The 141,954-nt window shown below is 46.2% G+C and overlaps 4 protein-coding genes, 1 long non-coding RNA gene, 1 pseudogene and 2 gene segments (V, D, J or C); 7 read left to right on the top strand and 1 right to left on the bottom strand.

Moving 5' to 3' along the window:
* Window positions 1–2,427: 2,427 nt before the first annotated feature.
* On the top strand, window positions 2,428–7,092 carry LOC103227061 (putative trypsin-6). 3 transcript variants are annotated; one of them, XM_073009425.1, is made up of 6 exons: window positions 2,535–3,247; window positions 4,270–4,465; window positions 4,819–4,860; window positions 5,515–5,768; window positions 6,167–6,303; window positions 6,607–7,092. In XM_073009425.1, exons 1-6 carry the CDS (start codon window positions 2,902–2,904, stop codon window positions 6,757–6,759), a joined length of 1,128 nt encoding a protein of 375 aa, XP_072865526.1. In that variant the 5' UTR covers window positions 2,535–2,901; the 3' UTR covers window positions 6,760–7,092. The 3 variants fall into 3 exon arrangements, with proteins under 3 accessions (XP_072865528.1, XP_072865526.1, XP_072865527.1); XM_073009427.1 differs by lacking the exons at window positions 2,535–3,247; window positions 4,819–4,860 and adding an exon at window positions 2,428–2,509; XM_073009426.1 differs by lacking the exon at window positions 4,819–4,860.
* Window positions 7,093–13,810: 6,718 nt separating this feature from the next.
* On the top strand, window positions 13,811–18,525 carry LOC140709712 (putative trypsin-6; annotated as a pseudogene).
* Window positions 18,526–24,223: 5,698 nt separating this feature from the next.
* Window positions 24,224–27,998, top strand: LOC103227060 (serine protease 2). Its single transcript, XM_073009447.1, has 5 exons — window positions 24,224–24,437; window positions 25,463–25,622; window positions 26,680–26,933; window positions 27,353–27,489; window positions 27,794–27,998. Exons 1-5 carry the CDS (start codon window positions 24,254–24,256, stop codon window positions 27,944–27,946), a joined length of 888 nt encoding a protein of 295 aa, XP_072865548.1. The 5' UTR covers window positions 24,224–24,253; the 3' UTR covers window positions 27,947–27,998.
* A 7,116-nt stretch (window positions 27,999–35,114) lies between these two features.
* On the top strand, window positions 35,115–45,497 carry LOC103227068 (T cell receptor beta constant 1-like). The segment is given in 6 exon segments: window positions 35,115–35,165; window positions 40,431–40,674; window positions 43,816–44,202; window positions 44,641–44,658; window positions 44,818–44,924; window positions 45,251–45,497. Coding segments are annotated over 6 exon segments (828 nt in total).
* A 3,396-nt stretch (window positions 45,498–48,893) lies between these two features.
* On the top strand, window positions 48,894–54,893 carry LOC103227081 (T cell receptor beta constant 2-like). The segment is given in 6 exon segments: window positions 48,894–49,032; window positions 49,189–49,302; window positions 53,213–53,599; window positions 54,107–54,124; window positions 54,266–54,372; window positions 54,664–54,893. Coding segments are annotated over 6 exon segments (786 nt in total).
* Window positions 54,894–68,248: 13,355 nt separating this feature from the next.
* LOC119621614 (uncharacterized) lies at window positions 68,249–77,952 on the top strand. Its single transcript, XR_005238165.2, has 2 exons — window positions 68,249–68,329; window positions 70,193–77,952. It is a non-coding gene; the product is annotated as an uncharacterized lncRNA (long non-coding RNA).
* A 26,541-nt stretch (window positions 77,953–104,493) lies between these two features.
* EPHB6 (EPH receptor B6) lies at window positions 104,494–121,724 on the top strand. 4 transcript variants are annotated; one of them, XM_037991186.2, is made up of 19 exons: window positions 104,494–105,648; window positions 111,287–111,429; window positions 112,998–113,079; window positions 113,361–113,562; window positions 113,866–113,930; window positions 114,201–114,972; window positions 115,700–115,855; window positions 116,188–116,544; window positions 116,709–116,833; window positions 117,134–117,296; window positions 118,150–118,264; window positions 118,539–118,591; window positions 118,783–118,902; window positions 119,033–119,280; window positions 119,514–119,687; window positions 120,351–120,500; window positions 120,738–120,931; window positions 121,051–121,206; window positions 121,318–121,724. In XM_037991186.2, exons 4-19 carry the CDS (start codon window positions 113,463–113,465, stop codon window positions 121,424–121,426), a joined length of 3,057 nt encoding a protein of 1,018 aa, XP_037847114.1. In that variant the 5' UTR covers window positions 104,494–105,648; window positions 111,287–111,429; window positions 112,998–113,079; window positions 113,361–113,462; the 3' UTR covers window positions 121,427–121,724. The 4 variants fall into 4 exon arrangements, with proteins under 4 accessions (XP_037847114.1, XP_007981402.2, XP_072865551.1 ...); XM_007983211.3 differs by lacking the exon at window positions 111,287–111,429; XM_073009448.1 differs by lacking the exons at window positions 104,494–105,648; window positions 111,287–111,429 and adding an exon at window positions 111,475–112,376.
* Window positions 121,725–122,098: 374 nt separating this feature from the next.
* On the bottom strand, window positions 122,099–136,747 carry TRPV6 (transient receptor potential cation channel subfamily V member 6). The gene is made up of 15 exons (XM_007983234.3): window positions 136,605–136,747; window positions 128,899–128,996; window positions 128,621–128,743; window positions 128,113–128,250; window positions 127,709–127,807; window positions 127,387–127,562; window positions 126,736–126,882; window positions 126,125–126,337; window positions 125,737–125,823; window positions 125,561–125,637; window positions 125,148–125,313; window positions 124,735–124,801; window positions 124,103–124,371; window positions 122,890–122,996; window positions 122,099–122,508 (listed from the first exon to the last, which is right to left on the bottom strand). The coding sequence occupies exons 1-15, from the start codon at window positions 136,730–136,732 to the stop codon at window positions 122,226–122,228; spliced, it is 2,178 nt and encodes a 725-aa protein (XP_007981425.2). The 5' UTR covers window positions 136,733–136,747; the 3' UTR covers window positions 122,099–122,225.
* Window positions 136,748–141,954: the final 5,207 nt, after the last annotated feature.

The following is a 141,954-nucleotide window of genomic DNA, read 5'->3' on the forward strand; positions in this document are numbered from 1 at the left end:
ACCAAAGGCAAAGTGGTATGATCTTCCACACCTGAACCAGTTTGCAGCCGCCAGAGCCTGCTGGGAAGGGGCCCCTCAAGCATGCATTGATCTTGTCACCTGGAATTTGAGAGATCAACAAGCCCCATAGCAACCGACCATACACCTGCCCATCAGCACCCATCCTTTCAAGGGATTAGCGCAATTCTGGCTCTGCAGACACTGGCAGCCACAGGTCACAAACCCTGGGTCTCTGTGGGCTTCCCTCATCACCCAGGGCCACAATGGGCTGCCTGTCCTAGGCAGAGACACAGCAACATTCTCTTAAACTGAAATTAAGCATAAATTCCCTTCACCAATAATCATCTGAGGGCACAGTCCCTGCCTCCTTCCTCGGAGATTTTAAAACACACATCTCTCTGACCCAACAGGTAGGTGAGATCTGACTTTAAATGGGGGGAAATAGGGATGAATTGGGGTATCAGGAATGAATCCCAAGTGTTTTTGTGTAGGAACAGGCATCCACATCCCAAACTGTACCTGGAGATGGAGAAAAATGCAGGAGAGAAGACAAAAAATGGGGGACAAAGTGATGGAAAGCTTCTCTCGTGGTTCTTTCCAGCTCTGGTTGCTTTGCCAAGGTCTTGAGTGCAGGGAGGGCCAACTCTGGCTGGGAGCTGCTGCTTTGAGAGATGGAAGTGTCACTCTACCTCCAGAAAACTCATTCGATCATCTGTAAAATGATCATTTGACCATCTGTAAAATGTAAAATCCCAAGGTGGTTGTGATGATAAAATGAAAAAAACATTCTTAACTTATATGAGTTACCTGCTGTATAGTAAGTTACGTGGTATATAGTAAGCACCCAGATATGATTCACTGTTATCATAATTGAAGGACAGTGGTTTGGTGTGCTAAGCGTTAAATACAAGACAGAAAGGTATCTTAGATAAGCAGACAAAGAAATCTATAGTTCAGAATGAACAGTACCAAGAATGGCATGTCCTCCAAATTGAGCTTGGGCAGCTGGATCTGAGCCTATCCTACACATCTAAGTCTACAGTATGAGGTAACAGTCTCCACCTACAGCTACATTCTCTGCCTGTAAGGTCATTCCTTTTTGAAGAAAGATGACCTCAGAATGTACTGTGATCATTTAGGGAAGAGCACAAAATTCTGGAGAAGGCCAGTCTTCAAGCTCTAGATACAGAAACCCTCATATTCATGGGTGTTACTTTTCAGACAGAGAGTCAGAGCCACAAGCACTGATCCAAATACTCCTTTTCCAAAAATTTTCTCCATCTTCTACCAAGGTTCACCTCCCTGTTTAGTGCACACTGGTGTCTACAGTTGCTAGAGCAAGAGTCTCTCCCTATCCTCTAAGGCAGGAGTTCTGTGACCCATGCAGGCCATGACTGCCATGTAGATGACACACCTCTCTGGTCAGGCATAACTGGCCAAGCCTGAGGTACCCAGGTTTTGGAGCATTGATAATATGGGCTTTTCCTTTGTTATCCCTAAATATATTGTTTCATTTTGTCCCCTTGTCATGGGGGGACTCAGAAATTTGGTGGTGCAATTGGACATGGCCAGGGGGCTAGAGGGAGGAATCAAATGGAAACCATTTAGAGGGGGTACAGGTGGAGAGGGCATCTCTGAGCAGTGGATCTCCTGGCTGTGGGGAATTTGGCTTGGCGGCCATGCCAGGAGCTAAACCCGAAGGTTCTCTGTGGGTCCTCTGAACTCCACGGGCCCCACTTTGGCATTTTCTCCAATTGTCTCTGGTTTCCATTTGCTTCCTCCCTCTAGCCCCCTGGCATGTCCAATTGCACCACCATATTTCTGGTGGTGCAATTTCTCATTTTGCTCACCATCTCCAGAACATAACTGTTTCCTTTACCTTTCAAAGAATTCAAACTTAAACTCTGCTCATTCCTGCCTGTCACCAACCTGAACTCAGAGTTGCTGAGAAGGGAAAGCACCCTCATAAGGAAGCTCCTCCTTTCTTTACATCATTAGACTTGAGCGCAGACAGCATCTCCATCTCCACACTGCTCTGGCCAGGTTTTGCCTCAGTCAATTACACAACTGTGTCTTAGTAGTCTTGGTAGGGTCAAAATCAGGATATTCTCTGAGAAGATTCACTTTGTACTGAGCCCAGCATAATCTCACTGCATCTAAAATAGAAAATTCTAGACCCACCCCTGCACATCTTCGTTACTGAACCCAATATGTGACCCAATTACCATGTGCTTAAATCTCTACCTACTGCTGATTCTCAGATCAGATCGTAACCCAGGTTTACCATGGTCCAAACTCTGACACCTGATCGGGGGCATGTCATTCTGGTTTAGACTGTCAGCCCTGAACAGGTGGGTCACTTTGCATCATGCTGAGTGCAGGTTGCCAGGGCCACTGTGAGGTTGCATAAAAAGAACCTATCACAGGATGCACATGAGACAGACAAATGTCTTCACATTGAAAAAGGGAAGGAGTGCACCATTGGTTTTCCATCCTCCAAATGTACTGAGTAAGCTCCTACCTACCCTGTGCCCCCTGCTTCTTTGAAACACTTCCCATCCTTAAGCCTTAGTAGGAAGGAGAACCATCTGGAAGCCCAGAATCCTATGGAATGTTGAGTCTCCCTTCTCCTTACCTCTTCGTGTTGGCATTCTCGTTCCCCAAAGTCTTGGATTTGACCTTCCCACACACTGACTGGAGAGAAGCATCTTCATATTCACAGGAATAGGCCTTAGATAAGACTTTGCTCCTCTCACTGGGGCTCCAGGACACTGAAAAGCAAGCTTGTTACCAACACTTGCTCTTCCTTAAGTACATTAAATACATCCCCAATAGTTAAAAGGATTCTTAAACAGCCAGGCCATTCTCCTTCCTTCTAACCCTCATCTCCTCGGCCTAAGAATGGCCAGCTCTGTGATCCGGGCTTTGGCTTCCCTGTCTTTCCCATTCCAGCATCCTTCCAGGAAACAGCCGGTCTCCCTCTCTGCTCTCAGAAGGCAAGTTTCCTTATCACCTGTGAATCACAAGCCCACAGAGTGGCCAAACATAGCCGAGCTAATGCAAGACCCGGGGAAGGGGAAAGCTGCAGATGTGTTTGTACCGCGAGGAAACTGTACTGTGACCCTCACCTCACAGACACCTCGTCTTCCGATCCTCGGGAGGTATAGAGATGGGCCTTGCACCACCAGTCAGGCACTCTCTACCACCATGAATCCACTCCTGATCCTTGCCTTTGTGGGAGCTACTGGTGAGTTTCATGCCCCGTCTCAGGCCCCACCCACCATCCTTCCTGGCAGACACATGCCCTGCCATTCTTGCTACCTCTCCTCTTTTGACATGCTCTGATATTCTATTTCCTCCATCTGGTTTCTCTACTTCCCATCCTCCTTGGGCTCTCTTTAAGCCTCACCTGTTTCACCTTCTCCCTGACTTCCCTCCCACCACGGTCATTCATCCATATCTGCACTGTGGTTGGTAAAACTGGGAGACCAGGTGGGGCTGGCCCATGAAATGAAGCAGCAGTCTTCAGGCTTGGCTCCGACAGCACCAGAATAGTACCACTATACCTGCTCTTAACCTCAAATGCACCTGGGGAGGTTAAAAAATTACTGATGCCAGAGACTAAATTCTAGAAGTTCTAACTTCATATTTCTGGGGGTGTAGCCTGTGTACTAAGCTTGTAAGCTTCCTAGGTGATTTTTAACATTCCAGGCATACAGCCAAGGTTAAGAATTGCTGTTCTATTGGCCAATAACAACATCTACCTATGTTCTTCCGAAGTGAACCTGGGGGCTGCCATCACCTCTGCCCTGACTACACAGATCTGAGCTGACTGGGAAGCTGCTCATGGCCAGGTCTACACAGCCAAGGGGTTTTCCTAGCTTGGGGAAAGTATCCTGACAATCCAGGGCTCAAATTGCCAGAGGAAGTGCACAGGCGATCAATAAAAGAGAGAAGCATACAGTGGGTGATCAACCACATCCCAACTCCAATCCCACTGGAAGCATTGTGAGGACATTCCTTGAGACCTCAGCCTGGTGATCCCAGGAAAGATCTGAGCCCCCACTGGGCACCTAGCTACATACTCTGCAGACACAAAGACTTGGGAGCCACATCCAGTGATGCTCACTGGGGTGGCAGTGCTCCCTGCCTCGCCTAGCCTCACTGTGCTTGTTAAGAATTTCTAATTAGCAGAAAGCAACCACAGGCTAGGAGCGCCACCCCTAATATGCCACTGAGGTGCCTTCTCCCTTCCCATCTCCACTCCAGTTGCTGCCCCCTTTGACGATGATGATAAGATCATTGGGGGCTACACCTGTGAAGAGAATTCTCTCCCTTACCAGGTGTCCCTGAATTCTGGCTCCCACTTCTGCGGTGGCTCCCACTTCTGTGGTGGCTCCCTCTTCTGCTGTGGCTCCCTCATCAGCAAACAGTGGGTGATGTCAGCAGCTCACTGCTACAAGCCGTAGGTGTGGGGACCCTGACTGCAAAGCTCCCAGCCACGCTGCCTGGGCGAGCTTGGCTTCAGCCCAGGGAAGTACTGAGATTGGGTAGGATGGAGGGGAGAGGTGGTGGAGAAGAAAGCTTGTTGGCAGCAGCTGACTGTCCAGAGCAGAAAGTGAACACAAGACAGGAACCTCTCACACCCAGGCAAATCCATGAAACAGCAAGGGTTGTGGTCATAAAAGCAGGCAGGAATGATCTTGGAGTGGACTGAGCTAGTGAGAAAAGCAGGCAAGTACTTTTGCTGGTTAGCTACACATTACAGTCACCTAAGAAAGAGTTTTTAAAAATACTGATGCCTGTGTCCTATCCCAGGGCAATTAACTCAAAATTTCCAGGAAGAGGGTGTGAATATCAGTGAGTATTTAACACTCTACATCTGGTAACTGTAGAGTGTATAGACAGAGCTGAGAACCGCTGCCTACACCAAGAACTCTCAAACATGAGTATGCCTCAGAGCCACCTGCAGGCTTGTTAAGGCACAAATCACTGGGTCCCATCCCCAACGTTCTGATCAGTAGGTGGGGGTAAGAACCAAGAATTTACATTTCTAACAAGTTCCCAGGAGATGCTAATGCTATGGATACCCTTGGATTAGATTACACGGAAGGGTGGTGCTCACCAGGACAAGACGGGAGGGAGGAACAGGCACTGTGCACAACTAGCAAAGACCTGGGGTGAAGAATGCTGGGAAAATGTCAAGTAGCTCCTTGTGCCCACAGTGCTATTGACTATAGAGATTGTGGGAAAGAGATTGGGTTGAGGAGCAGTCTCTGGTGGGATCCCTTTGACTCTTCCCCAACCAACTACCACCAACCGCTGGAGCAGAAAGGTCCTGGATCTCATACCTATACTGACCCACATCCCTCTCCTAACCATGCGATATGGCTACACACCCAACACATGCCTCCTGACCTGTCCATAAACAGGGAGCTTGAGGATGCTGGGGAAGGTGGGATGGGTGCCCCGACTGTGGGAGAAGGTCTTCCCCATGCCTGCCCTGCCCATCAGCCGCATCCAGGTGAGACTGGGAGAGCACAATATCAAAGTCCTGGAGGGGAATGAGCAGTTCATCAATGCAGCCAAGATCATCCGCCACCCCAAATACAACAATGAGACTCTGGACAATGATATCATGCTGGTCAAACTCTCCACGCCTGCCGTTATCAATGCCCGTGTGTCCACCATCTCTCTGCCCTCTGCCCTTGCAGCCGCTGGCACTGAGTGCCTCATCTCTGGTTGGGGCAACACTCTGAGCTTTGGTGGTGAGTGGGACCCTTTGTCCTTCTTCCCTCCATCCTCACAATTTGCAGAACAAAACATGCCATTTACCTTGAATCCTCTCACTTCCAGGCTTAAGACACACTTCCAGTGACCATCACACACAGGCTCTGCACTGGGCAAAAGACAGATGCAAAGTCTCAAGGACTTGGCCCCTAAAATCAAAAGACAGGACAAATGGAGAACTTGCTATAATCACGTCTTGGGAGGGGTTCAACAATGATCATGTTGGGAACTAAAAGCCAGAGCCCCTTGCCAGGACTTACGTTTTGGAGTCCTGTCCAGGGCAGTATTCCTTTTCAATGTTCCATTCTAGATTACTGTCTCCTTCTAAAGCCTGACCCACATTTCTACTTTATTGATCTCTTCCTGATCCTCACAGCTGACTATCCAGATGAGCTGCAGTGCCTGGATGCTCCTGTGCTGACCCAGGCTGAGTGTGAAGCCTCCTTCCCTGGAAAGATTACCAGCAACATGTTCTGTGTGGGCTTCCTTGAGGGAGGCAAGGATTCCTGCCAGGTGATTTGAACAGCCCTTCCCATGCTGAGGCTCCCACCAATACCCAGGCCCCACCCGGGAAAAACATTTGAACTCCCAAGGTGGGAGGCTAAGGAGCCTCCCTGCCGTGCCCCCATGGAGAAGTGAGGAAGGCTCCCTTGGGCTGCATGCTGTCTGCTTAGGAAGAACAGAGAATAGGCCACCATGAGAAGGACATGGAGTCACAGAGCTGGCTGGAAAGGGATCTTTTAATGTTCAGAGTAATTGTAACTATATTCCTCCTCCATCTCTCTTTTCATACAACTTGTCCCTTCTTCTCCCCAGCGTGATTCTGGTGGCCCTGTGGTCTGCAATGGACAGCTCCAAGGAGTTGTCTCCTGGGGCTATGGCTGCGCCCGGAAGAACAGGCCTGGAGTCTACACCAAGGTCTACAACTATGTGGACTGGGTTAGGGACACCATAGCTGCCAACAGCTAAAGCCCCCGGTCCCTCTGCAGTCTCAATACCAATAAAGTGACCCTTCTCTCATTGTCTGTGTCTGTGCCTGCTGCCTCACACTCCTTCACACTGGAAAGCATCCTCCAGTCTCAGGTCAGACAGGGCTGTCTCCCTTAAATGTAAGCAGAGCCCCCAGCTCCCAAAATGTGTTGCATGGTACACTAGATTGGCACATACAAAGAGATGGAATCCAAAAATAATAAGAAGCTTGGGTGAAAGCAGGGCACTGTTTTCTAGAGGAACGAGTGTTTCAGAAAGGTGGTCTTTAGAGGGGCATTGATTTTTATTTGGGCTACTCACAGTGGTTACAGCTACTCTGCCTTCAGAACAATCACAGTACAGAAAATGTGTCAGCATCTTCAAGGCGGCCCAAAAAATCTGACCAGCTGAATCTTATTGTTAACATACAACAATAATGACAAACGCTGTTGGTGATGACGTGCCTCTCCCAGGAAAGTGTTGGCACCAAGCCCTGTACCAAGCCTTCCCTTCTCATTCACCTGGAAAATCAGACTCAAGTAAATCTCCCTGGACCCCTAACTCTTCCCTCAATTCCCTAGTTCCATCTCTGTGAACAGGCTAGAGAGATGTCCGGCCTACCATAGTAGGAGCCAGACTGAGACTTGGGAATCAAACCCAGTTCTGCACACTTTATTTTCATCTTCTTTGCCTTTGGGGTAGGACGCCACAGTGAATTCCACAGCTAACACCAGCTCCCTACTCTGACCAGGGAAAGAAACTAGAGAGGGTCAAGATTCACCCATTTGATCAATTAACTGAGGAAGGATTCCTTTTCATAAAACTTGCTTGCCATTGAAACACTTGAAGTGAGTTATTTGGGAATCTTTTAAAAAGGTGGCTGGAAAGACATCTGAGGGCTGTGACACCATCCAGCCACTCTAGCCACATGTTGACTGGTCTGTACCCACTGGAGGCAGCAGAGGGAGGCAGGCCCCACGGCACGTGTGGCACCTGCCAAAGCCTCCTCCTGGCAATTCTGAGAGGGCCCATGTTGGGGCCATAGCTCATCCAAGCTCGTCACTGAAGATCCAAGCAAGCTTCTCTTTGAAATTCCACCTTCACCGTCTGTCCCAAGCAGTTGTGGACAACCCTGGGAGCTGGTACTAAGGGCCAGGAGGAGCCAAGGGAGACAGACAAGTACAGAACACAATTCTAGTTAGTGAACAGAGCTCAGGCTTCCGAGTGTCCAGGGAGCAGCGTGCAAATTGCAGTGATGAGTAGAGTAAAACCTCTACACGGAGCACAGCTTTCCTGGCAAACACAGGGGACTGCAGTCCACATGCTGTGGAATACACCCAAGTAAGCATCAGACACTTGTTTGGTAAACAGTAAATGTGTAAGATCAATTACCTTGAGAAGGTCATCTGTGCTCCAGATGTGTGGTTCATGTGAGAAGACGGCTACCACTCACTATCTTCAGAGTAAAACAGGGCTCAGGGCTCACACACAATGGACAGATACACACAGGTCACCCAGAAATTCACTGCATACAAACATCACTTTGTTCAACATGGATTTTGTTTTCATGGAGTCCAAAGGCAGACCCTAGTTCATCTTAAAGCCTTGGGTTTGTCTGCTTTTGGAGATATACATCCAATAGATAGATACACAGACAAGATATATACATTTTTTCCCTTTCTTACCATAATGTCAATGCCTTGCCTGAATATCATCATCACTCAAGAGTCAAGGGAGGAACCAAACACTTCATAGAAACAGGGCTGGGCAGGGAGTGTTAGTTTCCACTGTTTTCTGTCTCCATTCAGATCATTCCTATCAAAGCTCAGCTGGTTAGCTGAAGCCAAGAGACAGACATAAGGATCCCAATGGCCTTCCAGACAGCTGCTTCCACCTCCTACCTGGGCCACTTACACTCTTTACAGAGAAAAGTGAGTCACCCCAATCAGAAGGGTTGCCAGCAGAAACAGGGCATGAAATCATAGATAACCATGGGATTTCTTCAAAGTGGTCAGTGTAAAATAAACCACCACTACCACCACCAAAAACACAAAACAAGCAAAAAAATGCTTATTCAAAATCCAAGACAAAATACTGTGGGAGAGCCAGGCCATGGGGTTGCCTTTTCTCAGGCCACACAGCTTTCCCAGTCCATTTGCTCACATGGAACTGTGAGATGTGAAGGTCTCCAGAGCGTGTGCTCGGGATCGAGGCTGGTACTGTTCACCTGTGGGTCCAGAACAAGGACATAGAGGCAGAAAACTGCAACTCTGTCCACCACCACGGATTAGGCCCTCCTGCTAAGAGAGGCTCTGAAGAGCACCCACCTCAGCCTTCACACAAAACATCTCCTTCTGGCTCAACTACATCCAGGCTGGAGTGCCATGGCATGGCCTCTGCTCACTACAACCTCGGCCTCCCAAGTTCAAGAGATTCAGCCTCCCAAGTAGCTGCGATTACAGGTGTGAGCCACCATGCACAGCTAATTTTTTTTTTTTTTTTTTTTTTTGATTTTTAGTAGAGACAAGATTTCACCATGTTGGCCAGGCTGGTTTTGAACTCCTGACCTGAAGTAATCCAAAGTGCTGGGAGGACAGGCGTGAGCCACTGCTCCTGGACCAGGCTCCATTTTTAAAAAATAATTTCAACTTTCATTTTAGATTCAGGGGGTACATGTGCAGGTTTGTTACGTGGGTATACTGTGTGATGCTGAGCTTTGGGGCACAAATGATCTCATCATTCAGGCAATGAGCATAGTACCCAATAGGTAGTTTTTCACCCTTTCCACCCTCCTTGTCTCTTCCCTCTAGTAGTTGCAGTGTCTACGGTTCCCATATTTATATCCATGTGTACCCAATGCTCAGCTCCCACTTATACATGATAATGTGATATTTGATTTCTGTTCCTATGTTAATTTGCTTAGGATTATGGTCTCCAAGTCAATCCATGTTGCTGAAAAGGACATGATTTCATTCTTTTCATGGCTCATAGTATTCCATGGTGTATATGTACCACATTTCCTTTATCCAGTCTAATGTGATGGCCCCCTAGGTTCATTCCATGGCTTTGCTACTGTGAATAGTGCCGTGAAAGACGTGCAAGAGCATGTGTCTTTTTTGGCAGAACAATTATTTTCCTTTGGGTAAATGCCCAGTAAAGGAATTGCTGGGTAGAAAGGTAGTTCTGTTTTAAATTATTTCAGAAATTTTCAAACTGCTTTCTGCATTAATTCTTCCATTAACTAATTTACACTCTGCCCAACAGTGTATAAGCCTTCCCTTTCCTCTGCAGCCTCACCAGCATCTTCTGTTTTTTTGATATTTTAATAGTAGCCATTCTGCAGCCAAGCTCTTTCAAGGCGAATGTGGGGAAGAGCCACAAACATCCCTTTTCCAGAAGAGAATTCCTGCCTGCCCACTGGTAGAATTCTTGTTTTCATCTGTCTTTCATTGTTTGTTTTTCAAAGAAAAACCAAAGGTAAAGTGGTATGATCTTCCACACCTGAACCAGTTTGCAGCCACCAGAGCCTGCTGGGAAGGGGCCGGTCAAGCATGCATTGATCTTCTCACCTGGAATCTGAGAGATCAACAAGCCCCATAGCAACCGACCACACAACTGCCCATCAGCACCCATCCTTTCATGGGATTAGCTCAATTCTGCCTCTGAAGACACAGGCAGCCACAGGTGACAAACCCTGGGTCCCTGTGGGCTTCCCTTCTCACCCAGGACCACAATGGGCTGCCTGTTCTAGGCAGAGACACAGCAACACTCTCTTAAACTGAAATGAAGCATAAATCCACTTCACTAATAATCATCTGAGGACACAGTCCCTGCCTCCTTCCTCTGGGATTTTAAAACACACATCTCTCTGACCCAAACAAGTAGGTTAGATCTGACTTTAAAGGTTTGGATATCAGGATGAACTGAGGTATCAGGAGTGAATCCCAAGTGTTTTTGTGTGGGGACAGGCATCCACATCCCGAACTGTACCTGGAGATGGAGAAAATTGCAGGAGAGGAGAAGAGAAAAAAAAGGGGGACAAAATGTCTGAAAGTCATTGAAAGCTTCTCTCAAGGTTGTTTCTAGCTCTGGTTGCTTTGCCAAGGTTGTGAGTGCAGGCAAGGCTGGCTCTGGCTAGGAGCTGCTACTCTGGGAGATGCAAGAGTCACTTCACCTCCAGAAAGTTCATTTGATCATCTGTAAAATGGGGAATCCCATAGGTGGTTATGATGACAAAATGAATAAAACATTCTTAACTTATATGAGTTACATGCTGTATAGGAAGTTACATGGTATATAGTAAGCACACAGAAATGATTCACTGTTATCATAATTGAAGGACAGTGGTTTGGTGTGCTACGCGCTAAAACAAGTCAGAAAGATGTCTTGGAGAAGTAGACAAAGATATCTATAGTTCAGAATGAACACTACCAAGATTGGCATGTCCTCCAAATTGAGCTTGGGCAGCTGGATCTGAATCTATCCTACACATCTGAGTCTACAGTATGAGGTAACATTCTCCACCTATGTTCTCTGCCTGTAAGGTCATTCCTTTTTGAAGAAAGATGACCTCAGACTATAGTGTGATCATTTAATGAAGAGCACAAAATACTGGAGAAGGCTAGGCTTCAAGCTCTAGATACAGAAATCCTCATATTCTTGGGTGTTCCCTTTCAGACAGAGAGTCAGAGCCACAAGCACAGATCCAAAAATCCCCATTTCCAAAAATTTTTTCCACCTTCTACCAAGGTTCACCTCCCTGTTTAGTGCACACTGGTGTCTACAGTTGCTAGAGCAAGAGTCTCTCCTTATCCTCCAAGGCAGGAGTTCTGTGAAGACTCCATGACAAGGGGACAAAATGAAACAATATGTTTAGGGACAACACAGGAAAAACCCATATTGTCAATGCTCTGAAACCCGGCTACCTCAGGCTTATCCAGTTACTCATGAGCAGAGAAATGTGTCATCTACACGGCGGTCATGTCCTGGGTGAGTCTTGAACTGCGGCAAGGTAAGGCTCCGAGACAAGGTGCCAGAAGAAAGATGAATTGAATCATCTATTTCTGCCAGGAAGAAAAGACCAGGAAGGAATCAAATGTACCGTTTGTCCTCTGGGGACCTCTGCCTGGATCCTCAATAAATCTCCTTTTAGATGCCACCTGCAGCAATTCCCATACTTCACTACGCTCTCCATGGCTTCCGTTGGCCTCATGATCAGCTCTGTCTGTATTCTTGGGCAAGACAGAATCCTTCTGAATCTCATTGTCTTACTCTATAAATGGAAATAATTTTACTCTGCACAAATCACAATTAGCATGTTTGTGGGAAGTTAGAGTGCGAAACTCAGCATAAACGAAAAGCAATGCACCACTGTTGCTTATGTGAAAACTCTTGTAAAATAATCAGGCACCGTGCACAATCTAAGGATAGCAGTGTCAGGTATGAGCCCATCAGTGACTAGAGGGGGTACAGGGTAGAAAGGGAATCTCTGAGCAGTGGGTCTCCTGGCTGTGGGGAAGCTGACTCAGCAGCCATTCCTGGAGCTGAACCTGAAGGTACTCTCTGTGTCCTCTCAACTCCACAGACACCACTTTGGCATTTTTTCCAATTCTGTCTGGTTTCCATTTGCTTCCTCCCTCTAGCCCCCTAGACATATACAATTTCACCACCAGGTTTCTGATCTTTTCTCATTTTGTTCACCATCTCCAAAACATCCCTGATTCTTTTACCTTTCAAAAATTCAAACTTGAACTCTGCTCACTCCTGCCCATCACCAACCTGAGCTGATAGTTGCTGAGAAGGGAAAGCACCCTCATAAGGAAGCTCCTTATTTCCTTACATTATTAGACTTGAGCGGAGACAGCATCTCCATCTCCACACTGCTCTGGCCACGCTGTGCCTCAGTCAATTACACAACTGTGTCTTAGTAACCTTGGTAGGGCCCAAATCAGGATATTGTCTGGGAAGATTCACTTTGTACTGAGCCCGGCATAATCTCACTGCATCTAAGATAGAAAATTCTAGATCCACCCCTCCAAATCTCTGTCATTGAACCGAACATGTGACCCATTTAACATGTGCTAAAATCTCTACCTACTGCTGATTCTCAGATCAAAATGTAACCCAGATTTACCATGGTCCAAACTCTGATATCCGATCGGGGCCATGTCATTCTTGTTCAGGATGTCAGCCCCGAGCTGGTGGGTCACTTTGCATCACCCTGAGTGCAGGTTGCCAGGGCAACAGTGAGGATGCCTAAAAAAAATCTGTGACAGGATGCACATGAGAGAGACAAATGTCTTCACATTGAAGAAGGGGGGGAGTGTGCCATTCGATTTCCATCCTCCAGATGCACCAAGAAAGCTCCTACATAACCTGGGCCCCCTCCTTCTTTGAAACACTTCCTATCCTTAAGCCTTGGTAGGAAGGAGAGCCATCTGGGAGCCCAGAATCCTAAGGAATGCTGAGTCTCCCTTCTCCTTATGCCTTATTGTTGGAATTCTCTTTCTCCAAAATCTTGGATTTGACCTTCCCACACACTGACTAGAGAGAAGCATCTCCATATTTGCAAGCATGAGCCTGAGATAAGACTTTGCTCCTCTCATGGGGACTGCAGGACACTGAAAAGCCAAGCTTGTTACCAACGCTTGCAGTTCCTTAAGTGTGTTAAATACATCCACAATAGTTGAAAAGATCCTAAACAGCCAGGCTATTCTCCCTCCTTCTAACCCTCATCTCCTCGGCCTAAGAAAGCCCAGCTCTGTGATCCGGGACTTGGCTTCCCCTGTCTTTCCCATCCCAGCATCCTTCCAGGAAACAGCCGGTCTCCCTCTCTGCTCTCAGAAGGCAAGTTTCCTTATCATCTGTGAATCACAAACCCACAGAGTGGCCAAACATAGCTGAGCTGATGCAAGACCCTGGGAAGGGGAAAGCTGCAGGTTTGTTTGTGCTTAGAGGAGCGGTGACCCTCACCTTACAGACACCTCTTCTCCCGATCCTCAGGAGGTGTAAAGACAGGTCCTCCACCACCAGTCAGGGACACTCTACCACCATGAATCCACTCCTGATCCTTACCTGTGGGAGCTGCTGGTGAGTATCATGCCCGGCCTCAGGCCCCACCCACCCCCTTTCCTAGCAGACACATACCCTTCCATTCTTGCCGCCTCTTTAGACTATGCTCTGATATTCTATTTCCTCCATCTGGCATCTTTACTTCCCGACCTCCTTGGGCTCTCTTTAAGCCTCAATTGTTTCAACTTCTCCCTAATTTCACTCCCACCACTGTCATTCATCCATATCTGAGCTGTGGTTGGAGAAGCTGGGAAGGGAGGCCAGGTGGGGCTGGCCCATGAAATGAAGCAGCAGGCTTCAGGCTTGGCTCCAACAGCACCAGAATAGCACAACTAGAGCTGCTCTTAACCTCGAATGCACGTGGGAGGTTGAAAAATTACTCATGCCAGAGAGTCAGCTCTAGACATTTTAATTTCATTTGTCTGGGGTGAAGCTTGTGTTCTGGGCTTTTAAGTTTCCCAGGTGATTTTTAACTATTTCAGGCATACAGCCAGGGTTAAGAATTGCTGCCCTATTGGCCAATAACAACATCTACCTTTGTTCTGCCGAAGTGAGCCTGGGGGCTGCCCTCAACTCTGCCCTGACTGCACAGATCGGAGCTATGGAGAAAGCTGGTCATGGCCAGGTCTACGCAGCCAGGGGGTTTTCTTAGCTTTTCCAAAGTATCCTGGCAATGCAGGGCTCAAATAGCCAGGGGAAGTACACAGGTGCTGAACAAAAGAGAGAGGCATTCAGTGGGTAAGACAGACACATCCCAACTTCTATCCCACTGGAAGGACTGTGAGGACATTCCTTGCGACCTTACCCTGGTGACCCGAGGAGAGATCTGAGCCCCTTCATGGTACCGAGCTACGTGCCCTGGAGACTCAGAGACTTGGAAGACTCATTCAGTGCTGCTCACCAGGGGTGGCAGCGCTCCCTGCCTTGCGTAGCCTCACTGTAGTTGTTAAGGATTTTTAATTAGCAGGAAGCAACCGCAGGCTGGGAGCGCCACCCCTAACATGCTACTGACTTGCCTTCTCCCTTCCCATCTCCACTCCAGTTGCTGCCCCCATTGACGATGATGACAAGATCGTTGGGGGCTACACCTGTGAGGAGAATTCTGTCCCCTGCCAGGTGTCCCTGAATTCTGGCTACCACTTCTGCGGCGGCTCCCTCATCAGCGAACAGTGGGTGGTGTCAGCAGGTCACTGCTACAAGCCATAAGTGTGAGGCCCCTGACTGCAAAGCTCTCAGCCAGGTTGCCTGGGAGAGCTTGGCTTCAGCCCAGGAAAGTACTGAGGCTGGGTAAGATGGAGGGGAGAGGTGGTGGAGAAGAAAACTTGTTGGCAGCAGCTGACTCTCCAGAGCAGAGAGTGAACACAAGACAGGAACCTCTCACACCCAGGCAAACCCATGAAACAGCAAGGGTTGTGGTCATAAAAGCAGGCAAGGATGATCTTAGGGTGGTCAGATCTAGTGAGAAAAGCAGGCAAGTATATTTTGCTGGGTAGCCAGATATTAAAGCCACCTAAGAAAGAGTTTTTAAAAATACTGATGTCTGTGTCCTATCGCAGGGCAATTAACTCAAAATTTCCAGGAAGAGGGTGTGAATATCAGTGAGTCTTTAACACTCTACCTCTGGTAACTATAGAGTTCATAGACACAGCTGAGAACCGCTGCATACACCAAGAACTTTCAAACCTGAGTATGCACCAGAACCACCTGCAGGCTTGTTAAGGCACAAATCACTGGGTCCCATCCCCAAGGTTCTGATCAGTAGGTGGGGGTAAGGCCCAAGAATTTACATTTCTAACAAGTTCCCAGGAGATGCTAATGCTATGGCTATCCTTGGATTAGATTACACAGAAGAGTGGTGCTCACCAGGCCAAGAAGGGAAGGAGGAACAGGCACTGTGCGCAGTTAGCAAAGACCTGGGGTGAAGAATGCTGGGAAATCTTAAAGGAGCTCCTTGTGCCCACACTGCTAGTAACTGTGGAGATTGTGGGAAAGAGACTGGGAAGGCTGGTTGAGGAGCAGCCTTCGGTGGGATCCCTTTACCTCTTCCCCACCTCACTACCACCAACCTCTGAAGCAGAAAGGTCCTGGGTCTCACCCCTACACTGACCCACATCCCTCTCCTGCCCATGCAATATAGCCACACATCCCACCCCATGCCTCCAGAGCTGTCCATGAGCAGGGAGCTTAAGGACCCTGGGGAAGGTGGGATGGGTGCCCCGGCTGTGGGAGAAGATCATCACCATACCTGCCCTGCCCAACAGCCGCATCCAGGTGAGACTGGGAGAACACAACATCAAAGTCCTGCAGGGGACTGAAACAGTTCAACAATGCAGCCAAGACCATCTGCCACCCCAGATACAACTGGAAGACTCTGGACAATGACATCCTGCTGATCAAGCTCTCCAGGTCTGCCATCATCAATGCCTATGTGTCCACCATCTCTTTGCCCACTGCCCCTCCAGCTCCTGGCACTGCATGCCTCATCTCCGGCTGGGGAAACACTCTGAGCTCTGGCAGTGAGTGAGAACCTTTGTCCTTCTACTTCCCCTCCATCCTCACAATTTCCAGAATAAACTATGCCCCTTAACTTGAATCCTCTGGCCTCCAGGCTTAAGATACATTTCTAATACCCATTACCCCCAGGATCTTCACTGGGCACCAGAGAGATGCAACGTATAAAGGATGTGGCTCCTAAAATCAAAAGACAGGTCAAATGGAGAACTTGCTATGATCATGTCTTGGGTTCAACAATGATCATTCTGGGAACTAAAAGCCAGAGTCCCTTGCCAGGACTTATGTTTTGGAGTCCTCTCCAGGGGCAGTGTTCCTCTTCAATGTTCCATCCTAGATTGTCTCCTTCTCTGGCCTGACCCACATTTTGACTTTCTTTGATCTCTTCCTGATCCTCACAGACAACTACCCAGACGAGCTGCAGTGCCTGGATGCTCCTGTGCTGACCCAGGCTAAGTGTAAAGCCTGTTACTTGAGAAAGATTACGGACAACATGTTTTGCATGGGCTTCTTCAAGGGAGGCAAGGATTCTTGCCAGGGGATTTGATCACTTCCCATGCTGAGGCTCCCACTGATACCCCGGCCCCATCCGGGAAAAAGTTTTGAACTTCCAAGGTAGCAGGGCGGAGGAGGCTCCCTGCAGTGCCCCCATGGAGAAATGAGGAAGGTTCCCTTGGGCTGCATGCTATCTGCTTAGGAAGAACAGAGAATGCGCCACCCTGAGAAGGACGTGGAGTCACAGAGCTGGCGGGAGGGGGGTCTTTTAAGATTCAGAGTAAATGTAGCTATATTCCTCCTCCATCTCTCTCTTCATACAACTTGTCCCTTCTTCTCCCCAGCTTGATGATGGTGGCCCTGTGGCCTGCAACGGAGAGCTCTAAGGTGTTGTCTCCTGGGACAATGGCTGTGCCCAGAAGAACAAACCTAGAGACTACACCGATGTCTACAACTATGTGGACTGGATTAAGGACACCATAGCTGCCAACAGCTAAACTCCCTATCCCGCTGCAGTCTCTATACCAGTAAAGTGACCCTGCTCTCACTGTCTGTGTCTGTGCCTGTTCCCTCACACTCCTTCACACTGGAAAGCATCCTCCAATCTCAGATAAGACACAAATGTCCCCCTTAAAGGTAAGCAGAATCCCCAGCTCCCAAAATGTGTTCCATGGTACACTAGATTAGCACATACAAAGAGATGGAATCCAAAAAGCAGCAGCACCTTGGGAGAAAGGGGGGCAGTGTTTTCCAGAGAAAAGTGTTTCAGAACAGTGTTCTTTGAGGAGGGGGTATTGATTTTTATTTGGGTTCTCACAATGGTTGGAGCTACTCTGCCTTCAGAATAATCACAGTACAGAAAATGTGTCAGCATCTTCAAGGCAGCTCAAAAAATCTGACCAGCTGAATCTTATTGCTAACATACAACAAAGTCAAATGCTTTTGGTGATGACATGCCTCTCCCAGGAAAGTGTTGGCACCAAGCCCCGGACCAAGCCCTCCCTTCTCATTCACCTGGAAAATCAGACTCGAGTAAATCTCACTGGACCCCTAACTCTTCCCTCAATTCCCTAGTTCCATCTCTGTGAGCAGCTAGAGAGATGTCCCGCCTACCATAGCGGGAGCCAGACTGCGACTTGGGAATCAAGCCCAGCTCTGCACACTTTATTTTCGTCTTCTTTGCCTTTGGGGTAGGACTCCACAGTGAATCCCATAGCCAACACCAGCTCCCCACTACGACCAGGGAAAGAAACTGGAGAGGGTCAGGATTCACCCATTTGATTAACTGAGGAAGGATTCATTTTCATAAAGCTTGCTTGCTTTTGAGACACTTCAAATGAGTTATTTGGGACACCTTAAAAAGGTGGAAGGGAAGACATCTGAGGGCTGTGACACCATCCAGCCATTCTGACCACACATTGGCTGTTTTCCACCCACTGGACGCAGCAGAGACAGGCAGGCCCCATGGCACCTCTGGCACCTGCAAAAGCCTGGCAATTCTGAGAGGGCCTATGTTGGGTCCATAGCTCATCCAACCTTGTCACCGAAGATCCAAGGAAGCTTCCATTTGAAATTCCACTTTCACCTTCTATCCCAAGTGGTTGTGGACACCCTGGGAGCTGGTACCAAGGGCCAGGAGCAGCCAAGGGAGAAAGACAAGTTCAGAGCACATTTCCAGTTACAGGGAACACAGCACAGACCTCAAGTGTCCACGGAGCAGAGTGCAAATTGCAGTGATGAGTAGAGTAAAACCTCTATATGGAGCAAAGCATTCCTGGAAAACAGGGGACCGCAATCCACATGCTGTAGAATACACCACATGCTGTGGAATGAATCAGACACTTGTTTGGTAAACAATAAATGTGTAAGATCAAACACCTTCAGAGGGCCATCTGTGCTCTAGATGTGGTTCGTGTGAGGAGACGGCTACCACTCACTATCTTCAGAGGAAAACAGGGCTCAGGAATCACACACAATGGACAGATACACACAGGTCACCCAGAAAGTCACTGCATACAAACATCACTTTGTTCAACATAGATTTTGTTTTTATGGAGTCCAAATGCAGATCCTAGTTGACCTTACAGCCTTGGGTTTGTCTGCTTTTGGAGATATACATCCAGTAGACAGATACACAGACAAGACACATACATTTTTTCCCTTTCTTACCATAATGTCAATGCCTCGACCGAATATCATCATCACTCAAGAGTTAACGGAAGAACAAAATGCTTCACAGAAACAGGACTGGGCAGGGAGTGTTAGTTTCCACTGTTTTCTGTCTCCATTCAGATCATTCCTGTGAAAGCCCAGCTGGTTACCTGAAGCCAAGAGATAGACATAAGGATCCCAATGGCCTTCCAGACAGCTGCTTCCACCTCCTACCTGGGTCAGTTAGACTCTTCACACAGAAAAGTGAGTCACCCCACTCAGAAGGGTTGCCAGCAGAAACAGGGCATGAAAATCACAGACAACCATGGGATTTCTTCCATGTGGTCAGTGTAAAATAAACTACCACCACCATCAAAAACACAAAACAAGAAAAAAAAAAATGCTTAGTCAAACAAAAAGGCAAACTACTGTGTGAGAGCCAGGCCATGGGGTTGCCTTTTCTCAGGCCACACAGCTTTCTCAGTCCATTTGCTCACATGGAACCGTGAGATGTGAGGGTCTCCAGAGTGTGTGCTTGGGATCGAGGCTGGTACAGTTCACCTGTGGGTCCAGACCAAAGGGCAAAGGGGCAGAAAGCTGCAACTCTGTCCGCCGCCATGGATTAGGGCCTCCTTCTCACAGAGGCTCTGAAGAGCCCCCACCTCAGCCTCAAACAAAACATCTCCTTCTGGCTCAACACCAGCCAGGCTGGAGTGCCGTGGCATGGTCTCTGCTCACTACAGCCTCCTGAGCTCAAGTGATTCAGCCTCCCAAGTAGCTGGGATTACAGGCACCCACCACCATGACCAGCTAATTTTGTTTTTTTGTTTTTCTTGTTTGTTTGTTTTTGTATTTTTAGTAGAGACAGGGTTTCACCATGTTGGACAGGCTGGTTTTGAACTCCTGACCTCAAGTGATCCAAAGTGTTGGGATTGCAGGTGTGAGCCACCACTTCCTGCACAGGCCCCATTTTTAAAAAAATAATTTCAACTTTTATTTTAGATTCAGGAGCTACATGTACAGGTTTGTTACATGAATATATTGTGTGATGCTGAGGTTTGGGGCACAAATGATCTCATCACGCAGAGACCGAGCATAGCACCCAATAGGTAGTTTTTCACCCTTTCCACCCTCCCTCTCTCTTCCCTCTACCAGATGTATTGTCTACTGTTCCTGTCTTTATATCCATGTGTACCCAATTTTCAGCTCAAACTCATACATGAGAATGTGGTTTTTGGCTTTCAGTTCCTATGTTAATTTGCTTACGATTATGATCTCCAGCTCCATCCATGTTGCTTCAAAGGACAAGCTTTCATTCTTTTCGTGGCTGCATAGTATTCCATGGTATATATGTACCATATTTCTTTTATCCAGTCTACCGCTTATGGACACCTAACTTCATTCCATGGATTTGCTACTGAGAATAGTGCTGTGATGGACATGTAAGAGCATGTGTTTTTTTGGCCAAGCAATTATTTTCCTGTGGGTATATGCCCAGTCAAGGAATTGCTGGGTGGAATGTTAGTTCTGTTTTAAATTATTTCAGAAATCTCCAAACTGCTTTCTGCATTAATTTTTCCATGAACTAATTTACACTCGGCCCAACAGTGTATTAGCATTGCCTTTCCTCTGCAGTCTCACCAGCATCTTCTATTTTTTAGACATTTTAATAAAAGCCACTTGGCTGCCAGGCCCTTTCAAGGCCAATGTGGGGAAGAGCCACAAACCTCCCTTTTCCCGAAGAGAATTCTTGCCTGACCACTTGTAGAGTTCTTGAATTCATCTGTCTTTCGTTGTTTGGTTTTCAAAGAAAAACCAAAGGTAAAGTGGTATGACCTTCCACACCTGAACCAGTTTGTAGCCACCAGAGCCTGCTGGGAAGGGGCCGGTCAAGCATGCATTGATCTTCTCACCTGGAATCTGAGAGATCAACAAGCCCCATAGCAACCGACCATACAACTGCCCATCAGCACCCATCCTTTCAAGGGATGAGCGCAATTCTGGCTCTGCAGACACTGGCAGCCACTGGTCACAAACCCTGGGTCTCTGTGGACTTCCCTCCTCACCCAGGGTCACAAGGGGCTGCCTGTCCTGGGCAGAGACACAGCAGCATTTTCCTAAACTGAAATTAAGCATAAATTCCCTTCACTGATAATCATCTGAGGGCACAGTCCCTGCCTCCGTCCTTGGGGATTTTAAAACACTCATCTCTCTGACCAAACAGGTAGGTGAGATCTGACTTTAAAGAGGGGAAAATCAGGATGAATTGGGGTATCAGGAATGAATCCCAAGTGTTTTTGTGTGGGGACAGGCATCCCGACCTGTATCTGGAGATGGAGAAAAATGCAGGAAAGGAGAAGAAAAAAAATGGGGACAAAGTGGCTGAGAGTCCTTGAAAGCTTCTCTCGTGGTTCTTTCCGGCTCTGATTGCTGTGCCAAGGTCTTGGGTGCAGACAGGGCCAGCTCTGGCTGGGAGCTGCTGCTCTGGGAGATGGGAGAGTCACTTCACCTCCAGAAAGCTCATTTGATCATCTGTAAAATGATCATTTCATCATCTGTAAAATGTAAAATCCCAAGATGGTTGTGATGATAAAATGAAAAAAAATTCTTAACTTATATGAGTTACATGCTGTATAGTAAGTTACATGATATATAGTAAGCACATATAAATGATTCACTGTTACCATAATTGAAGGACAGTGGTTTGGTGTGCTAAGCACGAAACACAAGACAGAAAGATGTCTTAGAGAAGTAGACAAAAAAATCTATAGTTCAGAATGAAGAGTACGAAGAATGACATGTCCTCTAAATTGAGCTTGAGCAGCTAGATCTGAGCCTATCCTACACATCCGAGTCTACAGTATGAGGTAACAGTCTCCACGTATAGCTATGTTCTCTGCCTGTAGAGTCATTGCTTTTTGAAGAAAGATGACCTCAGACTATACTGTGATCATTTAAGGAGGAACACAAAATACTGGAGAAGGCTAGTCTTCAAGCTCTAGATACAGAAATCCTCATATTCTTGGGTGTTCCCTATCAGACAGAGAGTCAGAGCCACAAGCACTGATCCAAAAATCCCCTTTTCCAAACAAATTTTCCATCTTCTGCCAAGGTTCACCTCCCTGTTTATTGCACACTGGTGTCTACACTTCCTAGAGCAAGAGTCTCTCCTTATTCTCTAAGGGAGGAGTTCTGTGACGATCCCATGACAAGGGGAAAAAATGAAACAACATGTTTACGGACAACACAGGAAAAGCCCATATTATCAATGCTCCAAAACCTGGCTACCTCAGGCTTGGCCAGTTATGCCTGACCAGAGAGGTGTATCATCTACATGGCAGTCATGGCCTGGATGGGTCTGGAACTGTGGCAAGGTAAGGCTCTGAGACAAGCTGCCAGGAGAAAGATGAATTCAATCATCTATTTCTACCAAGAAGAAAAGCAGCAGGAAGGAATCAGACATACAGATTGTCCTCTGGGCACCTGTGCCGTGATCCTCAATAAATCTCCTTTTAGATGCCACCTGCAGCAATTCCCACATTTCACAACGCTCTCCATGACTTCCGTTGGCCTTATGGTCGGCTCTGCCAAGATCTGTATTCTTGGGCAAGACAGAATCCTTCTGAATCTTATTGTCCTCCTCTATAAATGGAAATAACTCTGCTCTGCACAAATCACAATTAGCATGTTTGTGGAAAGTTAAATGTGAAACTCAGCATAAATGAAAAGTAATGTACCACTGTTGCTTATGTGAAAACTCTTGTAAAGTAGTCAGGCACCATGCACCATCTAAGTATAGCAGTGTTAGGTATGAGCCCATCAGTGATTAGAGGGGGTACAGGGTGGAGAGGGGTTCTCTGAGCAGTGGGTCTCCTGGCTGTGGGGAAGGTGGCTCGGCGGCCATGCCAGGAGCTAAACCTGGAGGTTCTCTGTGTGTCCGCTCAACTCCACGGGCCCCATTTTGGCATTTTTTTTCCAATTCTGTCTGGTTTCCATTTGCTTCCTCCCTCTAGCCACTGGCCATGTCCAATTTCACCACCAAATTTCTGAGCTTTTCTCATTTTCTTCGCCGTTTCCAGAACATACCTTTTTCCTTTACCTTTCAAATTCAAACTTGAACTCTGCTCACTCCTGCCCATCACCAACCAGAGCTCAGAGTTACTGAGAAGGGAAAGCACCCTCATAAGGAAGCTCCTCCTTTCATCATTAGACCTGAGCGCAGACAGCATCTCCATCTCCACACTGCTCTGGCCATGTTATGCCTCAGTCAATTACACAACTGTGTCTTAGTAGCCTTGGTAGGGCCCAAATCAGGATATTCTCTGAGAAGATTCACTTTGTACTGAGTCCAGCATAATCTCACTGCATCTAAAATAGAGAATTCTAGACCCACCCCTGCACATCTTCGTTACTGAATCCAATATGTGACCCATTTACCATGTGCTTAAATCTCTACCTACTGCTGATTCTCAGATCAGAACATAACCCATATTTACCATGGTCCAAACTCTGACATCTGATCGGGGGCATGTCATTCTGGTTCAGACTGTCAGCCCTGAGAGGGTGGGTCAGTTTGCATCACCCTGAGTGCAGGTCACCAGAGCAACCGTGAGGCTGCATAAAAAGAACCTATGACAGGATGCATATGAGACAGACAAATGTCTTCACATTGAAGAAGGGGAGGAATGCGCCACTGGTTTTCCATCCTCCAGATGCACTAAGCTCCTAACTAACCTGTGCCCCCTTCTTCGTTGAAACACTTCCCATCCTTAAGCCTTGGTAGGAAGGAGAGCCATCTGGAAGCCCAGAATCCTATGGAATGCTGAGTCTCCCTTCTTCTTACCCCTTAGTGTTGGAATTCTCTTTCCCCAAAGCCTTGGATTTGACCTTCCCGCACACTGACTGGAGAGAAGCATCTTCATATTCACAGAATGAGCCTTAAATAAGACTTTTCTCCTATCATGGCAGCCCCAAGACACAGAAAAGCCAAGCTTGTTACCAACGCTTGCCTTTCCTTAAGTACATTAAATACATTCCCAATAGTTAAAAGGATTTCTAAACAGCCAGGTCATTCTCCTTCCTTCTAACCCTCATTTCCTCAGCCTAAGAAAGCCCAGCTGTGTGATCCAGGGCTTCGCTTTCCCTGTCTTCCCCATCCCAGCATTCTTCCAGGAAATAGCCGGTCTCCCTCTCTGCTCTCAGATGACAAGTTTCCTTATTACCTCTGAATCACAAACCCACAGAGTGGCCAAACATAGCCGAGCTGATGCAAGACCCTGGGAAGGGGAAAGCTGCAGGTGTGTTTGTGCTGGGAGGAGCAGTGACCCTCACCTCACAGACACTTCCTCTCCCAATCCTCGGGAGGTATAAAGACGGGTCCTCCACCACCAGTCAGGCACATTCTACCACCATGAATCCACTCCTGATCCTTACCTTTGTGGGAGTTGCTGGTGAGTTTCATGCCCTGCCTCAGACCCCAACCACCCCTTTCCTGGCAGACGCATGCCCTGCCATTCTTGCCACCTCTCCTCTTTCGACTGTGCTCTGATGTTCTATTTCCTCCATCTGGCATCTCTACTTCCCATCCTCCTTGGGCTTTTTTTAAGCTTCACCTGTTTCACCTTCTCCCTGATTTCACTCCCAGAACTGTCATTCATCCATATACGAGCTGTGGTTGGAGATGCTGGGAAAGGAGACCAGTGGGGGCTGGCCCACAAAATGAAGCAGCAGGCTTCAGGCTTGGCTCCCACAGCACCAGAATACCTCCACTGTAGCTGCTCTTAACCTCGAATGCACCTGGGGAGGTGGAAAAATACTCGTGCCAGAGACTCAACTCTAGAAATTCTCACTTCATTTGTCTGGGGTGCAGCCTGTGTTCTGGGCTTTTAAGCTTCCCAGGTGATTTTTAACATTTCTAAGCATGCAGCCAAGGTTAAGAATTGCTGTTCTTTTGGCCAATAATAACGTCTACATTTGTTCTGCCGAAGTGAGCCAGGGGCTGCCCTCAACTCTGCCCTCACTACACAGATCTGAGCTGAGGGGGAAGCTGGTCATGGCCAGGTCTACACAGCCAGGGGTTTTCCTAGCTTGGCTAAAGTATCCTGACCATCCAGGGCTTAAACGGCCAGGTAGAGTACACAGGTGGTGAATGAAAGAGGGAAGCACTCAGTGGGTGAGACAGACACATCCCAACTCCTACCCCACTGAAAGCATTGTGAGGACATTCCTTGTGACCTCAGCCTGGTGACCCAGGAGAGGTCTGAGCCCCCACCGGGTACCTAGCTATGTGCCCTGCAGACACAGAGACTTGGGAGCCACATCCAGTGATGCTCACCAGGAGTGGCAGCGCTCCCTCCCTTGCCTAGCCTCACTGTGCTTGTTAACGATTTCCAATTAGCAGAAAGCAATCGCAGGCTGGGAGCACCACCCTTAACATGCTACTGACTTGCCTTCTCCCTTCCCATCTCCACTCCAGTTGCTGCCCCCATTGACGATGATGACAAGATTGTTGGGGGCTACACCTGTGAGGAGAATTCTGTCCCCTACCAGGTGTCTCTGAATTCTGGCTACCACTTCTGTGGTGGTTCCCTCATCAGCAAACAGTGGGTGGTGTCAGCAGCTCACTGCTACAAGACGTAAGTGTGGGGTCCCTGATGGCAAAGCTCCCAGCCAGGTTGCCTGGGAGAACTTGGCTTCAGCCCACGGAAGTACTGAGGTTTGGTAAGATGGAGGGGAGAGGTGGTGGAGAAGAAAACTTGTTGGCAGCAGCTGACTCCGCAGAGCAGAGAGTGAACACAAGACAGGAACCTCTCACACCCAGGCAAATCCATGAAACAGCAAGGATTGTGGTCATAAAAGTAGGCAGGGATGATCTTGAGGTGGTTAGAGCTAGTGAGAAAAGCAGGCAAGTACCTTTTGCTGGTTAGCTATACATTAAAGCCACCTAAGAAAGAGTTTTTAAAAATACTGATGCCTGTGTCCTATCCCAGGGCAATTAACTCAAAATTTTCAGGAAGAGGGTGTGAATATCAGTGAGTATTTAACACTCTACATCTGGTAACTGTAGAGTATATAGACAGAGCTGAGAACCGCTGCCTACACCAAGAACTTTCAAACCTGAGTATGCACCAGAACCACCTGCAGGCTTGTTAAGGCACAAATCACTGGGTCCCATCCCCAAGGTTCTGATCAGTAGGTGGGGGTAAGGCCCAAGGATTTACATTTCTAACAAGTTCCCAGGAGATGCTAATGCTATGGCTACCCTTGGATTAGATTACACAGAAGGGTGGTGCTCACCAGGCCAAGAAAGAGGGAGGAACAGGCACTGTGCACAGTTAGCAAAGACCTGGGGTGAAGAATGCTGGGAAAACTACAAGGAGCTCCATGTGCCCACAGTGCTAGTGACTGTGGAGATTGTGGGAAAGAGACTGGGAAGGCTGGTTGAGGAGCAGCCTCCGGTGGGATCCCTTTGACTCTTCCCAACCCCACTACCACCAACCTCTGAAGCAGAAAGGTCCTGGGTCTCACACCTGCACTGACCCACATCCCTCTACTGCCCATGTGATATGGCCACACAGCCCACCCGATCCCTCCAGAGCTGTCATGAGCAGGGAGCTTAAGGACCCTGGGGAAGGTGGGACGGGTGCCCTGGCTGTGAGAGAAGGTCTTCACCATGCCTTCCCTGTCCATCAGCCGCATCCAGGTGAGACTGGGAGAGCACAACATAGAAGTCCTGGAGGGGACTGAGCAGTTCATCAATGCAGCCAAGATCATCCGCCACCCCAGTTACAACTCGAGGACTCTGGACAATGACATCCTGCTGATCAAGCTCTCCTCACCTGCCGTCATCAATGCCCGCGTGTCCACCATCTCTCTGCCCACCGCCCCTCCAGCTGCTGGCGCCGAGGCCCTCATCTCTGGCTGGGGCAACACTCTAAGCTCTGGCGGTGAGTGGCACCCTTTGTCCTTCTACTTCCCTTCATCCTCACAATTTCCAGAATAAACCATGCCCCTTAACTTAAAACCTCTGGCCTCCAGGCTTAAGACATATTTCTCATGTCCATTACACACAAGCTCTGGACTGGACATCAGAGAGATGCAAAGTCTCCAAAACCTAGCTTCTAAAATCAAAAGACAGGACAAATGGAGAACTTGTTATAATCACGTCTTGGGACGGGTTGAACAATGATCATTCTGGGAACTAAAAGCCAGAGTCCCCTGCCAGGACTTATGTTTTGGAGTTCTTTCCAGGAGCAGTGTTCCTCTTCAATGTTCCATCCTAGATTATTTTCTCCTTGGGTCTTGGGTCAGAAATGTAGCCTGACCCACATTTCTACTTTCTTTGATCGCCTCCTGATCCTCACAGCTGACTACCCAGATGAGTTGCAGTGCCTGGAAGCGCCTGTGCTGTCCCAGGCTGCGTGTGAAGCCTCCTACCCTGGAAGGATTACCAGCAACATGTTCTGTGTGGGCTTCCTTGAGGGAGGCAAGGATTCCTGCCAGGTGATTTGAACAGCCCTTCCCATGCTGAGGCTCCCACTGATACCCAGACCCCACCCGGGAAAAATATTTGAACTCCCAGTGTGGCGGGGCTGAGGAGGCTCCCTGCAGTGCCCCCATGGAGATGTGAGAACAGTTCCCTTAGGCGGCCTATTGTCTGCTTATGAAGAACAGAGAATGGGCCACTGTGAGAAGGACATGGAGCCACAGCGCTGGCTGGAAAGGGGTCTTTTAAGGTTCAGAGTAAATGTAGCTATTTTCTTCCTCTATCTCTCTCTTCATACAACTTCTCCCTTCTTCTCCCCAGGGTGACTCTGGTGGCCCTGTGGTCTCCAATGGACAGCTCCAAGGAATTGTCTCCTGGGGCTATGGCTGTGCCCAGAAGAACAGGCCTGGAGTCTACACCAAGGTCTACAACTATGTGGACTGGATTAAGGACACCATAGCTGCCAACAGCTAAAGCCCCCAGTCCCTCTGCAATCTCTGTACCAATAAAATGACCCTGCTCTCACTGTGTCTGTGCCTGTGCCTGCTGCCTCACACTCCTTCACACTGGAAAGCAACCTCCAATCTCAGGCCAGACAGGGCTGTCCCCCTTAAATGTAAGCAGAGCCCCCAGCTCCCAAAATGTGTTCCATGTTACACTAGATTAGCACATATAAAGAGATGGAATCCAAAAATAAGAAGAACCTTGGGAGAAAGGGGGACGCTGTTCCAGATAAAAGTGAGTTTCAGAACGGTGATCTTTGGCGGGCGGCATTGATTTTTATTTGGGTTCTCACACTGGTTGGAGCTACTCTGCCTTCAGAACAATCACAGCACAGAAAATGTGTCAGCATTTTTGAAGGAGCCCAAAAAATCTGACCAGTTGAATCTTATTGCTAACATACAACAATAATGACAAATGCCGTTGGTGATGGTGTGACTCTCCCAGGAATGTGTTGGCACCAAGCCCTCCCTTCTCATTCACCTGGAAAATCAGACTCAAGCAAGTCTCCCTGGACCCCTAACTCTTCCCTCAATTCCCTAGTTCCATCTCTGTGAACAGCTAGAGAGATGTCCCACCTACCATAGCGGGAGCCAGACTGCGACTTGGGAATCAAGCCCAGCTCTGCACGCTTTATTTTCATCTTCTTTGCCTTTGGGGTAGGACACCACAGTGAGTCCCACAGCTACCACCAGCTCCCCACTACGACCAGGGAAAGAAACTGGAGAGGGTCAGGATTCACCCATTTGGTCAATTAACTGAGGAAGGATTCATTTTCATAAAACTTGCTCGCCTTTGAGACACTTCAAGGGAGTTATTTGGGACTCCTTAAAAAAGATGTAAGGAAAGACACCTGAGGGCTGTGACACCATCCAGCCATTCTGGCCACATGTTGGCTGACTTGCACCCACTGGACACAGCAGAGGGAGGCAGGCTCTGTGGCACCTGTGGTACCGGCCAAAGCCTCCTCCTGGCAATTCTGAGAGGGCCCATGTTGGGGCTGTAGCTCATCCACTCAAGCTTGTGACTGAAGATCCAAGCAAGTTTCTCTTTGAAATTCCACCTTCACCTTCTGTCCCAAGTGGTTGTGGACACCCCTGGGAGCTGGTACCAAGGGCCAGGAGCAGCCAAGGGAGACAGACAAGTTCAGAGCACATTTCCTGTTACAGGGAACACAGCACAGGCCTCCAATGCATTTTTAGTAGAGACAGGGTTTCGCCATGTTGGCCAGGCTGGTTTTGAACTCCTGACCTCAAGTGATCCAAAGTGCTGGGATTACAGGTGTGAGCTACCGCTCCTGACCCAGGCTCCATTTTTAAAAAATAATTTCAACTTTTATTTTAGATTCAGGGGCTACATGTTCAGGTTTGTTACATGGGTATATTCTGTGATGCTGAGGTTTGGGGCACAAATGATCTCATCACTCAGGCAGTGAGCATAGTACCCCATAGGTAGTTTTTCAGCCCTTTCCACCTTCCTTCTCTCTTCCCTCGACCAGTTGTATTGTCTACTGTTCCCATCTTTATATCCATGTGCCAATGCTCAGCTCCCACTTAAACATGAGAACATGATATTTGGTTTTCCATTCCTATGTTAATTTGCTTAGGATTATGGTCTCCAGCTCCATCTATGTTGTTGCAAAGGACATGTTTTCATTCTTTTCTTGGCTGTATAATATTCCATGGTGTATATGTACCACATTTCCTTTATCCAGTCTACCTCTGATGGACACCTAGGTTCATTCCATGACTTTGCTACTGAGAATAGTGCTGTGATGGACATGTAAGAGCATGTGTCTTTTTGGCAGACCAATTATATTCCTTTGGGTAAATGCCCAGTAAAGGAATTGCTGGGTGGAATCATAGTTCTGATTTAAATGGTTTCAGGAATCTCCAAACTGCTTTCTGCATTAATTTTTCCATGAACTAATTTATACTCCGGCCAACAGTGTACAAGCGTTCCCTTTCCTCTGCAGCCTCACCAGCATCTTCTATTTTTTTGACATTTTAATAATAGCCACTCTGCAGCCAAGCTTTTGAATGCCAATGCGGGGAAAAGCCACAAACATCTCTTTTCCCAAAGAGAATTCTTGCCTGAACACTGGTAGAATTCTTGTTTTCATTTGTCTTTCATTGTTTATTTTTCAAAGAAAAACCAAAGGTAAAGTACTATGACATTCCACACCTGAACCAGTTTGTAGCCCCCAGAGCCTGCTGGGAAGGGGCCGGTAAAGCATTCATTGATCTTGTCACCTGGAATTTGAGAGATCAAGAAGCCCCATAGCAACCGACCATACAACTGCCCATCAGCACCCATCCTTGCATGAGATTAGCTCAATTCTGGCTCTGCAGACACTGGCAGCCACAGGTCACAAATCCTGGGCCTCTGTGGGCTTCCCTCATCACCCAGGGCCACAATGGGCTGCCTGCCCTAGACAGAGACACAGCAACATTCTCTTAAACTGAAATGAAGCTTAAATCCACTTCACCAATAATCCTCTGAGGGCACAGTCCCTGCCTCCTTCCTCGGGGATTTTAAAACACACATCTCTCTGACTCAACAGGTAGGTGAGTCTGACTTTAAAGCGGGGGAAATCGGGATGAAATGGGGTATCAGGAATGGATCCCAAGTGCTTTTGTGTGGGGACAGGCATCCACATCCCGAACTGTACCTGGAGATGGAGAAAAATGCAGGAGAGGAGAAGAGAAAAAAGGGGGGACAAAATGGCTAAAAGTCATTGAAAGCTTCTCTTTTGGTTCTTTCCGGCCCTGGTTGCTTTGCCAAGGTCTTGGGTGCAGACAGGGCCGTCTCTGGCTGGGAGCTGCTGCTCTAGGGGTTGGGAGAGTCCTGTTCATCCACAGTGCTCAGCAGCAGAGACTGGGGGCCGTGGCAGGTGCGGATGCCCAGACTCTCAAGCTTGTTCCTTGCAGGACTGGCAGGGGCCTTCCTCCTTATCACCAGGAGACTGCACAGGTCAACTGTCATGGACGTCCAGGGGGCCATCCAGAGCATCACTGATGAGCATGTTGAATGCTTTGGGGCCATCGTCATGTTGGCCCCAGTTGTACACATGGTATCTTCTCTTTGCTTGGGGGGAAGGGGGTAGGGAGGGGAGGGGATACTGTCATGCTCAGAGCTATAATCATTCAGCGGCTTCTCTGTATATTCTAAATCCTTGCACAGGAAGGCTCCTCAGTCCAGCTCCCCAAGGCTGGCCACAGAGACACTGGGGCTCCATTCCCAGGTCTTTGGTGGCTGCTGGGTCAGCTGGTGTCAGAGGCCCCAGGGTCAACAATGCGTGGGGGTCTCGTGCTGCTTCTGCTGGACCCAGACTAGGGGCTGCTCTGTGCCCCCTGGGAGTCCCAGGGGCACTGCCACCTTAAGGGCTACATGCAATAACCGGAAGTCACTCTATGGGGAAGAATTGGAGGTCGGGAAACCACTCCCTCATGACAAGGTAGTAAATACTTTGGCACAAAACTGAAGATAAAATGGCAGTGCTGAGTAATCCTAGGCTTCCTACAGGTGATGGGGTTGATTTCTTGTTGCCACTGCCTGACCTGAAGGCAGCGCTTGGCTCAGCAGTGGCAGCAGACGAAGCAGCAGCTCAGGAGGATGATGATGGTGGTCCACACCAGCCAGAGCCACAGCAGTGTCTTGTGTCACAGGTGTAGCTTGGATTGTTGGTACCACACAGGCTTATCCCGCAGGGGTTCACCCCTGGCTGACAGGGGCCGGGCAGCACCTGGAGGACCAGGAACACCACCCACCCCCACCACACACACACCACCCGGAGCGTCTCCTCTGCAAGCCCCTCCTGCTCCTGCTCCTCCATCAGAGCACTCCTTCTCCTTCTTCCTCTCCTCCTCTACCCTCCACAACAGTGGTCTTAAAGAGGTTTCTTGACCTTGGCACTTCTGTGGGCTCCCAATGTGCTGATGTGTGACACGCTGGCATGCTTGGCAAGACCTCACTGCCACCTTTGACTACACAGGGTCCTCTCTGTACCCAGAGCAAACATATGCAAAGAAACCCCAGCACTGACTGCCTCAGCTTCCTCGGAGGCCCCTCTCCACATGTGCTCCTGCTAACCCAGTCTGTACTCCCCACAAGCCGATGTCCTGCTTGGAGATGATCCTGCTGGCCCTGTTGCCCAACAACTGACTCGTGTGTCTGGAGGGGAGAAGATAAATCCCTGGGTCTCCATCCCTCGTGCTTTTGAGAAGTCTGCCTTTTATTCCTCCACAGAATAATACCAACTTGTTTACACTATTCCTATGTATAGACATTTTCCCATTTAGTTTTCTCTCCCCTCCAGAGTTATTAATCCAGCGGTACAGATAAGAAAACAGGTTCAAAGAGGCTTATTAGTTTACCCACGTCCCACGCCCAGCAGATGGTAGGTCTGGGGTTGACTTCTCATTTGCCTAGCTTCAAAGCCCACGCTCTCTGTGCCCCACCTCACATCCCGCTACGACTGTGGTCTGAGGCGATGACAAGTCCGTCAGCGCTGACCTCTGATGTTTCTCCAGTCCCCCATCACTATCACCCATTCCCTGCCTCCCTGCACCTCCTAAGGGGCTCCTCCCAATTGTCCCCTTCCATGCAGCAACATGACTGCTCTCAGAGAGCTCCTGGTTATGGCCTTGCTCCCTAGCCTCCCACCGTGAACAAACTAGAATCCAAGCTCCCTAGGGAAATTAGGGTTCTCCTGGCACAACCCCTGCCCCCTCTCCCAGTCTCAGGCCTCTTCACTGCTCTCCTCCCCTGTTCCCTCCCCTCCTCAGAAGCCCTGGTGGCCCATCCAATAAGCCATGTGCCTCCGGCCTCTGTCTTTGGACACTATGGCACCCTCAGACTGGAAGCCCTTCCCAACCTCCCCTTCATCCTTTTCAGAAAAGTCTTCCTGATTCTTCCTTGTCCCCACCTCCCTTGGGTCTGGCCTGCTGGCCCTCCCTCGGGTCTGAGGCAGGCGTCCTTCTCCTGTCTCTGCTTGCCTCTGTCCTAGTCCTGCTCAGGTGCTTAGGTGCTCAGGTACAATAGATGTGTCCATCCTGGCAATCGACTGTGTGCTCCTTGAGCAGGTACATCTTATCTTACATATCCCGATATCTCCAGTGATTAAGCAAAGCCTGGGATGTAATAAGCACCCAGTGAGTGGAGGAATAAACATGGAGTGGAGGGAAATGTGCTGAGAAAAGAAAGACCCTTCCAGAAGAATGGTTCTCCGAGTGTGGTCCCTAAGCCAGCAACACCAAAATCACCTGGGAATTTAGGAGAAACACAAAAGCTAGGCCTTACCCCAGACCCACCGAGTCAGATCTCCTGGGACAGGGCCCAACAAATGGCATTTTTTTTAAAATTTGAGATAGGGTCTTGCTCTTTCGCCCAGACTGAAGTGCAATGGCATGATCACTGCTCACTGCAGCCTTGACCTCCCAAACTCAAGTGATCCTCCCACCTCAGCCTTGCAAGTAGCTAGGACCACAGGCACACACCACAAACCCAGCTAATATTATTATTACTTGTAGAGATGGTGATCTCATATGTTGCTCAGGCTGGTCTCAAACTCCTAGGCTAAAGTGATCTGCCTGCTCCTCGGCCTCCTATGCTGGGATTACAGGCGTGAGCCACCACACCCAGACAGCAAACTGCATTTTAACTTATCTTCCAGGTCTTCTGATGCCTGCTGAAAACCTGAGATTGGATATGGTAAAGACATCCTGAGGCCAGTATTGAAACTGCCATTGCAAAATTGTAACTGAGACAGTGAAAGAGATCTGACCCAAACAACTCCATCTTGGTTTTCTTTTTTGTTGTTGTTGTTGGTTTTTTTTTTTTTTTTTTAGCTGGAGTCTCAACCTGTTGCCAGGCTGGAGTGCAGTGGCTTGATCTCGGCTCACTGCAACCTCTACCTCCCAGGTTCAAGTGATTCCCCTCCCTCAGCCTCCCCAGTAGCTGGAACTACAGGTGTGCACCACCAGGCCTGGCTAATTTTTTTTTATTTTAGTACAGATGGGGTTTCACCATGTTGGCCAGGCTGGTCTCAAACTCCTGACCTCATGATCCACCTTCCTCTGCCCGCCAAAGTACTGGGATTATGGCCGTGACGACCGCGCCCGGCCTCCATCTTGCTTTTAACGTCTAAGGTGTCCTTATTCCTTCCCCAGCATAGGCTGAACTAACTTTGGGAAGAACTTAGTTTCTAGTTTGAAACAAAGATGATAACAGTCCTTTCCCACAACAAACCTCCTTTTTGCCTAGAGACTAGACTGTCTTTATAGGACTAACAAATTTGCCAAAAAATTAGAAATTATGGTTTAGGAGTCATGTAGCTGGAGCCTGCAAGATTCCAAAACTCCCTAAATTGCTCCTGGGGATAACATCACTATTGTAAAACCTAAGATCAGGGCTTGAGATATTTTGCAGCCCCTGCACTCAATGGATCAGCTGGCACCACCCAGATGGATAAACTAGCTCATCTGGTCTTGTGGCCCCCACTCAGGAACTGACTCAGCACAAGAAAACAGCTGGGATTTCATCTCCAACCCAATCTATCAGCACTCCCGACTCTGCTTTCCCCTCCGCCCACCAAATTATCCTCTAAAACTTGGATCCTTGAATTCCTGGGAAGACGGCAAGATTTGATTCAAGTAATTATAAAACTCCAGTCTCCCACACAGCCTGCTCTGCATGAATTACTCTTTCTCTATGGCAATTCCCCTGTCTTGATAAATCGGCCCTGTCTACATAGTAGGCAAGGTGAACCTATTGGGCAGTTACAGTATCTCTCTGAAAACAACAGGCACTAACCTTTTTTTTTGAGACAGAGTCTGGCTCTGTCGCCAGGCTGGAGTGCGATGATGCGATCTCGGCTCACTGCAATCTCCGCCTCTCGGGTTCAAGCGTTTCTCTTGCCTCAGCCTCCCAAGTAGCTGGGATTATAGGCACGCGCCACCACGCCCCGCTAATTTTTTGTATTTTTAGTAGAGACAGGTTTTCACCATGTTAGCCAGGCTGGTCTCAAACTCCTGACCTCAGGTGATGCACCCGCCTCGGCCTCCCAAAGTGCTGGGATTACAGACGTGAGCCACCACTCCAGGCTTCAGTCACTAACATTTTTACTGATTCTTCTGTCACCATGATTAACCCCGACACTCACTATCACGTGCAATTCTCACAACCCTACGAGGTAGGTATTATTTTTCCCAGCTTACAGATAATGACACAGAGTTTAAGAGGTTTATCCACGCTACAGGGCTGCTGGGAGCCCGGCAGTCTGGCCACAGAAGGTCGGCTTCACGGAGGGGCAGGGTTTGGCGGTATCCCTTGAATTTAAGGAGTCTTGGGGGCGCAGTGCTTCTTCATCATTGGGCAACTCATTTTAGCCTCTTGGGGTTTCAGTTTCTCAACTGAGAACAAGGAATTTAGGTTGAAATGAACACGCTACAAAGCTTTCAAGAATTGCACATGTAGAATGTTCTTTGCGTGTCTCCCAGTCTCCCACCTGCCCCCGACACAGAGGTGCAGGAGTAACCCTGCTTTCTTCCGCGTCCTCGCCCCACCACGCGCTGCGCATTCTTCTCGCCCCCTCAAGTGGCGGAGCTCAGAGTGCAGTTACTTAGGTCTCAAAAATAAGGAAAGGCTGCCCCCTGCTGCCCACATGGATGAATGACCCCCAACCTGATACCTGCCTAACTGATTTTACAGGCTTTTATGGAAAAAACGCTCCATGTGCGCTTGGGCATACCGTCCAGAGAGGCAAAACTGGGACAAACGCCATCGGAATTTTAAAAAGCCATGATGCCAAGACAGAGTGGTATTATTATTTATAAGGCCAGTCCGGAGGAGGGCCCCCACTAGGTGATTAAAAGATGCTAACTTGGAGGATGAATTATTGATAAGTAAAAGAGGTGAGTAAGACAGGAAAACATGCAGAAATAGATCAAAATAAACTGTGTCTTTCAATTAGGAAAGGTACTGGGAAGAGGCTTTGACACATTCCAATGGATGAAAGCAATCAACTGGTTTTTTTTTTGTTTTTTTGTTTTTTTTTTTGACAGAGTCTCGCTGTGTCGCCCAGGTGCTGGAGTGCAGGGGTGCAGTCTCAGCTCACTGCAACCTCCGCCTCCCAGATTCAAACGATTCTCCTGCCTCAGCCTCCCAAGTAGCTGGGATTACAGGTGCGTGCCACCACGCCCAGCTAATTTTTTGTATTTTTAATAGAGACGGGGTTTCACTGTGTTAGCCAGGATTGTCTCGAACTCCCAACTTCATGATTCGCCCACCTCGGCCTCCCAAAGTGCTGAGATTACAGGTGTGAGCCACCGCGCCGGCTGCAATCAACCTTTTATGCAGGTTTTTGGTAGCATGTTGCGAGGTCCATCACTATTCATGCCCTGGATATACCATCTCCTCTTTTTCTTTCTTCCCTAAGTTCTAAGGGCCATGCCCTGGCACCAAACTTATGGCACTCCTAGACTGCCGTCTGATGTTCACCACGGCTTACCTCTGCCCTGTTCTAGTCAGGGGACAAGCTGTGGGTCCCAAGCCTGGCATTGTAACAGAAACACCCAGGGTAATTTTCTGTTTGGTTGTTTATTTAAATAAATAAATAAGTAAACTCAGTTTTGGAGATTTTTACTCAATAGGTCATGAACACTACTCAGAAATCTGCATTTTTCACAGTTGTCCAAGTATTTAAGTCCCCACTGAGCAAATTTAGGACAAGGAAACAACTTCTTACATAAATTCTACATGACTTCATACATACCTTCATACATAAATTCTACATGACTTCATACATACATTTCTTTGGCAAAAAAAAAAAAAAAAAGACTTTGTAAATTAAACAAGTAGGTTTTTAAAGTGGCATATTTTATGTAAAGCCAAATTTTCTTGTTTTTTAAAATAGTTAAGTTTGACTTTCAATAGACAATAGAGCTATATGACCCTGAAATGGAAACAACACAGTAACGTTGACGCAGGGAAATGTAACTTTTACTTCCACTTTGTTTCTGTCTACTCCATTCATTCTTTTCTTTTTTTTTTTTTTTTTTTTTTTTGATAGAGTCTCACTGTGTCACCCAGGCTGGAGTGCAGTAGTATGATCTTGGCTCACTGCAACCTCCGCCTCCTGGGTTCAAGTGATTCTCCTACCTCAGCAGCCTCTGAAGTAGCTGGGATTACTGGCACCCACCACAACACCCAGCTAATTTTCTTTTTTTTTTTTTTTTTGTACTTTCAGTTTGCCGTGTTGGTCAGGTTGGTCTCGAACTCCCGGCCTCAGGTGATCTGCCTGCTTTGGCCTTCCAAGGTGCTGGGATTATAAGGGTGAGCCACCGTGCCCGGCCTACTTCACTCATTCTTAATAGGTCATCACTCTTGTCAGTTTCTGTTGTATCTTTATAGTGTTTCTGTACACAAAATCAAGTAAATACAAAAGTATAATTCTTTTTTTCCCCCCTCTGTTAGACAAAGGTGGCATCTGGTTATGCTATTCTGCAACTTTCTCTTTTCCGGTTAATAATATATCTTGGAGAATTTTTCCATAACAATATAAAATATTGCCATTCTTTTTTAGCATTGAATATTACTCCACTGTGTGACCATATCACGGTTTATCCAGTCCCTCACTGATGGGCATATAATTCAATTTTGTCAGTCAAATTAGTGAAAAGTGTATTTTGATGAAGTTTTTTTATTTTTATTTTACATTTCTTATTGTGATTTTTTTTTTCCCCTGATAGTTATGTACTGTTTGTATTTATTTTTCTCTGAACAATTTACTCTTTGCCCATTTTTATCGGGCTGCTGGGTTATTTTCTTATTGATTTTTAGGAGCTTACCGTATGTTGAGGAGATTAGCCCTGATGGTGAGAACTGGGAATATTTTTCCCAAATTGTCATGTTATTTTGATTCTGTTTATATTTTACCATGCAAGTGTGTCATCATTATGTAGTTAAGCTTGTCTTTTTTTTTCTGGATTTTAACTCAGAGCTTCAAACCCTCCAAGTGACACACAGCCTCGGGGTGGGGCCAGCGTAGTGACGGGGGCTGTGGCTTCCCTACAGGGAGGTGCCCCAACCTGGTGGCAGCTTGAAGAGGGGTGGGTACTGGAGAAGACCAGCCCCTTAGCCAAACAGCCTTACAAAGACACCCAGCTCTGAGGACCTCAAAACATCCTGAGAACAGTGCCCGGAGGCGAGAAGGAAGCCCCCGGCCTGGTCCATACCCCGCCACCAACTTGCACAACGGGGAGTGATGTCATCCACCCTCCACTCCCCTCAAAGGAGCAGCTGCTTTGGTGGTTTCTCCCAGGCTCTGGCGGCGGACCCATGGGAGGGGCTTTTTATACAAAGCTGTAACATTGTGGGGACAGGGGGGCCACAATGATTCAACTCTATGGGAAACCTTTACAAAAACCTCTCTGGCGGTCCCAACTCCCAGAGTCCCTCTTCTTTCTTCCTGGGTCACAGGTCTTAATGCAATCTGGTTCAGAATGCCTCTGCCTCACTCCTGATCACATGTCACACCAAGACCATGGACAAGGACAGACCCAGATGAGAATTGAAGCTTCCCAAGCAGAGAGAGCTCAGACATAAGAAGAATGCCTCAGGAACCTCTCAAGTGGAGGACTCAGGGAGGGTCCTGATCCCCACAAAATTGAGACAGTCGGGTGGAAGGTTCATTGGAGGTGACCAGCTCTCCAGAGGATTTGGGAAGAAGTCAGGGCTGTCTATAGATGGAGTCATAGGTTCTGGGCCTTGCCGTCCTCTGCAGGCCACGCCCTTTCCCTTTCAATGGACCCTCAGAGAGGGAGCATGAATGGGGTGTCCTTTGAGAAAGGGACCTAGGACCCTGTGGATGGACTCTCACTCTCCATGGTCCTAAAAAGCAAAAGTCAAAGTGTTCTTCTGTGCAATACCCATACAGCACAGGAGGAGATTTCTTAGCTCACTGTCCTCCACCCTAGCCAGGACCCTCTCCCCACTCTATGCCTTGAATGTGATTTTCACCTTGACCCCTGTCACTGTGTGAACACTGAAGCTTTCTTTGGACAAGGCACCAGACTCACAGTTGTAGGTAAGACATTTTTCAGGTACTTTTGCAGATCCGTCATAGGGAAAAGTGGGTCCACTTTTCCTTTTAGAGTGGCTGTATTCTTATGTGCTAACTATGACTACACCTTCGGTTCAGGGACCAAGTTAACCGTTGTAGGTAAGGCTGGGGGTCTCTAGGAGGGGTGCGATGAGGGAGGACTCTGTCCTGGGAAATGTCAAAGAGAACGGAGATCCCAGCTCCTGGGGCCAGATTAAGGGAGACGTCATCTCATGTCCCAGGAGTGAGTTCAGAGGAGGCTCCCTGTAAGGGCAAATCCACCCAGGCTTCCCAGAGGCTCTGAGCAGAGTCAGAGCTGAGCCCAGGCTGATGGGGCAGAAAAGGGAAGGAGAGGGTGCCTCTCCTCATAGTGCCCTGAGACAGGGGAGGCCAGAGAGCCCGGTGGGTAATTAATGAGTCACAACACCTCTCCATCCATCTGCTTCACTAACAGAGGTTCTCTGTAGAATCTTCGTATGTTCTTGTGCTGGATTTTATAGGAGGCCACTCTGTGTCTCTTTTTGTCACCTGCCCGGGTCTTGAGCAAGCTCTAGAAGGGAACATAGAGTGCTGGAAGCAGAGCTGGTGTCTCTGTAAGGGAAGAGTTCCATGAACTCCCAGCCTCTGCCTGAATCCCAGCTGTGCTCAGCAGAGGCTGGGAGGTTTTGAAGCGGCCCTCGGAGGCTGTGTTCTGGAAACACCGTATATTTTGGAGAGGGAAGTCGGCTCACTGTTGTAGGTGAGTAAGTCATGACCGGACAGCTGGGAACTTGCAAAAAGGGGTTGGAATCCAGACAGAGCCTTGTCTCTAGTGCTTAGGTTAAAGTGTATTTTTATTAGGAAGACTTATGAGGGAGATGAGGAGGGGATAGCCTCCCTCTCCACTATTTTGTAGACTGCCTGTGCCACGTTATGTTCCCCTACTGAGAGATGGGTAGACTCAGCTTGGAAGGGGTCACCTTGAGCATCTCCTGTCTCCTTGAAGGGTGCCAGTCATGGCCATGACAGATAAAGGAGCCTCTGACCTTACCACCACGGTCCTGCCATTTCTCTCCCTCACACAGAAAGGAGAAGGTCACAGAAGAGGGAACTTGGGGGATCACATGGGGCCTCATGGGTCTGCTGACCACTGCGTTTCCGATTGTGCCATTGTCTACCCCTCTACCTAGCAGGGTTAAAAGTCTACTAGGGAACAGGAGAGGACCTGGCAGGTGGACTTGGGGAGGCAGGAGTGGAAGGCAGCAGGTGGCGGTTTTCCTCCCAGTCTTTAATGTTGTGCAACTAATGAAAAACTGTTTTTTGGCAGTGGAACCCAGCTCTCTGTCTTGGGTATGTAAAAGGCTTCTTTTGGGATAGTGTATCATAAGGTTGGAGTTCCAGGAGGACCCCTTGGGGAGGGCAGACACTGAGAACACAGCCAAGAAAAGCTCAGAAAATGTGGGTCAGTGGAGTGTGTGGTGGGGCCCCAGGAGTTCTGTGTGGGAGCAGCTTCTGGAAGGAAGGGCCCGCACCAGCTCCTCTGGGGTTTGCCACACTCATGATGCACTGTGTAGCAATCAGCCCCAGTATTTTGGAGATGGCACTCGACTCTCCGTCCTAGGTAAGTTGCAGAACCAGGGTGGTAGGGCCATTGACCCCTAGAGGCACAGTTCTCTGCTTCTCCTTCCAGCACTGGTGAGGAGGATTGAGTGAAATTTCTTACCCTGTGGAGCTCCACAGAGCTGTGCCTGCCTTCCCTTTTGGTGTGTCTTGGCTGACTCCTCTATTTCTCTTCTCTAAGTCTTCAGTCCATAATCTGCCTCCTCACTCCCTTCTCGGCTCATCCTCCCTCTTATGTGCATGACTCTGCCTCCTAAGCCTCTTCCTCTTGCGCCTCATGTCGCACAGTATGCTTAGACCTTTTTCCTAACAGAATCCCTTTAGTCCAGAGCCGTGAATCCAGGCAGAGAAAGGCAGCCATCCTGCTGTCAGGGAGCTAAGACTTGCCCTCTGGCTGGAGATCTCCAGGTGGGTTTTATCTAAGCCTCTGCAGCTGTGCTCCTATAATTCGCCCCTCCACTTTGGGAACGGGACCAGGCTCACTGTGACAGGTATGGGGGCTCCACTCTTGACTCGGGGGTGCCTGGGTTTGACCGCAATGATCTGTTGCTGGGAAGGGAATTGGATGTAAGAATGGAGGTCAGGGTCATCCCTTCCTACCTGGAGTGCTGTGCCCTCTCCTCCCTTCCCTGGAACTCTTCCAGCTTGTTGCTCTGCTGTGTTGGCTGCAGCTCCTCAGCTGTAGAGCTCCTTGCTTAGTCTTCAGGGCTGTGTGTTTTTTCACTCTTCTTTTCATTGTTTTCTGGGACTCTTCTCATCTCTACTTTCTTAGTGGATATATTGTTTTACTTTCCCTTTTTTAAATTGCATCTTCTCTTTTTTATCTTCCTATTCTAACTCCAGTTCTGCATTGTTGACTCCATTTGGTGACTAGCTCTGTCTTCTGTCTTAAGATTCTCCCCACTGCCAGCCTCCAGCACAGAACTCTGCTCATGCCTTCATCTTCCTCCTTCTTTCTCTACTAGTCTTAGAAGATACATCTATGTCTTCCTGAGGTAGTTTAAAGGTTCATGAGCCAGGGGGGACCAGGCTGGGGAGACGAGTGGTTTCAGGGCTGCTCTTGAAGCCTGAGGGCAGAAGTCCCTGTCACAGCACTGGGCGAGATGCAGGGAGTCTCTGAGGTGCCCTGTGCTTGGCAGATGTTTGGGAGATAGATCTAAAGAGAGTGTTACAACTGGAAACTGACATTATCTTAGCAACAGATAAGGTATAAAGAAGACAAAATGGGTAGGAGACTATTTTATTTTTTTCTGAGATGGTGTCTAGCTCTGTTGCCCAGGCTGAAGTGCAGTGGTACGACCTCGGCTCACTGCAACCTCCACCTCCTGAGTTGGAGTGATTCTTCTGCCTTGGCCTCCCAAGTAGCTGGGATTACAGGTGCCTGTCACCACGCCCAGCTACTTTTTGCATTTTTAGTAGAGATGGGGTTTCACTGTGTTAGCCAGGCTGGTGTCGAACTCCTGACCTCATTATCCGCCTGCCTTGGCCTCCCAAAGTGCTGATATTATAAACGTGAGCCACCGCACCCAGCCGAGACTTCATTTTCTTAAGCCTCAGAATTTATGCTGGAATAATAGCGTAAAGGCCCCACCAGGAAGCCCTAGTACAGCCTTCCCCATGCTGGGGAGGAAGCAGACAGGCAGTGGAGCAGGGTTGGGATGGGATGAGGTCTAGGATGGAGACACAGGCAAGGATGGAGGAATGGGATGCACAGGGTCTACCGAAGGTTAGGGGCTTGGGCAGACATTCACGTAGGTGGGGACACACACCAGGGAGTTGAGTGGAAAGTACAAATCACCAGATTCAAAGGCCTGGGTTCAGGGGGCTGTGGTGGGGGAGGTGTGCAATTTGAAAAGCAACTTAAGCTGCCTCCTTCTCTCTAAGACATAGAAACAGAAGGGACTAACTTATATGAAAATCCTTTGTAAAGGATTCCGTAAAGGATTCAACTTGTGACAATCCTTTTCATTCCTGTTGTTTATCATCACTGGGTCACAGGGTTTGCCTTTTTCCAAACCTGCATCTCAATTTTCCCATCAAAAACATTTCCCAAATTTGGATAAAGAACCCCTATCTAGACTTGCCACATTTCTGCACCAAAAGCTCACGCTCGTGGTTGGCACAGAGCCAAGCAAAGGGCACGGTAAATTGTGGTCTCTTCCACTCCTCATGTGTCTTCAGATGAGATCATTCATTCCAATGATCCCAGAAATTCTTTTTCTCCTCTGTCAAGCATGTGAAAGGGTCCAGAGCTCTGCAGTGTGAGCCTTCTACTGAAATGGCCCTTGGACTTTGTGGTTCATTCATACTCAATGGTCTAGCTTGCACTACTTTTGAAAATGCAAAGCTTAGCTGTGGATGGATTCCAATCCTGGCCAGGCAGGGTTGCTGGACACTCTGAGAGAAGAAAGGGTTAATCCCATGGCCATCAGCTTCCATGGGATTTCAGCCATCCTGGACAAGCTACCACACCCTCCTGTGCCCCAGGGGAGGAGGAAATGTGGACCATCCCGTCAGATATTGACGAGGTTTGGCTCTTTAAAGAGGGTTACATGCAAGAAAAGAAAATTTTTTAAAAAGGTGCTGGGCAGGTGGGGGAGTCCGATGTAATGGAAAAGTGTCTTTTCTAGAAAAGAAAAGCTAATTCTAATATGTATTACTATCCCATGAGACAAATAAATACATCTTGATTTTAAAAAGGAAAATTATAATTAGAAAAAATCGATTTAGTTATTGTAATTATGCCACTAATGAGAGTCTCCTACCTCAAGTTTCAGGATTACATAGCCATGCACCAAGTAAGGCTTTGAAGAATAAAGCTACACAGATAAATTATTTGGATAGATGATCAGACAAACCTCAGTAAAAACAGCCAAAACAATCAGGATATAATGTGACCATAGGAAGCTGGGGAGACAGTAGGCAATGTGCATCCATGGGCCAGCATAGAAAGAAGGGGCAAAGTGGAGAGAGAGCAACAAACCCTAGGATGGTGACCCCAGAACAATGAGGGCCTAGAATGACATAATTGTGCTTCATTATGGCCCATTCCCAGCCCTCTCTCTCCCACACACACGGAGCCCCTACCAGGACCAGATAGCTCTCAGAGCAACCCTGGTTCCAACCCCTCTTCCCTTTCCAGAGGACCTGAAAAAGGTGTTCCCACCCAAGGTCACTGTGTTTGAGCCATCAGAAGCAGAGATCTCCCACACCCAAAAGGCCACGCTGGTGTGCCTGGCCACAGGCTTCTACCCCGACCATGTGGAGCTGAGCTGGTGGGTGAACGGGAAAGAGGTGCACAGTGGGGTCAGCACGGACCCACAGCCCCTCAAGGAGCAGCCAGCCCTCAACGACTCCAGATACTGCCTGAGCAGCCGCCTGAGGGTCTCGGCCACCTTCTGGCACAACCCCCGCAACCACTTCCGCTGCCAAGTCCAGTTCTATGGGCTCTCAGAGGATGACGAGTGGACCGAGGACAGGGACAAGCCCATCACCCAAAAGATCAGCGCCGAGGCCTGGGGTAGAGCAGGTGAGTGGGGCCTGGGGAGATGCCTGGAGGAGATTAGGTGAGACCGGCTACCAGGGAAAATGGAAAGATCCAGGTAGAGGACAAGACCAGATCCAAAAAGAAAGGAACCAGCACGCACCATGAAGGAGAACTGGGCACCTGTAGTTCATTCTGCCAGATTCTCAGCCCAACAGAGCCAAGCAACTGGGTCCCCTTTCTATGTGACCTGTGTATCTCTCATCTGAGTGGTATCCCCCAGCCCCCTCAGTGCTGCCACATGCCATGGATTGCAAGGACATTGTGGCTGACATTGACACGGCAGAGGAAAGGAGGTGCTGGGCTGTCAGAGGAAGCTGGTCTGGGCCTGGGAGTCTGTGCCAACTGCAAATCTGACTTTACTTTTCATTGCCTATGAAAATGAGGTCTCTCATTTATTTTCCTCTTCCTGCTTTCTTTCAGACTGTGGCTTCACCTCGGGTAAGTAAGCCCTTCCTTTTCCTCCCCCTCTCTCATGGTTCTTGATCTAGAACCAAGGCATGAAGAACTCACAGACACCGGAGGGTGGAGGGTGGAGGGTGGGAGAGACCAGAGCTACCTGTGCACAGGTACCCACCTGTCCTTCCTCCCTGCCAACAGTGTCCTACCAGCAAGGGGTCCTGTCTGCCACCATCCTCTATGAGATCCTGCTGGGGAAGGCCACCCTGTATGCTGTGCTGGTCAGTGCCCTCGTGTTGATGGCCATGGTAAGCAGTAGGGCAGGATGGGGCTAGCAGGCTGGAGGTGACACATTGACACCAAGCAACTCAGACCCAGAAGTATAGAGTCTCTGCCAGGATTGTAGCTGGGCAGTAGGGAGGGAAGAGGTTTCATTCAGGTGCCTCAGAAGATAGCTTGCACCTCTGTAGGATCACAGTGGAAGGGTCATGCTGGGAAGAAGCTGGAGTCACCTGAAAACTCAATGGATGTTGTGATGAGCCTTACTATTTGTAAGGTCAACGGACCCTACTACTTCCTCTCAATCCTCACAACTCCTGGCTCTTAATAACCCCCAAAGCTTTCTCTTCTGCAGGTCAAGAGGAAGGATTTCTGAAGGCAGCCCTGGAAGTGGAATTAGGAGCTTCTAATCCGTCGTGATTTCAATATACATTCTTCTTTTGCCAGTGCTTCTGAAGAGCTGCTCTCACCTCTCTACATCCCAATAGATTCCCCCTATGTGCATGCACACCTGCACACTCACGGCTGAAATCTCCCTAACCCAGGGGCACCTTAGCATTCCTAAGTGACTAAGCCAATAAAAATGTTCTGATCTGGCCTGACTCTGAGTTGTGAATGTCTGGATAGTTCCTTGGCTGTCTCTGAACTCCCTGTGACTCTCCCCATTCAGTCAGGATAGAAACAAGAGGTACTCAAGTAAAATGCAGACTCTTCACATAAGAAGAGTAAGGGGCCCACCTTGAGATCAATAGCAGAGGTTAATTCAATGTGAAAGGCAGTGATGGGAGCTGAAGAGGTTACTCCTAGAACAGTCTAGGAAGACACAGACGTTGAGTATAGGAATTTTCTATATCCAACTATACTGTTCTGCCCAGAAAAGACGTGTTCAGAGGAAGAGCCAACCTATACAGGTGTGTTCACCCTCCAGCTGGCTACATCCCCATGACTAACAAAGCTGGGTTCCATATGCATCACCCACCTTCCTCACAGCTATCTTACTGAGCACTCCATTCATCCTCATTGGTTCACCAAGTTGATTTCCCAGCTCTGAAGAAGAGATGCTCTGACTTGGAAACTTATTTTCAATGGAAGATGTGTCCTCCAGTTTCACTTACCAATCTGTTTATAAATTTTTCTCTAGTTAATTAAACCAGTGTGAAAATGTCCCCTGATCATTCCCGGAAGGATAGAAAATAAAGTTATCTAAAACTGGGAATCAGCCCCTCCCTACTTTTAGAATTCCCTCAAAAGCTCTCCATTGTCTCACTGTCACCATGGCGATGGAGTCCCAAATCCTAAAGGTGGCACAGAAGACCTGATGATTATCCCCGTCTCCTTCCACACTCTCCTCACTTCTCTCATCCCTGAAGCCCCTGAGCTTCTTCTTTCAAGACACTTTGCACATGCTCTTCCTCCTGGGGTGATAAAGTACTCTTCTCCCCATGGTAACTCCTGTTTAGACTTAAAGATTTAGCTTCTATGTCTTCCCCTCCAAAAAGCTTTCTCTGGCCCTTTCTTGCCCCTTCCTTACCTCTTCTTCCCCTGAAACTGGATTAAATACACCCTTTATTTTGCTATCACAGTGCCTTGTGCATAACCTTCTTTGTGATATGTCACACTTGCTGGAAACTACCTCTTTATTTGTCTGATACCCCCAGGGACTATGAACTCTTTGTTAACAAGGATGTATTTGATGATAGTATCCCAGGGCTATAGTATAGAACCTCAGTTTAGTGTAGACACCACATAGGTATGTATGAACAAAAAAATGAATAAATGAGTGAACCCAAAATGACCCAACCCGGGAGCAATCATCACCATAAGTCTTGCCCGAAATAGCCATTACCCTTCCATTTATAGGACTACACCACACAGTCTTCCCTCTTTATTGCAACACATACATGCATTCAAAGATGCATGTATGCATGTATGCTCACATGTGTGTATATATGTTTATATTTACCCACATGTACACACATCCACTCATTAAACATATATCCCTGCGATGTGTTGTTATCAACTTCCAAGAAAATTAAGATACCCAATTACAGTCCCCAAGAAGCTTATCTGTTCACAGAGAGACTCAATCATGAACAGAAAGAGCCGAATTGCAAGTCCATGCTTTGAAAGAGCAACATGAACTGCTTACTAAAATACAGTCAGAGAACGGTCCTCAATTTCTTACTGGGATAATCAGGAAAGAGTCTGAGAAGGTGGCAATCTCTTCAAAGGAAGAATTGGTCTCAGTTGTTCATTCCAGAGAATGGCCATGCTGATCAGAGGCATGAACAAAAGCCCTAATGACATGGTTAGGTGCCTCTGGGTAGGCCCATTTAGCTGGTTGCAAGGTTCAGAAATGGGAGTAATCAAAATTAGCGCTGGAAAGGCGGGTTGGTGCATGCCACTCTGGGAATAAACTTATCTCCATGCAACCAGCATGGAGCCTGCACATGGTGGAAGTTCACTATACACTTATGGAGTAAATGAAGACTCTGGAGTTCGGACTTTGTTCAGGAAGCAACGGAATAAAAGGAAATTACAGAGGTTTCTGGATTGTTTGTCCTCCTGTCATATGGTGCCATCCACTGCTCTGCAGATTTTCCTATGAGCTGCCCTGCCACCCCTCGCTCCTCCCACCCACTTCACTATAAATGCCAGTCTGAGCAGGTGGGCACAGTGAGCCCCACCAGGGAGACCCAGTGACATAGATGGTCTGCTCAGGGTGGTGCATGTTCCAAGGAGGGGCCCCTCCACCCCCCCCCCCCAACCATTACCATCACTGCGACTTTCCCCAAGCCCTTCCCATTTTAATTTACTGCCTGTGTCTTTTCCAAGCCCCACACAATCAGACTAACCTCTGCCACCTGCGCTTCCTGCCTCTGCCCAGTGGTGGGGGGAGGGAGACTATCAGGGAGGAAACATTTTTGTATCACGGTGTAACATTGTGGGGACTGGGGGGAGCACAATGATTCAGGTAGAGGAGGTGCTTTTACAAAAAACCCTGCTGCCAAAAACATCCCCGCCCAGCCCAGGGAATGCAGCTACCAGGTGGGAAGAGGTCTCTGGGGCTGTTCCCAGCTGTTGTCTTGCAGGGTCCTCCAACCCAGCGAGCCCCTGTCCATCTTCCTGTCCACACTCAGCTTCCTAGGAATAAGAAGGCCAAGACAGCGAAGTGGGATTATCACTCAGCACTTTTAATAAAACTTGTTCTTGACAAAGTACTTGCACATGCATTATTTATTAAGACTGATGAAAACCCTGAGGGAAAGATATCGTCCCATTTTTCCGATGAGGAAACTGAGATCAGAGAGGTTACAGGTCATACAACTAGGAAGAGGCAAGGTCTAGCCTGCAACATCGACCAGCTCCAGCCGTTCCAGTACCATCAAGGCCCCTTCAGATTTCGAATCCACTGTGTTGTCCCCAAGCCAAGTGGATTCTCCTCTGCAAATTGGTGGTGACCTCATGCAAGATCCAAGTTACCGTGTCCAGCTAATTCGAGACAGGAAGAGACAGGCTCAGGAAAGAGAGGGAGGGTGTGCTCTCTACCTGTGCTAAGGGAGGTGGGGAAGGAGAAGGAATTCTGGGCAGCCCCTTCCTACTGTGCTCCTACGGTGAGCAGTTCTTTGGGCCAGGCACACGGCTCACCGTGCTAGGTAAGAAGGGGGCTCCAGGTGGGAGAGAGGGAGGGCTGCCCAGCCTGGACAACCCCAGAACCCTGTTCTTAGGGGAGTGGACACTGGGCCATCCAGGGCCCTCCTCGGGGAAAGCGGGGTTTGCGCCAGGGTCCCCAGGGCTGTGCTAACACCGCGCAGCTGTTCTTTGGAGAAGGCTCTAGGCTGACCGTGCTGGGTAAGGAGGCGGTTGGGGCTCCGGAGCGCTCCGAGAGGGCGGCATGGGCAGAGTTGAGCAGCTGCCCCACTCCGAGAGGGGCTGTGCTGAGAGGCGCTGCTGGGCGTCTGGGCCGAGGACTCCTGGTCCTGGGTGCTGGGAGGGCGATGGGGGTCTCAGCGGTGGGAAGGACCCGAGCTGAGTCTGGGACAGCAGGGCGGGCAGCACCGGTTTTTGTCCTGGGCCTCCAGGCTGTGAGCACAGATACGCAGTATTTTGGCCCAGGCACCCGGCTGACAGTGCTTGGTAAGCGGGGGCTCCCGCGGAAGCCCGGGAACCGGGGAGGGGGCGCTCCGGGAGGCCGGGGGCATAGCAGGGCCAGTTTTTGTGCTGCATCTCGGGGCTGTGAGCCAAAACACTCAGTACTTCGGCGCCGGGACCCGGCTCTCAGTGCTGGGTAAGCTGGGGCCGCCCGGGGACCTGGGGAGAGACGGCGCTCGGGTTTTTGTGTGGGGCTCGGGGGCCGTGACCAAGAGACCCAGTACTTCGGACCAGGCACGCGGCTCCTGGTGCTCGGTGAGCGCGGGCCGCAGGGGCGCGGGCGCGGGCGGCTTGGGTCCGGTTTTTGTGGGAAGTCCCCTGGCTGTGCTCTGGGGCCAACGTCCTGACTTTCGGGGCCGGCAGCCGGCTGACCGTGCTGGGTAAGTTGCCGCGGGAACACCCGGACGGCGGGGTCCGGGTAGAAGGTGGCTGCTTCGCGGCACCTGGTCCCGCCCTGTGCTAGGAGACCTGGGCTGGGTCCCCAAGGTGGGCAGGAGCTCAGGGAGCCTTAGTGGTTTGCGTGCCGGGGTGCACCTCCGTGCTCCTACGAGCAGTACTTCGGGCCCGGCACCAGGCTCACGGTCATAGGTGAGATTCGGGCATCTCCCCACCTCCCAGCCCCTCGATCCCCGGGGTCGGAGGGCAGACCGGGGCTGGAGGAGCTGGGTGTCCGGAGCGGGAGGAGCTGCGTGTCCGGGGTCAGCTCTGCAGCGTCACTCCCCGCTCCTGGGAAGACACTGGGGAAGAGGGAGGGGGTGGGGAGGTGCTCAGAGTCCGGGAAGCTGAGCAGAGGGCGAGGCCGCTTTTAATCTTTTTTCTGGGGTGTTTAGAGAGAAGGCGAACGATGGAGAAGAGAGAATTTGTTAGGATTCTGGGAGAGGCGAAACTGGAGAGGATGAAGGGAAATCCTGGTTTGGGGAATGGGTAGGAATGGGGGTAACTGCTACTGGTAGGCAAAAAGAGCTGAGAGGGCTGGGAACAGTGCGGGTGGGCAGGGGTCAGCATTACGGGCAGGCGGGTGGATGTCAGGTGGCAGAAATCCTGCAGCCGAGGGTGCAGTAGAACAGAGCAGAAAAAGCCTGCCAAACAAAAGTGGGACAGAGAGCCAAAAAGAGAGATGAACATGAGTCAGTAAAGAATGAAAGTTTACTCTTTACAAGTGTAGATCTATAATCCGACTTAAAACTCCTGTTCCTGGTTCCTATTCCTCCTAAGCCAGAGATCCCTGGGTCCAGGGTGAGGGCATAGCATTCATGCTTGCCCATGGGCTGGTCAGCAAAGAGGTGCTGACCTGAGAGTAGGGCACATAACCTCAGCCACTGGGGTATACTTACCACCCCTGCCTCCATGTAGCTCCCTCCCCTATCCTGAAATCTCCCTTTAGCAGACTAAGTATTCTAGGATAAACAGCCCAGAAGTTCAGGGAGTTCATTTGCCACAAACACATATTTAAAATGCTGACATTTTTGCCTGAGAGACAAGGAAAATTCTCTGAAAGATTTTAGGCCCTGGGAGCTGAAAAGGGACCCTAAACATTACCTGGTGACGACTGCCCTGAGGCCAGAGAAGAGAACTCACGATATTGGTATATTAACCCGCACCATTTGTAATTAGGCTGTCATTAAGCCGGGTGTAGTGGGGCTCAGCTACAGTGAAGTGTATCCAGAGGAAATGTAGGGTTCCTGCAGTCAACTGGGATGCAGAAAAGACCCAGACTTTAGAGCCAGATAAAGGCTGAGTTTGAACCTCTGGTTCTTTTGTGATGTGGTGACCTTGGGCAAATTAATGTGTGTATCTCAGTTTCCTCAACTATAAAATATAATGAACAATACCTACCACTTACTATTGCTGTGAAGAAGAAAAGAGAATCAACATGTAGAGTGCACAGATTATTGATGTAATTCAATGCTTCTTTTCCCCATCCTCCTAGGAGGTCACTGGGGAGGCAGGGGGAAGGGTCAGCCCAGTGCCAAAGGATGGGCAGGATCTGGAGTATGGAAATGGAGTCAGGCTGTGTCTGTGTTAGACGTGGGTTGGATGTGAGACAAACATCACAATTTTGCCTAAGGTGAACCCAACCCACAAGTAGAGCATAGGCCAACAGCAGCTCACTAGTACACACACTTACACCAGCAGCTCACTAGTACACACACTTACACCAGCAGCTCACTAGTGCACACACACCAGCAGCTCACTAGTACACACTTACACCAGAAGCTCATTAGTACACACACACCCTCAGCTTGCTAGTACACACACTTACACAGAAGCTCACTAGTATACACTTACACCAGAAGCTCACTAGTCCACACACTTACACCAGAAGCTCACTAGTATACACACTTACACCCACAGTGACAAGCCCCACACCACAGGGACTCACAAATGCAGGAGAGTTGCCCCTGCCCTCATGTACAGATAGTGTGTTGGTGTGCGGTGAGAGGCGGCTAGTATTCACCATGCCTATTGCATCAATAACTATTCTACAGAACAGCATGCATGGTCAAGGGACATTTTTAATTTTTACAATGGGGGCTGAGTGTTTGCTAAATGAAGAGATCAAAGGAGTGCATTCTGGAGGGCTGGTGGACTCCCAGAGCCAGGGCTTTTGAGATGAGAGTGAAAATAAGCAGGTTGAGAGCAGAAAGAAAGAAAGTGCTGCAGATAGAAGTTAGGATATCATCATTTAGCCCCAGCCCAGCTAGTAAAGACTTAGAAGCATAGTGGTAATTAGCAAGGTAGGAGTTGTGGGGAGGAAGGGAAATTGACATGATGGGAAGCAGGATCAGCTACAGAATTTGCAGGACCAGCTCAAAATGAAAATGCGGGGGCTCTTGTTAAAAAACGACTTAGGATTTCAAAATGGTGACAGCAGCACACTAAACCAAGCAGAGAGCCCTTCCAGCAGGAGGCCCTATGGGGACCCAGGAAGGAGGTCACATCCACACAAATGTGAAGAAATGTCAGAATAAATTTTCTCCATTGTCCAGGAGATTCGGAATAGGTTCTCCTAAGACTGATATTTCTTCACTTTAATAGAGTTGCTCAGAAATGAAAAATAATCAATGGGAAGAAAAAGAAAAAAAAAAAGATAAGATGAGTAGGAGGGCAGGTCCAAAAGTAGTAATTCAACCAAATGAGAAGGATCCTCAGGGATTAAAGGGGATGCATTTACATGTCATCCCTAAAAATCTACAAAGGATATGCTCAGGACAGAAACTGTATCAACACAACTAGTAGCAAGAAATTACTCTGATCATATCAGATGTTTATTTGGGGAACTTTCTTGTAGAAAAAAAATACACATAATATTTGATGCAAAGGGACACAGAAGGTTGAAGGGTCCCTAATTTTGAGATAAGGGAAGATACTATCTGTCTGAGCTGAGAAAACTCAGGAGTACCTGGAGGCAGAGGAATGGATAAGATGACTTCATGCACCACAAAAAGAAAAAAACCTCACATTCTCATGAACACACTAAAACCAAAGGCTGTCCTCATGTGAGTGCAAAAAATAGGCCATTTGTAAATCTAAAGAAAGCCCCTAGTTCCAAAATGCCTCCCTCATCCCAGATTCCCCTTCCTTCCTAGCACCTTAGATTTGATATAAATAACCTCCTTGGGAGGGGGCTTTTTGAATTCGTACATAATTTAACCTTCACACACTTTCTGCAAAGTCAGAATGGTGATTCATACTTCACAAGCAGAAAAAAGTGATAGGAATTTCTGTGTTAAAAGTCTTGTTGGTGGACAAAGGAAGTTCTAGGATTTGGATCTTGTTTTTTGGGGTTCCAATCCCTTGCTCCAGTTAAAAAACTACCACATAAAATGGTGAGAAGTAGGTAGGCAAGTTGTTATTGATGGAGAGGAAATCAAATAATGGCAATGAAGAGACATTGCCTAGAATGTTAGGCAGTGCCTAATTGGGAGATGGACAGACAATGGATAGTGCCAACCCATAGGGTGGATACAAAAGACAGGCAAGGAAGGGGTAGAACCATCAAAGAGGAATAGGCTGGTGACTCCAAAGCAAGGAGGACTTAGTAACGTAATTGTGCTTCATTATGGTCCTTTCCCAGCCCTCTCTCTCTCACATACACAGAGACCCTACCAGGACCAGATAGCTCTCAGAACAGCCCTAGCCCTATCCCCTCTTCCCTTTCCAGAGGACCTGAAAAAGGTGTTCCCACCCAAGGTTGCTGTGTTTGAGCCATCAGAAGCAGAGATCTCCCACACCCAAAAGGCCACGCTGGTGTGCCTGGCCAGAGACTTCTACCCCGACCATGTGGAGCTGAGCTGGTGGGTGAACGGGAAAGAGGTGCACAGTGGGGTCAGCACAGACCCACAGCCCCTCAAGGAGCAGCCAGCCCTCAACGACTCCAGATACTGCCTGAGCAGCCGCCTGAGGGTCTCAGCCACCTTCTGGCACAACCCCCGCAACCACTTCCGCTGCCAAGTCCAGTTCTATGGGCTCTCGGAGGATGACGAGTGGACCGAGGACAGGGACAAGCCCATCACCCAAAAGATAAGCGCCGAGGCCTGGGGTAGAGCAGGTGAGTGGGGCCTGGGGAGATGCCTGGAGGAGACTGGGTGAGGCCGGCTACCGGGGAAGATAAAAAGATCTATGTAAAGGACAAGACTAGATCCAGAAGAAAGTCAGAGTGGACCTGGTGGGACGATCAAGGAAGTGATCGTCCTTGATCCCTCTTCCTCCCCAAGAAGCATAGAGGCTGAATGGAGCACCTCAAGCTCATTCTTCCTTTAGATCCTGACACCTTAGAGTTCAGCTCTCAGATCCCCCTGAGGACAAGCCATACAGCTCAGCACCTGAGTGGTGTGTGGCCCATCCCCTTCTGGGGTCCTGGTTTCCTAAGATCATAGTGACCACGTCGCTGGCACTGGAGCAGCATGAGGGAGACAGAACCAGGGCTATCAAAGGAGGCTGACTTTGTACCATCTGATATGCATGTGCTTGTGGCCTGTGAATCTGTGATGTAAGGCTCAGTGTCCTTACAAAGCAGCATTCTCTCATCCATTTTTCTTCCCCTGTTTTCTTTCAGACTGTGGCTTCACCTCTGGTAAGTGAGTCTCTCCTTTTTCTATCTTTCACCGTCTCTGCTCTGGAACAAGGGCATGGAGAATCCACAGACATGCGGGCGTGAGGGAGGCCAGAGCTACCTGTGCACAGGTACCTACATGCTCTCTGTTCTTGTCAACAGAGTCTTACCAGCAAGGGGTCCTGTCTGCCACCATCCTCTATGAGATCTTGCTAGGGAAGGCCACCTTGTATGCCGTGCTGGTCAGTGCCCTCATGCTGATGGCCATGGTAAGGAAGAGGGTGGGATCGGGCAGATGATGGGGGCAGGGGATGGAACATCACACATGGGCATAAAGGAATCTCAGAGCCACGGCACAGCCTAATATATCCTATCATCTCAATGAAACCATAATGAAGCCAGACTGGGGAGAAAATGCAGGGAATATCACAGAATGCATCATTGGAGGATGGAGACAGCCAGTGAGCCCTACTCAAATCAGGCCTCAGAGCCCACCTCCCCTGCCCTATTCCTGCTGCGCCATAGCCCCTGAGACCCTGAAAATGTCTTCTCTTTCGCAGGTCAAGAGAAAGGGTTCCTGAGGCTAGCTCCAAAACCATCCCGGGTCATTCTTCATCCTCACCCAGGATTCTCCTGTACCTGCTCCCAATCTGTGTTCCTAAAAGTGATTCTCTCTCTGCTTCTCACCTCCTTATGTGAATACTTCCCTCTTTTTGCTATTTCCCTGAAGATTGAGCTCCCGACCCCCAAGTTTGAAAAAGACTAAACCAATAAAAAATGGTTGTGCTGAGCCTGGTCGCATTTCAGGAGTGTCTGTGGAGCTCTGCTCATCACTGACTTATCTTCTAATTTAGGGAAAGCAGCATCCGCTTGGGCATCCGAAGTGACTAGCCCTCTCTCCACCCTATGCTGCTTCCTCCCGTTCATCCTGATGGAAGTCCTCAAACACCATTTCCAAACCCAGGCATTCTGGGTCCCCACTGGAGGGTTAGTCTGAAGGGCAATGGCTGGGCTCTGGAAAACCAACAAGATGAGGACAGAGAGAAAGGCACACAGTAAACCACAACCCCTTACCCAGTGTAGGACAGAGGATTGGGGCAGGCCTATGGGTTACAATATCTAGTCATTTCCTAATTCCAGATTAAAGTGTCACATGTTACACCTTTAGTTTTATTCGTGTATAGTCTTAACACCTCCAGCTTATCTTGTTTCAGGATTTGGGCTTAAAATTGAGTGCTACTCTGCATGTCTAGGTTGAAATACTAGAGAAGGCAGAGTTGAGACAACTGATATGTAAAGCCTGGGGATGAGTGATTTCCCAGGAGCAAGACACACCAAGTCAGGAGCAATGGGACATAGGGCCCAGTGGGGGCTGAAGGGCTATGTTCAGAGTAGCCCTTCCAATGGGCTTCTGCATTTGATGGATGGAAACTCAATCACTCCAAACACAAGGTGTTAACTGCTCCTACTTGGGCAAAGATAGTTATCCTGACAAGGTAAATTCTGCATACAGGCTGAATGCATTGTGGTAAAACACTACATGAATGGGATTAAAGAAAAGGAGGCCTGTAACAGTGAGAAGGGCTGAGAGAGGCCATATCAAAATTAGTTGAGGCAGACTGTCAGGGAAGAGAAGCGAAGTCTGAAAGCAGAGAAAGGGTGGGAAAGAGGAGGGAGCCCTTTGTTGAGAGCCTGCTTGCTTCAGGCATTGGGCTGGACACTGCTACCTGTGCTGTCTGCATCTGTACCATGATCCCAGGAGTAGGTATTACTTTCCCTACGTTATAGATGTGGAAACTGAAGATTACAGATCAAATCACTTATGAGTGGTGAAACCATGGCATATTCTGTTTTGAAGATGGCAATTCCAGAAACTTTTCCCAAGTAGTGGCCAGCTTGATGGGATTGCTCCTGGTGTCTGGGTGATCCTAGAGCAGCTTCTCCGAAACTCCGGGCGGGGCCCACGGTAACACACTGAAGACACCTTAATGCTTTGGTGTCTTTGCTTCCCCAGGCTGTCATAACAAAGTACCACTGGTGGCTTTAAAACAATAAAAACTTATTCTCTCACAGTTCTGGAAGCCAAAGATACAACATCAAGATTTAGGCAGGTCAGCCTCTATGAAAGTTCTGGGGGAGAATCCTTTCTTGCTTCTTCCCACTTCTGATGGCTTCTGACACTCCTTGGCTTGTGCTAGCATCGCAGCAATCTCTGCCTCTGTATTCACATGGCATTTTTCCCTGCGTCTCTGCATTTAAGGTCCCCTCTCCTTTCTCTTTTCAAGGCAAGGTCATTGGATTTAGGACCCATCCTAAATCCAGAACAATTTTATTGAGAAATCTTAACCAATTACACCTGCTAAGTCCCTATTTCCAAATAAGGTCACATTCTGAGTTTCTGAGTGGGCACGAATTCTGGGGGAACACTCTTCATCCCACTACACTGGGGATCTTGGAACTGGAGAAGAGGGTTCTCTGGTGGCAGCTTGCAAAGACCAGGAAAGGATGTGCCCACGGCAGGGATGGGGCCCAGGAAACTCATCACATGCCAGTCATTTCCATCAGTTGTAACTGTCTCTAGATTGCTCAAACTGCAGTATGGTATTTTGTTGGCTATTGTTGTTACATATGTGTTGGTTTGTTTTTATATTGGCTAAAAAAAAAGCCTAAAACAAAGGGGACAGGTTTTAGGCCCTAGACCAGCATTCACAAAGCATGCTTCCCATTCCTTAGGCCTGGGTGGAGGCAGCAGGCATATCCTTGTGGCTCCTCACAAAGGTAGGACAGGAGGAGGAGCAGCCAAGGGAACAAGGAAACACTTCAGAGAGAGCAGAGTTGTGGGGGCCAGAGGATGCAGGCTAGGACTGAGGCATTGGAGGATAGTGGTTTGTGTGGGCAGAGCTGTGAGGGGTTGAGCAGCTGTAGTGCAAGATCAGAGTGGAGATGGGGAGGGGGAAACACCTTGCAGAAGAAAGATGGTGTCTGTTAGTTTGGTGGCCATGATCTTGGGGATGTGGAAAATGGAGGCATTAGCGGGTGGGAGGATGTGGGAGGAGTTTCTTGTTGGTACCCTAGAGTTTGCAACCAGACCAAGGTGAATGAAATCTCCTCTGGAGGATAAAAGGCCATGTGCATTTTACTCTTAGTCCAGGGGACTTGACAGAGATGGAGAGAGCTTCAAGCTCCATCTGGTCTTCCCGACACCCTACTTGACCCAGGGCAGGTTCCTCTTCCCAAGTTTTTACAGCCATTTCCTTGTCTCTCTCAAACAACACCCCCAACATTCAGCACACATGCACTGGGAAGTGAATCTCTTCTGCCTCTACCTGCCTCTTTCTCTAGAATCGAAGTGGATTCTTCTGGGTCAATTCTGGGCATCCTCTCCATTCTTCCTCAGGTAACACTGAGAAATGATGAGTTAGATGTAGGGCAATCATATAACTTACTGTAAGAATTGAGATACCATTGAGAATGAAAGGGGCCACTAGCCACATGGGATGTTGGAACAAGAGGTGTAAACCAGGAATGGTCACAAGGTCCCTCCAGTGGAGAGGCTCTGAGGGAGTTTCTGGGTGCAGCATTATTCCTGCAAAGGGAGGCACTAAAGAGACTCTACATCAACCTGGACTTGTTGACTGGTTCAAACCTCAGGGCTGACCTAAGCATTATCCTATTAAGAAACTATGTGGACAGAATATAGGGCAAGGCAGGGGCAACAGCATCCTACACAGGTGACAGGCAGTGCAGAGCAAAGCATGGTTACTTGCTCAAAAGAGTGACAAGATATGCGTCTCTGGAAGAATGCTCAGGGTACCCCAAGTTCTCACTGAACTTACCATGGGGTAGCTCTTAAAGAGAAGAACTTCACCTGTGACCTTTACAGATTTTATTTGGGAAATTGGAAGAAAAAGGGGGTCATCCAACTGGTCGCCTAATAAAATAACTTCTTTGTGGGAGAAATGGGATTCCCGTAGGCATCCCAGAGCTCCAGTCACCATCACTTCCCTAGAGGAAGAATTTTCCCACTAGAACCAGTATCCACAGAGATTTTCCTACTACTAGGCTTATTGCTGGTCTATACAAGGTCGGGGAGTGGGGATGGTCGGGAGCTGCTGGGACCATCCAAAAGAAAAAGGCTTTTTCTCTTTCAAGGGAGTGATTTCATAATAAGAGTTTGAGTTAAGGGCAATGGATCCTAATAGATATTACAGTCTCCATTTCCTGCCCTGAGCCATTTCCTCATTTTTCTTCTGTAGTGGCCCAGAAAGGAGGGCTGGAGATAGACCGACATCAGCCCCTAACAGTCTGTGTGACACACGGCCCCAAATGTCCTATATAGGAGAATCTGTGTGAGGTTTCTCTGGTTATAAATGAATGTGAGAATGGAATATTGGTGCTTTGAGACCTCTGTTGAAGCTGTATAGTGAAAACAAAAATGTGTTTTTACTTCTTCCTCAGGTAACACTGAGCAAAGATGTCTAGCCGTTTTTTTCATTTAGGGGTGTTGGGAGATGCTGGTGGAGAACATGGGAATGGCTAAAACCCACAGGTGAACTCAGCTTTGCCATGGACCCATGAGTGAATCCATTTTCTGCTTCTCTACTGACATCTTAGACTCATCCCCAGGTTTACTTTCACCATGTCCTGGAAACTCCCCTATACTATATAAGATGACTCATAGTATAGAATGGCATGAAGCATGGCCAACAGTTTTAATTACAGTTCATTTCCATTGCTTGTGGCAAACTCCCGTGGTTCCCAAAAAGCTGATTTCTGAGCCTTGGGACCTCATAACCTAAGACTTTACCCAACCTACCTAGACTCAAAACACAACATATTCCCTGTCTTATTCTAGGGTTGAATATTCTTTCCTCCTATCCAGAAGCCTTTCTTTTCTTGCTCTCTGTGTTTGTGAATTTGAAGTTCCTGGGTTCCTTAACATCCCTACATCTCTACCTGTCCTTAAGATTTATTGTGGCAGAACTTGGTCTTTCCCTGAACCATCTCCCTCCAGCAGACACGATATTTTCTATTCACCATCCCCCTCTCCTGCAGACTCAACTACATGTCTTTCTCTCCCATCTCTATCCGTAGTCTTTATCTCTGTTGAGAGGGCTTTTGGGGAATATGGGGTCCCAAAAATGAGTGAATGGCTTCTATAGGTCAGCAAAAAGGATCTGAAAATGAGCCTACACCTGTGACTATTTCCAAAGGATTTTTATCAGCTTGCTTTGCAACTGATCTCAACTGCCCTCTTTGAATATGAGCATTTAATCCACACAACATGTAAAGCTAAGTCTCAACTCCTTTTTGCCAACCTACAGTTGCTACTCACTTATCTCGGGGACCCCATATTCCCCTAAAAGCCCTCTCAGATGTCTACATGCAACAGAGTGCTCATGTTCTGGCAAGAACCCGTAAACCTATGCAAGACAGAATCATTAGAAACTTTAAAACTTGAGTTTTCAGAATGGAAAAAAGCATGTAGTAGATGGATGAAAACATTATCATAGCAAAGAAGATGTTTTAATGCAGAGACCTGGGTTTAAGCCTTAGTTCTGCCATTTATCAACTACGTGACCCTGGGCAGGTGATCACCTCTGAGACTCAGTTTTCCTTTCTGTAAAATGAGCTCAATTACAAGCCCAACTTCATAAGATGGTTTTATCTAATTTAACCCACACAACATGTAAAGCTTTTAGAACAACATCAGTAAGTAGTAGGTGTTGTTATAAATACTACTAGCATGAAGATTTTTTTCAGGCTAAACATTTTCAGTTTTCTCAGTTTTGTTATTATAGGGCACAGTTTTGAGCACGTCCTACTTTCCATGGCCAAACCACTCCCTTCTGAAAATATTAAAGTTTGTTTTTATCCTTCTATCTTTATAAATGTGTTGTACAGGACCTGACCTGGCACCAGGTGGGTTCTGACCTACAGAGAGTAAAGAGGGAACTTTGCCTCCTCTTCTCAACATCTTATACGCTAGTTGGTTCCATTAGGACAATTTATCAACTTTTCATACTCTCATCATCCCGTTGACTCACAGAGCTCATTTTGACTCACCCCCTGGGTGTTTTTCACATACCCTCCTTGTGAGCCACATATTCCCCTTCCTGTGTTCATACAGTTGGTTTTCTCTGTTTGGTGGGGGAGGAGGGAGAGAATGTTTATCATGTTTATTCAGCTTATCTCTCCAACCTATCAAGATTCTGCAGGATTCTAATTTTGTGATTCATTATATTTATTCCTCTATCCTCATGCCATCTCATATATGATCAACTTGCCTGATTTATTCTTATATGAGTGATTCATAAAATTCATAGCTAGATCACAGCTCGACATGGAACCCGCATTCCTCAAGCCTTGTCTGAAGTCCAGGAGCTGCTAAAACACAGAGAATTAGCTTCTGGTTCTTCTCTGGCCCCAGCTGCATGGCGCTGAACAACTCATTTTTATTCTCTAGGCTTATATGCCCTCCTCTGTGATATAAGGACATTGGGTAAAGTGATCTCTAAGAATCTTCAAACTCTGCTCTTCAGATTCTCTGATTCAAAGCCTGCGGTCTCTGAAGTACCAAGCGGATGGTAACTCAGAGAAGCTGAGCTCTTCCTGGCCTCAAATCATACATATCTGTGACATAGTCTCAGATAGTCTGATGGTGGAAGGGGACAGCACTGGCACTGGAGTCTCATAGTTAGAAAGAGTCACCTGGAGCCCTGACACCCGTTCCCTGGCCCTCCTCCAGCAAAGAGGTCTAGGATCATGAATGACAAATTGTGTTAAAAAGGACAGTGGCCCTGAATCAAAAGGTAGGAAGTAATGAGATGTAGTTTGGGGTCTTTTAGGTTATAGCTGACAACTGGGGTAGGAATGGGGGTTCTGAGCCCAGTGCTGGCTGCCGGGCTGTTTATCTCTGAGTAATATCAGCACCAAGCCACAACAGCCACCTGCCCTAGCTCCATCTCTTAGAGTCACAACAGGATGTGGTTTGACATTTACTGGTCCCTACATCTGGGGTGCCTGTGAAAGTCACTCCCTCCACCCACCCTCCTTCAGAGCATCTATGAGAACCACACTCACCGCATCCGGCACCCAACCCCCTCCTATGCTGCTCTTTCTACCTGGGCCCCTGGTTAGCATCCTGGCAGTGGAAGTAGAACTTCAGAGGGGAGGGGACAGGCTCTCTAGAGGGGAATCTAGGTATCCCAGATCCATGTGCAGGCCTCCCCTCCCCCAGCACATCTTTACACCTGCTGGAGGTTATGCACAAGATCAAAGGCCACAGTGGGCACCATGAAGATAGTGGAGAATGAAAAACAGCTGCAATAACTGCTCTGACCCAATTGGGATTCCTTTTGGTCCCACATCACTCAGGCAACTCTCTCCTCCCACCTGCCCCCCAAACTCCCTTCCACCTCCCTCCACTTGCATCCTCCCACTTCCTTCCACTCATGTAATGAGAGGTGCTGATGAGTCACAGGAGAGAGAGCCCTAGATAACCAACAGACTGCAAAACGGACAGTCCCTGCATGTCTGAGCCAGTGTTTGTGCACTGCATTGACTGGCTCCTTGTAGTTTTATCCTCTAGTTGCTAAAGCCTGTAAGGTCTGTGTGATGAGTATTTTCTAACACATCTTAGAAGAACATAATGCAAGACAGAATGAAAAACTAGACATACAGAAACCCCCAAAGTAGGGAGTGGAAAATTACTAGGTATATAATAGGTCAAGCCTGCTCTGCAGGAGCTCAAGGGATTGTAGCATTCTTACCCCAAACCACAGACTCCTGGGCAAAAATAAGAAGTTGCCTAATTTTAGTGTTACCAGCTTCCCAACCCTGGGCATTCCTCATCTTCCTCAAACTGTCCAGAGGCCCCAGGGTGACTCCCTGTAAGTCCCATGGGTGGCTGAGATCTATTTAGAGGCCCAAAGGGTATCTCCTTATAAGTCCCGTGGGTGGCTGAGATCTATGTGAAGCATCTTGGGGACAGTGCCTCTGGCCACCAGCATGTGGCCCTGAATCTTCCATGTGCAACTGGCCAGGGAAGTAGACGTATGGACATAGTCATCCTGGCACATCTACAAAATCAGATGCAAATCCTGGAAGCTCTCCTAGAAAAGAGACAGCCTCATCTGATTAAAGGGGCAAGTGAGTTTCATGAATTCCTGGCAAGAGATGGCACGTCTGAACAGGATCGGCCATCCTAAACTGCTTTCCTTTGTCCCCTGGAATTATAACGACTGTGGATTTCTGAGTCCTAGATGGTATGGAAACAGTTATGGGAATGAACAGCCACACATGAATAAGAGCAGATAACATGGAGGATGTTAATTTGTTCTGATGAATTTAGGTGGCTTTCAAGCCTCTCCCTCAATGCTCACCTGTCTGGAGGATGCTGTGTGCAATGATCAGGACTTCTTTTTCTTCAAATTCTCTAAAACTTACAATATTCACACAGACCTGCACATTTCTACACAAACTGACTCTCTTGCTTGCAATGTCATTTTGCTTATATAACTGTTAGCCTCCTAAAGAGCTAAACCTAGCTACAATTGTATGTCCTTTGTGAAGTTTTCCAGAATTTTTGCAGCATATCACAGGAAGGGAAAATCTGCCTCAAGTCTCTACTAGCTCTACTTGACTAGTGGTGATTGCCTGAGACATTTCTCTATTAAGAAGGATTCTGAAGCTTCATAAAGCCCCTACAGAATCAGCACCTGCATAGGCACAGCATAGGGTTCAAGTTTCATGGTTTTGCCATCCAAGCATGTTTAGCATTTTAAATATTAATATTTATTACACACCTGTAGTTTATGATTTGAAATTTGTTAAATAAGTCTTCCTCTTGGGTAAGTTGTAATGAAAATAATCTTGTAAGTTTAAGGAGAGAAAAATAATACCTGTTGAAAATTAGAGCCTGTAATAGGACTTTATAAACACCATCTTATTTAATACACTTAACAATTCAATGAGGCATGTTTTATAGGAGGGGGAAAACTTGAAAGCTAATAAGATTAAATAACTAGGTCAAGTTCATAACAACTAGCAAATTTAGACTTAAAAAATCAAGTGCTTTGACTAAATCATGCTATGACTATGCCCAACACTATCTCGAGTATATATATATATTTTTAATAACCCTCAAAATGGCTCACTGGGTCCAGCACACAATAGCTGCTTAATACATAGCTGATCCTTAAAGCTCAATAGGAACCCTTGGGCATTATTCCATACGTTCTTGATCACTCTGTGTCTACGTCTCAGATTTTCCACTACAGATTAAATGATACTAGAAATATGCACACGTCTGGATTGATCTAGGGTAAATGATGCCCAGAATAGAGTATTTTAAGACATCTTGTGCCCCCTTGTGGAGGGGAAGGGACATTAGAAAGAAAATCTTTAAGAGCAAGAACTAGGGAGGGATGGGGATGAGGAAGGAAGCTCAGTTGCCAAGGTAACCATCGAACCTCTTTCCAGCCATCCACATCAACCCTTTCCTCTCTTTCATTTCCATCCAAGTGATTTCTCTTTTTTAGAGCTCAGCCATTACACACACAGTCCTCTTCTTGCGTATCTCTTGGATCACCATCTGTCTGTCCTTGCTACAAAGGAAGGGCTAGAAGATAGTACAACAGGACAGTTTTTAAAACCTAAAACCTAAAACACCATCAAAATTTCTAAGTGTATGTTTATTTTTATTTTTATTTTTTTTTTGAGATAGAGTCTCGCTCTGTCACCCAGGCTAGAGTGCAGTGGCATGATCTTGGCTCACTGCAACCTCCACCTCCCAGGTTCAAGTGATTCTCCTGCCTCAGCCTCCCAAGTAGCTGGGATTACAGACCCCTGCCACCACACCCGGTTAATTTTTGTACTTTTAGTAGAGACAGGTTTCACCACGTTGGCCAGTCTGGTCTCGAACTCCTGACCTCACGTGATCCTCCTGCCTCCGTCTCCCCAAGTGCTGGGATTATAGGCGTGAGCTACCACGTCTGGCCTAAGCGCATGTTTCCTATACTAACAAAACCACACTTCAGCCTCGAATAAAAACAGTCTCCTGAACATCTTGCCTCTTTGCCTTAGTCAAAGCTTCAGGTCTAAGCCTCCCCAGAATTTCTAGTCTCAGCAGAAAGATCAATGACAGGAGACTCTCCAGGTGATGAAATTAACCAATTCAGTAACCTGAGTTGGCATCCTCCTGTTTGTTCACCAGCTCACCTCCTGCCACAGGTATATCCTATTTCTCTCAGCCATATATGCACAAACCCCCTCCCCAGGGCACACAGAGGAATTTGGAAGACGAGAAAACCAGGCAAGGTATAGCACACCTTGAGGGCTGGAGTATGGTAGCCTAAGCCTGGACATCCATACATTGAGAACTTGACTATGTGCAGGCAAATCACAGGTTCTGCACACATACAATTTTTTGTTCTCCCTGAGAACTTTAGTACTAGAGTCTTTTGTAGAATTCTAGCTTCATTCCATTGCTTTCACATGGGCCAGCAGTCAGAAACCTAGTTACAAATATCCTCCACGCAGTCCCTGGGTGAGGGCTCCTGGGGACAATGGTTAGGGCTCAGCAGAGGGTGGAGTTTTTGCACAGATGTCTGCCCCACCCAGCTCAGTGTGACACTCCAGGCACAGAGATAGAAGCCAGAGTCACTGAGGAGGAGCTTCTTAGAACTCAGGATGAACTGCCCGTCCTGGGGCCTGGAGGCTGAGAGATTCTGGGGCACCTCAGAGCTGATCTGGCCAACACCAATGGAGTAGAAGAGCAGCTGGAGGCCCCTGCCTGCAGCCTGTCGGTACCAGTATAGGTTGGGGTTTGATGTTCCCTCCACAGTGCACTCCAGAGAGAGCGGGCTGCCCACAGGCTGCACCAGGGTTGCTGGCCATTGATGAACAGTCTGAGATCTGATCCCTGTGGGAAAGATAAAGTGCCATTTACGGAGGAGCGCCCCAGCCTGGCTTGCCTTCCCCAGACAGATGGGCAGCTCAAGCTCTTGCATGGCACAGGCACCTGGAATCCACCATGGGGAATAGACTGGGGGAGCCAAGGATGCAAAGCATCATTGGGCCAGGGAAGACCAACACAACCAACTCCTTCCCAGGAGACAGAGAGAACCAAGAATCATCAGATCAGCCCTTAAGGCTGAAGCCCCATATCTGTTCCAGACTATCAGAGGAATAGACTCAGGAGTGTCAAACCTGAGTTTGTAGACTCAACAGCTCAAACTCTGCATTCACAGGATTGCGGTGAGGGTGAGGATGAGAAAAGAGGCTTGCCGGAGAGGAGGGCACCCACCGAAGAAAGTGCCCAGGAGAAGGGCAAGGGGAGAGCAGAGCATCATCCAAGCCAGCCTTTCCTGCAGCTAGTGTGGGGGACAGACGCCTCCTCTTCTGGGCCAGTGACGTGGTCAGGCCGCTCCCTCTGGGAGATCTGCTGCCAGAGCAGAGGAATCTACCCCTTGAGCTGGGGAGGAAACGAGGCTAGTCTTGTTTTAAGAGTGTGATGAATCACCCCTGGCCTCCCTGGGAACCAGCTGTACTCTGCACTTGGTATCTTCTTTGCATTTCTGCTGACATCCTGGTATGTAAATATATTTAATGACTCATTGTTTACCTGTAAACTAGAGGTAACTCTCTAGCTCCCCTAGGAGACATCAGAAGCCTGGGAAACCTTCAGAGAAACTGTGATACTGATAGAAGGATGAAAAAGGATTTTAGTTTATCTGAAATTGGAAACTAGAGCTAGACATGTTACCTGGGAGATGAAAGGATAGGGCTCAAGAGATTCAGGTATTTTGGGGTAATCAAAGCAGAAATGCTCAGTTCTAAGGGCAGGAAGCTTCTATGACAGCCAAACAAGGGATCGTCTGCATAATCTTCATCCCTGGCAGACAGGTTTTGAGACCTGGACAGGCAGAATTAACTCCTGAATTGATCAAAGTTGGAATCTGTTCCACGTGCCTCTAATGGCCCAACTAGATCTAATTTATCCTCTAAATGCAACATGAATAACAGGAAACATCACAGAGCCTTGGAATCATATGGATTTGGGTTCATTTTGCAGCTCTGTTTCTTGCTGGCTTGGGAACTCTCAAGCAAACCCTCATTCTCAATTTTCTTATCTGTAAAATGAAAATAATGATGACGATACCTAAAAATTGTTGAAAGATGCATTTTGCCTGGTGCACTGCAGGCAGGCACTCTTATACGTGTTGGCTTTTTTATTTTTTTCTTTTCTTTTCTTGACTCTAGGAAAAGCCTATGTCTGCAGCAAAGATTGGGAGATTTACAATGGGATGTGGTGAAAAGTGGGGGCTGAAGGGACCACAGAGCCACAAAAAACACAGTCAAGCCACCAATTCATAATAGCTAAGGATTCATAATAGCTAAGCGTGGGAATCTGCTAGGTAGCTGCTAAAACGTCATTCTGCTGAACTGGGACTTAGGACCTTGAGATGCCTGGAGGACACCAGCACACCCTTGGAAACTCCTCTTCCCTCTGTCTTTGCCATGCTCTGTCCTCTGAAGGATTCATATTCAGAACAATTACTCAGTTTGTGTTGGATGTGGTGCAGTGGTTGGAGACGAGAACCCAGGAAAGAAAGCTGTAAAAGCGGCTGAACAGGGAGAATCAGCCTTAAGCAAATAAAGCATCTGTAACACTTTCCCATTTCATCAGGGCCTAGTGATGTCATATGTTTGTTGTTGTTGCTGATGCTACAGTAACACAATTCCAAGTTAATGTTGGGGTTCTTGCTCCTGACAGTTTCGGCTGTAGCACATTTTTTTGTTTGCATTTGAATACACCATATGTATAGGGGAATGTTTTGTTTTTTCTCTTTTCTAAATGGAATTAATCCTCTTATAACATTTATTTAAATGATAAACCAAGTGGTAAATGTAGTTTGCTTGCAGTGAACATTTGGAACATATGATGAAAAATAGCTATAGCCAACGCAAGAGCAGTTTTCATTGGCTGTTCTACAGTTGTTCAATCTCAGTTTTTAATAAATCTGATAATATAATATCTGTGCATATTAGGATTGCAGGGAGTGAGGCCAAAATAAATATGTGCACACATAACCTGTTCCTCCCTTTCTTTCCATTTCTGTTCTCTTTCCTCTTTGCCTTTGAAATTTTTATTTAGTCCTGAGTGGGGATGGGGTGGAGAGAAAGTGGACAGGGGGTGGAGAGAAAGTGGACAGAGGGTGATGGGAGATACAGGGAGAAAGAATGAGAATTGCTCTTGCTCTCAAGGGTACCACATCATGTTTTCCTTTGGCTGGCAGTCTTTAACACCAGCATATCGCATGAGACCTGACTTCACTCATCAGCTGCATCGGCTCAGTGTCATTACCACATGTAGAGAGCAATGTAATCCTCCTTCTTAGAGATGTTGCAGCAGATTGGAGGGTGAAGAGATGTATCAGTCAGATCAGAGTAACCAGCTGGCTCCTGGCTCCTGATCATTGTCACAGCTCAGTAGCTGGAAGCTCCTTCCATATGGCTGATGCCTTTAAAAAAATCTCCTCAGTCTCCATCCCCATCTGCAATACTGTTCAGTTATTCAGTCATTTAAGTCATTCATGTATTGAAAAGAGGATGGGGCTATGATCCCTCTGCTCTGTGGCAGTACATCTACAAATGGGAGAGGCCTGGCCGCACATCTGGCCTAGGTCTGGAGGTGTCCTACGGAATTGAAAGCTGGCTGTAACTGTCATCTTAACATGTCCTGGTCATCTTAACGTGTCCATCTCTCTGGCAAGCCTCTTTTCAAATCTTTTTGTTACCATCTTCGGCTTTTTCCGTCCATACTAGATTCTTAATGAATCACTGCCAACAAGAGAAAGCTTTATACATGAAGAAAATGGCAATAAGAATGAACTCATCTTTTTAATTTTAAAACTAGTATATATTCCTATATAATAGGAATGGAGGATGCTTGCAAAGCCTATTTGTTCCTCTACAGAAGAGTTTAAAATTACCTGGGCTAATGGAAAGAAGGGAGAGTCAGCCAGTGAGATGCTCCTGAATGCCCTGAATTGTGACTTACCTCTTCTTATCCACATCCTGATCAAGGAAAGGGATGAGAGAGAGGTGGAGAGAGAAGAAATGAAAATTCAAAAGTTTTGACGGCAGAGGAAAATTGTGCTTATTTCCAGAATGAGATGAACAAGGTCCTGGGTCCCTACATGTCATACTGGCTAGAGACTGGTAAGTAGAAATGACTTGTGGTCAGCAGAATAATGGCTCCCAAGGATGTCCACATTCTAATCCCTAGAAACTGTGCATGTGTTAGATTACATGGCAAAGGGGAATTAAGTTTGAAGATGGAATTAAGGTTCCTAATTGGATGTCCTTAAAACAGGGAGAGTAGTCAGAATTATACAGGTGTGCCCCATACAATCATAAGGGTCCTTCAACATGGAAGAGGGAAGCAGAAGAGAGCCAAAGAAAGAGATGCGGACATGGAAGCAGGCAAGAAATGCCATGCTGCTGGCCTTGGAGGTAGAAGGGGGCATGAGCTAAGGAATGAAGGGGGCTTCTAGAAGCTAGAAAAAGAAAGGAAATGGGTTATCTTCTAGAGCCCTCAGGGAAGAATGCAGCCTAGCTGACATCTTGATTTTAACTTGGTGAAACCTATGACAGATTTCAGAGTTATAGAACTGTAAGATAATAAGTTTGTGTTATTTTAAGCCACTAAGTCTGTAGTAATTTATTAGAGCAGCAGTGGAAAAAATACATGGCTCTAGAATGTATCTTAACAGAGGGACCTGAGGTAGTCTCCAACAATCCCCAAAGATCTCAGGATAGATCAGGAATAGCCATTTTCTCACTCAAAGGAAAACAGATTAACTGAGAGAAGCCATCAAGCCTGAAGAGACACCGTGTTTGAAATGTGTAAGGCACAATGTACCCGCCGTGGATCAACACAACCTCAAGGACAGAAAGACGCACCGAGGGTCAGCAGATATCAGTGGGGACAAGTGTTGATGACCATGCAAATGAGAGTCATGAAGGAAAGTTAAATGATGACCAAAGACTAAGTACCTTCCCCACAATGCTTTGATAAGCGCTTTTAACGCGCCCTGGAATTTAGATACCACCCGGGGAGAAAAAGAAAGGGAGAAAAGCATGAATTGTCTGAGAAATCCCTGAATTAATCATGTATACCCCAATGCAACAGGGATCTAGATATAGAATAATTTTAATTGTAGAAAACAAAATTATATTTTACCCACCCCTATTTGATGCCCATGAATTTCACATCTAGCTTACATGCACATAAAATTCAAGCTTAGATAGGTGGAAAACAGAAAATTAAGAAGTAATATTTGCCTTCTAATAACTTATCTATTGGAGGAAGTAAAAGAAAAGTAGTTCAGATGACAAATACTAAAAGAGTTAGGAACTTCTGCTTCCACTTAAGATGAAGGAAATTCTCAATCTGTCCATTGTATAATATTCCTTGAGCTGCTGTAATAAAGTACCACAAACTGGGTGACTTAAAACAACAGAATTTATTGTCTCATGGTTCTGGAGCCTGGAAGTCTAAAATCAAGGTATCAAGAGAGCTATGCTCCCTCTGAAACCTGGAAGGAAATTCTTCCTTGCCTATTCCTAGTTTCTGGTGATTTGCTGGCAATTTTTGACATTCCTTAGCTTGCAGCTATATAACTTGAAACTGTCTTTGGCATTACATGGCATTTTCCCTGCGTGTTTCTGTCTTCCCACAGCTGTCGTCTTACAAGCACATCAGTCATATTAGGAGTCCACAGTACTCCAGTATGACCTCATCTTAACTAGTCACACTCGCAAGGACCCTATTTTCAAACAGAGTCACATTGTGAGGTACTGAGGGTTGGGATGTCAACATATCTTTTACTGGGGTGGTGGGGGGGTGGCAGATATAATTCAATCCATTATACACTCCAGTAATAAACACCTAGAAAACTGGGCAATATACATGAGATAATTGTTTTCTAATATTGGAAAATAGATGGCACAAGACTGTGATCCATACAAGAAAGGAAACAAACGAGCTGCATGCTATGATCATTTCTGTTTTCTACCCAGAATTTCCTGGGTTGCTGTGCACACAAGAGGACCCAAGCAGAGCACGGCACCCTGAAATTCTTACTGAGCTGCGGACACAGCTCAGAGAAGAGGAGGCCATGCACGGAAAGAGCCCCACAATTTTCATGCAGTCTCATTGAGTCTTTGGGTAAATACTAAGCTGGCATCCATTGGATGAAATTCCACAGGGACAGGCAAAGAATAAATACTGGGGAATTAACAACTGCTGGTGAACTACAGTATGAATAATTACTAGATCTTGGTCAAGGCCAAGAGAGAGACAGCTCTGAGCAATCAGAATAGCTTTGTTGAATACCTGGAATATTTAACAGGTATCCCAGGAAGCCCATAACTTAGAGTAGGACTCAAATGACATAGAATAAGTCTACCATCCATTAACCCTAACAAAGCTTGGAAGAGCCCTTGAAAGGAAAAGCAGACAAGTTGACCTATAAGCAAGTCAACTGCCCACTACAATAAAGCTCAACACTCTTTGAGAGAAGAAAACAAAATTCAGACAATAACAAAGTAACATAATGTTGAGCATCCAGTGAGAAATTATGGGATATACTTAGAAGCTGGAAAATGTGTCTATACTAAGTAGTAACATTAGGCAATTGAAATCAACCCAGAAATGACAGAGATGGTGAATCAAAATAATGGGACTTAAAAATAGCTATTATATTAAAATGGCTATTATTAAATATGTTCAAGGATTTATAGTAAAACATAACATAATGAAGAAAGAAACAGAAACTATAAAAAAGCTAAGTAGAACTTCTAGATCTGAAAAATATCTGAAATGAAAATTTTGCTAGATAAGCTTAAATTGGAGTAGACACTATGGGATAAATGTCTATGCACATGAAATCAGGACAACAGAAACTCAAAACAAGAGAGGGGGAAATAATGCTAAACAGCTACAAAAACTGGAAGAGGTCTCAGGGAACTCTCAAACAACATCAAGTCGCCTAGCACACATATCACTGGAGTCTTCAATATAAAGGAGAGAAAGTGGTGGCAGAAAACAATTATTTTTAAAATAGTGGCCAAAATGTTTCATACATGATAAATAATATCCACCTACAGATCCAGAAAGCTTAGCGAAACCCAGACAGAATAAGCCCAAACAAGTTTGTTTATGAAAGAGATTACTTACAGGTACAAGGCTCAGTGTAACTTTCATGTAAGAGACGGACTCTGAGATGGTCCTTGAGAAGGCATAGGGTTTTAGACTGATAAAAATGACATTTAAAGGCAAGAAAGGATGAATGGTGCAGAAATGACCAAAGGGGACAGAGGCTGAAAGTACAGGACATCAGGGAAGAATAGTAAGAAGATGAACCTAAAGGGAGAGGAAGAGAATGCATGAAGATAGGTTACAGTAAAATTTCCTAAAGCTTAACATGTCTGTGTCTGAGGGAATTCTATGATGGAGTAACAGAGGCTGAATTTACCCTCAAACCTGAAACAATTAAAATGCATGAAATATATAAAACACTGGACAACAGATGGCTCAAGACCGTGATCCTTGAGAGAAGTGAAATGAATAAAGTGAACTCTGTGATAGCCCCAGTTTATAGCCTTTTTCAAGCAGTATTACAGGGAGGAGAAGCCCAAACAGCATCTGGCAGGCTTTCTGAGTTAAGGAGACTTGTATTCAGGGTTTGAGGAGGCCAAAATGGCTAAAATTCCAGGGAAGAGACCCAGGGAGGAGAAAGCAGTAGGTGGGAAGAGCTCTGGAATGTGCATCGGACTCCCAGTGACTCTTCAACTGCTCTGACCAGTGCATATAAGAAAACAACCTGAGGCCAGGGAAAGACCACTTGATGGATCAAGCAGAACCATCTCAAAGTCCACAAGGTACCAGGAACAGATAGTGTTTCCATCAACCAGAGTGGGAGACCTCCTAACACAGAGGGCATTGAGGAGAATTCTCAGAAGCGGATCACCCCAGTACGGAGGGCGGGAGGGCAAATTTGCTGTACACTAAAGGTTGTCCTAGATACAACTTACAAAGCTTCAAGACAAGACTCAGAAATATCAAATTGTTTCTATGTAATCTATCTGCATCACAAAATAAAGTCCCAAATTTCTTTAAGGGATACAAATACTCCAGTAGCTAGAAACATCAAATTCAAATATCTGATATCCGATTTTAAAAAGCCATATATGCAAAGAAACAGAAAAATATGGGTCATAAGGAGGAGAAAAACACTCAACAGAAACAGATCCAGAAATGATACACATGATGGAGTTAGCAGACAAGGCTATTAAATATATATTCAATATGTTCGGCAGGATAGAAGAGAGTGTACCTATGTTAAGAAGAGACATGGAAAATTTGAAAAAGACTGAAATAAAACTTCTTCCAATGCAAAATACAATGAATGTGATTTTATAATATACTGGATGGGATTAACAGCAGATTAGATATCTCAGATCAAACTTAAAGATGAGGTAATAGAAATCATCTAGGATGAAAACAGAAAGAAACTGACTTTAAAAAAGTGAGCAGAGCATCAGTGAGCTATAGAACAGCATTAAGTAGCCTAATATTGAGAGTCCTATGAAACTGGAGGACTAATGCAGAAAAAAGAAATTGAATAACTAATAGCTGAAGCAGTTTGAAATTTAATGAAAAGGAAAAGCCACAGATTGAAGAAGTTTCATGAACTCCAAGCACAAGTAACATAAAGAACACTTTAACAAGATACATTATCGCTGGATTGCTTAAAACTAGTAATTAAAGAAAAATCCTGAAGAGCAACCAGAGAATAAAAGACACACTATGTACAAATGAACACAGTTAAGAATGACTGCAGTCATCTCACTAGAAACAATTCAGGCAAAAGAGTGTGGAGAAACATCTTTAAATTATTTAAAGAAAAAATTCCTGTTAACCTAGTACTCTAGATCCAGTGAAAATATCTTTCAAAAACATTGGCACAATAAACTTCTCAGACATACAAAAACTAATATAATTCTTCGCCAGAAGACACATACACTACAAGAAATGTTAAAGGATATCTTTCAGACAAAATGAAAAAAAGTCCAGATGGAATTGGTAAGCTAGCTCCCTGTGAGGGAAAAAAAGGAAAAAAGGGAAAAGCCTGGATTTATAGCATTTTGACCAATTTTATGAATATAAACATTCCCACCATGGCCAAATTCAAACAAACAACGATTTTTAACGACTGGTTCACAAAATTTCTGAATATTTAACAACTGGGTCCTATGAGCTGATACAAACCAACTACAGACTATTACAGATAGAATATCATTAGCAAATATGTAATAAATACAAAAAACAGTATTTGTGTTATTTTAAAAATCTCTTTTAAAATAATTGACTTTCTATTTCCAGCGAAACCAAAGTAAAGGACAAAATATATAAAGCACCAGTTTTCAAGACATTAGACATCAGGCAAGGAAGGACAAGAAAAAATGAAGTTGTATAATAACCCAAGCTTACCACCTGGAGACAATTTCCAGGCCATGGCACACAGAGGGGAAATCCAGGTGGAAACTATCAAACTCCTCCAGTCAAGGAGACACAACTGAGAGGAGAATAAGGGCAAGTAGAGTTCACAGGGCTGAGGATAGCAGAGGAGAGAGATGGGCAGAGAGAATCTGTGAGGTCTTCAGAGGGCCCACCCTCAGTATTCACAGGGTATTAACAAGACCATAAGTGTGAGAAAACCATCTGAGATTGGGAAAATAACCATACAAAGGATTAAAGAGAACAGTAACTGAATTTCCTGTAGGACCAGGAATAGGGTATAATTTCACCAGCCAGACTCAAAAACATTAAAATTTATGGGGCACTGGGACAAGAGTGTTTTGTGTCAGAAGGGTTTTGGCTCACAAGTGGAGAATAATGATCTCTAAACTAAATGCTGCTCTGCTGTCATCTAACAGATGATTAAAACTAGGTACAAAAGAATCAGATTATTTCAAGAAATGTAACTGTGTTCTAAAACAGAGCTCAAAAATATTTACAGAAAAATAAAAAGTCCAATACAAAATTAAAACTCAATGTATGGAATAAAATAAACAAATTACCACGCATACAAAAAAAGCAGAAAAATGCAATGTATAATGAAAGGAACAACTGGAACAGATGTTAGTAAAAAAAAGATAATTTAATTTAAAAATAAAAAAGTTAAGCTAGAGCTGTTAAGTAGACATAGAAGATATTTTTAAAAGCCCCAAATCCAACTTCTGGAGATGAAAATGACAATATCTGACATTAAAAATACACTGAATTAGATTAATGATAGATTAGACAATGTAGAAGAAAATACTAGTAACCTAGGAAGATATAGCAACAAAGGCAAACCAAAAATGGAGGCCAGAGGAAATAAAATAATTTTTTAAAGGAAACAGACAATTAATTGTTACAGGACAACTTCAAGTGAACTAACATAACTGGTTTTAAAAGAAGAGAAGCAAGATGGCAAGAAAGAAAAAATTATTAGAGGAAATCATGACTGAAAACTTTCTGAATTCAATAAAACTCAAACCTCATATATCCAAGAAGCTTGACAAAACTCAAGCACACATACACAAAATGTACCAAAGACTATAATAATCAGATTTCTGAAAATTAGTGTTAAAGAGAAAAATCTTAAAAGCAGCCACAGGATAAAAACATGTTTTGTACGGTAGAATAAGATAAAGATGACAGAAGATTTTTTGGTGAAGACAAAGCAAGTGAGAACTCAGTAAAGCAACATCTTTAAAATACTGAAAGAAAAATACTGTCTTTTTGATAATGACCAGCCTAACAAATGTGAGGTAATATTTTATTGTGGTTTTGATTTTCATTTCTCTAATGATTACTGATATTGAATACCTTTTCATATCCCTGTTGGCCATTTGAGTTTCTACTTTAGAAAAATGTTGAATAATCAAAAAGGGTGATTAGTGATGTTCAGCACCTTTTCATATACCTGATTATCTTCTTTGGAAAAGTGAAAAAATGAAAACACATATATTCTTTGGAAACAGGCTCTTTGCCCATTTTTTTAAATGGATATTAACCTTTTATCAGACATATGGTTTACAAAATTTTCTCCCATTTCATGGTTTGCTTTTTCATTTTGTTGATTGTTAGTTTTGTCATGCAGAAGCTTTTTTAGTTTGATGTATTACCATTTGTTTATTTTTACTTTTGTTATCTGTTCTTCTGTTGTTACATCAAAAAAAATTGCCAAGACCAATGTCATGAAGCTTTTTTTTAATGTTTTCTTCTAAAAGTTTCAGATCTTACATTTAAATATTTAATCCATTTAAAGTTGATTTTTTGTATATAGTGTAACATAAGGGTTCAGTTTATTTTATTTTTTTGGATATGAATATTCAATTTCCCCAGCACCATTTATTGAAGAGGCTACCCTTTCCCCATTGTGTACTCTTGGTGCTTTTGTCAAGCATACATATATGCTTGTTGACCATATATGTGTAGGTTTATTTCTGGGCTTTCTGTTCGGTTCCTTTATGCTATATGTCTGATTTTAAGCCAATACCATACTGTTTTGATTACTATAGCTTTGTAATATAACTTCAGACTGGAAAATGTGATGCCCTCAGCTTTATTCATTCTTCTTAATATTGCTTTAGCTATCTAAAGCAATATTTAATCTGTGAAAATACAACTGGAAATTTCAAAGAGATTGCATTCAATCTATAGATGACTTTGGGTGGTGTGGACATTTTCACAATATTGACCCTTCTGATCTATGAAGATAGGATAGATTTCCATGTATTTGTATCTTCTTCAATTTCTTTCATCAATGTTTTACAGATTTTAGTGTACAGATCTTTCACCTCCTTGGTTAAATTTATTCTAAGGTGTTTTATTCCTTTTGATGTTTGTAAATAGGATCATTTTCTAAGTTTCTCTTTTACATAGTTTATTGTTAGTGTATATAAATAGAATTGATTTTGGTATGTTGATTTGTATTTTGCAACTTTAATAAATTTGTTCATTAGTTCTAATAGGTTTTTGCTAGAGTCTTTAGGGTTTTATATAATTTAAGATCATATGATCTACAAACAAAGATAGTTTTACTTTTGTTCTAATTTAGACACCTTTTATTTCTTTTTCTTTAATAATTGCTCTAACTAGGAATTCCAGTACTATGTAGAATAAAAGTAACAAGGTGGCATATTTGTCTTGATCTTGATCTTAGAGAAAAGGCTTTCAACTTTTTACAATAAATGTACTACATTTATGGTGTTAAAGTATATTTCATTTATACCCAATTTGTTGAGAGTTTTTGTCATGAAAATATGTTGAATATTGTCAAATGTTTTTTCTGCATCCATTGAGATGATTATATGGTTTTTGTTCTTCACTATGTTAATATGGTGTGTTGTAGTTATTGATTTGTATATGTTGAACCATGCTTGCATCCCAGTGATAAATCCCACTTGATCATAATGTATGATCATTTTAATGTGATGTCAAATTCAGTTTGCTGGTATTGTGTTGAGAATTTTAACAACTATATTCATCAGAAATACTGTCCTGTAATTTTCTTTTCTTGTAGTATCCCTGTCTGGTTTTGGTATCAGGTAATTCTGGCTTCACAAAATGAGTTTAAAAGGACTCCCTTTTCTCCAATAAATTGGAAACATTTAAGAACGATTAGCATAACTTCTTCTTTAAATGTTTGATAGAATCTGGCAGTGAAGCCATCAGGTCCTTGGCTATTATTTGATGGGAAAAATTTTATTACTAATTTAATCTCCTCAATCATTGATCTGTTCAGATTTTTTTCTTCATGATTCAGTCTTAGTAGGTTGTCTGTGTCTATGAATTTATCAACTTCTTCTAGGTTCTCCAATTTGTTGGTGTATAATTGTTCATAGTAGTCTCACAATTCTTTGTATTTCTGTGGTATCAGTTGTAATGTCTTCTCTTTCACTTTGGATTTTAATATAAAAAAGAATCAAGTAGTACAAGTTACATTATCTCTCTCCAGTGGGATTATATTAGAAATTAATAGTAGAAAAATCTGGAAAATCTCTAAATACTTGGAAACTAAATACATGTATATAAACTACCTATGGGTCAAAGAATAAATCGAAGGAGGAATTATAGAGTATTTTGTAGTAAATAAGGATAAAAATGCACTATATCAAACATTTTTGAAATGCAGCTAATTCAGTACACAGAGGAGAACTTACAGCACTAAAATACTTACATTAGTGTACAGTAAAGGATTAACTTTGCCCAAAGAAATTTTGGTCCTCCCTTTTCCCCAGATTTTGGATCATAACTTTTAAACCCTTGGAATGCCCTGCCTGATTAAAATAACTTTGTTTATCTGGGGGGGTTTGGACCATACCAGATAGTCTATGCTAACAATGATTTATGGTAGGGACCTTAGGCTACACAGTGTACTAATGTGTCCAAACCCCTGTAAAAATCTCTGGGCAAACCTCCAATAAAAACTCTGGACACAAAGCTCAGGTGAATGACTCCAGTTTTAAAAATTCAAGATTTGTATGAAACCACCAATAACTAAAGTAATATTGAGAAAAAAGAAAGTCAATACTTTATGCATGCTGTGATACATTACTGTGACACCTCATTGCTGAGAGAAAGAAATGCTGTTTGCACAACTCTACTGGGCACAACTGGAAGCTGCATGCCTAGGCTCTCTTGAACTCTGCTCTATGAGCCCCTTCCCTTCGCTGTCTTTAATCTGTATTTCCACTCTAATAAACTGTGAGTATGGTGGACTTCTTGAATTCTTTGAGTCCTTCCAGTGAATCACTAAATAGGAGTGATTTAGTGGAGTCCTTTTGAATTTGCCAGTAGAAAATGAAAGTTCTCAAATCAATGACCTCAGATTTCACCTTATAAACTAGAAAAAGAAGAGCAAATTAAGCTTAAAATTAAGCTAAAGAAAGAAGGTGATAAATATCAGAGGAAAAATTAGTGAAATGGAGAACATAAAACCAATTTAAAAAAAAAATTCATAAGGTGTTAGCAGACTAATCAGGAAAAAGAGAGAAAACATAAATTACTCATACTAGGAATGAGAGAGAAGGTACTGCTACAAAATCTACAGGTATTAAAAGAATGTTAAAGGAATATTATAAACAATTTTAGGTCAAAAAATTTTGAGCAGAATAGAAAATCCAAAAGTAGATCCACACATATTTGAACAACTGACTTTCAACAAAGCTGAAAAGGCAGCTCACTTGGGAAAGAATAGTTTTTCAGTAAATGGTTCTGGAGCAATTAGCTAACCATATGCAAAATAACAATAATAAACCTCAACCTTGCCTTGGTGGTGCATGGTGGTTCCCAGTTGCTCTGGAGGCTGAGGCAGAGCTGCTTGAACCTGGGAGGTTGTGGTGAGCCGAGATTGTGCCATTACACTCCAGCCTGAGTGACAGAGAGGGACTCCATCTCAAAAAAAAAAAGAAAAAGAAAAAGGAAAAAAAAAAAAAGAACAAAGGCACAGGTCCACACAAAGACACAAATTTTCATACCAACTTTATTTGTAATAGTCAAAACTTGGAAAAAATCCAATTGCCTATTAATGAGTGAACAAATGATGAAATTGTGGTATATTCACACAAAGGAAAATTGGTCCGCAATAAAAAGAATGACCTATAAAATTTAAAATAACATAGATAAATCTCAAAATAATATGATGAATAAAAGTAAAGAAACAAAAAAGAGTACATACTTTATAATTGCATTATATTAAATTCTAGGAAATGCAAAGAAATCTATAGTAATAGAAGAAGCACTCTATCAGTGTTTGTCTGAGAACAGCATGGAGAGAAGGATGGAATTATAAAAGGCCACAAGGCTATTCGCAATAGCAAAGACATGGAATCAATCCAGGTACCCATCAATGGTAGATTGGATCAAGAAAATATGGTACATATACACTATGGAATGGTGTGCAGGCATAAGAAAGACTGAAATTATGTTCTTTGCAGCAAAATGGATGCAGTTGGAGGCCATAATCCTAAGCAAATTAATCCAGGAACAGAAAACCAAATATCGCATGTTCTCACTGAAATGTGGTAACTAAACATTGAGCATATGTGGATATAAACAATGGAACAATAGACATTGTGAACTACCAGAAGGGGGAGAGAGAGAAGGGAATGTGTTTTGAAAAACTACCTATTGGGTACTATCTTCTGTACCTGGGTGACAGAATCTGTACTTCAAACCTCAGTATAAACCTCAGTATTAGGCAATATTCCCATGTAACAAATCTGCACATGTTCTGCCTGTATCTAAAATAAAATTTGACATTTAAATAAATAAATAAATAAATAGCAGGCCACAGTAAAACTTTTGGAGGTGATGTGTAAGTTCCTTACATTAATTTTTATGATGGTTTCCCAGGTATTTGCATATGTCAAAGCTTATCAAATTGTACATTTTAAAGATGTCTATTGTTTGTCAAGTGCATTTTAATAAAGCTCTAAAAGAAAGAATTATTTTTAATACAGTGTTTGAACAATAGAAAACCACTGAGAAAATTTAAGCAAGACAGTGTCAATAATATCACATTTTAACTAATTAACCACAATTAATCACAATCAATCAGTAGGAAAAGGTTTTATGCTGAAGATTTTCCAGAGATAAGTAAGCAAGTATATCATGCATGCAATGGAGCAGGGCAGAGCCTCATAAAATCCCTCTTAAACATGTCTGTTCTTTTGCCAAATTTCCATTCTAGTTGCCAGCTACCTTTTTCCTCCTCTTTCTTTCCACAGCCACTGCCATCCTCATTACAGCCCTAGACAATTCAGCTCTTGACAGTGTATCCAGCGAAACAAAAGTGTAACAGCAGATCAGCCCCACTCGGAAAGCAGGTGCATAGCCACGTCTTTCTATACAAGCTCAGTCCTTCCTGAAGTTGCCCTCTCACCTACTCCCCTACATCAAAAGTGACTCATCAAAGTATTCAGTAGACAAAATTAGTCTCTATCCAGGGAGAATTCGCTACTTGGAAAATAAGATGTTCTCTTTCTCATTACATACAAAAAAAAAAAAAAGTTGATAAAATCACAGAATTCAGTTTGAGAGAGAGGAAGATACTAAATGTCATTTGGCATTCTGACCTTGAAGTCACATTGAGTCCAATTCAATCAGAAAATTGCAAGTGAAAAACTGGATTTTTAATGAAACACCAGGACTAGAAATACTGACTTTGGGGGTCATCTGCTGAGAGAAAATAGCTGAAATGTTTGGAATGGATGAGATCTCCAAAGCAACAAGTGAAGAAAAAGGAACAAAGGTCCAAAAATAAAAATTGTTGAACATCCACGCTTATAGGTAAAAGGAGGGGAGAAGTAAGCTTAAGAAATTAAGAAAGTAGTTCTAGAGGGAAGACAAGAAATGGGATGGTATCTTGGAAGTTCAGAGAAGACTGTGGGTACAAAGAGGTGGCAGCAGGATTTAAAAGAACTTTAAAAATTCAGTAAAATTAGGACTGAATGACCTCACTGATGTCGTTGACTACAGGAGGTGAGAGTACCAGATTCAGAGCACTCATTTGACAAGTTTAGGAGCAGAGTGAGCAAGGGAGAGGTTAAAGGGAATGGTAGAGTTAAATACGGTCTTTTATTCCAACATATTTACAGTCTGATTATATAGAAAGCCAAGAGGAAGAACTATATAAAGACAGGAAAATTGAAGATGCTAAAGAAAGAAGATATTTGAGAAACAAAGAGGCATGCGGATTAGTTCTTGGGCATCTAGAAAGGGGAACTTGTTTCCTCTGAAATAGGAAAAGAAAAGAAAATGCATAAAAGATAGACCTGCACTGAGGAAGGCCAACATACATACAGACAAAGGCTAGATCTAATGATCAGTTGAATGTAATACTTTTAAAAACCCACCATTTCACCCATCAGACTGGCATAATTAAAAGACTCAATAATATCTGATGTTGGCAAGCATCTAGGGGAATCACATGCTCTCATGCACAGCTGGAAAGTAAACTGCAACAGTCTTTGTGGAGCGTAATTTGGCAATGTTTATTAAAACTGCACATGGCCGGGTGCTGTGGCTCACGCCTGTAATCTGAACACTTTAGGAAGCCAAGGCGGGCAGATCATGAGGTCAAGAGATCGAGACAATCCTGGCCAACATGATGAAACCCCATCTCTACTAAAAACAAAACAAAACAAAACAAAACAAAAAAAACAGTACAAACATTAGCTAGGCGTTGTGGCACGTGCCTGTAGTCCCAGCTACTTGGGAGGCTGAGGCAGGAGAGTTGCTTTAACCTGGGAGGTGGAGGTTGCAGTGAGACGAAGTCGTACCACTCCAACCTGGCGACAGTGCAAGACTCCATCTCAAAAAAGAAAAAAAAAACTGCACATAATATTCGACTCAACAAATTACTTCTCAGAAACAATTCCATAAAAATACATGCATATGTGGGCAAAAAAATTTGCCAGGATTTCTGTTATAGCCTTATAAAGGGCAAAATATAGGCAATATGTAAATATCCATCAGTAGAGAAGTGGACAGATAAATATCCATAACATACATTTTAACAACAGTTAAAATGAACAAAATAGAACAAGATGTGGTAACATGGAAATATCCCCAAGGTATGTTGTTCAGTAAAAAAGTAAGTTGCCAAGTAATATGTACAAAGCGATATGGTTTATATCAAAACACATTCAAAACATACACAAAGCAGTTAGCATACACGTAGGTAGATAGATAGATAGAGATGTATTTGTGCCCACACACACATACACACAGACACACATTCATTCATTCAACCAAGAGTAATGGGGTGCCAACTATCCATTTCCATAAAGTTTATTTTAGTAGAGAATGCAAATACTTAGAGAGAAAAGGGACCGGAAAATGCACACAAGGTTGATAATAATGGTTATTTCTGGAAAAGAGAGCAAGAAAGAGAAGTGTCAAGATAATCTTTGATCTGCAGTGTTTATATTTTTGAGGTACATGTATTTTTAGACTGTTTATTGAGAACCACCAATTATGAGTCCAACTTGCACTCCACTTTACTCATTTGAGCAGGTAAATAAGAGAATTCGGAACATTAGGCTCAAACTCCAATTCCTTTGCTTAAGTCTGTATAAATACCTATTGAGAATAGCACCAAAAAGCAGTCAGAATGAGAGGAAAGGAAGAGAAGGAATGATGTGAATGGATGATCCCAGAAAGAGTGATACTATGTGGATTGAACATGCTGGAAATTTTTTTAAATGTCGAGAAAGACCTGTCTTGTGAGACAAAGGCATGCAGTTTTTATCCCATGTGGTGTAAGATTTAAGATCCTAAAGGGTTACTCAATAGATAGACTGTCCTCATAAATAAAGGCCAGAAAAAGAGAAACTAGAAAAGAACACTAATCAGTTACTGAGTCATCTCTGGATGCGAAAATAGATCAACAGAGAATGTTAAGTCATAGATTTCAAGGGGTCTGTAGACATTAAAGGCAAAGACCTCAAAGAATGACAAGCAGAGATAGGGTGGTAGAGATCGTCAAAAGCACATCAGTCCCCCACCACCCACCAGGGCCTGTCCTGTGGTGTTGGTTTTGGAGACTCATTGGTAGAGAAAAGTAGAAATTTTAGTATCCAAAGAGAAAAATCATGGTTTAGATAGGGCAAGGATGTGAATCTAGAAAAACACTGAGAAAACAAGAGAACAGCGTGTACAACACAGCAGACATTAACTGCATAATGGGATCCACCATAGGGATGAGACTGGATGTGACCAACGGGATGGCTCAAAAGAACCAAGTCAAAACAGACAGGATGGGGGTCCAGTACACTGACTCTGGGAGTGGTTAATTGCGATAATGGAAACAATGGGGTAGCAAAAACAGGAACCATTCAGAGGAAAGTCAGAATGAGGACCGAGGTGTCTGGTTGCTGTCACTCCCAGAGCAAGATACATCAAAGAAGGAAAATCAAGTTCAAGGAGCAAGAGGTCAGCATATGTGCGCACAAACACAAACACACACACACCCCTGCATACACACACATATATGCATGCACACACACGCACACTTTCTCTCATACATGCACCCTAAGATTCCAAACGTACGGATTGCAGTGAGTCATACCAGCAGCAACAATCACTTGACCTGTCAGGTATGTTTATTTGTGACTATGTTATGAAGAGAAGTGAGGATTTGAGAAAGTTTTACTTCATATCTCTTCTTAAAATCCTGCTGTGCTCTGTTAAAAGTGATGTGCTATATTATAGTTGAATTGTCACTGACTAAAGGATGTTGAGACAGAAGAAATGTGGAAAAAAATGTAGGAAAGTAAGGAGTTACCAAAAGAAGTATCTATGAAAAACAATAAACTTCATGTGCAAACTGAAAATAACTGACAAAGAAAGTCCCAAATCAGTTTTGAAATTAGTAGACCAGCCTGACCAACATGGTGAAACCCCATCTCTACTAAAAATACAAAAATTAGCTGGGCATGGTGGCACACGCCTGTAATCCCAGCTACTTGGAAGGCTGAGGCAGGAGAATCGCTTGAAGCCGGGAGGTAGAGGTTGCAGTGAGCTGAGACTGTGTCATTACACATTGCACCCCAGCCTGGCAACAGAGAAACTCCCTCTCAAAAAAAAAAAAAAAAAAAAAAAAAAAAAAAAAAAAAAATTAGTAGCCTAAAGAGATATAAAGGATGGATAATTTATTTTATTCTTAACAGATAACATATTATATTATGAATACTTGCTGTGTCCAAGTGCCATCTAGTTGTTTTTAACATTATCACCCTTAAAATAAAGCTACATAATCCTGAGAGGCAGTTGTTATTTGTCCCACTTAACAAATGAAGGCATTGAAGCTTGGAGAGACTAAATTACTTGCCCAGAGTCACACCACACAGGCAGCATCTGGGTCCAATCTAATGCTGACTGACTACAAAGCTCACGTGTTTAATCTACACACTGTATTATTTCCCATCATAGAGCAAGAGCAGCAGGGATTTGCATCGCAACTGTGCAGAGACACTGCAGTTTCTCTGAAATCTATTAGTTCTTCTTGTTCCCCAGGCACTGTTCTTAGTGTTGTGTGTGTTTAATTCAACTTTATCCTGACAAAGGCCCTATGCTGTAGGTGCTTATGTTATCACCTCTACCCCACAGATAAGAAAGATGAGGCAGAGATGAGTTCAATGATTCTGCCCACGGTCAACAAGATTAGTATTTGAGCCAAGTTACCAAGCCAGGAGTCTGACTCCAAAGCTCTCAGTGGTAGAGAAAAGTAGAAATTTTAGAATCTAAAAAGAAAAATCATGGTTTAGATAGGGCAAGGATGTGAATCTAGGAAAACACTGAGAAAACAAGAGAACAGTGTGTACAACACAGCAGATATTAACTGCATAATGGCATCCACAATACGGATGAGTCTGGGTGCAACCAACAGGATGGCTCAAAACAACCAATTCAAAACAGCCAGGATGGGGGTCCAGTGCACTGGCTCTGGGTGTGGTTAATTGAGATAATGGAAAAAGTAAAGGATCAGAAGATAAGGATTAAGGAAAGAGAAAAGAATATGTATTGGTTACTGAATCATCCTTGGATGCCAAAATAGGTCAACAGAGACTGTTAAGTCATAGATTTCAAGGGATCTGTAGACATTAAAGGCAAAGACCTCAAAGAATGACAAGCAGAGATAGGGTGGTAGAGATGGCCAAAAGCACATCAGTCCCCCGTCACCCACCAGGGCCCATCCTGCGGTGTTAGAATCTGTTACAAAGATAAGAAAGCAAATAAGGAGGGTGAAGAAATTAAGTGCAGAGGTAAATAGCTTGTGAGACACGGGTAGAATTCATGAGATGTGTAAAGGATAGATAAGTAAGTTTGTAACCTCTGGGACACATATGACCAGATAAAATGTCATCTGAATGTGCCAAACATAGACAGAAAAGAATTAAAAAAAGAAAAAAAAGAAAAAGAAAAAAAAGGAACAGAAAGAAAGCAGTTGGCACAAGTGAGACTGACCACGTAGGCAAAGGGAGAGAACCTTGGGAGCCGGCTCCAACTGAAGGCAGAGTGGCAGACACAGGGAGGATGAGTCATGATGAGAATCCCATTAAAGGAGTGGCACTCATCAACAGGGCCTATAGGCGGGAGGGCACTTGGCTCTTAACACAAGACATTATTATAAAGCATTAGCCACTGTTTTTCTAGACTGAATAAGTAAAACAATTATCATCTGGCAGCCCTTGAATTATATTTACATAAAAAATACAATCATCTCTTTGGTTGATTATATTAGGAAGCATTGGTCTAGGTAAATTGTTCCGGCTCACCATGAGTCCATAGATTCATTCATTTCCACAATGAAAGGTCTTCATGGTTCATTAAGGTCAACTCATTACATTTGTGGGTGAAAGTAATGAGCCCTAAAGTTGTTAAGCAATTTTCCTCACTTGATCAGTTTCTCATGTTCTATTCAAGCTGAAAGAAAAGGTTGCTGTATAAACTAGACTGTCAATTTATAAATTTAAAATTCAATAATGAAAAATATGATTTCCACGGATTCTGGAGGTGGGCTCTTCAGCCAGCACATTATTTTCCTGGAGTGGAGACATGTAGGAAGACAAATGATAATTGGAAGGTCATTTTGTAATTTCGGGTGGTTCAAATGATTTGTTACATTAGCCTGGCTTAATCCGCTATGAATACTTGAAAAAGAAGAATTCTCCTGCATTAAATACTACTCATTTATTCATGTGTTTATCTATACCTCTATAGTATACCTTTTATATTATCTAATTAGATCACAGTGACATCCTCTTAGCTATCTAAGAGGATGAGTGTAAAATTAAAAAGTTAGGTCCAAAAATTATAGAATAATGGAGAACTTGAGTTGAATAAGTGGATTGATTGTCCAGATGTGCCTCTGCTTTGACCTTTTGTGTGACCTTAAGATCTTTAGGATAAAATATTGACTACATGGAAAATTTTATATTAAGAACCTTATTCTTTTTCCTCTTCTCTTCTTTCTTCCTCTGATTTTCATGTCCTGGAGTCCACCCTAGCCAGTTAAATGAAGCCATCACCAATCCACAGAACTACCCTCTTCACTCCCATATTGAACAATGGGGTATCACCTCCCCTGGGAAGGGGGACAGAGTTTGTTGGGATAGCCTTAATAGATAATTATTTAGTTTACTTATCCCTTCTTCTAACTAAGTCTCAATGCTCCCACATAATTATATCACTATCCATAAGATTCACTCTTAATTGGCTGTGTACCTCTAAGCAATATTCACACTTCATATATCCTTACATCTTTCTTCTTTGATCCTTTAAAAATCCACAGCATCATCTCTTGACTCTTCACTTCACAATATGATGATATTGGTATCCTCAACCTTTCCTTTGTTTCTTTTATTTCTTTCCATGCAATAAATGTGTCATCTGCAATTTTACTTTTACATTGTCAAGGTTGAGAATATTTACATTCTATTAAGTAGCATAATCAAGTATTTTCATGCCTTGTCTATAAGTTGATTCTAAAAGTTGAAACAAATTGTGTTTATATTATTAGAACTTCATAAATAACTGTTCACCACAAAGTCATACAGATATAATTACAGTTACTCTCTTTTATAATTTAATTTTTTTCCCTGGAATAAAATTCTGCTTTTCTTAAAACAGTTGACTTTACCATATCCTTAATTTATTTTTTACACTATCTACCAAGTAAAATATTCTGCCATGGCAAATTCTGCTACCTGTCCCCCCAGTATCTGCTCTCCAATTTCTGCTCTAATAAACCAAAATTAAATTTAGCTTGGACAGGGACATTTGGATTAAAAAAATGATAATGCTTTTTTTCAGATTTGCTTACATTCAGGTGTAGTCATTGACTTAGTTCTGATCAAGGAATGTAAGGTTCAGTGTTGTGTGCAACTTTCACTAAGAGTCTTAAAAAGAATCTTTTAGTACTGTGTGTCCATTCTTTTTCCCTTCCTCTATTCCACTTTCTGGTATCTTAGAGGGATAGCTGGCACTCAACCTTGGGCTGCTATTACTACTCCAAGGAGAGCAAAGAAGACCATTGTTCTGGGACCTAGATTTTGATGTAGCTGCTACAGCTACCTGAACTACTTACACTCAGGCTTTTATGTGAAAGGAAAATAAACTTCCACCTTGCCAAAACTGCCCTGCAGCCTTCCTAACAGCTCAAGACTGCCTCACTCTGGGCTTCTTTTATGTGACAAAAAATTTAAAAAAAACTTTTTTTGGGGGAGGTTGTTTGAGCTACAATTATTTAACATCTCTTCCTAGCAGAAAAATTATAACCTAACTGACATAAACTCAGAAAGAACATCGTTTTGAATACATGCTTGACTCATTTTCTTCATGAAGCAATACATGGAGGATGTTCAGAGTTTATTGTGGGGCACAGATGTAGGAAACTAACTAAGACACAAGGACAGCTGGAGTAAGTCTAGAGACACATATTCCTAATCAAATGTATTTTAGACTGGACATCAATGGAAAACTATGGCTTCATTTAACTGACTAGGGTGGACTTCAGGACACAAAAATCAGAGGGAGAAAGAAGAAAGGAGGAAAAAAATAAGGTTCTTAATATAAAATTATCCATGTAGTCAATATTTTATCCCAAAGATCTTGAGGTCACAGAAAAGCAGAGGCACAGCTGGACAATCAATCCACTTATTCAACCCAAGTTCTCCATTTTCCTATAATTTCTGGACCTAACTTTTTAATCTTACATTCACCTTTCCATATCCAAGATTATCCCTTTACCCACAATATCACCCTAGTTCTGCTCACTTTATTCTTTTCAAAGCTCTGTCCTTCCTCCCTGCCAGCTTGAGATCAAAATCCCCAGAGCTCTTGAGCAGACCAGAAATCTGGCCTCTGTGTACCTTTGTCGTATTCATATATAGACACAGTGGGAGTAGGGGCGAGTAGAAAATCACTTAGCCACAGCGACGGTGTACAGGAAAGAGAGGACAGCAGTCTTATGGATAAATTGCTTACATGCAGATGCTCAACTGAATCTGTAATGAAAAGAAAATCTGAATGCTTGGCCAAGGAGAAGTAAATTCCCTGAGGTCAATCCTTTGTTGGTCTCTTTGATCTTCTTCAGTAATGGGTCAATCAGACCACCTGCCCCGAAGCTCATATGCTGTCCACGTGATTTGCTTGCTGTCACTGTGTCTTAGCCAGAGTCTTGGGATTTAGGTTACTCTCGCATTTAAGAGGCCTTTACTGGGAGAAAGGATAACAATACTTAACAATTATACACTACTTATATACCACTTCTGTGTATTTTTACATATATTGTCTAATATAATCCTCCCCACCAACCTGAGAGACAGGCAGGTGGTTCATTTTAAAAATAATTTATCATTTTAAAAATAAAATGTACTGTATATTTAGTTTATGATAGACATGTATGAGGTATATGTTTAATCTTTACAACAGCCCAAGACCTAGACCATGTTTTACAGTTGAGTCAACCAGGGCACCCAGTTAGTAAGTGCTACTGGTATAAATAAATTGTTAATGATTTTTTAAAATGCTAATGCCTACTGCTGATGGCCTATGACACAGTAGGGTGTGTATTTCTGTAGAGCAATTTGCTATATGTACATGAAGTCATGAAAAAGCAAATATCTTCTGACTTGGCAAATTCCCTTCAAAGAATTTGATCCAGGAAAATAGTTAGACATCTAACACCTCAAGTACAAGAATATCCATTGCGGAGTTTTTTAATTGTGAAAAACAATACTGGCCAGGTGTGGTGGCTCATGCCTGTAATCCTAGCACCTTGGGAGACTGAGGCAGGTGGATCACCTGAGGTCAGGGGTTCAAGACCAGCCTGGTCAACATGGTGAAACCCCATGTCTACTAAAAATTTAAAAATTAGCTGGATGTGACGGCTTATGCCTGTAATCTCAGCTACTCAGGAGGCTGAGGCAGGAGAATCACTTGAACCCGGGAGGCAGAGGTTGCAGTGAGCCAAGATCACACCACTATACTCCAGCCTGGGTGACAGAGCAAGACTCCGTCAAAAAAAAGAAAAGAAAGAAAGGAAGGAAGGAAGAAAGTAAGAGAGAGAGAGGGAGGAAGGAAAGAAAGAGAAAGAAGGAAAGAAAGAAGAAAGAAAGAAAAGAAAGAAGAAAGAAAGAGAGAGAAAGGAAGGAAGGAAGGAAGATAGGAAGGAAGGAAGCAAGGACAGAGGAAGGAAGGAAGGAAGGAAGGAAGGAAGGAAGGAAGGAAGGAAGGAAGGAAGGAAGGAAGAAAGAAAATACAGAAATAACGTAAATATTCAACCAGAGGAAATTAGTAGGTAAATTATAGTAAATTATAAATATTCATATTTCAAAACTTACTTTAGAATATTACTTAATGATATGCAAAATAGTTTTATTAGTATGGAACATCATATTATGCTAAGTGAAAAATTTAAGTTCAAGATCATAGCTTGAGAAAAACTCATTTATCTCCCCTCACTCCAAAAGCAATAAAGAATAGAAATATGTTATAGGAAAAAGTATAAAAGAGAAGAAAAGAACATAATTGTCAAATACTGGATGGAGAATATTAACAAAATAAGATTTTAAGGCTGAGGTGGGCAGATCACGAGGTCAGGAGATCGAGACCATCCTGGCTAACACAGTGAAACCCTGTCTCTACTAAAAATACAAAAAAATTAGCCAGTCGTGGTGGCGGGTACCTGTAGTCCCAGCTGCTTGGGAGGCTGAGGCAGGAGAATCCCTTGAACCCGGGAGGCGGAGCTTGCCGTGAGCTGAGATCGCACCACTGCACTCCAGCCTGGGCGACAGAGCGAGAATCCGTCTCAAAAAAATAATAATAAATAAATAAGATTTCATGAGTTTCTGAAAGACCAGAGATGGCTATGGCCAAGGTGACTTAATATAAATCAGAGCGAAAAGAGCCTAGCTCAATACAGGTAGAAGAGAAAGCAGCAGGTGAGGCAGGGTCATTTTTACAGCATTCTATAAACTCTTAGAGATGTAGTCAAAGCATGAGAAAGTGCTTAAAGTAAGACAACTGATTGAAGAACTGTATGTCCAACGCCTGCTGAGTCACACGTCGCACACATGAGTATGTGTAAGGAAAGTGCCTATAAAGTGAGGCTGAATAAACTGTCAGCCTAAGACGGGCAATGGCTTTCAGGGCACAGGCTGCCAGCTTGCTTATCTTAGAGTATAGCCTGCCTGTCCACATACCACACCCACAAACAGAAATCTTGCAGTCTTTGTATGCAGGGAAAAGGAAACTAGTATCAGAAGAAATGTTAGTCAGTTACAGGTAATAATCAACATTTCTAAATTCATAATCATATTGGACAACTGAGTATCAGCAGACATTTGATTAAAAAGAAAAGCAAAAGGCTCTGGCAAAGACAATTCTATAGATTTATCAAACCATTTTATCATCCTCTGGGGAGTATAGAAAAACTACATTTCCCAGTATCCTTGCATCTAGATTGGGCCTGATGACCAATTCTAAATAGGGGAATGCGGTAGAAACGTAAGTCACCCAGGCTTTGCCAGAAACACAAAGTCTCTTACATGTGATACTCCTCTCTCACTTTTTGCAGCAATAATGGGAATCCTAGAGTAGCGGTGCCCTGCATCTCTGAGTCATCCCTCATAGGAAAGTTGCCCCGGAGGACTCTCTGACCACGAATTGGCCTTTACGTGAGGTGAAAGCAAAGCAAGACAACTTACACTGGATTAAGGCACTAAGAATTTTGAGATTATTTGTAATAGCAGGTAGCATTAATTATCCTTACTAATATAGCAGAATAAAAGAGAAAGACCAAGGTAATTAAACAGAATATTGACCCCAGAGGAAACATATATACTTTTGGGAAAAGACAAAAACTTTAATTTAATTATAAGTCTATTTTTTTCTTTTTTTAAATTTTGAGGCTGGGTACAGTGGCTCACACCTCTAATTCCAGCACTTTGGGAGGCGGAGGCAGGCGAATCACCTAAGGTCAGGGGTTTAAAATCAGCCTGATCAACATGGTGAAATCCCATCTCTACTAAATACCAAAAAAAAAAAAAAAATTAGCTGGGCTTGGTGGTGCATGCCTGTAATCCCAGCTACTTGGGAGGCTGAGGCAGGAGAATTGCTTGAACCCAGGAGGTGGTGGTTACCGTGAGCTGAGGTCGCACCACTGCACTCCAGCCTGGGCAACAGAGTAAAATTCCGTCTCAAAAAAAAAATTGAGAAAACATTATATTCATTTATTTTTAAAAAAGAGTAAAACGAAAAAAAGAAAAAGGGACAGTTGACATAAGTTAAAAATTATTGGTTAAATGATAATTTCAGGAGAAAAGCTATTCATAGAAAACATATAAATCACAAATAAAAAAAGGATGAAAAGCATTCAGGGGAAAGGTAAGCACAGTGGATAAATTTTTTTTACATATTTTTACACAACTTCAGAATAGAAATGATAAAAAGAAAACCCTAAAAACTCCAGGAAAAATAAATAAAACAAATTATCATGGGCAGAATTGAATCAGATTGGCAGCTGACTTCATACCAGCAGCATTAGGTACTGGAAGCAAACGAAGTCAGGACTTCAGTCAGGCTATAAAAGAAAATGTTTTACATCTCAAATACTATAACCAAAATATTAATAAAGCATTAAGATAGAATAAAGCCATTTAATACAGGCAGAGATGAAAGTTTTTCTATAAAGTGTATTAAAATATGAATTCCAGCATACAAAAAAATGTAGTCCTAAGGAAAAAAAAGATGAAGATAAGAAATCAAAGGACAGTGAAACCAACTCCAAAATTCAGTAAAATTAAATCTCAGGGTGGACAGGATGTTGGTTCTGTGGTAAAACCAGGGAATAAGAAGTTCAAATTAGAACAAGAAGTAAGAGCATTCTGCTGGAATATCTTAAGGAAGAAAATAAAATTTTTTGGTAAGAAATAGCATGCTGAGGAAGATGAATGATCTTAGTGAGAAGGTGACTGGATGCTCCATCCCGGGGCTTTCTCCATGAGCCCATGTGCATGGCTGCTCCAAAGACATCAATGGAAGTGATACATGGGCTCAGTGACATGGGCTTCCTTTGCAAGGCTAATCAGAAGTGATTAGCACTGGCAAAAGGAGATACTAGAGTTTAGTCCCCATCACAGCACCATTCCTCAGGTGCTTAAGGATATCACCTCGAAGGCTGATTACTTTGAATCCCTTCTGTCATAAGGGAGACATAATTTAATTTCACAGGAGTACGTACATATACTCAAGAAGAATTTTCCTTCCTTACCCACCATGTTTCTGTCAGCACCAACATTCTTGGACTTATTGAATGACTTATTCGTCATTTTGATATCATCTCTGACCAAAGAACATATTTTATCGTGTTGTAAGTACAGACATAGACTTATACCCATAGAATTGTCTGGTTTTATCGTGTGCCACACCACCTAGAAGCAGCTTGATTGGTAGAAAGATAGAATGGCCTGCCAATGGGCCAGTGAGAAGACCACCCTCTGAGAGGCTGGGGCATTGTTCTATAGTAGTGGTATACGCCCTAACCTAGTGGACAACGTATTGCTTTATCTCTCATTGCCAGAATACTCAGGCCCAGGAAACAAAGAGTGGAGATAGGGACAGATTTTTCCTATCACACCTTAACTGAACCACTTAAGGAATTTTGCTTCCTTTCCCATACCTTGTACTACTTTCTGTCCAAGGGAGAATTTTTTCCACCAAGAAATAAAGTCATTGTTCTATTAAACGGGAAGCTGAGACTGCCTTCTGGCATTTGCAGCTCTTCATGCTACTAAAATAACAGGCAGCAAAGGTGGTCATTGGCTTGAATGAATGATCCCCATGACCATTCATGGGAAATTCAGTGGCTGTTCCATAATAGGGACAAGCAGAACAATGCCTGGAACCCAGAGAATTCCCTGGAGTACCTCTTAGCATCCTTTGTCCAATATATCTAGATAATAAACACAGCAGCAACTTAGTGAAGCCAGGATGCCAAGGACTAAGGACTCAGATCCTCTGAGAATGAAGATATGATTCACCCTACCCGAAAAGAACTCTGGCCTGCTAAGGTGCTGGTAGAGGAGACAGGGAATAGGAGGTGGAATAAGGTCGTTTTGATTATTAATTTAGACCTCATGATCAGCTACAGAAGCAAGGACTGGGGCAGCCATGTTTTGTATCATTTAATGCTTTCTTTTCCTCCCCTCCCTACAAGGCACACATTATGAGACGAGCTCTGGAATAGTGGCTAACGCTTTGGGGTTTCAGGAGGATCCAACTCAAGCCTCTGTTCAATCTCCTGGCTTCTTAATGCAACTTAGACAGCTGGTTTCCCTGATCCCTATACTCCTGAATCCACATTTAAAATTTCTGTTTCCTTCATACATCAGTTTGCACACAGGGTATATTCGTTAGGGTAGCATTAGCTGCCGTAATAAGCAAACTCCAAGCTACATAGTGGTACAATCATGATGGAAGTTTATTTCTTGCTCATGAAGAGTCCTAAATGGTTGTTCCTGGTTGACGGGAGTTGCCTCTCCAAGGAGTAATTCATAGACTAAGGAGTTTTTGTGATGATTGTTTCCATCTGTCATTTTAAAAATGTAACTTCTGAGATCCTTCTGCTCATCTATATCAAGTGAGTAAAAAGAAAATAAAACAAAGATAAAGCACACTTGTCTATTGAGCTGTTTGGTCTGGAAGTGACACAGGTCATCTGTGACTGCAAACACCAGGAGAACTAGTCACCTGAACCCCTGGAGAGCGCTCTCTCTCTCTCTCTCTCTCTGGCTCTGTCTCTCTCTTTCTCCTCCCATGTCCTCCAGCTTTACTGTGTCTTTTGTGTTGCCCCAGATCCTCCTCCCTCTGTCTCAGAGCCCATATGAAAACTTCCAAGTGACCCTCCAGGCAAAGCCATATTGTGATTTTGTTATCTTAGGAAAAATGAACAGAGGTACATGATTATGACTAATTATGACAGATTATGACCGTTATCTAAACGAAGACAACCGAGGGTTATCTGAACCTTTTCCTTAAAAATGCATGCCTGTCTGTACGGAAAAAAGAAGTGAGCCTTACCCACCAATGCTTTGTTCTGGAATCTTGTTTGCTTATGCTTTTGCTTCCTTAATTGATTACAAAGAAAGTTGCCTTTTAATATCTCAAGGCAAAAATAATTGCTAATGGATTTTCCTACAAGACACCCGAGGAAGCACACATCAGGGTTCTACTTCAGGAAGAGTGACATTAATGACCATAATACACCCTCTTGGCTGGTAGAAAAAGAGGCTGCGGAAACCCAGCTTAAGGCCACCAACCACTCTCCTGTTGTCAGCACTCACTCTGTCCCTACCGGAACTGCTGATGAAGCATGGAGACCTGAAGTAGCATAGCTGATAGCTGGATCTCCTTTGATCAGTAAATTTTATTGAGAAAAAAAGAGTGATCCCCTTTGACTGCCTTCACTTTTTTGACATAATGAAATACACATCTAATTGCTATTTAAAAAATAATTAAACACAAAACCTTATAGACTCACCCCACCATTACGTAAAGCAATTGAGCTCTGCCTAAGCAATTATACCCACGTTTACATGTGCAGGCCACACACACACACGTGCACGCAAAGGTGAGTCAACCTGATGTAGTCCCTGGATTCAAAGGGCAATTTGAGAGCATTCTGCAGTACTTAAGCATGCACATTGGAATTTCCCTTGCCCCAAATGTTTTACCAACACATTTCCTCCAAATAAAACAAAATGAAATAAAACAACACTCCCCAAGGAGAACTTTCAAACCAGCTGCTAAGAGGAAAAAACCAACAACATTCGTTATCACTTTATACCAACTTCTACTGCTTGAATGTCTCACAAACCAGCTTATCTCTCTGCCAACTAGTCTCTTAGCAGTCTTTTTTTTTTTTTTTAATTATTCAATGGCATTTAGCAGATGGAGAAACTCTAGATCACAGAGAAAGGCTCAAATTATAATCATAGGCAAACTTACATGAGTTCCAATAAAAAGTTTTAAAGTCCCTAGTCACTTATTTATAAACATATGAAATTACTTGTCTCCATTTGGAAAAATAGACTGAATGACATAACTGGAGAACACACTTATTACTAATAAAGCGGTGAAACACAAGTAGACATTTGACACGTAATAAAACAACTTCAATATAATTAATGTAAACTACAGAAAGTTCCCATTTTTAGGAGTGTTGAATCCACCATCCCTACCACCGCCACCACCACCATTACCACTACCACTAAAAAAAGTAAAAGATGTTTAACTGGAAGCAGAATTGTTTTATAAAAAATGCTTACAGACTAAAATTTTGTCAATACTCTTCTGAGTGTTCAGAGTTTAAAGCATTCACCAAGGAAGCTATTCTAAAATCTTAAATTGTCTAGTTTTAAATAAGAAAACAAAAATGAAAATAGGAGCAGACCTCATCCTCTTTTTCTTGTTGACCTCTTAGAACAGTCAGTTGCATACAAAGTTATTTCTCATTATAAGATATAAAAGTTCATAATATTTCCCACTCACTTGGCTTATTTGAAGTATATTACAAGATATGTATAGATTCTCGTAGGAAACTTTGTTAACTTACCATCGCTATTAGTCTTCAGAATGAATTACGTAAAATCAGAATGCATAGCTATGCCCCTTTGTAATCAGCTGCCTCGCTCAATTCCTACCAAATTCAAATTAAAGAAAATAATGGCTTTTGGAGACTATTAGGAATAATTAACCTTTTTACAATCCATAATTTGATCGTGAATAATTATGTAACAATAGAATAATGAGACTTATTTCTCTATCTGTGTTTTTGTGCGGCCTAGTTATGCCACATTTGCCAAATTATATTTTTAAATGACCTATTAAAATTATTCGACTTTATAAACGTAAGAGCTGGAAAAGATTTAGGTAATTGCAATGGATGTGTTACTCAAGGTTGTATTTTATTTTCCTTTCTTATTACTAAAAATATTAATTCAATAAAAATGTTTTATACTGAATTATTTCAATGGGTTAGATACTATTAGTAGATAAGTAAGCAAATCTGACTTGGAAATCATTATGGAACATCAGTCCTGGAGAGAAGAAAGACAATCATCAGAAACCACACAAATAAATACAGATTTACAATTAGAAACATGATGAGAGAAAAAACAGTCTTCTGTGAATGAGCGTGATTTCCAAAGTTTTCCCTGAAACAGCAACCTGTGAACTAAGATTTTTTTATTGTGGTAAAATATACATGACTTAATATTTATCATTTTAACCACAATTCACAGACATTACATATATTCACAGTGTTCTACAACCATTGCCACCGTCTACACCCAAAATTTTTTCAGCATCCTTAACAAAAATTCTCTACAGATAAAATGATAACTCCTCCTTCTGCCCCTGGTATCTTCTATCTATTTTCTATCACTACAGATTTGCCTGCTCTTGCTACCTCATCACAACAGCCTGAATGTTTGGGTCCCCTGAAGTTTTGTATTTAATAATATTTTTATATTTTGAAAAATATATTTTATTTTATTATATATTATATAATAGTTATATATAACATTATATACAATATAATAATATATATAATACAAAGTATATTATATATTATATATATTATATAATAGTCATATATTTTTTAAATATAGTGGCTATTATATCCTAGGAGGCATAAAGTGGTACCTCATGATTTTAATTTTCATTTCATTAATGATACTGAGCATCTTTTTACATACTTATTGGACTGTATATCTGCTTTGCAAAAATGTCTATTAAAGTTTTTGACCACTTTTGAATTACTTTGTGTTTTGTTGTTGAGTTTTAGGAATTCATTATATAGTCTGGATATTAGTTCCTTAGCAGATATATAATTTGAAATTATTTTCTCCTATTTGTTAGATCGTGTTTTTGCTTTCTTAATAATATCCTTTGATGCACAAAAGTTTTTTAATTTTGATGATGTTCAATATATCTACTTTTTGTTTTGTGGCATTTGCTTTTGGTATGATATTCATTAAAATGTTGCTAAATCCAATCTATTGAGGATTTTTCCTAATGCTTTCTTCTAAGAGTTATAGTTTTAGCTCTAAAGTTCAGGTTTTTTGATCCATTTTGAGTTCATTTTTGTATATGCTATAAAGTAAGGGTCAAACTTTGATCTTTTGCATGTGGATATCCAGTTTTCCCTGGAAAAGATTTGTTGAAAAGATTGTCCTTTGCCACTGAAGTCTTGGCACACTTGTAGAAAATCAGTTGACCGTGTATGTGATGGTTTACTTCTGGGCTGATAGCTGATGTTTTAAGGATGGACCAGAGTTAAATTAGTCTGGCATTTAAAGTCTCTTTGGGGTAATTCTGAGTTATTCAATTTACTCTGGTTTTCCAGCAGAATATAATATAGGGTGACACTAAATCCATTCTTCTTTCTCATCGTGCAACCAGTGTGAGTCATAAATATGCCAGTTTTTATTTTTTCTGGTATCCAACAGGTCATGATGATTCAGAAAAGCACAACTCCCAAGGCCAACCCATTAATTCTCATAAATAGTACAGAACAAAGTTGCAAGGAAGAAGAACCTAATTATCTAACAATTAGTGAAGCCCACCTCACCCACAATAAGATTAGTAATTTAGGCTATAATCAAGAGCAGTATAACTTCTTCCAGGCAATTAAAAGATCTGTAGCAGGAGAAGGGAAGGGGAGTTGGAGTTGTCAGTGGGGATTTAATGACAATTAACGGGGGAAATTTCTGTAATTTACACTAATTATATTTTAGATTTTTATTATCCATCAAATATCTCTTCTTCATTAATTTACTTTGAAGGAAGGAATATATCCAGTTAAGGAACTTACCGTATTTTCTAACATGAAAATAAATAATTCCATGTCTTCACTTAAAGTGATTAAAATTTTATGCCTATTTTTTGTTGAATTTGAATATGAGTATACCATGATTTTAAAAATCGTGTCCCACTTTCAAACTGCATCTTCTTAGATTTATAATAAATAAAAAGTGGGCTCATTTCCAGGTTATATACCTTTTCGTGATTGTGGCTTTAGCTACACAAAGACTCAGATGAAGATTGAAATTATTGCTTGTAAGAGGCTAATCAATTTTATAGACAAGTCAACATCATCTTCCTGTCTCTCCTTGGGTTGTGAAGGTGCAGGTAAGAGGAGGAGAAGAGAAAAGGTGGGAAACAGTGTAGGGATGGCAATTCCCTCCCTCCAATTACATGTGTAGGTATGTTTATTTAAACTCCATGATTTAAATATTTCAAAATTATACATTTAATTTTAACAGCATTCATTTGTACTGTCACTGACGGTTGCATTGCTATTTGAAAAGTGAAATGGTCCAGTGTCCCCAAAATATTGTGCCTTTTTTATATAAGACACAAAAAAATAGTGTTTTCTTTTACATAAATGTTTCTAGAAATGCAATAGACAACAGTTTATTTATGTATATTATGAAATGGGAGAGAGATTTTTTGCCACATGAAGAAATTCCATGATGTACTTATTCCAATGACTTACCATAGAAATTATTCTGGAATATTATGCTTATTAAGACCTTGTACTTGGTTTGACATCTGTCACTTTAATTATGTTTTCTATATTTTAAAGCTTTCTTGTTATCTTTTATCTATTTTGCTTTTGGATGAAGGAACCATGTCCATTTGCTTTTATCTTTTATCCATGACTTGTGAGGTCAACACCCTATTTTAAAGATAATATTTCATGATTATCTTAGAACATTAAAATTATTTTACCTAATTATGTCTGCAATAACTATTGACTTCCTCTGATGGATGTCAAGGAATTTTTCACTGATGACATGCCTGTCTTTGCTATTTCTCTTTTATATTTTGCATTATGTCAACCTGGATATTTAAAATATTCTTTTAAAAGCAGACTTTCTTATTACACTTAAATATGAAATTTTACTTTCGTCGTCATAATTACGCTCAATTACTTAATTTTCCTCTTACTATTGATTCATGATTTGCAAGTTTGTATTTTGTTTTGTGTTTTATTTATCCTACAATTTTAGATAGTTTAAGTGATTATAACCACTTTTTCTCAATCACAACTTCCCTAATGAAGAATGCAATTGCGTATTCATCTCTTAATTGTTCAGAGCACATTTTGTAATGCATCTTGCTGGAAAACAGACTTGAGTGGCAAATTTTCTAAGAATTGCAGATTTGAAAATGGCCTCATCTTGCCTTTTGAAAATAATTAGCCCTTGGCTAAAGATCTAATGTTTGAGGCTGTATCTATTAGAGATGTGTGAAGTTACAAGTAACACAAATTGCAATCACAGGTGTTTATTTTCCTCATACAACAAGAAGTCTAGAGGTATATTGTCGCTAGCCTTGGCTCAGATGCCAAAACGGTGCTGGAGCTCCAGTCCTAATGTCTGTGGTAGGCAGAATATTGGTCCCAAAGATGTCCACATCCCAATCACTGGGACCTGTTAATACGCTCATTTACATAGCAAAGGAAAATGAAGGTTGCTAATCAGTTAACCTTGAGATGGGGAGATTACCCTGGATTATCCCGGCCAGCCCGACATAATCACAGAAGTTTTTAAAAGCGGAAGAAGAGGCCGGGCGCAATGGCTCACGCCTGTAATCCCAGCACTTTGGGAGGCCAAGGCGGGCGGATCACGAGGTCAGCAGATCGAGACCATCCTGGCTAACACCGTGAAACCCCGTCTCCACTAAAAATACCAAAATTTAGCCGGGCGTGGTGGCGGGCGCCTGTAGTCCCAGCTACTCGGGAGGCTGAAGCAGGAGAATGGCGTGAACCCGGGAGGCGGAGCTTGCAATGAGCCAAGATCTTTCCACTGTACTCCAGCCTGGGCTACAGAGTGAGACTTCGTCTCAAAAAAAAAAAAAAAGCGGAAGAAGAGAGTGAGAGGAACAGCAGCAGAAGGACTTAGCCGATGTTGCTGGATTCGAAGATAAAGGAGAAGACCTCAAACTAAGGAATACGGTGGCTTCCAAGAACCACACTGGGAAAAGCTAGGAAACAGACCCTCCTTAGTGACTCCAAAAGGAACACAGCCCTACCAGTACATGGATTTTAGCCCACGGAGGTCCACCTCTGACTTTTGGCCTTTGGAATTGTAAGATAATAAGTAAATGTTGTTTTCAGCCACTAAGATTTTTTCTGGCATTGATAGACAAACAACACAATGTTCATGTTTATTTCAAAGCAAGACAAAGAAGAAAGGGCCATGCCAGGGAATTTGATTTAAATTCTAAATTTAAGTTTAGAATTCCCTGGCTAATTTTCATATTTTTAGTACAGACAGGGTTTCACCATGTTGGCCAGGCTGGTCTCGAACTCCTGAATTCAGGTGATCTACCCACCTCAGCTTCCCAAAGTGCTGGGATTACAGGCATGAGCCACCACACCCCACCTGTTACGTTTTTCTTCCCCTGTCCCCATCCCTTTTTATCTCAACCTTTTAATACAGCTTCCACATCTGCTTTTAACTCATTAAGAATATAAAGTGAAGACTTTTTCTTTGAACTCTTACATCTTCATTCCTTTTCTACTTTGTTTCAGATTTTTAAACGATCTCAAGTGTTGTCGTTGCTGTTTACTGATTCTTGTTGTTGACTAGTTCCACTTTGTTGGTGGTGCTTTAAGTTCTGATGGGATAGATTCTCAGAATCCATTTGAATGTGGAGAGAGACGTATACTAAAGACAAGAGAATATGGGAACCAGGAAATGTGTCAGCCACATCTACAAGTAGAAGGCAGATCTTGTAGAAACGCAGGCCACCCTTGCAGTTTAGGAAATGCAAATGTTTTCAGAGAGCACTATCTGGAGGCGGAGCTCCGGAAATAGACTGCATTCTACTGGAAGAGCCGACCAGGGGGCCATCTGCTCCACGTCATAGATCATCCCATCTCTTATATGCACCTGAATGGAGAAGACACAAACCAGGAAAGGAGCAGAGAATGGTGTGGAGTGTTGATCACTTCTGCTCTGCATCTGAGGACTGCCCAAAATCTTATTAAAATCTAGAATGTTTTCAAGTCCTATTGTCTGTATGGGTAACTGCAAAGGATTTATTTTCCTTTGGAGATCGTGTCACAGTTATTTTAGAAAGAAGACACTCCTGGCATTTCGCTTCACTCCACTAACTTCCTGGGAGCCATCTTTGAGAATTAAACCTATGTAAAGACAATGGTCTGGAGGAAAATACCAGCAAGTATATCCTATAAAAAGGAGATGGAAATCTTTGTTGATTGCAGGGAAAAATGTAGATTACTGTGATCATTTTGTTTCATTTGTGGCAGAGGCTGCTGGTTCCCTGGCTAATACTCTCTCTTTCTTCCTCTCTTATGTTTAACAGCTTTAATTTTATTTTGTGCAGCATGTATTTTGCAGGTTTCAAGCAGGTAGGGGTGGTCATGTGACACTGTCCTGGCCAGTAAGACATATGAAGTCACTGAATGGATCTTCCAGAAAGGTTCTGTGAACAGTGCTAACTCAGCTGGATGTAGCACTTTAATCCTGTTCCCTTCTTTTTCTTGCCTGAAATTTGGAGACCTTGTAGTTGGAGCTCTGGCTAAAATGTTGACAATCTGAGAACAAGCCCTCATCCTAAAGTTGGAGTCTTGTTGACTTGGGGCCTTCGTAGTATTTCTGTGTTATCTAATTTGTTTAAACCACTGTTGTACAACTTTTCTGTTACACATAGCTGAAGTCAACCCCTAACTGAGAGAAGAGCCATCCTCTTTGTCTTGGAGGCACTAATATCTCTGAATACCTTTTTTTATTATTGCATGGTTAAAGTAATATCAAAGTATAAGACTATGATGGGTAAACTTTAATACCACCATGAAGGGTATCCATTACCCTTGGTCTACAAATCAGTTGCAATCTAGGTTTCACTTTCAAACAAACCAGTAACATAGGAGAATTTTTGAACACCCTAGAAGTTTCTGAACAGAAAACAATAAAAGCTTTAGTTGTACAAATAGGCATTTAATACTTCCATTGGTAAAGTGTTTGGAGACTAGACTCCAGCTTTTAGGAAGTACAACTGCACCTGGAGGCCACAAAGCCTCAAGACAGTTCAGTGAAGGGCCTGAGCCCTGTAAGGTCATGCATCAGGAGCTATAACTAATGTTTTGGAATAAGAGATCAGGGACTCAGGAGACTCCTTTATGGCTTTTTACTAGAATTCTTATCAGTGAAATTACTTGTAAAGCCCTTTGTTTATGACAACATCAGCTTACATTAGCTGTTCTAAGGGGAAATAAGGAAGAAGAAAATTGCACATCCTAGGGGAGCGAGAAAAGCCCAAGAAGGAGGCAAAAACTCAGAAAAAAATGAGGCAGAACCAATCTAGGAGCCTTTCTATCTCACCTGGAGTTTTCTACTCAGCAGTTCCTTTTGGCTCCAAATTTACATAATAGATTGTGTGTGCCAGAAATGATGAATTCTATGAGCCACAAACTTTTTAGGTCCTGCCCATTAGCACAGAACGTCAAAATATATATATATGTGTGTGTGTATATATATATACACACACACACACACACACAGAGAGAGAAAGAAACAGGGTCTCACTCTGTTGCCCAGGCTAGAGTGCGGTAGGACAATCTTGGCTCCCTGCAACCTCCGCCTCCCAGGTTCAAGCGATTCTCCCACGTTGGCCACCTGAGTATCTGGGACTATAGGCGCGCATCGCCACGCCTGGCTAATTTTTGTATTGTTTAGTAGAGATGAGGTTTCACCATGTTGGCCAGGTTGGTCTCAAACTCCTGACTTCAAGTGATCCTCTCGCCTCAGCCTCCCAAAGTGCTGGGATTACAGGCATCAGCCACCGTGCCCAGCCACAGAGAAAAAGTTTAAATATTATTTTTTATTGATTCATTCTATAACACTTCCAAGCACCTGGAGTGTCCCAGGCACCAAACAAATTATAGCAAAAAACCTACATTAAACTTTAAAAAGGAATTCATTACTTTGCTTTTTAATAGCTGCAGGTTGCAGCATACTTTAACAAGGCATTCTATGCTGTCCACCTACCATTAAAACTTGCTTTGATAAGATATAGGTATTTAGGATGCAAAGCTGACTAATCACAAATTTAAATCTCTTTGCTTCCTGAGTACAATGGCACTTCCTTTGAAAACTAGATGCCTCTCAAATGTTATTAACAAGACAAATATAACTAATTACATAAGCCTTGAGCAGCAAAAACTTCATTTCATATTATAGTCACCTAATATGAGGTATATCATGCAATAGAAAAGAATGCAGGTATTTTTACTGTATGTCAATATAAGACATGTTGCAAATTACTACAGGAATTTCTGGGTTTTATCAAGTAACAACTACGGTTTGGTTTTGTCCGTATTTTTATTTTAACAAAATCTAGTTATGTGTCTTTTTTTAAGTTTTCAGTATAACCATAGATGTCTAGCCATCAGGCATGTTAATGTACGAGTCACATAATTCCACGTACAATGCAAGTTCCGTTTCTTTGCAGAAGTCTTTGAAAGTCTTGGAGATAACTAATCAGAAAATGAAGGAACCCCTCCACCACTGAGTTTCAGGGCAAAGGGAAGAAACAAGATAAAGCAGAACGTCAGTACAAGTGGAATTATTAATGACGTTCACATGCAGAAGCATTAAATACTATCAGGCTTATTTATTGACTCCTGATATTAAGAGTGAACAACCCCCTGGCCAAGTGGGAACTTGTTCGGTAGCCTTTATCTTTCTATCACTTATTCAGTCCATTCATTAAAGCCTGTTTGTCTCTCCCAGGTGACTCTTACTGAGTTTCATTGTTTTGTTTATTGTGTTTGTTGGCTCATAGATCTCTTTCACAATTTTCTTCGGCTTCTGAATGCTCTTTAAGTACCACTTTTGATCAGCCCATTTGCAGCTAGTGCTTTAATAAACATGTCTTTGAATAAATCAAAGAAGCAGGAGAGCAAGATGGGACAGGGCGATACGGGGAGAAAAGGGGGCAAAGGGAATTGCACCGGCTGCTTGTGTTCCCTGGAAAAACCAGCAGGTGGTAGCAACACTTCGTGGGAAAGCCCCAGCCCAGCTCTGTAGGACCCAAACAATAGACCCCAAATTCCCGTCCTCGGCTAGAGAAGGGGTTAGAGGTGGGCGGAAACATTTTTCCTCGTGGCGCCCCCACGGTTCCTCAACCCTGCCTCCAGGCGCCAGCTGAGAGCACCTTGCACCGCCCCTCCTCACCGCAGGGAGGTTCTCTCCGGAGCGCGGGCGAGGGAGGAGGCACCCAGAGGTGCAGCGACTTGCCCAAGCCATGTCAGAGCCAGGCACACAGCAGCACTTCCCCTTTTCAACCCGACTGCCCGGCCCCTTGGGGAGGGTGGATGGAGGGAGATTCGACTCAGAAGCCCCAACGTTGACCAAGATTCAGACACGAAAAGAGAGAAGAGTTCCAGGCTAGCACAGCGACGCGTTCATAGCCAGACGCCCCCCTCTCCCGCTGCCTGGGCTCCCCCCACCACCGCCAGTACTCTCCCAGATTTCTCAGTTTGTCTTTCCCTCCACCCCCTGCTTTTCCTTCCTTCTCTCTTGCTCAGCTCACGCCCACCTTAGTTCAAAGCTGAGTAGGAGCCCCACTGTTTTAGTTCCTAGAGTTAAAGCCGAAGAGGAGGGAGGTGCGAGGGGGTGTGTGCGGGGCTCTGCCCTGCCCTGAACTGCTACGGTCCGCCAGTTGCGCTTCGCTCCGCGGGTGTCCGACCCGAGCCCGAGCCTGAGCCCGGGGGCTTTACAGACAGCCTCTTCCCTTCCCACTTCCTGCAGGAGCCCCACGCGTGCGATCCTCCTGGCCCAGACCCGCGGGAGGAGGCCGCCCCCTTCCCGGCGCACAGGCGGGGCCCCGGGCGCGCCCCGCGTCTCCCCCGCGCGCCTGGGCGGAGGAGCGGGCGCCGCGCACTCATCGCCTAGGCCGGGAGGGCGGGCTCGGCTCCCCGGAAGAGAGGAGTGGGAAGGCGGCCAAAGGAGCTGAAGGGGCGGGCCGGGCCGGCCTGGGAGGCGACGAGGAGGGGGCGGGCCGGGCTGCGCTCGCTCCAGCCGCGGCTCTAGAGCAGCGGGCGGCGCGGGACCCGGGACCCAGCTTGGCGACGGCGATCGCGACGCGGGCCCCCAGGGTCTCCCGGTGCCCCACCTTTGGAGTAGCCCCTGCCGCTGGCCTCAGGTCCACCCCGGAATCCCAGGGACTCGCGGAGACGAACAGACTCGGACCGGGTGCAACGGGGTCCCCGGACTGGAGAAGACGCGGGTGGCACCGTGCGAGCTCGAGGAGCCCCGCTGCACTGCGAGGCCTCGGGGGGCGCAGACCTGCAGAGACTGCGGCCAACGGGAAGGTGAGCCCGCGGGGGTTAGCAGACGGGGTTGTGGGATTCGGGGACAGTATGCTTGGGGACAGATGAATTAAGATTTGCAAGAGTAGAGGGGCTCCCCAGCCCCTAGGTGGCTTCCTGGGGGAGTACTGAGGATCCTTCCTCAAGGCCAGTGTGGGGTTCATGAAGGGTGAGGAAACGGTCAACCTGACTGCTCCCCTCTCACTCCACTCTGACCAGGCATCATTGACACCCCATTACCCTTGCTGTTAGGACCCCCCAGTTGCGTTCCCAGACATTGTCCTCTGGCTCTGGCTTGGGAGTCCTAATCTGGGAGGGTCCTCGCAGAGACTAAGCTCCAAGCTTGGAACAGGATTGCTACCCCTCTGACTCCAGTGGCATCACTCCAATCCCCTTGGAGCTGGGAGGAGTCAGGAGGCTGACCACACACCTGTCCCCTGCTCCCCACTCCCAGCCCCATGACCACAGTTAAGCCTTGGAGGTGGAAGGAATGCTTGGTTCCTGCTGCCCAGCCATCACCCCCAACGTGCAACCAAAGTCTATTGCGTGCTCCTGCCCCAGCTCCACCCTCCCTCTGCTCCCTCCATCTGGGTGCTTGGCCCTGCTTGCCCCACACCCCCACCCACCGATCTTGGCCGTCTGGCACTCTCTCTCCTCCCATCCCTGGGGGAGCTGGCATGGACCCAGCATAGCAATGTTGTAATGTCCCTGGCAGTGCCCATGGATCGGAGCGGCTGGGCCTGTTCCCAATCAGTTAACCCAGGTCCTCCACCCGCGGGGGGAACTTGACTGAGGCTCTAGGAGGGAAGATGCTGGTCCTGAGCTGAGAGACTAGTGGGAGGGAGCTGTGTGGGGCTGTTAGTAGACCACAGAAGCTGCCCAAGTAATGTTGGAGCATTGAGGCTTCTGAGTGCTGCTCAGTGGGGCCACTTGGCTTTTTCAGGGCAATGGGCCTTTTTTCTCAAAGGAAGATTAGGGTGGGGGTGCCTACGTACTTACCTGGTGGCCTCAGAAGGAGGACTTGTTCGGAGTCTGTTACTCCATTCAGGGTGCAAGAAGATGGCTGGCAATGACGCTGAGTTACCAGAATGCTGGGCAGCAACAGGCTGGGATGGGCTGAGCGTGGGAAAGGCAGGATCCTCCTTCCAGGACGGCTGTTCTGCTATCACCCTGTCCTGAGCCTGGGCCTTAGACCCTGAGTTCCCACCCCACTCCCCACTCTAGGTGAAGGAGGGTGGCAGGTTCTGGAGGGTTTGGGAAGCCTCAGGTTTCCCTTTCTTTACCCACCCCCCACCCCATCCCCCCCCCCCCCCGCCCATCCCCAGGTGTTTCTGCAGAAGCACCTCCTGGGGCCAAGAGCAACTCACAGCCAGACTGAGGGTAGAGCAGGGCCCAAGGTGAGGAACAAGAGCCCATAGAACCACTCCGGAACCAGCACTGATGTGCATCTTCTGCCACAGGAAAGCAACAACCCTCCTCTACACAGACAGCATCTGCTCCCGCCCACCTCACCTCATACACATTTCCTTACACACTCCGCCAGGTAGACACATCTTCAGGCACTGCTGACGCAGGTGCTACTCCTGGCACTCAGGGGCTTTCTTCCACAACCTTCCACTTACTCATCTCTCAGGCACATTTGCCTCCTGCCCCAACACCCTCCCTTATGCTCTTTTCCGGAGCCACGCATGTCCCCGTCAGTGCACAGAGTGGCTCATTCTAAGTGGCTGTCTGGCTAGACCTAGACACTGCCTGCATCTTAAAAGCCTCCCCCAGCTCCACAGCCTGGGAGTGGGAGGCACAGTTGTCTGAGTCACAGTGCTCTGGGGTACATTCTAAGGGGCTGGAGGCCTCCAGGGACACAGGACTGTCCTCTACTAGGTAATCTCCAAATTGGCTTCTGCAGCCAGGGAAGCAGGGGATAGAAGAGCCGGAGGACAGCCACCTCCTCACTGTCTGTCCTGGATGCCTCCATAAAGCCTGATGTTGGGATCCTTCTCAAGGCAGGAGGCCAGAGCACGAAGAGATCTCCAAGGTGGAGATTAAAGGATAGAGGCTTCAGCATTAAACTGAGCAAGGATTATACTGGAATTTCCTGGGCGTTTAACAGCTGTGAAACAGGATGGGGGACAGGGCCTGTGGTACTGACCCCTCCCACACAGACTTGGTGGCTCACAGGTGTAAGGACCAGCCCAGCAACCACACCAGACATAAAACCTCGAGCCCCTTTGCCCTCGAGACTGTTCTGCCCCTACTGGACTCTGCAGCCTGCTTTGTCTCACTAAATTGTTCCTGTCTGGGCTCGCTTTGGGGCCATGCCCTTTACTATGTGTTCCCAGCGGAAAGTCCCCTGGGTTCCCCTCTGTCCCTTCATAGCCTCATCCCTTTGCTTGACATCGTCAAAGAGAAGCATGCATGATGTCAGCAGCGGGACACTTTGAACTTCTTGGGAGAGAAGCTTAAAGACCAGCCAGAGATAACAATTATTTTGCTTTTCTTGTTGGCATTATTTCACTCATTCATTCTCAGCTCCTACTGTATCTCCACCTCTACCTTCTTCTTATAGATGAACATTTCTGAATATTTTGAAACATAGAAGGAAAAAGGTGTGGGGAGTGAATAAAATGTAAACGTATGCTTATTTGTCTAGGTTTTACAAATATTTTTCTTTTTTGTTTAGATTTTAATTATGAGATTTTACATTAATTATAAAAATAAGGTATGCTTACTGTAACAAGAAAAATAATTGAATTATGTATAAGACAAAATTATTGCCCCCACCTACAATCCTTCATTTCTACCTCCCACAGTAACCCATTTTAATGGCCTAATATGTCTTCTGCCTACCTTCCTCCAAGCTTATTTGGCTTACATTATTTAATCTTTAAAAATTCACTTTGTGGATTGAGGTACACAAACTATATTAAGTAAGCTTGATTTGCTCATGAAAGTATCATATTTAGCATTTCATTGGAGCATGGTTAATTTTTAAAATTCTTGCCAATTTACCAATGTAATTTACTTTTAAATCTTTCTTTTCTTTTCTTTGAGACAGAGTCTCACTCTGTCGCCCAGGCGGGAGTACAGTGGCGCCATCTCAGCTCACTGCAACCTCCGCCTCCCGGGTTCATGCCATTCTCCTGCCTCAGCCTCCCCAGCAACTGGGACTACAGGTGCACGCCGCCACGCCCGGCTAATTTTTTTTTTTTTTTTTTTGTATTTTTAGTAGAGACGGAGTTTCACCATGTTAGCCAGGATGGTTTCGATCTCCTGACCTTGTGATCCACCCGCCTCGGCCTCCCAAAGTGAAATCCCTCATTTTTATAGCAACATAACTCGTAAACTATGCTTTGTAAGCTATGATTCCACAAATCTTTAATTTTTGCCAGTTTCTGAAAACAAAACACAACCTTGATACCTAAGAAATGGTCTTATTTTTGTAAACCAAAGAGATGTAGCAGGTTTGTGGATCTATTGTCTCCACTGTATCAAAAAGATATTAAGTGATATATCTATAAAAGAAGCTGAGAAAATATTATTAAGTCATAGACTGAAATTTTTGTTACCTGAAACTTTGTCTCATCAGTCTCATTTTCTCCACCATTATTTTATATTCACATTTCTGCTGCTTCTGGTTTTATATTTTTAAAACCTTATACACATCTGAAATGTGAATGTTTTTCTAAAGGAGATAGGTTCTTTTGCACATTCTTGTGTTAGAGAGTTTCTAAATACTGACCAGTTCCTTTTGTAAGTTGGAGGAGAGAGGATTCTCAAGCAGGCTGTGAGATAGGAGAAAGGGGCCTCTACTTGCAGAGGCTGCTTCCCATCTCTGTGGCAGGAGAGATGTACTGGCCTGTTCCTGGGATGCTCTCCTGGACCAAATGCAGAAGATGCTCCATGCCCACAAGCATTGAAGACACTTTGAAAAATCAAGTTCTGAGTCCTGCTTACTTAGCATTCCAGGCATGTGGAGCAGCCGTGTTCTTGTCACTTATGTTTCTGCCTTTGAAATTGGCTTCAAAAGAATCTGCAGTGGTATGAATTTGCTGACAGCAATTTATTCCATATCTTAATAAAGCTTCCTTTTTCTTTATTTGGATTCCTGCGACAGGGACACACCCATATTCTTTTTATATATTAAAATTAAAAGTCTTGAATTTTTCTGGTTTGTTCGATAAGCAAGAACTCACCTAACTTCCTAGTCTGACTCAGCAACAATTTTTTTTTCTCTGAAAAAATGTATTTATAACCTTCAGTCTTCTGGATCTGAATCTAAAAGAGGTCCTCATCAAACATTAGAAGTATCCTACTGGGTACTTTAAGATCCTGAACCATTTCTTTTTGATGACTATCTTTGTTCTTAGTAAAATTTCAAAAAATTGCTGAAGTGGCCATCCACAGGCAGTGTCTCCATTTTCTTCTTTGCTTTATGCTGTTTCTTGATGGCAGAAGCTCAGCGGCCTTAATATGCATGTTTCATAATTGCTTTTGCTCTTTTTTGGATCTTCGGGAGGGAGGCCAGCTTCGTGTTGTCATTACGAGGCATGCTAAGGCTATGCAAGCACGCCCTATTGCAACCACAAGTGACTGTGTTCCTTGTAGTTCGGGTCATCAAAGCAAATATCTTGCTATTCATCTTCCAAAGTGTTCCATATTGGACAGCTGATATTATCTGCAGCGCATCTTTTCTATCGTGCTTGGCTGTCTTTCAAAATAATTCATTGAAATATTTCCAAAATATTTATTGTTCTTTCTTCATGATTATTTGTCTAGTTGTAAGCTTGAGAAGACACAGGGCTTACAATTTCTTCTTTGTACAGATTACAGAATCCATCCATGTTCTGAGTGAAAGAAAGAGACTATTTTAAAGAATAACTTCTGGGCGAATGGTAAAATAGCCTTCATTGTTTAAAAACCTGCTGCTGGCATTTTCTTTCCCTGTTAACAGTATTTCTTAGGACTCCGTGACTCTGGTTTGCTTCAGTGTGTCAAGCACGTCTCCAAATTAAGCCACTGAGAGTTTGGGGGGATGCACTTACAACATAAATTACTTTAGGATATTTATTAAGCAGCCATTGGTGATGGTGCCAAGGCTACAGAATTTAATAGCTATGCATACTTTTTACTTCATGACCTCCCCGTTCCTCTCCAAAGCATTTATTTCATCTGTGAAGGACCCTAGTAGCATTTCAGACATTTTTGCAAAGAACATTACTTAAGAGCAGTTTGCCATATGGAAATGCTCCTTGTCTCCATAGGCTGTAAATTGAACTCTCTATTTCACAAATAGGGTTGAAGATGTATAAAAGGTGAGTTTCAGGGGCTAGTTGGCAGGTGCCTACTCTACATCAGCCCACACGTATGTAGAAATGGTGTCTCTCCATGATAACTTCATGGAGAGCACAGCCCACAATACCAGAAAAAAATCAGTAGGAATCAAATTACAATTTTCATATATGTCACAATTAAAGTTTCATAGTTTGATTTTAGTTTTATGATAGTTTTCAACAATCCCAAGGCCATATATATCCAGGAAAAACCAATCACAACTTCTCTTCTAATTGACTTTTTTTTTTTTCCTCTCAGTTCTATGTCTTTTGAGCAATCTGGGCAACATGTCTCTTTTTTTTCTTCACAGAAATAAAGGGATTATAGTGCTCTAGTCCACCCAATTCACAGACTTCTGAGACTCAGACACAAGGAGAGATAGAGAACCACCAATCTCTAGATCAACAAGCAAAGGAGGTGCCAAGGCTGTTTGTCTTCATTGTGATACTGGAGGTAGCTATTCTTTCCGTTCATTTGCTCGTGAGCTTAGTGGTGTGCCTTCTGAAGGCACAGGAGGGTTTTATATAAGAGGTAGCTTACAACACAGTTCTGAGAAGGCATTATGAAGGTATGAGCACTATTTTGATTAACTTTACTAAACAGTTATTATCCTATAGTTTTAAATAAAATTTTAATGATTTAGTTGAAATAATAATACACATGCAAGAGTTTAAGAATGCAAAAATTTAAACGGATGCAATTAAAGAGAATACGATGAAAGTAAGCCTCTCTTGCGCTGGGTCTCAGTCCACTTCCTTTGCCTTTTTCACAGGTTTTGGATGCTCTTCCATAGATATCCTTCCATACATATGTATGTGTATATATCCTTCTTAACAAAGGAGAGCTTACTTTGCACTGTTCTCCATCGTCCCACTTTCACTTGGAAACAATTTTCATATCAGTGCATAAACAGTTGCCCACATTTCTTTCTAAGGATGTACCATAATTTTTAACCATCTTCCAATTGATGAACAGTTAGTTTACAGCCTTTTCTCTTATAAACAATTTACAATTAATGTCTTTGTTCAAACATCTGCGCAAACCCATACACGTGTACAGTACCTGAAGGACACATTCTTACAGTGTAGCTGCTAGGAAGATATTACCCAATTGTCCTCCCAAGAGAATATTCCAATTTGGACTCAAGCAGAGTATGTACAAGAGAACCTATTTCCCGCACCTTCTCCAACATGGTAAAAATGGTGTCTTAGGCAACTGTGGCTGCCATAACAAAGTGCAATAGACCAAGTAGCTTATACACAATAGAAATATCTTTCTCACAGTCTGGATGCTGGGAAGTCCAAGATCAGGGTACCAGCATGGTCAGTTCCTGGCGAAGCCTCTCTTCTAGGTTTCAGACTACGCTCTTCTTTGTTGTGTCCTCCAATGGCAGAAAAAGGGTGAGAAAGCCCTTTGGGGTCTCTTTCATCTGGGCACTAATCTCATGATTAGTGAGGGCTCCACCCTCACGACCTAATTACCTCCCAAAGGCCCCACCTCCTAATACCATCACCTTGGGAGTTAGGATTTCAACATATGAATGGGGGGTGGGGACACAAATATTCCTTCTATAACAAAGGGCCTGTTGCTGTGGTTTTAACATGATTTCCTTTAAATGTGAGCAAACAAGAAGCATCTTTTCATATGTTAAAGCCATAAGGTTATTCTTCGGTAAGCTCTAGGAAAACATGCACCCCTTGGGGTACGAGGATCTTTGTTCACAAAGTGTATGCCAGACCTCCTTAGCTCTGCCCCTCCCTGCACTGTCTCATTTATCAGAGTGAATCTTCATGCCTGTGTTCTTTCTGCATTTATTCTGGTCCCTTCCCTCCCATCATACCCCACAGCCATCTTCCTGTGTCCCTGCCGCTTCACTGCTTCACTGCCCCTCTGAAATTTCTAGAGCATCCAGGTCCATCGGGGGTGGGGCAGTGTTGTGAGGATTCAATTCATGTGTCCATAGGATGGAGCAGCTTCTTAACCAGCTGCCTTTAATGAAAATCTTATAACTTCCAATACAGGGTGGCTGTTGGAGGAAGGGAGGAGAGTAAATGAAGAGAAAGAACTGGAATAACCCCTTACAGGAAGAAAAAAAAAAAAAAGGTAAGATTGACCCAGAAACACCCTCTGCTCCACTTCTAGGAGAGAGAGCTGTGAGAAATGAACACAGAGACAGGGTCACACAGGGAGTAGGCATGAACACTCCAAGATGGCCAAATGTGCACAGGCTCAGGAGAGGCAGTACGCAACCTGGCTTCTGTCCCATGGTGGGTGCTGGGACGATTTGAGAGCTGTAGGAGGAGACACAACTTTTGGAGCCTGGGCTGTATATGAAGAAACGCTTTCCTCCCATCTGCCTCTTCTGGTCTTGTGTGTCTCCTCAGGAACAAGCTTAGCTGTACACGCTGAGAGTCTTGCAAAAGCTGCAGCCCCACCCAGGAGCAGGGTGGTGGCTGGGGCGATGGTGGACGCCCTGAAGATGCCCCATGGCAACTGAAGGGGCTGCTCAGTTAGAGAACAGAGTGGCGGGCATGGTTTGTAGCCTATGGGTGCTGCTCCTGGTGTCTTCAGTTCTGGCTCTGGAAGGTAAGAGGGAGGGGAGACAGGAGAAACCTGACCTGCCATAGAGACCCAGTGCAAGGGGGAAGTGGGAAAGATTCAGAAAAGGTAGATAAGAGTGAAGACATCAATAAATGGAAAGGCCTGGTGAGGATAATGAAGACCCACATCAGATTTGTCAGAGAACGGACCCTGACGGACAGTGGTGCTCCTGCTGGCAAAGACATGGGCCCGGGCGGGGCATTCTTTTGTTGCCGGTGGGAGTAGAGTACGGGCTGGCAGTGCTGGCTGGAGGCTTGGCCACTGTGTGCCCCTCTTATTTCTGGGCAGAGGTATTGCTGGACACCACTGGAGAGACATCTGAGATTGGCTGGCTCACCTACCCACCAGGGGGGGTGAGTGCCACTCCCATTCTGAACCTGAATCCCTTGTCCCTGCCCCTCCCTGTTCCCTGAAGAGTGGAATTCATGAAGGAAACCCTGGCTGAGGATTATGGGAAAAGGATCCCTCCCTCTAGAGCACCAAGATTTCAAGATATCCCCTATCTGCTTTGCTTGTCATTAATTTTAAGTCCCAGTGGAATAGATATGTCCCCTTCCCTATACCCTCTACCTAGCCTTGCTTAAGCCAGGAGCCCCTAAAGCTTCTCCTGCCCCTTCCTGCAGTGGGACGAGGTGAGTGTTCTGGACGACCAGCGACGCCTGACTCGGACCTTTGAGGCATGTCATGTGGCAGGGGCCCCTCCAGGCACCGGGCAGGACAATTGGTTGCAGACACACTTTGTGGAGCGGCGCGGGGCCCAGAGGGCGCACATTCGACTCCACTTCTCTGTGCGGGCATGCTCCAGCCTGGGCGTGAGCGGCGGCACCTGCCGGGAGACCTTCACCCTTTACTACCGCCAGGCTGAGGAGCCCGACAGCCCCGACAGCGTTTCCTCCTGGCACCTCAAACGCTGGACCAAGGTGGACACCATTGCAGCAGACGAGAGCTTTCCCTCCTCCTCCTCCTCTTCTTCCTCTGCAGCGTGGGCTGTGGGACCCCACGGGGCTGGGCAGCGGGCTGGACTGCAGCTGAACGTCAAAGAGCGGAGCTTTGGGCCTCTCACCCAACGTGGCTTCTACGTGGCCTTCCAGGACACGGGGGCCTGCCTGGCCCTGGTAGCTGTCAGGCTCTTCTCCTACACCTGCCCTGCCGTGCTCCGATCCTTTGCCTCCTTTCCAGAGACGAAGGCCAGTGGGGCTGGGGGGGCCTCCCTGGTGGCAGCTGTGGGCACCTGTGTGGCTCATGCAGAGCCAGAGGAGGATGGAGTAGGGGGCCAGGCAGGAGGCAGTCCCCCGAGGCTGCACTGCAACGGGGAGGGCAAGTGGATGGTAGCTGTCGGGGGCTGCCTGTGCCAGCCTGGACACCAACCAGCACGAGGAGACAAGGCCTGCCAAGGTGAGACCCTACTCCTCTTGCACTTGCCTGACACCTCCCACACACTCGCAGCCTTTGAACTCCTCTTCTGAACACCCCAAAATTCATTTCATCTGCAAAAGGTCAGGAATAAGCCATCTTAGGAAAGGACCCCTATTTTCCCTAATTTTATTTCTTAAAGCACTCAAACTTGCTATCACCCACTCATCTGAAATTTCTGGAATCTTCTGGAGCCTTTCACGGCAACTGCCTTCTCCTAAGTCTCCAGGCCTGAGAAGTGATGGAGACCAAAAGGAGTTTAGCTCCAGCTCCAGGGTTACTATGGAATGGAGTCCTTTGGTTCCCATTCGCCCTTCTGTTGGGAGGGTCCCTGCCTCGCAGGGCCAGGTGACAGGGACGCAGGTAGAGGAAGGCAGTGGATGGCAGCTAGGGAGAATGACTGCAGCAGCAGCCTCCGCAGAGGGAGCTTATGCAATAAGCCGGGAACACCCACATCTGGCACTGGGCCTGTCTGTAGCCCCCACGGCACCTCACTTTCTCCATCCATGGAAATGCAATTCTGTCCCAGCAAATGGCAGAGGAAATCTCTGCCTGAGGGAAGACAGGGTGGGGTTCAGTCTTGGAAGAAAAGGAGAACCAGCTCTGGGGAAGAGAAGGCTGCGAGAATAACTGCCTGCTGTGTGTTGGGAGCTCAGGATGGGTGGACAGAGCGAGTGTGATGCCCCCACTCTCCTCTCTGCCTCCTCAGCCTGCCCACGGGGGCTCTATAAGGCTTCTGCTGGGAATGTTCCCTGCTCACCATGCCCTGCCCGCAGCCATGCTCCCAATCCAGCAGCCCCAGTTTGCCCCTGCCTGGAGGGCTTCTACCGGGCCAGTTCTGACCCACCAGAGGCCCCCTGCACTGGTGAGTTCCTCACCCAGCCCTGCAATGGGAAAGAGACTGGGAGAGGGGCCAGAAGTTCGGGGAGCAGGCAACACTGGGGGATCTTTGCATTTGGAGTGACTTGTTTTTCCCCTGTTTTCTTGGCTTCCTCCCCTCCTTGTCCCCAACCTTTTCTCTCCCTGACCCATTCTCCCCTGGGCCCACATCCTGCCTTTCTGGGCTACCACCACCCCATGCTCTTCTGTCTCCTCCCCTCTGGGCCACCCACCCTCACCTGGCTCCTTCCTTCCTCAATCACCCCCATGACTCCTGCCCTCATGGCCCTTGGACTGCCACATCTTCCGGCCCCCCAGGTCCTCCATCGGCTCCCCAGGAGCTTTGGTTTGAGGTGCAAGGCTCAGCACTCATGCTACACTGGCGCCTGCCTCGGGAGCTGGGGGGTCGAGGGGACCTGCTCTTCAACGTCGTGTGCAAGGAGTGTGAAGGCCGCCAGGAGCCTGCCAGCGGTGGTGGGGGCACTTGTCGCCGCTGCAGGGATGAGGTCCACTTTGACCCTCGCCAGAGAGGCCTGACTGAGAGCCGAGTGTTAGTGGGGGGGCTCCGAGCACATGTACCCTACATCTTAGAGGTGCAGGCTGTCAATGGGGTGTCTGAGCTCAGCCCTGACCCTCCTCAGGCTGCAGCTATCAATGTCAGCACCAGCCATGAAGGTGAGCCCTTTTCCTTGGCCTTTGGGATCCCCTGCCTCTGGTCCTTTGAGCCCCCTTCCCTACTCCTGTTCTCTAACCTGGTCCACCCCTGCCGCCCTCCCCTCAAGGCTGATCCTGCTCCCAGTGACTCCTATCCCCCTAATAATTTTCCTTTTGCACTCTAGTGCCCTCTGCAGTCCCTGTGGTGCACCAGGTGAGCCGGGCATCCAACAGCATCACAGTGTCCTGGCCACAGCCCGACCAGACCAATGGGAACATCTTGGACTATCAGCTCCGCTACTATGACCAGGTGCGCAGGAGAAGTGGGGGGTCCGCAGCAGGGCTGGCAGGACCTCACAGTCCCCACAGTGGGGGCCAGAGGCGACCAGGTGCGCAGGAGGAGTGGGGGGTCCGCAGCAGGGCCGGCAGGAGCTCACAGTCCCCACGGTGGGAGCCAGAGGCTGAATGGGCCAGGAGAGGTGCCCAGAAGCCTGCAGCACTGGGCATGTGTCTGAGAGCCCTGTCAACCAGGGAGGGTGGCTGGGGGCCTTAGGGGCAGAAGCAGGGACAAGAGGAGGCCAGGCAGGGAGTGAGTGGCTGTTACCCCCAGGCAGAAGACGAATCCCACTCCTTCACCTTGACCAGCGAGACCAACACTGCCACCGTGACACAGCTGAGCCCTGGCCACATCTATGGTTTCCAGGTGCGGGCCCGGACTGCTGCCGGCCACGGCCCCTACGGGGGCAAGGTCTATTTCCAGACGCTTCCTCAAGGTGAGCGGGGGTGGGGAGCCGGATGGGCAGGTGAAGGCCCGAGTGGGTAGTGAGGAGAGGCCCAGGGACTATCCGGCCTTGAACCCTGGCCCAGTGCTTTCCAACCAGAAGTTCTGTGGGAAAGGAGAGTGCCTTTTGCTCAGCAGCTGACCCAGGGGCTACTCGGGGAGGTAGGGAGTTGTAGGGGTATGTATGCATGCTGCGTGTGGATGTGGGAGGGCTGTGGGCGTGTGTGTGTTGTGTGTGTGCCTGTGTGTGGATGTGGGAGGGCTGTGGGCGTGTGTGTGTGTGTTGTGTGTGTCCCTGTGTGTGGATGTAGGAGGGCTGTGGGCGTGTGTGTGTGTTGTGTGTGTCCCTGTGTGTGGATGTGGGAGGGCTGTGGGCGTGTGTGTGTGTGTGTGTGCCTGTGTGTGGATGTGGGAGGACTGTGGGCGTGTGTGTGTGTGTTGTGTGTGCCTGTGTGTGGATGTGGGAGGGCTGTGGGTGTGTGTGTGTTGTGTGTGCCTGTGTGTGGATGTGGGAGGGCTGTGGGCATGTGTGTGTTGTGTGTGTGCCTGTGTGTGGATGTGGGAGGGCTGTGAGCGTGTGTGTGTTGTGTGTGTCCCTGTGTGTGGATGTGGGAGGGCTGTGGGCGTGTGTGTGTGTGTGTGTTGTGTGTGTCCCTGTGTGTGGATGTGGGAGGGCTGTGGGCGTGTGTGTTTGTGTGTTGTGTGTGCCTGTGTGTGGATGTGGAAGGTTTGCGGCACGTGCATGCGTGTTGTGTGTGCCTGTGGTATATGTGCATGCCTGGGCACATGAACAAGCACCTATGAGCCACCTGGCCCACCTGTGACGCTGTCGGCTGGTCCCCCAGGGGAGCTGTCCTCCCAGCTTCCGGAGAGACTCTCCTTGGTGATTGGCTCCATCCTGGGGGCCTTGGCCTTCCTCCTGCTGGCAGCCATCACCGTGCTGGCGGTCGTCTTCCAGCGGTGAGTCCCCACCCCTGCCCAACTCTGCCCAGCGCCATTAACTCCACAGCCAAACCTCAAGTCCTGCCAAGTCTGGAGCCCCCAGCAGAAACCCCACACGGGTGCTCCTCCCATCAGCCAGCCCCTGCACTGAGCCCCACGTGGAGGCGGGCAGGAGGGCCAGACTGGTGTCCCCCTCCACAGACCGACTAAAGAGCAGTCTGTGAGGGTGACAAGGGGGCAGCGAGGGGATGGAAATGGGAGCGTCATCCCCGGTCACCGTTTTGGCCCTCAGGAAGCGGCGTGGGACTGGGTATACGGAGCAGCTGCAGCAATACAGCAGCCCAGGTGGGGATGAGGAGAAGAAATGGGTGGGGCTGGGGAACACACGGGTGGGGCACATGGCAGGGAAGGCTGGATCCCCCCAGGATTGGGGGAGCTCGTTGGCACAATCTTCTGGAGGTAAGTGGGCATGTCTGGGGTGTGTGGCCAGCCCTGCCTTGCACAACACACTCAGAACGTACTCCACACTCCTCCAGGACCTGGGGTGAAGTATTACATCGACCCCTCCACCTACGAGGACCCCTGCCAGGCCATCCGAGAACTTGCCCGGGAGATCGATCCTGCCTATATCAAGATTGAGGAGGTCATTGGGACAGGTACAGCAGGGGCAAGGCAGGGATCAGAGCAACGGGGCTCCCTCGTGGCCTCCCCTGGCCAGAGTCCCATCAAACATAGCAGGACGCTGTGAGCCTTGATCCCCACCCCAACCTACACCTATTCTCCCAGGCTCTTTCGGCGAAGTGCGCCGGGGCCGCCTGCAGCCACGGGGACGGAGGGAGCAGACTGTGGCCATCCAGGCCCTGTGGGCCGGGGGTGCCGAAAGCCTGCAGATGACCTTCCTGGGGCGGGCTGCGGTGCTGGGTCAGTTCCAGCACCCCAACATCCTGCGGCTGGAGGGTGTGGTCACCAAGAGCCGACCCCTGATGGTGTTGACGGAGTTCATGGAGCTTGGCCCCCTGGACAGCTTCCTCAGGGTCAGTCCAGCCTGGGTGAAGGAGGAGGGTCCTGGGGTCCAGGAAAGCTTCCAGGAGACAGGGTCCCATATCTTTGCTCCTTACCACCCCACCTTCCATGGTCTCTGTCCTTCCTTCCCAGGCCATTTTCTGATTCCACACCCTCCCCCTCTCATGCTGTTGTCTGCTGTGCAGTATGACGAGGTCTCCCTGTCTCCAGTCACTGACCTCTGCCCCCTGCCCCTGCCCCTCAGCAGCGGGAGGGCCAGTTCAGCAGCCTGCAGCTGGTGGCCATGCAGCGGGGAGTGGCTGCTGCCATGCAGTACCTGTCCAGCTTTGCCTTCGTCCATCGCTCGCTCTCTGCCCACAGCGTGCTGGTAAATAGCCACTTGGTGTGCAAGGTGGCCCGTCTTGGCCACAGTCCTCAGGTGAGAGCACAGCCTTGGGGGCACAGCCTGGGGCCTGTGGCATGCCCCAGCAGGTGCTGGGTTGGGGGGGTGGTGAGCCGGAATCCGGGGTGGGCACCTCAGCTGGGATGTCATAGTCCCTGAAAGGAGGGAGGCTCTCCTGTGTGATGGGGGAGATGAAAGCCTAGGTGACCTCAGGGACCGAGACAAAGAAAGGGGATGAGGGAGGGGAGGAGACCTGCAACAATCTAGAACTACCCCCTGTCCTTCCCCCACTGTGGAGATTACAGAGACTCCAGAGTCAGCACAGCTGTGTACAAATTCTGAACACTCTCCTCTCCGGCTCTGTGACCTTGGACAAGTTCACTTTCTCTAAGCCTCACCTTCTGCTTCTGTGAAATGGAGATAGTATCATCCACCTTGGAGGGTTGTTATGAGGATTAAATGAAATGCTTGATGTAAAACCCTTAACATATCTGAGCACATAGTAGTTGCTCAATAAACGTGACTATTGCTTCTGCTTCTGTGAAATGGAGATGATATCATCCACCTTAGAGGGTTGTTATGATGATTAAATGAGATGCTTGATGTAAAACCCTTGACATATCTGAGCACATAGTAGTTGCTCAATAAACGTGACTATTGCTATGATTATTACTATTTGCTTTTGACTTTACCCCTCAGGGCCCAAGTTGTTTGCTTCGCTGGGCAGCCCCAGAGGTCATTGCACATGGAAAGCATACAGCATCCAGTGACGTCTGGAGCTTTGGGATACTCATGTGGGAAGTGATGAGTTATGGAGAACGGCCTTACTGGGACATGAGTGAACAGGAGGTAAGCACTGACCTAGACACTGCTGATTTCCCACCCCGATCCCTCTCTGGTTGGAACATTCTAGGACCTCCATTCTCTACACCATTTGTATTCTAAGATCTCATGGCTCTTGGATTCCATATATTTGAGTTCCTTCTCCTCATGTTCCACCAGATTCCAGCCCACCCTCTTACCCAACAAAGTACTTCCCTCTACTAACAAAACTTCCCATCATCATAGTCTTCCTCTGACCCCCAGGTACTAAATGCAATAGAGCAGGAGTTCCGGCTGCCCCCACCTCCAGGCTGTCCTCCTGGATTACATCTACTTATGTTGGACACTTGGCAGAAGGACCGTGCCCGGCGGCCTCATTTTGACCAGCTGGTGGCTGCATTTGACAAGATGATCCGCAAGCCGGATACCCTGCAGGCTGGCGGAGACCCAGGGGAAAGGTCTGGAGCTTGGGGCTAGAGTCTGGGAAAGCCAGGGAGGGTAGATGCAAACCTAAAGAAAACTGAGGAGAGGGGCTAAGATGAAGAGACCTTGACCCTGCTTGCCCCTCCCCTCTTAGGCCTTCCCAGGCCCTTCTGACCCCTGTGGCCCTGGACTTTCCTTGTCTGGACTCACCCCAGGCCTGGCTTTCAGCCATTGGACTGGAGTGCTACCAGGACAACTTCTCCAAGTTTGGCCTCTGTACCTTCAGTGGTGTGGCTCAGCTCAGCCTGGAGTAAGCAGGGAGTGGTGGGGTGGGGGGCGAATGCTCTGGGCCGCTGGCTGGGGGTCGTACTGGGGATCTCGGAGAAGCTGGCCCAGAATTGATCCCCTCCCTCCCAACCAGAGACCTGCCTGCCCTGGGCATCACCCTGGCTGGCCACCAGAAGAAGCTGCTGCACCACATCCAGCTCCTTCAGCAACACCTGAGGCAGCAGGGCTCCGTGGAGGTCTGAGGCGAGGCAGCGTGCCGGGAAATGATGATGCCCGTGACTCAGGCCTGGACACGGGTCCGAGAAGGGACATGTGGGATGTGAGCCGGGCTCCAACAGCCTCTGTGAGAGATGCCCCACAGCAAACCCAGCCCTCCCGATGGCTGCATTCCCTGGTCCTCCGCCTCTCCACCAGCCCCTCCTCATTAAAGGGAAAGAAGGGAATTTGCAAGTTCGGTGTGGTGAGGCCTCGAACAAGGAACAGAGGGGTGGGGCAGGCAGGTGGCACCGCAGAGATGCAGAAGGGGAGCTGGGCAGGGATCCGAAAATGACTTTATTGAAGATGGAGTTGGCAAGACCTAGCTCCACTTCACCCCACCCCCGGAGCCTCTCCGGTCTCCCTCACTCACATGCTTTCCACAAGCTCTGCTCCTCCCTGCACCTGCCTGGATGCCCTGGGAAGGGCACTCTCTCTGCCCACTTATGACCCTGAGGTGGACACCAAGTGCCTGAGCAGGCTGGCCTGTTTTTAAAGTGTTCTGATGTGCAGTGCTCCTGTCGGAATGGGTGAGGAGCAGGCCGCAGGAGAGCTCCTCACGCCCTCCCAGCCCCGTGCTTGGGCTGGGCTCCATCTGCCCCAGAACTGAAGGAGTAACGCAGGCCTGGAGCAGTGATTCTCCATGTACATTCCTTGGCATTCATGCTACTCCTCTTTCTTCCCTGGGGCCTGGGAGATGAGACCTCTGGGTGTTTGGTTTTTGTTTTGTTTGATGCTCCCAGGAAAATGAGAGCAAGTTCCGGGAAGTCAAGTGAGAGCACGCAGTCAAATCTGGTATTCCCAGCCCTCCCCGTCCTCCAGACCCCTGTTGATTATCCCACGCAGGTCTCTCCTCAGGGTCCCCTGCCGAAGCCTTTCCCAATTGGCACTGCTGCGGGAGGTACTTCGAGACACTGAGGGGGTAGGAAGGGACAGGTGGGGGCTGAAGGGACAGCCCAGCTCTAGTTTTTCCACCGAGTCTTTGTCCAAATCCTCAGAGCCCCGGGTGTGGAAGGCCTGTGCGTAGCGTTGGATCCGCTGCCGGTTGAGATCCTGCCTGTCTTCCACCCTGTGGAATACAGGAGGACTTGAGACACAGCCAGGACTTGAAGAGCAGATCCAAGAAGGATGCTTGTCTCTTATCCCCTGGTCCCCCCATCCCTGCCATTGCTGGCCTTTTCCCTTCTGTGCAGCCATGGTGGATGCTGGGTCACTGGCCCCTTGGCAGCTAGGCCTCAGGAAGCAGCAGACTCTGCCATAGGCTCCCTGGATGCTTCGAGAAATCCAGGTTCCAGATGGGACCCCTTCCTCACCAGCTCAGTCAACAAGCATAGAGCCTAGGGAGCATACAGGCCTCCACAGGGACCCCAGGAGCAGGAAGCTGTCTGAGCAGAGGGACACCCTGCTGATGAGGCTTCTCAGGGGACACCTACCCCCGCATGTCACTCACCGCAGGAACCAGCGGTCCCCCAGGCCATACTCCCGTCCGCAGATCCCAGAGCGAGGCCACAGGCAGCGAGGCAACTTCCGCTCCAGCATCACCGTGGTGGCCACGATCTGTGTAAGGGGACAAAAGGGGAAGTCAGAGATGAGGCTGGGTGCAGACAGAGGAAAGAGAGCTGCAGATGGAGAAGAAGGCGGGAGAAGGAGAGGATGCGGGGCAAAGGAAAACAGTCTAGCAATGCCAAGGAAACTTGGGAGCTCGTGGTTTCCCCAGGGGTGATGAACTACACCCCTGGATCTGGGAGGTGGGGCAGCCTTTGTTGACCATCTTCAGTGGGAGAGAGTTGATAGAGCTTGAGACCAACAGTTCTTTACCCAATGACCTGACATCCTTGATGCAGCCAGGCCAGAGGCAGGAGAAACACAGAAGGCGGAAGCCCCTTTCCCAGGAGCACAGGCACCAGACAAAGCAAATAGAAAGGGTTCTTAAGGGCTCCCAGATATTTTGACCCTACAGACATAAAGGCCACTTATAAATATAAACATCCCGCTTAGAATATCAATATATATTCCTGGAGAAAATATTTTTCTCAGCGAACCTTATTTCCCAGCTTAGTTTTTCCACTCCGTTTTCTACACAGCATAATTAAATGCCTTCCAGTTTGGAAAATTTCCATTATTTTGCTGAAATAATTTTTTTTAGATAAATTATTTTCTAGGTGTTTTTTAAATGAGGATTTGATTCATCTCATGGTCTTCTTTCCCTATTTGAAGATCTGGCTGAAGATAGCTTCTGCTACTATAGGAAGTTTGGGTGGCATTATTTTTTTTAACACATCCAACTTTCCATATCAAATGTTGCAGACTTAAATATCATCAAGAAGACTTGATACTCCAGTTTTTATTTGGGAACAAAATGTACAGAGTGCAGTTTTAGCCACTGTTAATTTTCTTTTGATTTATTTCTTGTTGATTCCTCTAGAAAACACTGAGCTTTTAACTGTTGAGAAAACTGTGAGGCATTCTTCTCAGCGATTCCAGTATTGCCTGGTTGAATTGCTAATCAGTGCTTCTGTACATTTTGCATGATTTTGCTTGCTTTGCCACAACTGTCCAAACATAAGTGGGGTGGAGATATCCTGCCTCTCTCTCAGCTTGGCAGGTTCCTTCGTAGGAAGGTGATGACTTGCCCTAACCCTCCCAGCCACCAGGGGGCTCACCTGGGCCCTCCACAGCTCATCGCGCTCATGGGCCACTCGCCAGTGAGTGTCGCCCATCATGGCAATGAGGAGGTTGAGCATGAGCAGCGTGGCGATGATGGCGAAGGCAGCGTAGGTGATGCTGTACATGAAGGGCAGGTCCACGTTGTAGTTGGCTGGGCCATCAATGATGGTAAGGAATAGCTCGAAGGTGCTGAACAGGGCCATGGGGTAGTCGTAAAAGTGGCCCAGCTCTTCGGGGTCCTCTGTCTGGAAGATGATATAGAAGGCTGCTCCACCCAAGGGGGTGAGGGTTACCATGGCAACCATGCAGACGACCAGCCCACCCTGGGCTCTGCATCCATGTCCATCCTGGTCCCTTCATCTCAATATCATCAGCTCTGCAGTGCTCCAAACTTTGGGTTTTTATGGTCCCTAGTTTTCTATGAGTCTCATCTTCTTGATCCTAAAAGCCACCTCTCCCTAACACTCCCGATTTTTCTGACCTCTGGAGGATGTCCCATCCTCTGACATCGTATGGTCTCCTCTGATCTCTGCATTACTCCTCCTCCCCAAGTTTAGCCAGAACCAGTGACCCCTAGACTTTCTCATCTCCTCCCTGCCTTGGCCCCTGGTCCTGGACAGATGATTACCTGAAGCAAAGCCCAGGATGACCACAGCCATCAGCCAGCAGAATCGCATCAGATCGCCAAAAATCATCTAGAGTGAGCAGGAGGCAGAGAACATCTGCACACATTCCCCAAGCAGTTGCCCCATCCAACCTCTAACAAGTCTAACCCCGACAAATCTCACAGCTTCACCCTCCAGGACAGGGATTGGCTATCTATGGCCTGCGGACCAGATCTACCTGGCCTGTTTTGGTGTGGCCTTTGAACTGAAAAGGGTTTCTACATTTTTAAATGATTGTTAAAAAAGAAGAAAAACATGCAGTGAGGCCATGTGTGACTTGCAGAGCCTGGAATGTCTACTGTTCAGCCCTTTATGGGACTGTCTGCTGACTGCGGCTCTGGGGCCTTTCTCTAGGGAGCTTGTGGGGAGGACTGACCTTCTGGATCATGATGGTGAAGGGGCCTAGCATCTGGAATCCTCGGGCGAAGTACATGACGTTGCACCAGCCCAGCACGAGTGCAAAGGACATGGGTACCACCTCCCCGCTGGCACTGATGAGCCGCATCACCATGGTCACCAGCACCATGAAAGCATAGGTGATGCTGGGGGAGCAGGGAGGAGGGTGATGAGGGGAGGGCTGGGATGATCCTGGGGACCTGACAGCAAGAATATAGCTGGGAAAGTACCCACACATGCAGTTTCAGCCTCTCCACACTCAATGCACAGGGTCATACACACAGCACTAGAGAGGGGGCTCTGGAACTAAGGTTCTTGAGAGGTCAGGAATCCAGGGAGTGGAACTGGAGCCCTGTTGAGGGAAGGGATGGGAGTAAGAGGAAGGAAACTCACATGAGGACATGGAATGGGCCCCCAAGGATGGTCTGTCCAAAGAAACGAGTGACCCCCATTCTGAAGATGTCTGGAATCTGAAGAGAAGTCAGGGAGACACAAAGGCACTCAGATACCGGAACTCAGTCTGGATTCCTGGGGCAGACAGCCTCACCCAGATTCCATCCACACCTCACCTCTACCAGCAGGATGATGATAGCCCCAATGACAGTCACCAGCTCCCCCACCAGCCGGATGTCATCCTTAGGGGTCACATAGGCTTCCTGATGGGGGAGAAGAATGGTCAAAACGCTCAGGGCTTTCAGGCATCTGCCCTGCATTTCCATGGTGCCCAGGGTCACCAGCCTCAGCAGATTCTTTTTAATCTGTTAGGTTTGGCTCTTCTCAAACTCTGCTCTCAGAGTAAGAGCATATGTGTGTTTCTGTGGGCGTGCATTTGGAGTTTGTACCCATATAGTTGAGATTAGAGCAAGGGGAGAAATGGTGTGAGGAAGGGAAGGGACACCAGTCTGAGAACAGAGAGTCAAGTCCTGCCCTGCTGATCTGCTCCTACAAGGATGTCACCTGAAGTAGCTTCTGCTGTAAGAGTGTGTTGTCCCGGGGGTTCGTGCGGTTATTGGTCCTGGGCTTGAGGGGGCGGTAGATGCAGCAGATGGTGAAGCAGATGATGTACAGCAAGTATATGGCACCCAGCATGCAGAAGTATGGCCGCCCGTACCGCTTCCACTTGAGGCTCACCAGCTCCTTCACTGGTGTCTGGTCCAAGATCTGGCGAGCCTGCAACAGAAAGAGAACAGGCAGGGCTGGGCGAGGTGGCTCACGCCTGTAATCCCAGCACTTTGGGAAGCCGAGGCAGGCAGATCACAAGGTCAGGAGATCGAGACCATCCTGGCTAACACGGTGAAACCCTGTTTCTACTAAAAATACAAAAAATTAGCTTGGCCTGGTGGCGGGCGCCTGTAGTACTAGCTACTTGGGAGGCTGAGGCAGGAGAATGGCCTGAACCTGGGAGCAGAGCTTGCAGTGAGCAAGAATGTGCCATTGCATTCCAGCCTGGATGACAGAGCAAGACTCCATCTCAAAAAAGAAAAAAAAAAAAAAAAAAAAAAGGAGAACAGGCAGCTCAGAGACCCTGACACCTCTCCCCAGACACAGCCTGCTGTGATGAACGGTACCTCCCGCTTCTTGGTGGTAATGATAAGTTCCAGCAGGGACTGCTCATCCCCTGAGGAGTCGATCTCTGTGAGGTCATATAGAGTCGAGGTCAGTGGTCCATATGTCCACTGGGTGTGCTTCCGCTTCTGCATCAGGTGCTGGAACATCTAAGGGAAAGTGAAGATGACTCAGGAGCAGTAAGCAAAGGGGACAGTCACAGAATGTGGATAGGATGCATGTGCAGGAGGATAGCACCCCTGGAGAGGGTGGCTGCCCTTTCATTTTGGTGACAGCCTTTAGAGGGCAGAAGAACCCACATTCACAGTGATGCCCTAGTTTCCTCGTCCTCTCCCATGACACCCTCCAGAGCTTGGAAAGGAGAGACGAGAGGCTGGAGGGCCCTGCTCTGGGGGCTGAAAGGGAAGGTGGGCTGGGGCATTACAGATAATCCCAGCTTGGGATCTAGACTCTGTAACCCCCAATGCCTCAGGGGGAAAAGAGTGGGCAAGAAAGAGAATAGGTAACAAGAGTAAGAGGGGTTGAAAATTTTATATGAGTTGAGAGTGGAACCTAAGCATCAGGGATCGTGTTCACCTCTGTTTCTCCCAGGGCCAGCAGGATAGTTTGAGGGTCATTAGAAAGACACCTCAGGGATGGGGAGTGTCTCTCACCACAGTGTTACCCTCCACTCCAGCCAGCTTGAAGGGGGTGAGACCCTGGTGATTAGGCACGAGGTCCAGGGGCTGCAGGTGGTCCCCATGTCTGTCATAGGACAGCAGCAAGTTGTACATCTGGCAGGCAAAGGTTTTGTTGGGCTGGAGGATGAGGATGTGTAACACTGTGTTTCCTGGGGAGGACACAGGGTATCATGTGGCCACTGGCCTAAAGTCCCCATCCCCACCCTGGGGTCTTCCTGAAGGTCCCAGTCCCTCTCCTCACCCTGCCCCTCACTCCCTGCAGCATCTCAGCTCCCCTCCCCATCCCAGCTCTTACCCAGGGAGTCCTGGGCCCGGATGTCAGCTCCATGCTCAATGAGGAGCCGCACGATCTCCTCGCTGTTCACACAGGCAGCAAAGGACAAAGGGTGCTCCCCTGTGGACACAGAGAGATCCATGGCAGGAGAGCACAGGATGGCAGGATGGGGTATGCAGTCTCCCCCAAGTGACAACCTTCTCTTCCCCCACATCTCAGCTCAGGGCTTGGGGACACTTTTCCTGCAGAACCAGAGGGAGGGTCATGGGGTAAATTGGCCTCTAACCTAATTAAGCCCTCAAAGGATTGTTCCTCCCAGCTGCCCAACAGATACAGCTGAAGGCAGGATCCTCCTCTGCCTGGCCCTGCTCTGCCTTGCCCACCTTTCCAACCTGCCCGTCCTCCAGGCCCAGCCCTGCTCTCACCAAAGTAGATGAGGTTGTGGGGACTACGGCGGAAGGCAGTGCCTGTGGCTCTGGCAGAGACACTGGCCCTGCGGGCAAGCAGGGCTCGCACCAGGTTCACGTTCTGGTTCACAACAGCGATGTGCAGTGCAGTCTGACCTGGCCCAGAGACAGCTGTCAGTCAGGGGTCTGTCCCCAGGATCCTGCAGGGGGTCCTTCCCATATGCACCCCTGGTCTCTTTCCCTCGGGGGCAGCCTGGGATGGAGAACAGGGAGCCCTCGGGTGTTCAGGATTCCTAGGGGATCCAGCTGCTGCCCATCTCTTCCTCTTCTCTAGGTCCCCTGGCATTTCAGGGGACAGGCATTCTAGTGATGGGCAGTCAGGACTGACACAGAAGGGAGGCAGAGAAGAGAAAAAAGAGTAGGAGGCTCAGATCCCCTTTGTCTTTCCCAAATTATCCACCAGAGCCTGACTTGAAATACCCCATCAGCCACTCCTGCTCTTCACCCCAGCCTGTGGGCCCCTCACCCTCATAGAGCTCAGATGTCATGGGCTCAAAGACCAGCTCCGGGGCAGCCTCCATCAGCACCATGGCGGCCTCCAGGTTGTCATAGAGGGCTGCTATGTGTAGCGCCGTTTCCCCCATGGCTCCTGGCATTTACAGAAAGGTGGGTTATATGGCTTCCATGGGACAGGGGATTGGGGACAATAGATTCAGAGGCCAATAGCACAAGGTCCTGGGCACTCCTGGGAGGCCCCATGTGTGGGGCTCACCTAGGAGATCATGCTGCATGTCTGCTTCTTACCTCTCTGGTGCACCTCGCAATCCTCATACTTGAGCAACTTGTTCAGGGCCTGGACATCATTCTCTTTGGCAGCTAGAAGGAGAGGAGACTCCCAGATCCTACAAAGGAATGGATAGGAAAGCTGGAAACAGTAAGCATACCTAGCTGTGGAGGGAGACACCCTGGCTTGACTCCATTATACACAGAGGTGTGTGCCTCAGCAGCAGGAACCTCAGGGTCTTCAATCAAGGCAGGTGGGGCCATTGATGTCTTTTCTCTTTACAGTCAGTAAATACACATCAACTTGTTGCCCATTTCGCATGCGTTTGAGATTGTCCATGCCTGGTTTCCTTCCCCCTCCCTCCTGGGGTCCTGGGACCAGAACATATCATGTGTGAATGTATTATCAGTGCATTTCAGGTACAGAGGGGAGGAGTTCTATTTAGACATGTGGCTTACCTGCTAACCAGTTTACCCCTGGGGTGGTCCTGTTTTACCCTCACCAGGTGCCCCGAGATTGCCCTCCAGGATAAGCCGTGTTTTGTATGGACTGAGGAGTGCAAGGAATTCCTGTCTCATATTTGTGAAGGAAGTCATATGCAGGGGCTAGCAGGATTTCTCCTGTTGCACCATCCTCTGCCTACTCAACCTTCTCAGCAGAACCCTTCAATACTGGCACTTCCCTCCCAACAATAGCATCTTCAGGGCTTAACACAAAAGAACAGTGGACCATAAGAACAAGCCTGGCTCCCAGCTTCCCTTCCTCCTAGGTGTTCATTCATTCATTCATTCATTCATTCATTCATTCATTCATTTTCTGTCTCTTCCTTTCTGTCTGTCGTCTTTCTTCTCACATCATCTCAACAGCCTTCCTTCTTAAAGTGGACCCCTGGATCAGCAGCAGCACATGAGCCCTTACAAGAAATGGAAATGCTCAGACTGACCCTTCCACCTAGCGAATCCAAATCTGCAGTTTAAGATTTCCAGCTGAGTCCTGGGCATATGAGAGTGTGAGAAGCATTGCTCAAGTGGTCCTTGCATGCAAAAACCAGTGGCAATAAATCAGAGACAAGCTCAGGGGGCTCAGTTTCCAAACAGCTCACATTAAAGTTGGCGAAGCAGTGTTCTCCATCATTTTCAGACCAGCTGTCTGGAGGACTTCAGGTGCTACTTTGTTTTGGCTATTGGCCCCTAAGACATAAACTATGGGCAACAATGATAGATGCAGAGAAAAAAGAGAATCCAATCTAGAGGATTCATTAATTGAATTTCATGTGAATCTGAATGTTCCCATTCTGCCCTCTTCTGACCCTTCCTGGATTTACCCAATTTGGGATTCATGGATCAGTTTCTTTCCCTGAGTCAGATTAGTCTCTCCTTATTATCCACTTCTCGCTTGTTTTAGGCAAAATTGTCTTCTCTGACTCCCCAGATCATCTCTTTATTCTTATTCCTACTGTGTGCTAAAAAAATCTCTTTTAAAATTAGAACTTACCCCAACTAAGACACATGGGTCCCTCTGATTCAATTTTCTCTCTTGGCCTGGAGCCATTTGGTCTTTCTATGGGAGTAAATGAAATAACTCTATTTATCCATAATTTGACAATTATGTGACATATAAAAAGACATAGACAGGAGCTCACATTCCAAAAATGCTGGCAGTGGCAAGAAATTGACTCCAGAGCTGGAGGTGGGAGGGCAATGAGAGAGGAGACATCAGCTCACTCATCTCCTCTGCCCTGCCCCCACGCACAGCAGCAGCCACCACGTCCTGTCAGTTCAACATGGAAAGCTCTCTCTTCATTCAGTCCCTACCTTCTTGCTCCTGCTAACCTTCGTTAATTCAAGTCCTCATTCTCTAGCCCAAGATTAGCAAAATATTCTTTTAACCAGTTTCCCTGCACTCTATCCCCATCTATCCTTCTTGATGCTGTTGAGATAATCTTTCCAAATGGCAAATGCAAAAGTCCAATGGGTCCTTAAATGCTAAGGATAAGGAACACAGAAGCTCTTCAAGGTCTTTGTGCAACTACTTTTCCACCCTCTGCGTGTCCCACCCACTCCTTAGACCTGGCATTTTGATCTCATCCTGTCTCAGCACTGCAGAGCACACCATTCTCCCTATATCCCTATGGCTCTTTCCTTCTAGAATCCAACTCCCCCAGCCCCCAGTTCATTGTGTCTTCTGCACCGCCTATGCTTAGAAATACGCCTAGAATGGTGTAGATGCTCACTGACACCATCTGTAGAGTGAATGAATCAGCAGCAATGCCAAAAGGTGGTTTGACTTAACTGTTCCTCCTTATTATTTTCATCAGCTGCCCCCTAAGCCAACCTTCAGCAAGCATGTATAAGTGAAAAATAGAACACTTGGTATGCAAACACAGCTTCAAAACAAGTTTTCTACATTCCCTTCATCACCACCACCACATCAACCATTTGCACAAAGTTCTCCTCTCTAGATACCCTAGATTGGGGGAAAAACAATCGCTAGCACCACACACACATATATACGGATGCACGGAAGGTCTTCACTCTCTCCTGTGGCCGTACTTTTATTTCAGCATCTTTCACTGGGTGCTGTAATTGCTATGTATTTGTGTCTCTTCCTCTATGCTAAGGGTACTCGAGGGCAGAGACCAGCCACTAACTCATCTTTATATTCCTTCCCTGCCCTCCTCCAATATGCTTCCACGTTTGTGTCCCATTTTGACCAAATGTGTGAAAGATTGATGGCAAATCTAGAAATGGGTCCGAGAGAGCACCTTTTCCAAGTCCAGAGTTCTACTTGCTGTATCCTAGATGTTAGTGGTGGTATAGTCAGTGGCAGGCTCAAAGATTCCCCTTTGGTCCCTACGTGTCTCTGAAGCTGAAAGTGTCCCCCATAAACCTCCATTTCCTATGAATTCATTTTTCAGCCTCTGCTGACACTCTAGTGGCCTGGGGAAAACAAAAAGCTACTGTCAGACCCAGAGTTGCTAGCATTACCAAATAAAAATACAAGATGCTCAGTTAGATTTGAATGTTAGATGCACAATTTTTTTTTTTAGTATAAGTAATATCACATGCAATATTGGGATACACTTATACTAGCAGCTTATTTGTAATCTCAAATTTAAATTGAACTGAGTGTCCTGTATTTTATCTGGCAACCTAGCCAGACCACACCCTCCGTGAAGAACCAGCTTATGACCCAACCCAGCAAGGTTTGTAGAGAACTAGCCTCCTCTGACTGCAAACTCCAGAATCCAGCAAAAAGGGGGGCCCTGCATGTGGATGGGTGTTGAAGGTGTCCGGCCCAGCCATTACTTGCAATAACCTCAAATGCCCACAAGGGGACAGCACAGAAAGCCCTAGCTCACCTGCTTGGGAGTAAGGCTGACCTCGAAACACCTGACTCTCCTTGGGTGCCTGAAGGAGGTGCACAGAGCGGATCTATCCAAAGATTCCTGCGCTTGGGGGACAAATAGATTTTTCAGTAGCAACTCATCACGGGAGTTTAGATCACAACACGGGGGTCAAAGGCAGGGACACGGCTAAGCACCCTGCACAGGACAGTCCTCACTGCAAAGAATTATCCTGTCCAAAGTGTCAATAGTGCCAAGGTGGAGAAACCCTGATTCAGAGGTACAATTATTCATAATTCATTTTAGAATGAGGATTCTTCACTGTAAAAGGAATCAGAAATATCTTATACATAAAAATGTTTTCTTATGGATCATTAAATACTCGACTAAGGGAGAAATGAAAAAAAAAAAAAGAAAAGAAAGAAAGACAAAGCCTTTTAAGCTCCCACTGATGAAGTAGTCAAAAGAGATTATAGAGCAAATCTGAAATTGTAACAATATGAAAGGTATTTTCAGGTTCTAGAATGTTTTATTTTACTAGGCAATTAATTATAATAAAATTGAATGGTCTAGTTGAACATTAGAGTGGTGAAAACCCAACTAAGGGTTTCCTGGCACAAAATCTAGCACATTATTTCTTGAGCAAACAGATCAATGACTTCCCTCTCAGGGTTGCCTCTGGGCCGCCAGAGAAAGATTCCTGACTTCCTCTCTCCGTCTCCTCCACCCCATGCCCTCATCTGCTCCTCCATCCTTGTAGATATGTGCACTGTGTGCATGGGTCCAGTTTGGGTTTTCGTTGCTGGGAAAAAAGGCAGGATCACAAGACTCTTGAGAACAGTTCAAATAAGAATTTTAGAGCTAGAAAGGCCCCAGAAATTGAGTCAAATCTGCTCATGTAACAGCTGGAGGAAGCAAGTCAGAGACAGAGCCACGATGCGTGCCCCACTGGTCATTTCTTGGTGGCGATTCTCAGTGTTGATCAGGGCTGGAAGAGGAGTTAGAGAAGACAGACATGGGTCCCACTGGTCTCACCACAAATGCCTTTCCCACCAACGAGTGTGCCCTCTGGGCAGGGCTGGTGCTGGTACACAACAGGGCTGCTCGGAGTGCATGGCTCCTTGCATTCCTGGGTGGATACAATGCTATGCGGGGGAAGTTCACGGCCCCTCTCATTCCTGCAGCGTCTCACTCATTATCACTTTTGCTCTTCACAACCCTCTAACACCGGCTGAATAGTTCTCCCATGCTTCAGAAAAGGAAACTGAAGCGGCATAATCAAATCATTGCCAGAAGATCACATGGAGTTAAAGGCAGGATGCCTGGCCAAGAATCCAGCCCCAGGCTCTGACCACTAAATTATGTGGTTCTTCTAGTTTTATGGCTCCTCCTGATTTTTCTTGGAGGTTGGGGGGGCAGGCCTGAGCAGTGACCACAGATGAAGGAAAGAGCGGTAATGTGTAGGGTGGAGGCATACATTGGGCACTTGTGAGCCACCTCCCTCCATCTCATGTTCCTGGCAGTGGGGATGAGGAAGCCAAAGTGGTTGTTTAGAGATTTGGAATCGGCTGCCATCCTAAGTGCCGCAGCTCCTTTTGTGCACATGTCTATCTGCGCATTTGCAAGTAGGCATGTATGTAAGTATTTACCATGGCAGGCAAGCACAATATACTAGAGAAGCCTAGGGCTGACTTTTCAGACCCTTGATTCACGTATTTCATGCAGGCATTTAACCCTAAGAAAAGCTCCAACAAGCATGGCATTCCCTCCAAATTGCTCCTTAGATGACGAAGTGTCAGCATATGGGCGGGAGTATGTTCAGGTTAAGCAGCCACTATGAAGCTGCCCAGGACACCCCACAGCAGCTGAAATCAGATCTCACACTTCCTTCTCTATGCTTCCAGAACACTCATTTATACCCTTCTAGTGATGTCCACTAAGCTCAAGTATGTGCCTGTCAGTAAACTTTGCTCCTAGGCATGAGAACTCCCTGAGAGCAGGGACTGTATCATATTCATTTTCTGCAGAAAGGTGGAGTGCCTTATGTTCAACAAAGCCATTCTGTGGCCCCAAGATGTCATCAGCCAAACATGTGCTCCAGTCCCCACTTATGTTCAATAAATGTGTAATGTGTTAAATATCAGGAAGTGAGAAAATCCAAGCCCAAGGGAGAGATGACCTGGAAGACATGGGAGAAAGTTGAGAGCTTGACTTGGATCTCAACAATGTAGATTTAAGCAGAGGGGGGCTGCATGCTAAGCCCAAGAAACGTCCACTGTAGAGAGAGGAGTTTTCGGTTACCAGTCATCCTGGAGAGACTCAAAGCCTTCCTTTCCCACTAGACCATCCTGTACACCACGGAATCTCACCCAATCCCACCCCACAGTTCTCCCTCTGAGTCCCCTTTGGAACAAATTCAACTTCACCATTTACTTGCTCTGGGGTTCTGAGCCTGCCCCATTCATAGGGGGATAACAGGACCCCCTTCCATTATTGTTACAGGGATGACAGAGATAAGGCAGGTGGTAGTACCTAGTACAGCAGTGGGTTCTCAATCATTGTGTGCTCCTTTCTTCCATTAGCTCACCTCTCACTTGTCCATATTGTTCCTATTCACTTAGTCATCCCATGTTTATCTCAGTGCCCCCATGCCTTCTCTTTAGTTGACGGCACAGATTAGGAAACTCCCCTTGCAGGCAATTTCAGCATCCTTCTGGGAAGTGCCCACCCAAAGGAGAGTCATTGCTCTGGACACCTGATATCCAGGAAGAAGAAGACCAAGAAAGTGCAGAGGCCAGTGGGGAGATCAGGGCAGGGAGGGGGGAATCCCTCCCAAGGGTGACATCAAGCCTTTCTAGCCAAAGGCTGCAGAGGCAGCCCCCATATGATCTGAGGAAAAGTGGGGGCAGACAGGACATGCAGAAGCAGCCTATTCTCAGCCAGACTCAGCTCAGGGCCTCCACTCTGCTCTCCCCTGATATCCCACACAGGGAATCTCCACCACCCCTTCTAATCCCGCAGGCCTTTCTGTACGCTGTGCCTGGATCCCCCGACCCTGGGGTCCTAAGAGTGGGAAGAGGATGAGTGAAGCCAGTGAGGACGACCTACTCTCTAACAACAAAGCCATTCTGTGGCCCCAAGATGTCATCAGCCAAACATGTGCTCCAGTCCCCACTCTCCCAGGCCTTTGGGGTAGAAGTGGGTGGCTGGAGTGAGAGATGAGAAGGCACAATTCGCAGAAGCAGACCATCCCCAGCCCAGAATCCTTCAGCAAAAGAAAAGAGGGGCCTCCAGGAAGCCTCCCTGGTCAGGCTAAAGCAGGCTCCTACTCCTGGGGACAGAAAAAAACCCAAAGACACAAAGACTTCAGGCTTTCGTCTATGAACAGACATAGTATCTGCCTCCTTTGTGACCCAGGGAAAGCCCCAACAGGCAGGACTTCTTTCTAGCATGCCACCAACTGGGTACGGAACTCTATTAGAGACCTTGAAGAAGAGACCACATGCAGGGATAGCCCCGAGTTCCGGTTCCCTGCTCCTCTCCGGCTCTGTTCTCTAAGCTGTCGTGGTGAAGAAAGCAGCACATGGGTTTAGGAAGTTTTCAGAAGCTGGAAGCAGCCAGTGAATTTCCTTAGGGTTTAAACTCTAGAGTCTCGATTTCCACCACCTGAATGCGGGAGAGCACAGGTCCTCAGAACTTCTGTTATTTTGACCCGCTTCCCCCACATCCCCACCCACACTAAGAGAGAGGAATAAACCTCAAGGTTGGGTTTGAGCTTTGTGAGTCTTCATATCCCCGCAGTGCTGGGCAAATGGTAAGACCTTGGTCAATGTCTGATGAGACAGATGCATGGGAATGGTGACTTTTTTTTCACATTTTATCTTATTTTCTGGTTCCTGGTGTCTGCGGTTCTCTCTGCTTCATTCATTCAATCGTTCACTCATTCCTCCATGCGAACATATGTATACTATGTGTTCCTGCCAAAGAGACTATTCTAGAGGCAAGCAGTTGAGATACAGAAGGCATTGTCCTCATCTGCCGTCCCCTCTTGTCACCTCTTGGGTGGAGGGGCTATGATGTTCTATCCTTACAAGCCCCAGCAAGGCGCCTGGCCCTTAGGGAAGTACTCACAAGAGACGTGCAGAATTGAATTAGATCTTAAGATAGTAAACACCTGTGCCCATCTCAGCCCCATCCTCTTTCACCAGCCCTACAGGCTGAGGCTCTTGAGACAGAATGCTCCCAAGAAGCCAGTCCGGGCCTGGGAGCACCACCTGTCCAGCCAGAGGTGCCAAACAAAGATGGGAGGTGAGGGAGGGGTGAGGGGTAGAGGTGCAGGCCCAGGGAGGTGGGAAGGGAAGCAGACCAAGGGGGCTTTACCTCTTCTGCTGCAGCAGGTTCTGCTCATCTCGGCTCTGGGCCCAGGACTCCCGTCTCTGGAACCATCTGCAGAACTTGCTCCACAGGCAGAGAATTAGCCCTTTCTCCTTGGGCAGGGACAACCCCATGGGGTGTAGGGCCGGCTCCTTGGGGGCCTGAGGCCGAGGCCAGACCCTGACGGGACTCAGCCTTGGGGCCACATCAGCCCCCCCAAGGGCCGGCCCGCCCTCTCCCTGTAGAGGTCCCGTCTCCTGTCTCCTGCCTTCCTGATGAGTTCCTTGGGAGTCTCCCAGCTGCCCCAGCCAGTCTGGAGAGGGCTGTGAGTTTGTTACACTTGGCAGAGCCAGCCAGGACTCTGCAGGGCTGGCCTGTCGGGAGCTCCTACTGGAAGTGAGCAGGAGGAGCCAAAGCTGCATGGACACTCCCTCCCTCCTCCCAAATTACCTGAGATTTAAAGAGACAGGCCAGCCACAGACCTGCCTACCAAGGGGGCCTTGTGCCAACTCCAATTCTTTCTCCACCCAGGGCTCTCTCCCTGCCCCCAGGCCAGTCACAACTGGGGAGGCCTTCAGAGAGACTGGTGAGGCCTCCCTTGGATGTCAGAATACCCAGTGGCCTACCCTGAGAAATTCTAGGCAGTGAGAAAGGAGAGGAGGAGTCAGGGCAGGCCCATTCCCAGGGTTGAGGGCTCCCAGGAGGGAGCGCCCCACTTTCCCACAGTGCCTCTTCTGCCGGCCACCTGCCTCACTCTCTGCCTCCCCCTACTTATGTCCTGGAGAATTCCATTTTCTGGACTCTTCCCGTTTCATTCTTGCCAGGCCCAAAATAGGTAGAAAAATTGTGAAGATTCTCAGTTCTCCCAGACTTTCCTCTCAGTCCCCATCACCTTTGGATCAGCAAACTTTTTCTGGAAGGGCTGATAGGAAATGTAAAGGTGTTAGGTTTTGCAAGCTATGTACACTCTTTAATGTACGTTATTCTTTGGTTTTGCTGTGGTGGTTGTTTTCTAACAACCCCCAAAGATTTAAATGCATTATTCACTCACCAGCCAGGGCACAAAATCTAGCTCTGGGTAGACCCCCTCCTCGGGAGCTCCACAGACTGTCCACAATGCCCCATGCATGGAGTGGGTGCCCGATAAAATACAGGATACGTGGTCAAATTTGAATTTTAGATAAACAACAAAGAATTTTTTAGTATAAATATACCCCACGTTTTGCAAGTATTCTATCTGGCAGCCTTCCCACGGAGGTGACATTTTTTCAGCTGCTACCGTGTGCTAGGCCTTTTAACTGAGCGTTCCCAGGTAAACGTGTAACAAACCTGCAAGGCAGGTATTATTATCCACATTGTACTGATGGGAGAAACCAAAGCTCACCATGGCGAAGGAAGTCTCCCAAGGCCATAGAGGTGGCAGAGGCAAGATTCACACCCATCCCTCATTCCAAGCCCACTTCTTTCTCCCTAGCACACCCCCTCATTCTAACTGGCCAACACAGCTTCAGAGATGTCAAGTGACTCGCACAGTCATACAGCAGAATGATGGCATTAAGCACGGCCCGTCGTCTTCCCACAACAAAGAGCTCCATCATGAGCTTGCAGGAAGCCGTCGGAAAGGTCATTTAGTTCAACTTTTCCACTGGAAAGAGGCAGAAACCCCGGCTTATCCAACCTCCTGGTGCCAGCCAGGTGCCAATAGCCTAGGGGCAGGTGCCTGGGTGTTCAGAGTCACAGGTGTGTGGATCACTTCCCAGCTTCAGAGTCTGTTTTGTCCTAACTTTCTCTGACTCAGACTTGGAAGACCCAGCAAGGGGAGTGTGTGTGTGGCGTGCGTATGGCGTGTGTGCCCATGTGCATTTGTGTGTGGTGTGTGTGCGTGTGTTCATGAGGTGCATTGGTGGTGTGTTTTGTGTGTGCTATGCTGTATGTATATGATGTGCCTGTGGTGTGTTTGGTATGTGTCTATGTGTGTATAACATATGTGGTATGTGTAGGTATGGCCTGTAGAGTGTGTGTATGTGGTATCTGTGATGGTATGTGTGACGTGTGTGTTGTGTATATGTGTATGGTGGAAATATTGTTGCATGTGTGTTGTGTGTATGGTGTGTAGTAGGTGATGTATACGGTACATATAAGGTGTGTGTGCATGTACGTGCTGTGTGTGTGTGTGTGTGTGTTGGTGTATAGTATGCATGGTTTGTGTAGTGTATGGTGGGTTTGGTATGTGTGTATGTATGGTGTGTGTGGTGTGTTTTGTGTGTATGTGTGTCATCGGGCGTGTGTCATATGTGCTGTGTGTTGGGGGAGTCTGTGTGTGGAGGGGGATGGATGCTGAATTAGGGCAGGGGAGAGAAGGACCCCTTCAAGTGGAAAACTATTTGTGTTCCTGCCACTGGGCAGAGGCCAGGCCACACAGTCCTGAGCAAACAGTTCATTTGGATTATCTTCATCCCCACCCACCCGGGTCAGTGGGTTCGGGCTGGGTTGGGGGAAGGTGCTAGAACCCAAACCTTGAACCCAAGACCTTTGTGCCCATTAAACCAGTGGTTTGTCACTTGTTGATCCATTTAGCTTCAAAGACCTATTTAGCTTCAAAGACCCCAGTTTAGTGTCTGGTGGGGAAGGGGATAAAGCAATGAGGCCTTCGTTATGCTGGGGAGGGAGGTTGGGAGAGGGAGGCTTGGGAAGGGAGGAGGATAGGAGGAGGACAAAGTCGTTTTCCAATGCTCTTCCTCTTCCTCAGCCTCCTCCACCTGGTGCTGTGCATGAATCAGCCAACAGACTCAAAATAGGGGTGTCCGGATGGGAGGGGAGGATGAATTTGCAGGATGTAAGCTTCTGGCTGCAATGTTCTCTTGGTCTTTGGACCTAACATCGTATCAGTAAGGGAAGGTGGCCCTAGGGTAGGAGGCACTACCCCCAGAAGCTCCTGAAAGCACCCCCACCAATCACTTTCAGTCTCGCATTTTTTTTTTTTTTTTTTTTTGAGACAGAGTCTTGCTCTGTTGCCCAGGCTGGAATGCAGTGGCACCATCTCGGCTCACTGCAATCTAGGCCTCCTGGGTTCACGCCATTCTCCTGCCTCAGCCTCCCGCGTAGCTGGGACTACAGGCGCCCGTAACCACGCCCGGCTAATTTTTTGTCTTTTTAGTAGAGACAGGGTTTCACCGTGTTAGCCAGGATGGTCTCGATCTCCTGACCTTTTGATCCACCTGCCTCGGCCTCCCAAAGTGCTGGGATTACAGACATGAGCCACCACGCCCAGCCTCAGTCTCGCATCTTAAACCTGCATCCCACATTGCTGGTTTCCAGGGGCAGGAAGGACACCCTGGACCTCCTTCTCCCTTAAGACTAGCATAGCCCTCCCTGTGCCGTTCCACCCCAGGGCAGCACCTCCTGACGTGGGAGGAATCGGTTCTGTAACCCACAGTCAAGGAGTGGCTATGCCCAGGAGGCTGTGGATTTTGGGATGAAGGAGGTGAGGGGGAGACTGGAGCTCCTGGGAGAGTGCTCACAGGGCTGGCGTCTCCCGGTTCCCTTGCCCAGACTCCGAAAATAATAAGACTTTTGTGACTCCGAGTGAGTCGTTCTCCCTCTCAATGGTTTCATCCATAATGATGAGTCGTTCTCCCTCTCAATGGTTTCATCCATAATGATGAGTGCATGGACTGAACTCTTGTCTGCCCTCATGGTGGCTTCTGACCAAGCCCTGGAGAGAACTGAAGAGGTCAGGAGCCAAGAGGGAGGGAGGACACAACTGGAACAGGCAACCCGTGGACCAGGTGGTTAAACCAGTCCTGCCTGGGACTGAGCCTCAAATGCTAAGTGAAAGTGAGGTCCTCAGGCTTCCCTGGGGGCCCCAGGGCAGAGTGTCAGAGCCTCCTCTGAGGGCACCTGAGAGGGGCAGAGAGATCACAGGTACACAGCCCTGAGCTGGGGGCATAGGAGCTGTTTGAAGCTCCTGTGCCCCCGACGTTTCCGCATTTGGGGCACAGTTTCTCGACCCTGGCACTATTGATATTTCGGAACAAATAATTCTTTTCTGCAGGAGCTGTCCTAGCCATTGTAGGAAGTTTAGCAGCATCCGAGCCTCCACTCACTAGATGACAGTAGCATGTCTCTCCCCTCCATTGTGACCACCAAGGAATGTCTTTACACACTGCCCAGTGTCTCCTGACATTGGCAAAATCATTCTCCATTGAGAACCACTGATTTAGAGCCAGAAGAGTATATATATATATATATATATATAGTCTTTTTCTGGCTTTGTCTCTTTTTATTTGTCCTATGTCTTTCTGTGTTTTGCTCAGTTTTTCCTCTCTTACTGCCTTACTGTCACTGTGCAATAGTATCTCTGCTCCCTTGGTCTTAGTCTCTGTGGTGAGGGGTGTGTATGTGTGTGTGTAGTGTGTGTGCACATGCATCGCATGTGTGTGGTATTTTGGGGGTGTACTGGTGTATTTGTATAGTGTGTGGCATTTTGGGGGTGTATTGGTGTATTTGTATAGTGTGTGTGGTATATGGGTTGTGGTATGTCAAGTGTCAGTGTGTGGTGGGGGAGGTTGGTATGTGTGGGGCGTGAGGTGTGTGTGCACGTGTTCATTGCAAGATATGTATGTGTTGTGTGGTGTCTGTGTGTGTGACATCTGTGTAGGTGTGTTGTTTGTGATGTGTGTTATATATGTGGTTTATGTGTTTGTGTGTTGTGTGTGGTATGTGTGTCGCATTTGTGTAGGTAATGTGTAGGTGTGTGTTGTGTGATGTGCATGTGTGTGTACTTTATATGTAGTGTGTGCGTGTGTTGTGTGTGTTGTGTGGCATCAATGTCTGTGGTTTATGTGTAGTGTGGGGATGTCTGGCTGTGTTGTGCGTATGGTATGTAGTGTGCACTTACATATGTGGTTTATGTATAGTGTGGGCATGTGTGGGATGTGGTGTGTGTGAGTGTGTGTGTGTGTGTGTATCTATGACTGAGTGGTCTCTCTGCAGAACGCTAGATTTGTTCTGTCCTCTGTCTCATGAGGTCCGCCGGCTGCCCACTGCCCCTGGCCTCTTGGAGGGCGTGTCCTTGCTCTCTGCTCATGAGGGATGGAACCAGCAAGAGGCAGTGAGGTCAAAAGCGTTGCTTACTCACTCGGATTGGAGTTTGTTCCAGTCACTGGGTTCACCAGCTGTGTGCCAACTCATAAAGCCTGCAAAGGAGCCCATGACAGTGAGTGCATACACACACACACACCTGCAGACACACACACATGCAGATGTACACACCACACATACACACATCAGCATACACACATACACCCCATTCCACACACACACACACCTCACACCACACGTCACACAGCCCACA

This window comes from Chlorocebus sabaeus, chromosome 21 (genome assembly GCF_047675955.1).
Source record: "Chlorocebus sabaeus isolate Y175 chromosome 21, mChlSab1.0.hap1, whole genome shotgun sequence".
Classification (NCBI taxonomy): domain Eukaryota; kingdom Metazoa; phylum Chordata; class Mammalia; order Primates; family Cercopithecidae; genus Chlorocebus; species Chlorocebus sabaeus.

What these genes read in the sequence shown, in the direction of transcription:
- EPHB6 (XM_037991186.2), top strand. Translation starts at nt 113,463, where the DNA reads ATGGCAACTGAAGGGGCTGCTCAGTTAGAGAACAGAGTGGCGGGCATG. An exon ending in TTCAGTTCTGGCTCTGGAAG is followed by an intron (nt 113,563 to 113,865) that starts GTAAGAGGGAGG and finishes ATTTCTGGGCAG; the next exon opens with AGGTATTGCTGGACACCACT. An exon ending in ACCAGAGGCCCCCTGCACTG is followed by an intron (nt 115,856 to 116,187) that starts GTGAGTTCCTCA and finishes CCGGCCCCCCAG; the next exon opens with GTCCTCCATCGGCTCCCCAG.
- LOC103227060 (XM_073009447.1), top strand. Translation starts at nt 24,254, where the DNA reads ATGCAAGACCCTGGGAAGGGGAAAGCTGCAGGTGTGTTTGTGCTGGGA. An exon ending in TACCTTTGTGGGAGTTGCTG is followed by an intron (nt 24,438 to 25,462) that starts GTGAGTTTCATG and finishes TCTCCACTCCAG; the next exon opens with TTGCTGCCCCCATTGACGAT. An exon ending in CAACACTCTAAGCTCTGGCG is followed by an intron (nt 26,934 to 27,352) that starts GTGAGTGGCACC and finishes TGATCCTCACAG; the next exon opens with CTGACTACCCAGATGAGTTG.
- TRPV6 (XM_007983234.3), bottom strand. Translation starts at nt 136,732, where the DNA reads ATGGGGTTGTCCCTGCCCAAGGAGAAAGGGCTAATTCTCTGCCTGTGG. An exon ending in GAGTGGAGGGTAACACTGTG is followed by an intron (nt 126,883 to 127,386) that starts GTGAGAGACACT and finishes ACTTTCCCTTAG; the next exon opens with ATGTTCCAGCACCTGATGCA. An exon ending in CATCCTGGGCTTTGCTTCAG is followed by an intron (nt 124,372 to 124,734) that starts GTAATCATCTGT and finishes TGGGTGGAGCAG; the next exon opens with CCTTCTATATCATCTTCCAG.
- LOC103227061 (XM_073009425.1), top strand. Translation starts at nt 2,902, where the DNA reads ATGGCCAGCTCTGTGATCCGGGCTTTGGCTTCCCTGTCTTTCCCATTC. An exon ending in GGAAGAGGGTGTGAATATCA is followed by an intron (nt 4,861 to 5,514) that starts GTGAGTATTTAA and finishes CCTGCCCATCAG; the next exon opens with CCGCATCCAGGTGAGACTGG. An exon ending in CAACACTCTGAGCTTTGGTG is followed by an intron (nt 5,769 to 6,166) that starts GTGAGTGGGACC and finishes TGATCCTCACAG; the next exon opens with CTGACTATCCAGATGAGCTG.